The 137,789-nt window shown below is 34.3% G+C and overlaps 18 protein-coding genes, 1 long non-coding RNA gene and 1 pseudogene across 25 annotated transcripts; 10 read left to right on the top strand and 10 right to left on the bottom strand.

Annotated features, from left to right (window-relative positions):
- Window positions 1-27,732: 27,732 nt before the first annotated feature.
- Window positions 27,733-31,563, top strand: LOC106427916 (phosphatidylinositol 4-phosphate 5-kinase 6). 2 transcript variants are annotated; one of them, XM_013868633.3, is made up of 8 exons: window positions 27,739-29,541; window positions 29,605-29,772; window positions 29,861-30,026; window positions 30,108-30,224; window positions 30,323-30,516; window positions 30,666-30,799; window positions 30,878-30,932; window positions 31,041-31,563. In XM_013868633.3, exons 1-8 carry the CDS (start codon window positions 28,523-28,525, stop codon window positions 31,327-31,329), a joined length of 2,142 nt encoding a protein of 713 aa, XP_013724087.1. In that variant the 5' UTR covers window positions 27,739-28,522; the 3' UTR covers window positions 31,330-31,563. The 2 variants fall into 2 exon arrangements, with proteins under 2 accessions (XP_048600792.1, XP_013724087.1); XM_048744835.1 differs by having other exon boundaries at window positions 27,733-29,541; window positions 29,861-30,224.
- Window positions 31,564-34,780: 3,217 nt separating this feature from the next.
- On the top strand, window positions 34,781-36,194 carry LOC125580424 (UPF0725 protein At3g25080-like). Its single transcript, XM_048744834.1, has 3 exons — window positions 34,781-35,456; window positions 35,527-35,615; window positions 35,691-36,194. Exons 1-3 carry the CDS (start codon window positions 35,426-35,428, stop codon window positions 36,021-36,023), a joined length of 453 nt encoding a protein of 150 aa, XP_048600791.1. The 5' UTR covers window positions 34,781-35,425; the 3' UTR covers window positions 36,024-36,194.
- A 1,117-nt stretch (window positions 36,195-37,311) lies between these two features.
- LOC106427932 lies at window positions 37,312-40,388 on the bottom strand. Of its 2 annotated transcripts, none has more exons than XR_001285558.3 (5): window positions 40,251-40,388; window positions 40,060-40,129; window positions 39,900-39,984; window positions 38,051-39,802; window positions 37,312-37,791 (listed from the first exon to the last, which is right to left on the bottom strand). It is a non-coding gene; the product is annotated as an uncharacterized LOC106427932 (long non-coding RNA). The 2 variants fall into 2 exon arrangements; XR_007318145.1 differs by having other exon boundaries at window positions 40,261-40,384.
- Window positions 40,389-42,223: 1,835 nt separating this feature from the next.
- On the bottom strand, window positions 42,224-46,176 carry LOC125580423. Its single transcript, XM_048744833.1, has 11 exons — window positions 45,924-46,176; window positions 45,524-45,839; window positions 45,156-45,324; window positions 45,032-45,081; window positions 44,866-44,958; window positions 44,693-44,781; window positions 44,471-44,549; window positions 44,248-44,330; window positions 44,028-44,106; window positions 42,781-43,871; window positions 42,224-42,680 (listed from the first exon to the last, which is right to left on the bottom strand). The coding sequence occupies exons 1-11, from the start codon at window positions 45,953-45,955 to the stop codon at window positions 42,539-42,541; spliced, it is 2,223 nt and encodes a 740-aa protein (XP_048600790.1). The 5' UTR covers window positions 45,956-46,176; the 3' UTR covers window positions 42,224-42,538.
- A 3,933-nt stretch (window positions 46,177-50,109) lies between these two features.
- Window positions 50,110-51,962, top strand: LOC106427886. Its single transcript, XM_013868604.3, has 2 exons — window positions 50,110-50,333; window positions 50,856-51,962. The coding sequence occupies exons 1-2, from the start codon at window positions 50,255-50,257 to the stop codon at window positions 51,872-51,874; spliced, it is 1,098 nt and encodes a 365-aa protein (XP_013724058.2). The 5' UTR covers window positions 50,110-50,254; the 3' UTR covers window positions 51,875-51,962.
- A 592-nt stretch (window positions 51,963-52,554) lies between these two features.
- On the bottom strand, window positions 52,555-57,695 carry LOC125580421 (protein DETOXIFICATION 43-like). The gene is made up of 13 exons (XM_048744830.1): window positions 57,550-57,695; window positions 55,951-56,077; window positions 55,499-55,869; window positions 54,871-55,037; window positions 54,646-54,781; window positions 54,469-54,565; window positions 54,062-54,162; window positions 53,769-53,932; window positions 53,603-53,674; window positions 53,375-53,491; window positions 53,037-53,132; window positions 52,803-52,924; window positions 52,555-52,709 (listed from the first exon to the last, which is right to left on the bottom strand). Exons 2-13 carry the CDS (start codon window positions 56,031-56,033, stop codon window positions 52,649-52,651), a joined length of 1,587 nt encoding a protein of 528 aa, XP_048600787.1. The 5' UTR covers window positions 56,034-56,077; window positions 57,550-57,695; the 3' UTR covers window positions 52,555-52,648.
- Window positions 57,696-63,317: 5,622 nt separating this feature from the next.
- LOC125580422 (E3 ubiquitin-protein ligase makorin-like) lies at window positions 63,318-65,633 on the bottom strand. Of its 2 annotated transcripts, none has more exons than XM_048744831.1 (8): window positions 65,496-65,633; window positions 64,951-65,023; window positions 64,226-64,869; window positions 64,082-64,151; window positions 63,908-63,996; window positions 63,775-63,828; window positions 63,626-63,698; window positions 63,318-63,536 (listed from the first exon to the last, which is right to left on the bottom strand). In XM_048744831.1, the coding sequence occupies exons 1-6, from the start codon at window positions 65,504-65,506 to the stop codon at window positions 63,795-63,797; spliced, it is 921 nt and encodes a 306-aa protein (XP_048600788.1). In that variant the 5' UTR covers window positions 65,507-65,633; the 3' UTR covers window positions 63,318-63,536; window positions 63,626-63,698; window positions 63,775-63,794. The 2 variants fall into 2 exon arrangements, with proteins under 2 accessions (XP_048600788.1, XP_048600789.1); XM_048744832.1 differs by having other exon boundaries at window positions 63,626-63,691.
- A 317-nt stretch (window positions 65,634-65,950) lies between these two features.
- Window positions 65,951-69,171, bottom strand: LOC125580419 (phosphoinositide phospholipase C 2-like). The gene is made up of 9 exons (XM_048744828.1): window positions 68,718-69,171; window positions 67,949-68,145; window positions 67,740-67,875; window positions 67,430-67,666; window positions 67,124-67,347; window positions 66,926-67,043; window positions 66,687-66,839; window positions 66,536-66,622; window positions 65,951-66,468 (listed from the first exon to the last, which is right to left on the bottom strand). The coding sequence occupies exons 1-9, from the start codon at window positions 69,015-69,017 to the stop codon at window positions 66,175-66,177; spliced, it is 1,746 nt and encodes a 581-aa protein (XP_048600785.1). The 5' UTR covers window positions 69,018-69,171; the 3' UTR covers window positions 65,951-66,174.
- Window positions 69,172-71,095: 1,924 nt separating this feature from the next.
- LOC106427972 (glycosyltransferase-like KOBITO 1) lies at window positions 71,096-74,179 on the top strand. Its single transcript, XM_013868696.3, has 11 exons — window positions 71,096-71,635; window positions 71,927-72,076; window positions 72,204-72,256; window positions 72,385-72,493; window positions 72,573-72,707; window positions 72,790-72,834; window positions 72,911-73,098; window positions 73,193-73,334; window positions 73,425-73,471; window positions 73,562-73,649; window positions 73,722-74,179. Exons 1-11 carry the CDS (start codon window positions 71,246-71,248, stop codon window positions 73,977-73,979), a joined length of 1,605 nt encoding a protein of 534 aa, XP_013724150.2. The 5' UTR covers window positions 71,096-71,245; the 3' UTR covers window positions 73,980-74,179.
- Window positions 74,180-74,370: 191 nt separating this feature from the next.
- Window positions 74,371-75,492, bottom strand: LOC125580420 (NADH dehydrogenase [ubiquinone] 1 alpha subcomplex subunit 1-like). The gene is made up of 3 exons (XM_048744829.1): window positions 75,275-75,492; window positions 75,057-75,154; window positions 74,371-74,586 (listed from the first exon to the last, which is right to left on the bottom strand). The coding sequence occupies exons 1-2, from the start codon at window positions 75,380-75,382 to the stop codon at window positions 75,065-75,067; spliced, it is 198 nt and encodes a 65-aa protein (XP_048600786.1). The 5' UTR covers window positions 75,383-75,492; the 3' UTR covers window positions 74,371-74,586; window positions 75,057-75,064.
- A 596-nt stretch (window positions 75,493-76,088) lies between these two features.
- On the top strand, window positions 76,089-77,498 carry LOC106427966 (protein RETICULATA-RELATED 3, chloroplastic-like). The gene has a single exon (XM_013868690.3). The coding sequence runs from the start codon at window positions 76,227-76,229 to the stop codon at window positions 77,262-77,264; it is 1,038 nt and encodes a 345-aa protein (XP_013724144.2). The 5' UTR covers window positions 76,089-76,226; the 3' UTR covers window positions 77,265-77,498.
- Window positions 77,499-79,512: 2,014 nt separating this feature from the next.
- LOC125580418 lies at window positions 79,513-83,610 on the top strand. Of its 3 annotated transcripts, XR_007318144.1 has the most exons (10): window positions 80,475-80,518; window positions 80,614-81,142; window positions 81,247-81,317; window positions 81,407-81,541; window positions 81,626-81,688; window positions 81,766-81,870; window positions 81,938-82,050; window positions 82,149-82,401; window positions 82,473-82,609; window positions 82,699-83,610. XR_007318144.1 is itself a non-coding variant. In XM_048744827.1 (6 exons), the coding sequence occupies exons 1-6, from the start codon at window positions 79,972-79,974 to the stop codon at window positions 81,277-81,279; spliced, it is 747 nt and encodes a 248-aa protein (XP_048600784.1). In that variant the 5' UTR covers window positions 79,513-79,971; the 3' UTR covers window positions 81,280-81,502. The 3 variants fall into 3 exon arrangements, 1 of the variants encoding a protein (XP_048600784.1); XR_007318143.1 differs by lacking the exons at window positions 81,766-81,870; window positions 81,938-82,050; window positions 82,149-82,401; window positions 82,473-82,609; window positions 82,699-83,610 and adding an exon at window positions 79,513-79,993 and having other exon boundaries at window positions 80,081-80,518; window positions 80,614-80,711; window positions 80,787-80,855; window positions 81,056-81,142; window positions 81,626-81,644; XM_048744827.1 differs by lacking the exons at window positions 81,626-81,688; window positions 81,766-81,870; window positions 81,938-82,050; ... (1 more) ...; window positions 82,473-82,609; window positions 82,699-83,610 and adding an exon at window positions 79,513-79,993 and having other exon boundaries at window positions 80,081-80,518; window positions 80,614-80,711; window positions 80,787-80,855; window positions 81,056-81,142; window positions 81,247-81,502.
- A 2,733-nt stretch (window positions 83,611-86,343) lies between these two features.
- On the bottom strand, window positions 86,344-88,012 carry LOC125580417 (UPF0725 protein At3g25080-like). The gene is made up of 5 exons (XM_048744826.1): window positions 87,770-88,012; window positions 87,522-87,644; window positions 87,246-87,444; window positions 87,087-87,175; window positions 86,344-86,992 (listed from the first exon to the last, which is right to left on the bottom strand). The coding sequence occupies exons 1-5, from the start codon at window positions 87,845-87,847 to the stop codon at window positions 86,555-86,557; spliced, it is 927 nt and encodes a 308-aa protein (XP_048600783.1). The 5' UTR covers window positions 87,848-88,012; the 3' UTR covers window positions 86,344-86,554.
- Window positions 88,013-88,150: 138 nt separating this feature from the next.
- Window positions 88,151-91,937, top strand: LOC125580416 (uncharacterized protein At3g43530-like). 2 transcript variants are annotated; one of them, XM_048744825.1, is made up of 5 exons: window positions 88,151-88,343; window positions 88,704-88,928; window positions 89,095-89,793; window positions 89,879-90,040; window positions 90,122-91,937. In XM_048744825.1, the coding sequence occupies exons 2-5, from the start codon at window positions 88,725-88,727 to the stop codon at window positions 91,379-91,381; spliced, it is 2,325 nt and encodes a 774-aa protein (XP_048600782.1). In that variant the 5' UTR covers window positions 88,151-88,343; window positions 88,704-88,724; the 3' UTR covers window positions 91,382-91,937. The 2 variants fall into 2 exon arrangements, with proteins under 2 accessions (XP_048600782.1, XP_048600781.1); XM_048744824.1 differs by lacking the exon at window positions 88,151-88,343 and having other exon boundaries at window positions 88,359-88,928.
- A 541-nt stretch (window positions 91,938-92,478) lies between these two features.
- On the bottom strand, window positions 92,479-94,271 carry LOC125580104 (protein FAR1-RELATED SEQUENCE 5-like). The gene is made up of 2 exons (XM_048744079.1): window positions 93,024-94,271; window positions 92,479-92,733 (listed from the first exon to the last, which is right to left on the bottom strand). The coding sequence occupies exons 1-2, from the start codon at window positions 94,269-94,271 to the stop codon at window positions 92,479-92,481; spliced, it is 1,503 nt and encodes a 500-aa protein (XP_048600036.1).
- A 1,391-nt stretch (window positions 94,272-95,662) lies between these two features.
- LOC125580415 (uncharacterized protein At3g43530-like) lies at window positions 95,663-99,878 on the top strand. The gene is made up of 5 exons (XM_048744823.1): window positions 95,663-96,373; window positions 96,734-96,958; window positions 97,125-97,823; window positions 97,909-98,070; window positions 98,152-99,878. The coding sequence occupies exons 2-5, from the start codon at window positions 96,755-96,757 to the stop codon at window positions 99,607-99,609; spliced, it is 2,523 nt and encodes an 840-aa protein (XP_048600780.1). The 5' UTR covers window positions 95,663-96,373; window positions 96,734-96,754; the 3' UTR covers window positions 99,610-99,878.
- Window positions 99,879-100,546: 668 nt separating this feature from the next.
- Window positions 100,547-102,339, bottom strand: LOC125580103 (protein FAR1-RELATED SEQUENCE 5-like). Its single transcript, XM_048744078.1, has 2 exons — window positions 101,092-102,339; window positions 100,547-100,801 (listed from the first exon to the last, which is right to left on the bottom strand). The coding sequence occupies exons 1-2, from the start codon at window positions 102,337-102,339 to the stop codon at window positions 100,547-100,549; spliced, it is 1,503 nt and encodes a 500-aa protein (XP_048600035.1).
- A 2,872-nt stretch (window positions 102,340-105,211) lies between these two features.
- On the bottom strand, window positions 105,212-108,670 carry LOC125580414 (putative zinc transporter At3g08650). The gene is made up of 6 exons (XM_048744822.1): window positions 108,490-108,670; window positions 107,452-108,015; window positions 106,532-106,816; window positions 106,319-106,447; window positions 106,150-106,247; window positions 105,212-106,057 (listed from the first exon to the last, which is right to left on the bottom strand). Exons 2-6 carry the CDS (start codon window positions 107,914-107,916, stop codon window positions 105,250-105,252), a joined length of 1,785 nt encoding a protein of 594 aa, XP_048600779.1. The 5' UTR covers window positions 107,917-108,015; window positions 108,490-108,670; the 3' UTR covers window positions 105,212-105,249.
- Window positions 108,671-120,352: 11,682 nt separating this feature from the next.
- On the top strand, window positions 120,353-123,099 carry LOC106427898 (annotated as a pseudogene).
- A 244-nt stretch (window positions 123,100-123,343) lies between these two features.
- LOC106427931 (ubiquitin-conjugating enzyme E2 11) lies at window positions 123,344-125,106 on the top strand. The gene is made up of 5 exons (XM_048744821.1): window positions 123,344-123,540; window positions 123,636-123,714; window positions 124,322-124,449; window positions 124,554-124,658; window positions 124,759-125,106. The coding sequence occupies exons 2-5, from the start codon at window positions 123,645-123,647 to the stop codon at window positions 124,900-124,902; spliced, it is 447 nt and encodes a 148-aa protein (XP_048600778.1). The 5' UTR covers window positions 123,344-123,540; window positions 123,636-123,644; the 3' UTR covers window positions 124,903-125,106.
- The last annotated feature ends 12,683 nt before the right edge of the window (window positions 125,107-137,789 follow it).

Here is a 137,789-nt window from a genome sequence, read left to right as displayed (position 1 = left end):
TTTTTTAATTTTTCTCAAATATATGTGTTAACCCCTACGAAAATATTGAATTTTAGTAAATGCTCTATATACTGAAGCTATGATCTTTAGGTTGTTTTAAAATTTCTAAACACATTCTGCATTTGTATTAATGTATATTAAACTCTATTTCATGGTACATGGGCGTCGTTTAAATTTTGTCAATTAATTTAGTAAAACTTCATAATACTCCCTAAATTGGTTGACTAACCACTATAAATCGCTTTTTCTAGAAAAACGGAGACAACAAAGGTTCCAAACCTCTTTGACCTTCATCATATGTTAGTGAAGGATGCAACTATGCATTAAAATAGAATTTTCATTTTTTTTAATTTTTTCTCAAAATCTATGGGTTAACCCCTACGAAATATTGAATTTTCGGTAAATGCTCTATATACTGAAGCATATGATCTTTAGTGTTGTTTTAAAATTTCTAAACACATTCTGCATTTGTATTAATGTATATTAAACTCTATTTCATGGTACATGGGCGTCGTTTTAAATTTTTTGTCAATTAATTTAGTAAAACTTCATAATACTCCCTAAATGGTTGACTAACCACTATAAAATCGCTATTCTCTAGAAAAACGAGAGACAACAAAGGTTTCAAACCTCTTTGACCTTCATCATATGTTAGTGAAGGATGCAACTATGCATTAAAATAGAATTTTCATTTTTTTAATTTTTTCTCAAAATCTATGGGTTAACCCCTACGAAATATTGAATTTTCGGTAAATGCTCTATATACTGAAGCATATGATCTTTAGTGTTGTTTTAAAATTTCTAAAACATTCTGAATTTTATTAAGTATATTAAACTCTATTTCATGGTACATGGGGTCGTTTAAATTTTTTGTCAATTAATTTAGTAAAACTTCATAATACTCCCTAAATTGGTTGACTAACCACTATAAAATCGCTATTCTCTAGAAAAACGGAGACAACAAAGGTTCCAAACCTCTTTGACCTTCATCATATGTTAGTGAAGGATGCAACTATGCATTAAATAGAATTTTCATTTTTTTTAATTTTTTCTCAAAATCTATGGTTAACCCCTACGAAAATATTGAATTTTGGTAAATGCTCTATATACTGAAGCATATGATCTTTAGGTTGTTTTAAAATTACTAAACACATTCTGCATTTGTATTAATGTATATTAAACTCTATTTCATGGTACATGGGCGTCGTTTAAATTTTTTGTCAATTAATTTAGTAAAACTTCATAATACTCCTTAAATTGGTTGACTAACCACTATAAAATCGCTATTCTCTAGAAAAAGGAGACAACAAAGGTTCCAAACCTCTTTGACCTTCATCATATGTTAGTGAAGGATGCAACTATGCATTAAAATAGAATTTTCATTTTTTAATTTTTTCTCAAAATCTATGGGTTAACCCCTACGAAAATATTGAATTTTTCGGTAAATGCTCTATATACTGAAGCATATGATCTTTAGTGTTGTTTTAAAATTTCTAAACACATTCTGCATTTTATTAATGTATATTAAACTCTATTTCATGGTACATGGCGTCGTTTAAATTTTTTGTCAATTAATTTAGTAAAACTTCATAATACTCCCTAAATTGGTTGACTAACCACTATAAAAATCGCTATTCTCTAGAAAAAACGGAGACAACAAAGGTTCCAACCTCTTTGACCTTCATCATATGTTAGTGAAGATGATGCAACTATGCATTAAATAGAATTTTCATTTTTTTATTTTTTTTTTCAAAATCTATGGGTTAACCCCTACGAAACATATTGAATTTTTTGTCTTAAGTATATAAACATCTATTTCATGTACCCATGGTACATGGCGTCGTTTTAATTTTTTGTCAATTAATTTAGTAAAACTTCATAATACTCTAAATTGGTTGACTAACCACTATAAAATCGCTATTTCTAGAAAAACGGAGACAACAAAGGTTTCAAACCTCTTTGACCTTCATCATATGTTAGTGAAGGATGCAACTATGCATTAAAATAGAATTTTTTTTTTTAATTTTTTTCTCAAAATCTATGGGTTAACCCCTACGAAAATATTGAATTTTTCGGTAAATGCTCTATATACTGAAGCATATGATCTTTAGTGTTGTTTTAAAATTCTAAACACATTTGCATTTGTATTGTATATTAAACTCTATTTCATGGTACATGGGCGTCTTTTAATTTTTTTGTCAATTAATTTAGTAAATCTTCATAATACTCCCTAAATTGGTTGACTAACCACTATAAAATCGCTATTCTCTAGAAAAACGGAGACAACAAAGGTTCCAAACCTCTTTGACCTTCATCATATGTTAGTAAGGATGCAACTGCATAATAAAATAGAATTTCATTTTTTAATTTTTCTCAAAATCTATGGTTAACCCCTACGAATATTGAATTTTTCGGTAAATGCTTATATACTGAAGCATATGATCTTTAGTGTTGTTTTAAAATTTCTAAACACATTCTGCATTTTATTAATGTATATTAAACTCATTTCATGGTACATGGGCGTCGTTTAAATTTTTTGTCAATTAATTTAGTAAAACTTCATAATACTCCCTAAATTGGTTGACTAACCACTATAAAATCGCTATTCTCTAGAAAAACGGAGACAACAAAGGTTTCAAACCTCTTTGACCTTCATCATATGTTAGTGAGGATGCAACTATGCATTAAAATAGAATTTTCATTTTTTTAATTTTTCTCAAAATCTATGGGTTAACCCTACGAAAATATTGAATTTTCGGTAAATGCTCTATATACTGAAGCATATGATTAGTGTTGTTTTAAAATTTCTAAACACATTCTGCATTTGTATTAATGTATATATTAAACTCTATTTCATGGTACATGGGCGTCGTTTAAATTTTTTGTCAATTAATTTAGTAAAACTTCATAATACTCCCTAAATTGGTTGACTAACCACTATAAAATCGCTATTCTCTAGAAAAACGGAGACAACAAAGGTTCCAAACCTCTTTGACCTTCATCATATGTTAGTGAAGGATGCAACTATGCATTAAAATAGAATTTTCATTTTTTTGAATTTTTCTCAAAATCTATTGGTTAACCCCTACGAAAATATTGAATTTTTCGGTAAATGCTCTATATACTGAAGCATATGATCTTTAGTGTTGTTTTAAAATTTCTAAAAACATTCTGCAATTGTATTAATGTATATTAAACTCTATTCATGGTATATGTGCGTCGTTTAATTTTTTTGTCAATTAATTTAGTAAAACTTCATAATACTCCTAAATTGGTTGACTAACCACTATAAAATCGCTATTTTCTAGAAAAACGGAGACAACAAAGGTTCCAAACCTCTTTGACCTTCATCATATGTTAGTGAGGGATGCAACTATGCATTAAATAGAATTTTCATTTTTTTGAATTTTTTCAAAATCTATGGGTAACCCCTACGAAAATATTTAATTTTTCGGTAAATGCTCTATATACTGAAGCATATGATCTTTAGTGTTGTTTTAAAATTTCTAAACACATTCTGCATTTGTATTAATGTATATTAAACTCTATTTCATGTAGGTACAGGCGTCGTTTAATTTTTCGTCAATTAATTTAGTAAAACTTCATAATACTCCTAAATTGGTTGACTAACCACTATAAAATCGCTATTCTAGAAAAACAGAGACAACAAAGGTTCAAACCTCTTTGACCTTCATCATATGTTAGTGAAGGATGCAACTATGCATTAAAATAGAATTTTCATTTTTTTTAATTTTTTCTCAAAATCTATGGGTTAACCCATACGAAATATTGAATTTTTCGGTAAATGCTCTATACACTGAAGCATATGATCTTTAGTGTTGTTTTAAAATTTCTAAACACATTCTGCATTTTTATTAATGTATATTAAACTCTATTTCATGGTACATGGTTCGTTTAAATTTTGTCAATTAATTTAGTAAAACTTCATAATACTCCCTAAATTGGTTGACTAACCACTATAAAATCGCTATTCTCTAGAAAAACGGAGACAACAAAGGTTCCAAACCTCTTTGACCTTCATCATATGTTAGTGAAGGATGCAACTATGCATTAAAATAGAATTTTCATTTTTTTATTTTTTTTCTCAAAATCTATGGGTAACCCCTACGAAATATTGAATTTTCGGTAAATGCTCTATATACTGAAGCATATGATCTTTAGTGTTGTTTTAAAATTTCTAAACACATTCTGCATTTTATTAATGTATATTAAACTCTATTTCATGGTACATGGGCGTCGTTAAATTTTTTGTCAATTAATTTAGTAAAACTTCATAATACTCCCTAAATTGGTTGACTAACCACTATAAAATCGCTATTCTCTAGAAAAACGGAGACAACAAAAGGTTCCAAACCTCTTTGACCTTCATCATATGTTAGTAAGGATGCAACTATGCATTAAATAGAATTTTCATTTTTTTGAATTTTCTCAAAATCTATGGTTAACCCCTACGAAAATATTGAATTTTTCGGTAAATGCTCTATATACTGAAGCATATGATCTTTAGTGTTGTTTTAAAATTTCTAAACACATTAGCATTTGTATTAATGTATATTAAACTCTATTTCATGGTACATGTGCGTCGTAAATTTTTGTCAATTAATTTAGTAAAACTTCATAATACTCCCTAAATTGGTTGACTAACCACTATAAAATCGCTATTCTCTAGAAAAACGGAGACAACAAAGGTTCCAAACCTCTTTGACCTTCATCATATGTTAGTGAAGGATGCAACTATGCATTAAAATAGAATTTTCATTTTTTTTAATTTTTCTCAAAATCTATGGTTAACCCCTACGAAAATATTGAATTTTTCGGTAAATGCTCTATATACTGAAGCATATGATCTTTAGTGTTGTTTTAAAATTTCTAAACACATTCTGCATTTGTATTAATGTATATTAAACTCTATTTCATGGTACATGGCGTCGTTTAAATTTTTTGTCAATTAATTTAGTAAAACTTCATAATACTCCCTAAATTGGTTGACTAACCACTATAAAATCGCTATTCTCTAAAAACGGAGACAACAAAGGTTTCAAACCTCTTTGACCTTCATCATATGTTAGTGAAGGATGCAACTATGCATTAAAATAGAATTTTTTTTTTTAATTTTTTTTCAAAATCTATGGGTTAACCCTACGAAAATATTGAATTTTTCGGTAAATGCTCTATATACTGAAGCATATGATCTTTAGTGTGTTTTAAAATTCTAAACACATTCTGCATTTGTATTAATGTATATTAAACTCTATTTCATGGTACATGGCGTCGTTTAAATTTTTGTCAATTAATTTAGTAAAACTTCATAATACTCCCTAAATTGTTGACTAACCACTATAAAATCGCTATTCTCTAGAAAAACGGAGACAACAAAGGTTCCAAACCTCTTTGACCTTCATCATATGTTAGTGAAGGATGCAACTATGCATTAAAATAGAATTTCATTTTTTTTAATTTTTCTCAAAATCTATGGGTTAACAACCCCTACGAAATATTTAATTTTTCGGTAAATGCTCTATATTCTGAAGCATATGATCTTTAGTGTTGTTTTAAAATTACTAAACACATTCTGCATTTGTATTAATGTATATTAAACTCTATTTCATGGTACATGGGCTTCGTTTAAATTGTTTGTCAATTAATTGAGTAAAACTTCATAATACTCCCTAAATTGGTTGACTAACCACTATAAAATCGCTATTCTCTAGAAAAACGGAGACAACAAAGGTTCCAAACCTCTTTGACCTTCATCATATGTTAGTGAAGGATGCAACTATGCATTAAAATAGAATTTCATTTTTTTAATTTTTCTCAAAATCTATGGTTAACCCCTACGAAATATTGAATTTTTGGTAAATGCTCTATATACTGAAGCATATGATCTTAGTGTTGTTTTAAAATTTCTAAACACATTCTGAATTGTATTAATGTATATTAAACTCTATTTCATGGTACATGGGCGTCGTTTAAATTTTTGTCAATTAATTTAGTAAAACTTCATAATACTCCCTAAATTGGTTGACTAACCACTATAAAATCGCTATTCTCTAGAAAAACGGAGACAACAAAGGTTCCAAACCTCTTTGACCTTCATCATATGTTAGTGAAGGATGCAACTATGCATTAAAATAATTTTCATTTTTTTAATTTTTCTCAAAATCTATGGGTTAACCCTACGAAAATATTGAATTTTTCGGTAAATGCTCTATATACTGAAGCATATGATCTTTAGTGTTTTTAAAATTCTAAACACATTCTGCATTTGTATTAATGTATATTAAACTCTATTTTATGGTACATGGGCGTCTGTTTAATTTTTTTGTCAATTAATTTAGTAAAACTTCATAATACTCCCTAAATTGGTTGACTAACCACTATAAAATCGCTATTTTCTAGAAAAACGGAGACAACAAAGGTTCCAAACCTCTTTGACCTTCATCATATGTTAGTGAAGGATGCAACTATGCATTAAAATAGAATTTTCATTTTTTTTTAATTTTTTCTCAAAATCTATGGGTTAACCCCTACGAAAATATTGAATTTTTCGGTAAATGCTCTATATACTGAAGCATATGATCTTTAGTGTTGTTTTAAAATTACTAAACACATTTGCATTTGTATTAATGTATATTAAACTCTATTTCATGGTACATGGCGTCGTTTAATTTTTTTGTCAATTAATTTAGTAAAACTTCATAATACTCCCTAAATTGGTTGACTAACCACTATAAAATCGCTATTCTCTAGAAAAAACGGAGACAACAAAGGTTCCAAACCTCTTTGACCTTCATCATATGTTAGTGAAGGATGCAACTATGCATTAAAATAGAATTTTCATTTTTTTGAATTTTCTCAAAATCTATTGGTTAACCCTACGAAAATATTGAATTTTCTTTTTGGTAAATGCTCTATATACTGAAGCATATGATCTTTAGTGTTGTTTTAAAATTTCTAAACACATTCTGCATTTGTATTAATGTATATTAAACTCTATTTCATGGTACATGTGCGTCGTTTAATTTTTTGTCAATTAATTTAGTAAAACTTCATAATACTCCCTAAATTGGTTGACTAACCACTATAAAATCGCTATTCTCTAGAAAAACGGAGACAACAAAGGTTCCAAACCTCTTTGACCTTCATCATATGTTAGTGAAGGATGCAACTATGCATTAAATAGAATTTTCATTTTTTTGAATTTTTTCAAAATCTATTGGTTAACCCCTACGAAAATATTTAATTTTTCGGTAAATGCTCTATATACTGAAGCATATGATCTTTAGTGTTGTTTTAAAATTCTAAACACATTCTGCATTTGTATTAATGTATATTAAACTCTATTTCATGTCATGGTACATGGGCGTCGTTTAAATTTTTCGTCAATTAATTTAGTAAAACTTCATAATACTCCTTAAATTGGTTGACTAACCACTATAAAATCGCTATTCTCTAGAAAAACGGAGACAACAAAGGTTTCAAACCTCTTTGACCTTCATCATATGTTAGTGAAGGATGCAACTATGCATTAAAATAGAATTTTCTTTTTTAATTTTTCTCAAAATCTATGGGTAACCCCTACGAAATATTGAATTTTTCGGTAAATGCTCTATATACTGAAGCATATGATCTTTAGTGTTGTTTTAAAATTTCTAAACACATTCTGCATTTTTATTAATGTATATTAAACTCTATTTCATGGTACATGGGCGTCGTTTAAATTTTTGTCAATTAATTTAGTAAAACTTCATAATACTCCCTAAATTGGTTGACTAACCACTATAAAATCGCTATTCTCTAGAAAAACGGAGACAACAAAGGTTCAAACCTCTTTGACCTTCATCATATGTTAGTGAAGGATGCAACTATGCATTAAAATAGAATTTTCATTTTTTTAATTTTTCTCAAAATCTATGGGTTAAACCCCTACGAAAATATTGAATTTTTCGGTAAATGCTCTATATACTGAAGCATATGATCTTTAGTGTTGTTTTAAAATTTCTAAACACATTCTGCATTTGTATTAATGTATATTAAACTCTTTCATGGTACATGGGCGTCGTTTAAATTTTTGTCAATTAATTTAGTAAAACTTCATAATACTCCTAAATGGTTGACTAACCACTATAAAATCGCTATTCTCTAAAAAACGGAGACAACAAAGGTTCCAAACCTCTTTGACCTTCATCATATGTTAGTGAAAGATGCAACTATGCATTAAAATAGAATTTTCATTTTTTAATTTTTTCTCAAAATCTATGGGTTAACCCCTACGAAAATATTGAATTTTTCGGTAAATGCTCTCTATACTGAAGCATATGATCTTTAGTGTTGTTTTAAAATTTCTAAACACATTCTGCATTTTATTAATGTATATTAAACTCTATTTCATGGTACATGTGCGTCGTTTAAATTTTTTGTCAATTAATTTAGTAAAACTTCATAATACTCTCTAAATTGGTTGACTAACCACTATAAAATCGCTATTCTCTAGAAAAAACGGAGACAACAAAGGTTCCAAACCTCTTTGACCTTCATCATATGTTAGTGAAGGATGCAACTATGCATTAAAATAGAATTTTCATTTTTTTTATTTTTTTTCAAAATCTATGGGTTAAACCCTACGAAAATATTGAATTTTTCGGTAAATGCTATATACTGAAGCATATGATCTTTAGTGTTGTTTTAAAATTTCTAAACACATTCTGCATTTGTATTAATGTATATTAAACTCTATTTCATGGTACATGGGCGTCGTTTAAATTTTTGTCAATTAATTTAGTAAAACTTCATAATACTCCCTAAATTGGTTGACTAACCACTATAAAATCGCTATTCTCTAGAAAAACGGAGACAACAAAGGTTCCAAACCTCTTTGACCTTCATCATATGTTAGTAAGGATGCAACTATGCATTAAAATAGAATTTTCATTTTTTTTGAATTTTTTCAAAATCTATTGGTTAACCCTACGAAAATATTGATTTTTTCGGTAAATGCTCTATATACTGAAGCATATGATCTTTAGTGTTGTTTTAAAATTTCTTAAACATTCTTCATTTTATTAATGTATATTAAACTCTATTTCATGGTACATGTGCGTCGTTTAAATTTTTGTCAATTAATTTAGTAAAACTTCATAATACTCTCTAAATTGGTTGACTAACCACTATAAAATCGCTATTCTCTAGAAAAAACGGAGACAACAAAGGTTCCAAACCTCTTTGACCTTCATCATATGTTAGTGAAGGATGCAACTATGCATTAAAATAGAATTTTCATTTTTTTAATTTTTTTCTCAAAATCTATGGTTAACCCTACGAAAATATTGAATTTTCGGTAAATGCTCTATATACTGAAGCATATGATCTTTAGTGTTGTTTTAAAATTTCTAAACACATTCTGCATTTGTATTAATGTATATATTAAACTCTATTTCATGGTACATGGCGTCGTTTAAATTTTTGTCAATTAATTTAGTAAAACTTCATAATACTCCCTAAAATGGTTGACTAACCACAATAAAATCGCTATTCTCTAGTAAAACGGAGACAACAAAGGTTCCAAACCTCTTTGACCTTCATCATATGTTAGTGAAGGATGCAACTGTGCATAAAAATTGAATTTTCATTTTTTTGAATTTTTCTCAAAATCTATTAGTTAACCCCTACGAAAATATTGATTTTTTCGGTAAATGCTCTATATACTGAAGCATATGATCTTTAGTGTTGTTTTGAAATTTCTAAACACATTCTTCATTTGTATTAATGTATATTAAACTCTATTTCATGGTACATGTGCGTCGTTTAAATTTTTGTCAATTAATTTAGTAAAACTTCATAATACTCCCTAAATTGGTTGACTAACCACTATAAAATCGCTATTCTCTAGAAAAACGGAGACAACAAAGGTTCCAAACCTCTTTGACCTTCATCATATGTTAGTGAAGGATGCAACTATGCATTAAAATAGAATTTTCATTTTTTTTGAATTTTTCTCAAAATCTATTGGTAACCCCTACGAAAATATTGAATTTTTCGGTAAATGCTCTATATACTGAAGCATATGATCTTTAGTGTTGTTTTAAAATTTCTAAACACATTCTGCATTTGTATTAATGTATATTAAACTCTATTTCATGGTACATGTGCGTCGTTTAAATTTTTTGTCAATTAATTTAGTAAAACTTCATAATACTCCCTAAATTGGTTGACTAACCACTATAAAATCGCTATTCTCTAGAAAAACGGAGACAACAAAGGTTCCAAACCTCTTTGACCTTCATCATATGTTAGTGAAGGATGCAACTATGCATTAAAATAGAATTTTCATTTTTTTGAATTTTTCTCAAAATCTATTGGTCCTACGAAAATATTGAATTTTTCGGTAAATGCTCTATATACTGAAGCATATGATCTTTAGTGTTGTTTAAAAATTTCTAAACACATTCTGCATTTGTATTAATGTATATTAAACTCTATTTCATGGTACATGGGTGTCGTTTAATTTTTTGTCAATTAATTTAGTAAAACTTCATAATACTCTTAAATGGTTGACTAACCACTATAAAATCGCTATTCTCTAGAAAAACGGAGACAACAAAGGTTTCCAAACCTCTTTGACCTTCATCATATGTTAGTGAAGGATGCAACTATGCATTAAAATAGAATTTTCATTTTTTTAATTTTTCTCAAAATCTATGGGTTAATAACCCCTACGAAAATATTGAATTTTCGGTAAATGCTCTATATACTGAAGCATATGATCATTTAGTGTTGTTTTAAAATTTACTAAACACATTCTGCATTTGTATTAATGTATATTAAACTCTATTTCATGGTACATGGGCGTCGTTTAAATTTTTCGTCAATTAATTTAGTAAAACTTCATAATACTCCTTAAATTGGTTGACTAACCACTATAAAATCGCTATTCTCTAGAAAAACGGAGACAACAAAGGTTCCAAACCTCTTTGACCTTCATCATATGTTAGTGAAGGATGCAACTATGCATTAAAATAGAATTTTCATTTTTTAAATTTTTTTTATCAAAATCTATGGGTTAACCCCTACGAAAATATTGAATTTTTCGGTAAATGCTCTATATACTGAAGCATATGATCTTTAGTGTTGTTTTAAAATTTTAAACACATTCTGCATTTGTATTAATGTATATTAAACTCTATTTCATGGTACATGTGCGTCGTTTAATTTTTTGTCAATTAATTTAGTAAAACTTCATAATACTCTCTAAATTGGTTGACTAACCACTATAAAATCGCTATTTTCTAGAAAACGGAGACAACAAAGGTTCCAAACCTCTTTGACCTTCATCATATGTTAGTGAGGATGCAACTATGCATTTAAATAGAATTTTCATTTTTTTAAATTTTTCTCAAAATCTATTTTTAACCCCTACGAAATATTTAATTTTCGGTAAATGCTCTATATACTGAAGCCTATGATCTTTACTGTTGTTTTAAAATTTCTAAACACATTCTACATTTGTAGTAATGTATATTAAACTCTTTTCATGGTACATGGGAATCGTTTAAATTTTTGTCAATTAAATTAGTAAAACTTCATAATACTCCCTAAATTGGTTGACTAACCACTATAAAATCGCTATTCTCTAGAAAAACGGAGACAACAAAGGTTCCAAACCTCTTTGACCTTCATCATATGTTAGTGAAGGATGCAACTATGCATTAAAATAGAATTTAATTTTTTAAAATTTTTCTCAAAATCTATGGGTGCCTACGAAAATATTGAATTTTTCGGTAAATGCTCTATATACTGAAGCATATGATCTTTAGTGTTGTTTTAAAATTTTTAAACACATTCTGCATTTGTATTAATGTATATTAAACTCTATTTCATGGTACATGGGCGTCGTTTAATTTTTTTGTCAATTAATTTAGTAAAACTTCATAATACTCCCTAAATTTGTTGACCAACCACTATAAAATCGCTATTCTCTAGAAAAAACGGAGACAACAAAGGTTCCAAACCTCTTTGACCTTCATCATATGTTAGTGAAGGATGCAACTATGCATTAAAATAGAATTTTATTTTTTAAATTTTTTTCAAAATCTATGGATTAACCCTACGAAAATATTGAATTTTCGGTAAATGCTCTATATACTGAAGCATATGATCTTTAGTGTTGTTTTAAAATTACTAAACACATTATGCATTTGTATTAGTATATATTAACTCTATTTCATGGTACATGGGCGTCGTTTAAATTTTTTGTCAATTAATTTAGTAAAACTTCATAATACTCCATAAATTGGTTGACTAACCACTATAAAATCGCTATTCTCTAGAAAAAACGGAGACAACAAAGGTTCCAAACCTCTTTGACCTTCATCATATGTTAGTAAAGGATGCAACTATGCATTAAAATAGAATTTTCATTTTTTTAATTTTTTTTAAAATCTATGGATTAATCCCTACGAAAATATTGAATTTTTCCGTAAATGCTCTATATACTGAAGCATATGATCTTTAGTGTTGTTTTTAAATTTCTAAACACATTATGCATTTGTATTAATGTATATTAAACTCTATTTCATGGTACATGGGCGTCTTTTAATTTTTTGTCAATTAATTTAGTAAAACTTCATAATACTCCTTAAATTGGTTGACTAACCACTATAAAATCGCTATTCTCTAGAAAAAACGGAGACAACAAAGGTTTCAAACCTCTTTGACCTTCATCATATGTTAGTAAAGGATGCAACTATGCATTAAAATAGAATTTTCATTTTTTTAAAATTTTTTCAAAATCTATGGTTAACCCCTACGAAAATATTGAATTTTTCGGTAAATGCTCTATATACTGAAGCATATGATCTTTAGTGTTGTTTTTAAATTTCTAAACACATTATGCATTTGTATTAATGTTTATTAAACTCTATTTCATGGTACATGGGCGTATTTTAAATTTTTTGTCAATTAATTTAGTAAAACTTCATAATACTCCATAAATTGGTTGACTAACCACTATAAAATCGCTATTCTCTAGAAAAACGGAGACAACAAAGGTTCCAAACCTCTTTGACCTTCATCATATGTTCGTGAAGGATGCAACTATGCATTAAAATAGAATTTTCATTTTTTTGAATTTTTCTCAAAATCTATTGGTTAACCCCTACGAAAATATTGAATTTTTCGGTAAATGCTCTATATACTGAAGCATATGATCTTTAGTGTTGTTTTAAAATATCTAAACACATTCTGAATTTGTATTAATGTATATTAAACTCTATTTCATGGTACATGGGCGTCGTTTAAATTTTTGTCAATTAATTTAGTAAAACTTCATAATACTCCATAAATTGGTTGACTAACCACTATAAAATCGCTATTCTCTAGAAAAACGGAGACAACAAAGGTTCCAAACCTCTTTGACCTTCATCATATGTTAGTGAAGGATGCAACTATGCATTAAAATAGAATTTTCATTTTTTTGAATTTTTCTCAAAATCTATGGTTAACCCCTACGAAAATATTGAATTTTTCGGTAAATGCTCTATATACTGAAGCATATGATCTTTAGTGTTGTTTTTAAATTTCTAAACACATTCTGCATTTGTATTAATGTATATTAAACTCTATTTCATGGTACATGGGCGTCGTTTAAATTTTTTGTCAATTAATTTAGTAAAACTTCATAAACTCCCTAAATTGGTTGACTAACCACTATAAAATCGCTATTCTCTAGAAAAAAGGAGACAACAAAGGTTCCAAACCTCTTTGAACTTCATCATATGTTTGTGAAGGATGCAACTATGCATTAAAATAGAATTTTCATTTTTTGAATTTTTCTCAAAAATATTGGTTAACCCCTACGAAAATATTGAATTTTTCGGTAAATGCTCTATATACTGAAGCATATGATCTTTAGTGTTGTTTTAAAATTTCTAAACACTTCTGCATTTGTATTAATGTATATTAAACTCTATTTCATGGTACATGGACATCGTTTAAATTTTTTGTCAATTAATTTAGTTAAACTTCATAATACTCCCTAAATTGGTTGACTAACCACTATAAAATCGCTATTCTCTAGAAAAACGGAGACAACAAAGGTTTCAAACCTCTTTGACCTTCATCATATGTTAGTGAAGGATGCAACTATGCATTAAAATAGAATTTTCATTTTTTTAATTTTTTCTCAAAATCTATGGGTTAACCCCTACGAAAATATTGAATTTTTCGGTAAATGCTCTATATACTGAAGCATATGATCTTTAGTGTTGTTTTAAAATTTCTAAACACATTCTGCATTTGTATTAATGTATATTAAACTCTATTTCATGGTACATGAGAGTCTTTAAATTTTTCGTCAATTAATTTAGTAAAACTTCATAATACTCCCTAAATTGTTTGACTAACCACTATAAATCGCTATTCTCTAGAAAAACGGAGACAACAAAGGTTTCAAACCTCTTTGACCTTCATCATATGTTAGTGAAGGATGCAACTATGCATTAAAATAGAATTTTCATTTTTTTAAATTTTTTTCAAAATCTATTGGTTAACCCCTACGAAAATATTAATTTTCGGTAAATGCTCTATATACTGAAGCATATGATCTTTAGTGTTGTTTTAAAATTCTAAACACATTCTGCATTTGTATTAATGTATATTAAACTCTATTTATGGTACATGGGCGTCGTTTAAATTTTTTGTCAATTAATTTAGTAAAACTTCATAATACTCCCTAAATTGGTTGACTAACCACTATATTCTCTAGAAAAACGGAGACAACAAAGGTTCCAAACCTCTTTGACCTTCATCATATGTTAGTGAAGGATGCAACTATGCATTAGAATAGAATTTTCATTTTTAAAAATTTTTCAAAATCTATGGATTAACCCTACGAAAATATTGAATTTTTCCGTAAATGCTCTATATACTGAAGCATATGATCTTTAGTGTTGTTTTTAATTTCTAAACACATTCTGCATTTGTATTAATGTATATTAAACTCTATTTCATGGTACATGGGCGTCTTTTAAATTTTTTGTCAATTAATTTAGTAAAACTTCATAATACTCCCTAAATTGGTTGACTAACCACTATAAAATCGCTATTCTCTAGAAAAACGGAGACAACAAAGGTTCCAAACCTCTTTGACCTTCATCATATGTTAGTGAAGGATGCAACTATGCATCAAAATAGAATTTTCATTTTTTTAAAAATTTTCAAAATCTATGGATTAACCCTACGAAAATATTGAATTTTTCCGTAAATGCTCTATATACTGAAGCATATGATCTTTAGTGTTGTTTTTAAATTTCTAAACACATTATGCATTTGTATTAATGTATATTAAACTCTATTTCATGGTACATGGGCGTCTTTTAAATTTTTTGTCAATTAATTTAGTAAAACTTCATAATACTCCATAAATTGGTTGACTAACCACTATAAAATCGCTATTCTCTAGAAAAACGGAGACAACAAAGGTTCCAAACCTCTTTGACCTTCATCATATGTTTGTGAAGGATGCAACTATGCATTAAAATAGAATTTTCATTTTTTTAAAAATTTTTCAAAATCTATGGTTAATCCCTACGAAAATATTGAATTTTTCGGTAAATGCTCTATATACTGAAGCATATGATCTTTAGTGTTGTTTTAAAATTTCTAAACACATTATGCATTTGTATTAATGTATATTAAACTCTATTTCATGGTACATGGGCGTCGTTTTAAATTTTTGTCAATTAATTTAGTAAAACTTCATAATACTCCCTAAATTGGTTGACTAACCACTATAAAATCGCTATTCTCTAGAAAAACGGAGACAACAAAGGTTCCAAACCTCTTTGACCTTCATCATATGTTTGTGAAGGATGCAACTATGCATTAAAATAGAATTTTTATTTTTTTGAATTTTTCTCAAAATCTATTGGTTAACCCCTACGAAAATATTGAATTTTTCGGTAAATGCTCTATATACTGAAGCATATGATCTTTAGTGTTGTTTTAAAATTTCTAAACACATTCTGAATTGTATTAATGTATATTAAACTCTATTTCATGGTACATGGGCGTCGTTTAAATTTTTGTCAATTAATTTAGTAAAACTTCATAATACTCCCTAAATTGGTTGACTAACCACTATAAAATCGCTATTCTCTAGAAAAACGGAGACAACAAAGGTTTCAAACCTCTTTGACCTTCATCATATGTTAGTGAAGGATGCAACTATGCATTAAAATAGAATTTTCATTTTTTTAAATTTTTCTCAAAATCTATTGGTTAACCCCTACGAAAATATTGAATTTTTAGTAAATGCTCTATATACTGAAGCATATGATCTTTAGGGTTGTTTTAAAATTTCTAAACACATTCTGCATTTGTATTAATGTATATTAAACTCTATTTCATGGTACATGGGCGTCTTTTAAATTTTTCGTCAATTAATTTAGTAAAACTTCATAATACTCCCTAAATTGTTTGACTAACCACTATAAAATCGCTATTCTCTAGAAAAACGGAGACAACAAAGGTTTCAAACCTCTTTGACCTTCATCATATGTTAGTGAAGGATGCAACTATGCATTAAAATAGAATTTTCATTTTTTTAATTTTTTCTCAAAATCTATGGGTTAACCCCTACGAAAATATTGAATTTTTAGGTAAATGCTCTATATACTGAAGCATATGATCTTTAGGGTTGTTTTAAAATTACTAAACACATTATGCATTTGTATTAATGTATATTAAACTCTATTTTATGGTACATGGGCGTCGTTTAAATTTTTTGTCAATTAATTTAGTAAAACTTCATAATACTCTAAATTGGTTGACTAACCACTATAAAATCGCTATTCTCTAGAAAAACGGAGACAACAAAGGTTCCAAACCTCTTTGACCTTCATCATATGTTAGTGAAGGATGCAACTATGCATTAGAATAGAATTTTCATTTTTTTAAATTTTTTATCAAAATCTATGGGTTAACCCCTACGAAAATATTGAATTTTTCGGTAAATGCTCTATATACTGAAGCATATGATCTTTAGTGTTGTTTTAAAATTTCTAAACACTTCTGCATTTTTATTAATTTATATTAAACTCTATTTCATGGTACATGTGCGTCGTTTAAATTTTTTGTCAATTAATTTAGTAAAACTTCATAATACTCTCTAAATTGGTTGACTAACCACTATAAAATCCCTATTCTCTAGAAAAAACGGAGACAACAAAGGTTCCAAACCTCTTTGACCTTCATCATATGTTAGTAAAGGATGCAACTATGCATTAAAATAGAATTTTCATTTTTTTAATTTTTTTTCAAAATCTATGGGGTAACCCCTACGAAAATATTGAATTTTTCGGTAAATGCTCAATATACTGAAGCATATGATCTTTAGTGTTGTTTTAAAATTTATAAACACATTCTGCATTTGTATTAATGTATATTAAACTCTATTTCATGGTACATGGGTGTCGTTTAAATTTTTCGTCAATTAATTTAGTAAAACTTCATAATACTCCATAAATTGGTTGACTAACCACTATAAAATCGCTATTCTCTAGAAAAAAACGGAGACAACAAAAGTTCCAAACCTCTTTGACCTTCATCATATGTTAGTAAAGGATGAAACTATGCATTAAAATAGAATTTTCATTTTTTTTGAATTTTCTCAAAATCTATTGGTTAACCCCTACGAAAATATTGAATTTTTCGGTTAATGCTCTATATACTGAAGCATATGATCTTTAGTGTTGTTTTAAAATTACTAAACACATTATGCATTTGTATTAAGGTATATTAAACTCTATTTCATGGTACATGTGCGTCGTTTAAATTTTTTGTCAATTAATTTAGTAAAATTTCATAATACTCCATAAATTGGTTGACTAACCACTATAAAATCGCTATTCTCTAGAAAAAACGGAGACAACAAAGGTTCCAAACCTCTTTGACCTTCATCATATGTTAGTGAAGGATGCAACTATGCATTAAAATAGAATTTTAATTTTTTGAATTTTTATCAAAATCTATGGGTGCCTACGAAAATATTAAATTTTTCGGTAAATGCTCTATATACTGAAGCATATGATCTTTAGTGTTGTTTTAAAATTTCTAAACACATTATGCATTTGTATTAATATATATTAAATCTATTTTATGGTACATGGGCGTCGTTTAAATTTTTGTCAATTAATTTAGTAAAACTTCATAATACTCCATAAATTGGTTGACTAACCACTATAAAATCGCTATTCTCTAGAAAAAACGGAGACAACAAAGGTTCCAAACCTCTTTGACCTTCATCATATGTTAGTAAAGGATGCAACTATGCATAAAATAGAATTTTCATTTTTTTAAAAAAATTTCAAAATCTATGGATTAATCCCTACGAAAATATTGAATTTTTCGAAAATGCTCTATATACTGAAGCATATGATCTTTAGTGTTGTTTTAAAATTTCTAAACACATTATGCATTTGTATTAATGTATATTAAACTCTATTTCATGGTACATGGGCGTCTTTTAAATTTTTTGTCAATTAATTTAGTAAAACTTCATAATACTCCTAAATTGGTTGACTAACCACTATAAAATCGCTATTCTCTAGAAAAACGGAGACAACAAAGGTTCCAAACCTCTTGACCTTCATCATATGTTGTGAAGGATGCAACTATGCATCAAAATAGAATTTTTATTTTTTAAAAAAATTTTCAAAATCTATGGATTAATCCCTACGAAAATATTGAATTTTTCCGTAAATGCTCTATATACTGAAGCATATGATCTTTAGTGTTGTTTTTAAATTTCTAAACACATTATACATTTGTATTAATGTATATTAAACTCTATTTCATGGTACATGGGCGTCTTTTAAATTTTTTGTCAATTAATTTAGTAAAACTTCATAATACTCCATAAATTGGTTGACTAACCACTATAAAATCGCTATTCTCTAGAAAAACGGAGACAACAAAGATTCCAAACCTCTTTGAACTTCATCATATGTTTGTGAAGGATGCAACTATGCATTAAAATAGAATTTTTATTTTTTTGAATTTTTCTCAAAATCTATTGGTTAACCCCTACGAAAATATTGAATTTTTCGGTAAATGCTCTATATACTGAAGCATATGATCTTTATTGTTGTTTTAAAATTTCTAAACACATTCTGCATTTGTATTAATGTATATTAAACTCTATTTCATGGTACATGGGCATCGTTTAAATTTTTCGTCAATTAATTTAGTAAAACTTCATAATACTCCCTAAATTGGTTGACTAACCACTATAAAATCGCTATTCTCTAGAAAAACGGAGACAACAAAGGTTTCAAACCTCTTTGACCTTCATCATATGTTAGTGAAGGATGCAACTATGCATTAAAATAGAATTTTCATTTTTTTAATTTTTTCTCAAAATCTATGGGTTAACCCCTACGAAAATATTGAATTTTCGGTAAATGCTCTATATACTGAAGCATATGATCTTTAGTGTTGTTTTAAAATTTCTATACACATTCTGCATTTGAATTAATGTATATTAAACTCTATTTCATGGTACATGGGCGTCTTTTAAATTTTTCGTCAATTAATTTAGTAAAACTTCATAATACTCCCTAAATTGTTTGACTAACCACTATAAAATTGCTATTCTCTAGAAAAACGGAGACAACAAAGGTTTCAAACCTCTTTGACCTTCATCATATGTTAGTGAAGGATGCAACTATGCATTAAAATAGAATTTTCATTTTTTTAATTTTTTCTCAAAATCTATGGGTTAACCCCTACGAAAATATTGAATTTTTAGGTAAATACTCTATATACTGAAGCATATGATCTTTAGGGTTGTTTTAAAATTACTAAACACATTCTGCATTTGTATTAATGTATATTAAACTCTATTTTATGGTACAAGGGCGTCGTTTAAATTTTTTGTCAATTAATTTAGTAAAACTTCATAATACTCCCTAAATTGGTTGACTAACCACTATAAAATCGCTATTTTCTAGAAAAATGGAGACAACAAAGGTTCCAAACCTCTTTGACCTTCATCATATGTTAGTGAAGGATGCAACTATGCATTAGAATAGAATTTTCATTTTTTTAATTTTTTTATCAAAATCTATGGGTTAACCCCTACGAAAATATTGAATTTTTCGGTAAATGCTCTATATACTGAAGCATATGATCTTTAGTGTTGTTTTAAAATTTCTAAACACTTTCTGCATTTTTATTAATGTATATTAAACTCTATTTCATGGTACATGTGCGTCGTTTAAATTTTTTATCAATTAATTTAGTAAAACTTCATAATACTCTCTAAATTGGTTGACTAACCACTATAAAATCCCTATTCTCTAGAAAAAACGGAGACAACAAAGGTTCCAAACCTCTTTGACCTTCATCATATGTTAGTAAAGGATGCAACTATGCATTAATATAGAAGTTTCATTTTTTTAATTTTTTTTTCAAAATCTATGGATTAACCCCTACGAACATATTGAATTTTTCGGTAAATGCTCAATATACTGAAGCATATGATCTTTAGTGTTGTTTTAAAATTTATAAACAAATTCTGCAGTTTTATTAATGTATATTTAACTCTATTTCATGGTACATGGGTGTCGTTTAAATTTTTCGTCAATTAATTTAGTAAAACTTCATAAAACTCCATAAATTGGTTGACTAACCACTATAAAATCGCTATTCTCTTGAAAAAACGGAGACAACAAAGGTTTCAAACCTCTTTGACCTTCATCATATGTTAGTAAAGGATGCAACTATGCATTAATATAGAAGTTTCATTTTTTTAATTTTTTTTCAAAATCTATGGATTAACTCCTACGAACATATTGAATTTTTCGGTAAATGCTCAATATACTGAAGCATATGATCTTTAGTGTTGTTTTTAAATTTCTAAACACATTATGCATTTGTATTAATGTATATTAAACTCTATTTCATGGTACATGGGCGTCTTTTAATTTTTTTGTCAATTAGTTTAGTAAAACTTCATAATACTCCATAAATTGGTTGACTAACCACTATAAAATCGCAATTCTCTAGAAAAATGGAGACAACAAAGGTTCCAAACCTCATTGACCTTCATCATATGTTTGTGAAGGATGCAACTATGCATTAAAATAGAATTTTCATTTTTTTGAATTTTTCTCAAAATCTATTGGTTAACCCCTACGAAAATATTGAATTTTTCGGTAAATGATCTATATACTGAAGCATATGATCTTTAGTGTTGTTTTAAAATTTCTAAACACATTCTGAATTTGTATTAATGTATATTAAACTCTATTTCATGGTACATGGGCGTCGTTTAAATTTTTCGTCAATTAATTTAGTAAAACTTCATAAAACTCCATAAATTGGTTGACTAACCTCTATAAAATCGCTATTCTCTAGAAAAACGGAGACAACAAAGGTTCCAAACCTCTTTGAACTTCATCATATGTTTGTGAAGGATACAACTATGCATTAAAATATAATTTTTATTTTTTTGAATTTTTCTCAAAATCTATTGGTTAACCCCTACGAAAATATTGAATTTTTCGGTAAATGCTCTATATACTGAAGCATATGATCTTTAGTGTTGTTTTAAAATTTCTAAACACATTCTGCATTTGTATTAATGTAAATTAAACTCTATTTCATGGTACATGGGCATCGTTTAAATTTTTCGTCAATTAATTTAGTAAAACTTCATAATACTCCCTAAATTGGTTGACTAACCACTATAAAATCGCTATTCTCTAGAAAAACGGAGACAACAAAGGTTTCAAACCTCTTTAACCTTCCTCATATGTTAGTGAAGGATGCAACTATGCATTAAAATAGAATTTTCATTTTTTAATTTTTTCTCAAAATCTATGGGTTAACCCCTACGAAAATGTTGAATATTTCGGTAAATGCTCTATATACTGAAGCATATGATCTTTAGTGTTGTTTTAAAATTTCTATACACATTCTGCATTTGAATTAATGTATATTAAGCTCTATTTCATGGTACATGGGCGTCTTTTAAATTTTTCGTCAATTAATTTAGTAAAACTTCATAATACTCCCTAAATTGTTTGACTAACCACTATAAAATCGCTATTCTCTAGAAAAACGGAGATTACAAAGGTTTCAAACCTCTTTGACCTTAATCATATGTTAGTGAAGGATGCAACAATGCATTAAAATAGAATTTTCATTTTTTTAATTTTTTCTCAAAATCTATGGGTTAACCCCTACGAAAATATTGAATTTTTCGGTAAATGCTCTATATACTGAAGCATATGATCTTTAGTGTTGTTTTAAAATTTCTAAACACATTCCGCATTTGTATTAATGTATATTAAACTCTATTTCATGGTACATGAGCGTCTTTTAAATTTTTTGTCAATTAATATAGTAAAACTTTGTAATACTCCCTAAATTGGTTGACTAACCACTATAAAATCGCTATTCTCTAGAAAAAACGGAGACAACAAAGGTTACAAACTTCTTTGACCTTCATCATATGTTAGTAAAGGATGCAACTATGCATTAAAATAGAATTTTCATTTTTTGAATTTTTTTTCAAAATCTATGGATTAACCCCTACAAACATATTGAATTTTTCGATAACTGCTCATTATACTGAAGCATATGATCTTTAGTGTTGTTTTAAAATTTCTAAACACATTCTGCATTTGTATTACTGTATATTAAACTCTCTTTCATGGTACATGGGCGTCGTTTAAATATTTTGTCAATTAATTTAGTAAAACTTCATAATACTCCCTAAATTGGTTGACTAACCACTATATAATCACTATTCTCTAGAAAAACGGAGACAAAAAAGGTTCCAAACCTCTTTGACCTTCATCATATGTTAGTGAAGGATGCAACTATGCATTAAAATAGAATTTTCATTTTTTTAATTTTTTCTCAAAATCTATGGATTAACCCCTACGAACATATTGAATTTTTCGGTAAATGTTCAATATACTGAAGCATATGATCTTTAATGTTTTTTTTAAAATTTCTAAACACATTCTGCATTTGTATTAATGTTTATTAAACTCTATTTCATGGTACATGTGCGTCGTTTAAATTTTTTGTCAATTAATTTAGGAAAACTTCATAATACTCCCTAAATTGGTTGACTAACCACTATAAAATAATTATTCTCTAGAAAAACGGAGACAAAAAAGGCTCCAAACCTCTTTGAGCATCATCATATATTAGTGCAGGATGCAACTATGCATTAAAACAATATTGTAGTATTTTTTGAATTTTTTTCAAAACGTATTGTTAACCCCTTCGAAAATATTGAGTTTTTGGTAAATACTTTATATATTGAAGCCTATAATATTTAGTGTTGTTTTAAAATTCTAACCATATTATACATTTGTATTAATGTGTGCTAAACTCTTTTTCATGGTAAATTAACATCGTTCAACTGTTTTTATAAATTAATTTAGTAAAACTTCATAAACTACCAAAATTAGTGGACTAACCATTTTAAAATCGCTATTCTTTTGAAACATAGAGACAACAAAAGCTCCATACCTCTTTGAACATCATCATATGTTAGTGAAGGATGCAACTATGCATTAAAGTAATATTGTCATATTTTTTGAAATTTTCTCAAAATCCATGTGTTACCCATGAAAATATTGTGTTTTTGGTAAATGTTTTATATACTGAAGCCTATAATCCATAGTGTTGTTTTAAAATTTCTAACCACATTCTACTTTTGTATTAATGTATTTTAAGCTCTATTTCATGGTATATATGAATCGTTATAATTTTGTTTATCTATTAATTTAGTAAAACTTCATGAAACTCTTTAAATCGATGGAATAACCACTGTAAAATCAATGTTTTCTTCGAAAACGGACACAACAAAGGCTCCAAACCTCTTTGAGCATCATCATATATTAGTGCAGGATGCAACTATGCATTAAAACAATATTGTCTTATTTTTTGAATTTTTTTCAAAATCTATGTGTTAAACCTTTCGAAAATATTGAGTTTTTGGTAAATATTTTATATATTGAAGCGTATAATATTTAGTGTAGTTTTAAAATTTCTAACCTTATTATACATTTTTATTAATGTGTTCTAAACTCTTTTTAATGGTAAATGAACATCGTTCAACTGTTTTTATAAATTAATTTAGTAAAACTTCATAAACTCCCAAAATTAGTGGACTATCCATTTTAAAATCACTATTCTCTTGAAAAATAGAGACAACAAAGGCTTCATACTTCTTTGAACATCATCATATATTAGTGCAGGATGCAACTATGCATTAAAACAATATTGTCATTTTTTTGAATTTTTTTCAAAATCCATGTGTTAACCCTCTACGAAAATATTGAGTTTTTGGTAAATTTTTTATATACAGCCTATAATCATTAGTGTTGTTTTAAAATTTCTAACCACATTCTACACTTGTTGTAATGTAATTTAAGCTCCTTTTCATGGTATATGGTAATCGTTATAATTTGATTATCAATTAATTTAGTAAAACTTCATAATACTTCTTAAATCGATGGAATAACCACTATAAAATCAATATTTTCTTGAAAAACGGAGACAACAAAAGCTCCAAACCTCTTTGAGCATCATCATATATTAGTGCAGGATGCAACTATGCATTAAAACAATATTGTAGTATTTTTTGAATTTTTTTCAAAATCTATGTGTTAACCCCTTCGAAAATATTGAGTTTTTGGTAAATATTTTATATATTGAAGCCTATAATATTTAGTGTTCTTTTAAAATTTCTAACCATATTATACATTTGTATTAATGTGTGCTAAACTCTTTTTCATGGTGAATAAACATCGTTCAACTGTTTTTATAAATTAATTTAGTAAAACTTCATAAACTCCCAAAATTAGTGGACTAACCATTTTAAAATCGCTATTCTCTTGAAAAATAGAGACAATAAAGACTCAATACCTCTTTGAACATCATCATATGTTAGTATAGGATGCAACTATGCATTAAAACAATATTGTCATATTTTTTGAAATTTTCTCAAAGTCCACGTGTTAAATATTGAGTTTTTGGTAAATTTTTTATATACTGAAGCCTATAATCTTTAGTGTTATTTTAAAATTTCTAACCACATTCTATATTTGTAGTATGTATTTTAAGCTCTTTTTCATGTGTATGGTAATCGTTATAATTTGTTTATCAATTAATTTAGTAAAACTTCATAATACTTCTTAAATCGATGGAATAACCACTATAAAATCAATATTTTCTTGAAAAATGGAGACAACAAAGGCTCCAACCTTTTGAGCATCATCATATATTAGTGCAGGATGCAATTATGCATTAAAACAATATTGTCGTATTTTTTGAATTTTTTTCAAAATCTATGTGTTAACCCCTTCGAAAATATTGAGTTTTTGGTAAATATTTTATATATTGAAGCCTATAATATTTAGTGTTGTTTTAAAATTTCTAACCATATTATACATTTGTATTAATGTGTGCTAAACTCTTTTTCATGGTGAATGAACATCGTTCAACTGTTTTTATAAATTAATTTAGTAAAACTTCATAAACTCCCAAAATTAGTGGACTAACCATTTTAAAATCGCTATTCTCTTGAAAAATAGAGACAATAAAGACTCAATACCTCTTTGAACATCATCATATGTTAGTACAGGATGCAACTATGCATTAAAACAATATTGTCATATTTTTTGAAATTTTCTCAAAATCCATGTGTTAACCCCCTCTACGAAAATATTGAGTTTTTGGTAAATTTTTTATATACTGAAGCCTATAATCTTTAGTGTTGTTTTAAAATTTCTAACCACATTCTACATTTGTAGTAATGTATTTTAAGCTCTTTTTCATGGTATATGGTAATCGTTATAATTTGTTTATCAATTAATTTAGTAAAACTTCATAATACTTCTTAAATCGATGGAATAACCACTATAAAATCAATATTTTCTTAAAAAATGGAGACAACAAAGGCTCCAAACCTCTTTGAGCATCATCATATATTAGTGCAGGATGCAACTATGCATTAAAACAATATTGTCGTATCTTTTGAAATTTTCTCAAAATCTAGGTGTTAACCCCTGACATATAGAGGCATGTAGCTTCTGCAAAGTTTCCATTACCACAAGATGACTCTCCTCTTCCATGGTTATAGTCTTTTGGTCGAGTCTGGCCTTTGCTCTTGGTAGGACAAGACGCCTTAAAGTGGCCATTTTCACCACAGTTCCAGCATCCTTTCTTGGATCTACACTTAGATCTAGTCCTTGGAGACTTGTTGTTTCTCTCTCGACCTTCAGACCTTCCTCTTGAGTCGCCTTTACCCTTAGAAAACAGACCTTCAGCTTGGCCTTTAATATTTTTGTTGTTAGATCCGAACTCAAGTTCCTTTGAGTAGATAGCAGCAATCACTTCATCTAACGTCAGTATGGATCTTCCAGTGCCATACTTTAAAGTATCTTTTAGCTGGTCAAAGGGGTTTGGCAGGGACATGAGGATCAAGATAGATTGGTCCTCATCAGAGGTTACAACATTTGTGTTCTCCAGATTTGTTATAATCTTAAGAAACTCATCAATGTTACCTTCTATGGACAGATTCTCAGACATCTTGAATCCATAGAGCTTCTGTTTGAGATAGATTTGGTTAGGAAGAGCTTTTGACATGTACAGCTTCTCAAGAGCACCTATCATAGCAGCAGCAGTCTGCTCTTTCTTGATCTTCCTGAGAACTCTATCTGTTATATGCTTAAGACGATGGTGCTTCTCGCCTTTCTTTTCTTCTCGTCTAAAGCTTCCGCCTTTTCAGCACTTTCTTTAGCTTCTTCTTCTGTTTGTTTAGATCCAGGAGGTTGAACCTCCACAGCTTCGGTTTCCTTTAGAGCAACACTCAGACCCAAAATGTCCAGATGAGCCATGAGTTTCTCTTTCCACATCGTGTAGTCACCACGACCATCAAACTTCTCAACTTATATTCGAGCTGAAGACATAGTTCACCGTTGTAAGATCTTTACAGACCCGTGAACACTGAACCTATGCTCTGATACCACTCTGTTAAGTTTCTTTACCCTCAAGGCGTCGACTTTCCTTTAGGAGAATACTCAACAAACACAAGAACAGAGGACTGAGAACAGGGGAAACAGAGGAAACAGAGGATAATGGAGTTGTGAGAGAAGTAGAGGAGATAAAGAGAGTAAAAGAGGGAGCACACACAAGACTTTAACCAGTTCACTCCCGTTAACGAGGGTCGCTACGTCTGGCCGAGTCTTTAACTTGGAATCCACTAGATTCCGATAGTGTTTACAATAGAAGCTACAAGTGACCCGCCTTAATGCCCTTCACCAGCACTTAAGACTCACTCTGTCAACTCCTAAGTCTAGAGAAAACTCAACACAAAGCTTAGACCTTACAAGTTTTCTCTCTTTTCACTATCTATGTATTATGTTTCTCTCTCACGTCCTCTCAATACAACAAGACCTTCTATTTATATGAAAAGTCTTGAACCTTGAGGCTTGACCTAACGCAAACGCTTCTTTCAAACTTGAACGCTTGCTTGCATCATCAAGTCACTGCCACAACATTCCAAATGTGCTTTTGAACTCTTGGAGACACGAAGGACAACGGTACAATCATGAAGAGGCGGGGTAGCCGTTTCCCAAGAAGTGGTCCCAAAAGCATGTCTAACTAGAGTTTGATTTACACCACCCATAGTTAGAGCTGAAGTTAACGTTGAGCACTTTTGATCTTTGTTGTAGTAACTTGGTCATCACGGTTTTCATCTTCACAAACCAAACAACAAAACTGTGAAACCAAGTAAGCATTGTTTATTTTAGGTCAGACCGGTGAAGCATCATAGCAACTTAGTAAGGTCGATAAACCTCTCTCAAACCTCTTACTTTATGTCTGATTTCATTTTAGTTTTCAACGATTCTCTTATCTTTTGTTATCAACAACCTAAGCGTATATTAAAAGAGGGTGGGTACGGATTCATGAGGTCAAACATTTTGAACTAAAAGAAAACTACATATAACCGGGTGGGAACTTCTCATTACAACAAGTATTATTTATAGACAAAAAAAAAAGAAATAGGAAATGACGTAAGCATTAACAAGGGAACCACGTCGCTCATTGTGAGGCCCCTCCAGATGTCTGGTTAGGTAGTCGCTTTAGGAATCAAACGCGGAGCTCCAATAACAATATGGCCATTACCAAACTCTTCAACCTCTCTATCGAATCACCATCACCAATTCAACACACAACAACATTCTCGTCTTCAATCTTTCTGTTGATCATCATCATTTCTCCACGCCAATCAAAACGTCTCATCTCTCTCTCTATGTCCTCATCGCTGTTCTAAAGAAGACCAAGATCCTCCCATTGTCTTAACACAATCCTCCAAATGAGACTTAGCGATCTAGCAATGAACGAACGAAGACGAAGAAGACATATCTGAAAACAAAACACAAAAAAAAAAAGACAAAACAAAACAAAATAAGAAATGTCGGTAGCACACGCAGACGACGCCGACGACTACAGCCGACCAACGGGAGAGACATACCACGCGGAGAAAGCCTTACCGAGCGGAGACTTCTACACAGGCCAATGGAGAGACAACCTCCCCCACGGGCACGGCAAATACCTCTGGACCGACGGGTGTATGTACGTCGGAGAATGGCACCGCGGCAAAACCATGGGGAAAGGCCGTTTCAGCTGGCCCAGCGGCGCCACCTACGAAGGCGACTTCAAGAACGGCTACATGGACGGCAAAGGCACTTACATAGACTCCTCCGGAGATTTATACCGAGGCTCGTGGGTGATGAACCTGCGGCACGGCCAAGGCACGAAGAGCTATGTCAACGGAGACTGCTACGACGGCGAGTGGAGGAGAGGGTTGCAAGACGGGCACGGGAGGTACCAGTGGAAGAACGAGAATCATTACATAGGGCAGTGGAAGAACGGGATGATGAACGGTAACGGGACGATGATATGGAGCAACGGGAACCGTTACGACGGGTCTTGGGAAGACTCTGCTCCTAAAGGGAATGGTACTTTCCGTTGGTCGGATGGGAGTTTTTACGTCGGTGTTTGGAGTAAAGATCCTAAAGAACAGAACGGGACTTATTACCCGTCGACGTCTACGGGGAACTTTGACTGGCAACCGCAACAAGTGTTCTACGTTGATTTGAGTGAGTGTGTGGTTTGTACTTGTCAGAGGATACCGGTTTTGCCGTCTCAGAAGATGCCGGTTTGGTACGGTTCTTCTTCTGAGCAGAGTAGTAGTGGGAACAGGACTAAGAGCAGTGAGAGGCCGAGGAGGAGGTCTGTCGATGGAAGAGTTAGTAATGCTGAAATGGAGTTGAGGAATAATGGTTCTGGTTATCTTCAGGTAGATGATACGGAGAGTAACAGATCACCGTTGGGGCCGTTGAGAATACAACCTGCTAAGAAACAAGGACAGACTATCTCCAAAGGACATAAGAATTATGATCTCATGCTTAACTTGCAGCTTGGGATTAGGTAAACTAAATACTTTTGTTTTTTTTTTTATGTTTGATAATTGTTGTTTCTTTTCTTGTTAAGACATTCTGTTGGAAGACCAGCACCGGCAACATCGCTTGATTTGAAGGCTTCTGCGTTTGATCCAAAGGAAAAACTTTGGACGAAGTTTCCATCTGAGGGATCTAAATACACTCCTCCGCACCAGTCTTGTGAGTTCAAATGGAAGGACTATTGTCCTGTGGTTTTCAGGTGAGAGACTCTCTTTTCTTTGGTTGATTTTTTTATCTCTTTTATGTGTGTTTTGGTTTTAAGAAAAACTTATGGAAATGTTGTGTAGGACTCTGCGGAAACTGTTTAATGTGGATGCAGCAGATTATATGTTATCGATTTGTGGCAATGATGCTCTTAGGGAGCTATCATCTCCAGGGAAAAGTGGAAGTTTCTTCTATTTGACCAATGATGACCGCTACATGATCAAGACCATGAAGAAGGCAGAAACAAAAGTAAGTACTAGTATACAATTTTTTTTTTTAAATCTGTTTATCAAAATATTCACTCATTTGTATTTTTTTCATTTGAAACAGGTTCTTATAAGGATGCTTCCGGCTTACTACAACCATGTAAGGGCATGTGAAAACACTCTAGTTACGAAGTTCTTCGGTCTTCACTGCGTGAAACTGACTGGCACTGCACAGAAAAAGGTCAACAACCATTTTTTTGTATGCATGTCTATGCATTAAATTGTTATTAGCATTTTCAGTTATGGAAGCACTGACAGAAGAGTACTTGTGTCTTGCAGGTTCGGTTTGTAATCATGGGGAATCTATTCTGTACTGGCCACTCCATCCATAGACGGTTTGACCTGAAAGGATCATCTCATGGCCGTCTTACCACTAAACCAGAGTCTGAAATAGATCCAAATACAACACTTAAAGATCTTGATCTAAATTTCTTATTCCGGTTGCAAAAGAACTGGTTCCAAGAATTTTGCAGGTGACTGATTCACTACTTATAATACAACTCTTGTTATATATATATATATATATATATATTATATCCTTTCCACATTAGTCCAAATCGGATAAACTGAGAATCATCTGATTTGAAAGTAAGCAGAGTTCGAAACATTTTTTTCTTAACAGGCAAGTGGACAAAGACTGTGAATTTCTTGAACAAGAGAGGATCATGGACTATAGTCTCTTGGTTGGTCTTCACTTTCGAGAATCTTCGTGCAATAACTCTGCCACTCCTACTTCCGGAGCTAGAACCCCGACCGGTAAAAATCTTGTCTTAACTTTCAAAGTATTCATCTTAAAGCTTGCTTGATCGAGGCCACTTCATCTTGTTTGAGCAGGAGACAATCGTCCCTCTCGAGGAGAAATGGACCGGTTTCTACTCGATGCCAGCAAGTAAAGAACCAAAAACTCAATGGTTATATACTCACAATAAATGTGGAAACTGCAAATGGAGTTTTGTAATACAAGTGAGCGTGTTCTTGAATGTTTTTTTTCTTTCAGGTTAGCATCAATGCAACTAGGTATAAACATGCCTGCAAGAGTTGAAAGAACGGTGAGAAGAAGTGACGCTGAGAATCAGCTTGTTGGGGAACCAACTGGTGAATTTTACGACGTGATTCTCTACTTTGGTGTTATAGACATTCTACAAGACTACGATATAAGCAAGAAGCTTGAACATGCATATAAATCAATGCAGTATGATCCAACTTCGATCTCAGCTGTTGATCCAAAGCAATACTCTCGACGTTTCAGGGATTTCATCTTCAGGATCTTCGTTGAAGACACTTGAGAGAGTTTGAGACCAATCCATTCTAATTAACTTGCACACACCCAAGGACCAATGAACTTGAGGTTTTCTTTTTGTTAGAAATTCTATTTTTCTATATAGAAATATCTGTAAATTTTAATATTCGTTATTTAACCAAGTATTGTGAAAATTAACTTTCTTCTTTGTATTGCGTTTCTTTAAACGTGAAAGAAAGGATGTGTATAGATGTTGACTTGTATTTCTTATTAACTTTTCCCGTCCAAGTTTATTGTCATTTTAAAAAGAATTAATTAACCAATAAAGAACAGAACATGTTTCTAATTATTATATTTAAGGGCATCATTAGTGGTAAATTTGTTTCAAGAGTATCTACTTAATATAATAGTATTATTATCTAACATGATTATTTGTTAATTAATAAATAATGAGAAAAAGACCAAAATAGCACTAAATCAAGTTTTTGTTCCCAAACTAGCAATCAATGCCAAAAGTCACAAAAATAGCACTCAAGGGGTGGGGTTTAGGGTTTAGAATTTAGGGTTTAGGGTTTAGAGTTTAGGTTTTAGGGTTTAGAGTTGAGAAGTGAGGTTTTGGGGATAAGATTTCAAATTTTGAAAAATAAAAAAATTTAAATTTTTCCAAAGATAAAATGCTATTTTGGTCATTTTAGTTTTTGAGTGCTATTTTTGTGATATAAACTTAGAAATGTGCTATTTTGGAGATTTGCCCATAAATAATCCTTGGAAAATAATTAAACTACTAAGCATTGGACACTTGTAGAATGAGTACCTTATGTTGCATTGGACATTTATTCTAGTGATTTAATATTTTTAATATATGTGAAAATACTAGAAAATCTATTTTTGTGAATCAGAATTAATCTAATCTATTAAAACAGAAGTACAATAAAAAATAAACCCTTAATTTTCCTCAAAAATTACTAACTTATGCCATTGGGGTTAAACTTAACGTTTTGCTTATTTTCTAAACAGAAAAACACGTTTGGTTAATTATTATACCGTCAATGTTCACTTAATTATTATACCGTGTAATTACAAAACCATTACTAACCCACATCTTACCACTTTCCATACATATCGTTCTATACAATAACTAAAACATTGACGTTTTCACTTATTACTAAACCATACAATTATTCTCATTACTAAAAATTACAAAACAGTTAAAAAAGTTGTTGCTTAGTGCTTACCTACATACCTTTGTATATCATTTATAAAACATCGACCTGTATTATGATACTAAGTTCGTTCATCAGATCAGATATCCAGTTTTACGTCTGCAAAATCAAAATGAGTAATTAGCTATATACAAATATATGTCATTGATTAAGATCATAATTTATATCAATATTATTAGAATCATGTTATTCAACATCAATAATAACTTAAACAAGACCAATTTCTCACAATATATTTTTTAATTAAAACTAAAAAAAATCATTTATTATTTTCCTAAAGGAAATTACCTTACACAAGCTATTCTTATCTTTAAGCAATCATCATAACAAATACATTTTTTTTTCGTTTATAATCTTGCAAATCATGTAAAACATTTATTATTTACCTAAAATATATTTCCTTCCACTATCTATTCTAGAGGTGGGCAAAAAATCTGAATCCGAAGAACCGAACCGAACTCAATCCAAAAAAGTAGTATTGAATCCGACCCAAACCAAAGTATTTCGGATACCCGAATGTCTATTAAAAACATCCAAAATATATAAGATATTTTTAAATTATTCAAAATACTTGAAAATATATACAAATAGTCAAAAGTAAATGTCGAAAATAGCTAAAATATACCCAAAACACCAAACATACTTGAAATATCTATTGATTATCTATTCAAATATTCAAACCAAATCAAATTATATGTTAAGTTTAGGTATTTTGATTTATGTTATTCAAATTTATATGTAATATATTATTTTGTTTATAGATTTTTAAAAATTTAAAGTATATAATGAATTTTAAAATTTTAAAAATAATTTTAATGGTTTATCCGAATCCGAACCAAACCGGCAAAGATCCGAACAGAATCCGAACCAAAACTTAGAAATACCCGAATGGAACTGAAATCTTTGACCCCGAAAATCTGAAATCCAAATAGACTCAAACCAAACCCGAATGCCCACCCTTAATCTATTCATATATTAAAGCATTCATCTTAACAAATATCATATCAATTAACTACCACAAAATATTTATGTGTGCTTAATCTTGCAGATCACGTAAAATATCTTAATTTTCTCAACTTCTATTTGTTTATTATGTTAAGCAACTAACAAACGAATCAAACTTGGAATAAAGCCGTATTGGATATTCGCTATTTAATACTAAAAATTCACAACTAACAAAATATTAGATATTGATATTGATTTACTCTAACCTTTCCTAACTAGCTATATATACCTCTTTCTCAATAACCTAAACACCATATCATTCAGCGCAAATCCTCCGAAAATGTCTACTATGACTACTTTTCATCCTCTCACAAAACTCAGGCCTTATAAATAACAAGTTTAAGTTACGTGCTTACATTCTTGGAGGATGAACACCGTTTCTAGAGATACCTTTGAGATGGTTTTAACAGACTAACGTGTAAACCAATATTTCTAAACATTTGTTGTTTTATAACAGGTTACTGCTTTAACAAGCTAAACTAATATTGCCTCTTTTTTTGTTTTGTAGGGAAACAAAATCCAAGCCTGTTGCAAAAGAACACACATGTACCATGTTCAGCATGCTATACCAGTTGGAAAATAGGGAGTAATTGAAAATGTTCAAATCAATGCAGCCGGTGACGGGACAGACGTGTTTCTGTTTATTTTCCGAAAAAATATTATATAGACTTTGATTTGTGATTCAGGTTCACTATTTTTTTCTGTTACAAACGATACATATTTTAAAACCATAACAAAATGGCCCAAATCAATTCATCTAATTAGGCTTTGTAAATATTTAATAGAGATATATATTTTTATATGTTTTTGGGGTTACTTTTCCAATTGGTTGTATATTTGCTAGCGAATTTTTTTTTGTAAAGCTATATAAACAAAAATTTAAAATAAATTATAAATCACAAATTTTAGATTTTCTTATTTAATAAAACTATTAAATGTCAAATAAATGTTCTAATATTATACCTTTTATGTTTAGTTTACCAAGTGAAAGAAAAAAATACAATATAATTATAAGAACAATACAACCTCAAAGCTTAAAAATATACACTAAACAACATAAACAAGATACACCAATATCAGAAATAATAACATATGAAACAATAACATGAATGTTTTAACAATAAACAAAACATATAATTACATTGAACATATAGCCGCGCGGGCGCGCGGGTCAAAAGCTAGTATATATTAATTGTATAGAGGATATTATTCTTTTTTTTTAAATAGGACTTGCTCTTCTTTTTTTGAATGAGCTTAACCAATGGATATATAATGGTTATATACAAAGGCGTGAGTAACCTAAATAGCCCATCGCCTAAGATCGACAAACTGTAAACCGAAATAGCTTGAGGAGGGAGACGGTAATAAAGATGTTCATAAGCTATTACAATCTTGAAGCATTTGATCGCGAGTCGAGGGCCACTCAGAAACTAGTGGAGAAATACGGTGTAATTCTCTTTCATCCTCTTTATTTTTTTTAATAAGAGATTGAATATGGATTTTGTTCACTGTTTTTTTGCATCTGCTCATGGGATATTAGATATTCAATCTGAAAGGCTCTAGGATTGAACTCTGTGTAAATAGATGTACTAAAGATCATCTTTGTCCTCGCTTAGTCTGCTTGTATGCTAAGATGGGCCTTCATCGTTACAATTTGCTGCAGGTCAAAAACTCTTGTTTGTTTATATTTTTCTTGCTCTCTCTATTGTGTTAATGGTAATGCTAGATTTCAATTTATTTTTTCCCCTCTTTTAGGGCAGAGAGTTTAAGCTCAAAGGCGTACGGAAATACATTAAGACACTAGGTTCTGCTGCTGCCACTTATTACATCACTTTGTATGCAATTGACCAAGCTGGTGGCTCTTCGCGTCAGACTTTTCAGATTCAAGTATCGGAAGAGACTTGTGGCAAATTTATGCTGACATGCGATATTGCAAGAATTCGAGGTAAAAGATATGTAAGTACAACCTTGTAGAAATAAAAAGAAATGCTGATTTAATCTTTTTTTATATATAGGGGAATCTAAAAGTGACAAAGAAACGATTCTTTTGGACATTCGCTTGCCTGAGTGGCCGCCAGAGAATCCTTTTGAAAGATATTGCCTTGTAACCACACAATTTGGAAGCATCGTATGATATCAATAGAGTAGTAAAGTAAGTAAATGTTTTGCTTTTGGTTAGGCAAAAGAAGAGCTGAAATCCAATGACTGGATTCGTCTATATTTGGAGCTTACTCTTGCCACAACTGAAGATAGGTATGGTGACTCCAAATTCAAATTGGACATTGTGAACGTGGCTACAGATTTGGTGCCTCCGGGACTCAATGCCAAAAATGCAACCTTCTACATAAGGTACAATGACTTATCCAAGATTGCGCTTGGTGAAGTTTCTGATCACATTGCTATAGTTAGTAGAAGGTTCGATGAGGATACTGGATGCTTCGTCTCATGGGTCAGAGTCATCAGAGTTCAGAAGTTTTTACCAGAAAACCTTCCGATAATTATCAGGTTGTGAATAGGACTGGACAAATAAACCGAACCCGATTCAATAAACAAAGATCTAGAACCTAGAAAATAATTAATCAACAGAAATCTATACTATTATTTAAAAAGTGATTTTGCTTATTTGTCATGTTTTCGTGATTTTAGGTAATTTTACTTATTTTCATGTTTGATTAGTTTTTATCTGAGTCATTTATTAATTTATTAATTAAATATGTGATTTTGTTGATTTATTAATTTAAATAAGTGATTTTGTTGATTTATTGATTTAAATAAGTGATTTTGTTGATAAATTTAAATAAGTGATTTTGCTGATTTTTCATGTTTTACATAATCCTAGATAATTTTACTTATCTGTCATGTTTATTAGTTTTTAGCTAAGTCATTAATTAATTAATTAAATTTAATAAATATTTTAAATTTCGTTTTAGTTTAATTTTAGTTATTTTCATGTTTGATTAGTTTTCATCTAAGTCATTAATTTATTAATTTAAATAAGTGTTTTTGTTCATTTATTAATTTTAATAAGTGATTTTGCTGATTAATTTAAATAAGTAATTTCGCTAATTTGTCATCTTTTACATAATCTTAGATAATTTTACTTATTTGTCATATTTTATTAGTTTTTAGTTGACTCATTAATTTATTAAGTTAAATTAAAAAAAATAGTTTAAATTTAATTAGAATTATAATTAATCTGAATTTGACGAGTTAGGACCAATTATTATTTGTCATATGTGATCTAAGAGATTTTAATTAGTGAAAATTATATCATATGTAAATAATAAATACTAAGTGCACATCATTTAATTATTACCCTTTAGTTTTTGTCAAAGAAAAAACATATGGATAATGAATTGAATGTCACATAGTATTGATTTGAACTATAAGGTTTTATAGTTTTCAGACAAATAATATCAATAAACTAAGTTCCAATCGTAGGTATCATGTTAGGTTAATTTCATATGTTATAACATGTATTGTATTTGTTAATATATAAATCAATAATTAAATAAGAGTACGAGTTAGAACATGATTTTAAAGTCATTAATGAATGAATATCTTTCCATGTATGCATAGCATAATCAGGTGGCTTCTTCTTAATCAACATCAACAATATCACATTCTTCTTCCTCAATAATTTGGGTTGAATTGAACAATTGATTCAATGCTTTTTAATTAAGCCTAAAACCAATGCATTGTGCACAAACAATGTCAATCATTTTATTGCAATTACTCCTTCCGTTCCTAAAAGATAGATTTTTTAGTATTTTCACACATATTAAGAAAACACATTGAACTACCATAATAAATGTATCATTTTCTGTAATTTTCAATTTTCAATAACTTTTTTTTTTGAAAGAATGTTAAACTAATTCAAACAAAAAATACTGTTTACAACCAAAGTTGCTTGTTTTAAGCTCAAAAGAAATTGAAACTTTGCTTTACATTAGAAAATAGGATCATATGAAGGAGAACCAAGTTCCCATCGCTCCCTGATAAGCTGAGTTGTATCTGATGCTTGAGATACGATTTCGAACTTGTTTGTCGATGATTTTTGTAAGCCCCGACGCAGCTTTGGGATCCTCTCCAAATCTCCTCCCATTCCGTTCTGCCCAAACTGCACATAGAGTGGCCTGGAAAACATATCGAAACAAGAACAGCTCCAGCTTGCTTCGCCTTCTAGTGAGAAGGGATATAATGTCATCCCACACATTGGTATAATCCATCCTCAAAAGCTTTCTGGTGGGACTCGACCACACCTCTCCCGAGTATTTGCACTGAAAAAACAGATGGTTTCTTGTCTCAGGACAGTCCTTGCAAAGCGGACACATAACCGCAATGCCACCATTCCATAGCGATATACGATAATAATTTAACCAATAGTAATTTAATAAAGTAAATCAATTTTCTTGAAATTTATAAATTTTTCATAGAAAACACAAAAAATACATCTTTACAAAACAAACGTTTTTTCTAGAAAGTCTATTATTAAGGAACGGAGAGAGTACAATATAACTCATAGTGAAAATAGCTTACTAGTTTATGCATGTGGAGTCGACGTTTTTCACGTTGCCGCATGAAAAAAACTTTACCCCTCGGATCACTCTAAAATCAACAATCATCACGGCATGTTCATCGTGATATGCAGCGCCTGGTTTCAGACCATAGTATATATGCATTTTTTCATCACTTTTCACCTTATAATACTCACTCATCCATCAAACAACAGTAACGTTGCACCAACCAGATACCCCATCTTCAAACGCTTCAAAGCTGACTCTAGAGTATCATAGTAAAAGACGTCTGTTGAATCTCTTGTCTTCAACTTTTTCTTTCAGCTAACCATGTAACTTGGCATACATCAGACTCCAAAGCAAGCCACTAGGAAAGCAACAATGCTTGTTGTTTCCAGCTTCACAATATTCTTTATATTCTTCTGTACTAACGTTCCGACATAGAAACATTAGAGAAAGATGCATGTACTCCTTATCTAACTCATTCAACACTCTAGAGCAACTATCAGGTCACAATCAACGCAAGCCCAACAAAGTAAATGCATTCTTTGGTGCCTAATCTGGCCTCCTAGTGCTAGTGCAGGTTCCAGTCTTAGTCTATGTTCTCCATCAATTAATAATGCGTCTGGTGGACGTAGAGTAAACCATCTCAGAAATTTGAACCCTTTGGAATCAACCAGACAATATGATCGACATTTGCCAAATCACCTTGTTATATAATCAGTTAATTTCGGTTTACCAATTTGGGTTAGATTATTCCGGTTTAGTCCTTTCATTTATGCATTTTTATGTTTAGCAAACAATTATTATGTAATCAGCTGGGTTATCTTAATCCCGTTTAATACTTTCATTTATGCATTTTTGGTTAGCAAACAATCCCCTATCTCTATTATTAAAAGAGAAGTACCATTTAAAATTACCCCTTAGTTTTCAAACTTAATTACATTTGAATGCCATTGAAATAATAAATTTACCTACCTATTTTTAAGCTTGTCTTTTTCAGTTATATTAATGTGTTTTTCATATTCAAATATAAACTTAACATCAATAAATTAACTTCTAAAGATGATTACGTAAAAGTAAAGTAATAATTTGAAACTTAACAACATTTAACCGAAAACGTAGGAGGACATCACACTAAATACAAACCTAAAATCGAATATCTCCTCTTCAATATCATATCTTTTTGATTACAACCAATTCATTTTCTTGCAGAGGAAGAAACAATCAATTCTAGATTTATAAAAAAATCTAAAGATATAGCGATCTCACTGGTTTCCCATTATTTACGAACGATTTGGAGTAATTTTGGGAACAAATTATATTCTTCCATAAAATCATAAGATTTTGTCTTCCGCCCCACTTAAAGTATATTCCATTGATTAGGGCTTCACATTTACATTATATATACCTAACCTTGCATAAGTGTTCAATAACCTAAACCACTCCTAAACTAATATTTTGATCGTTGCTTATAGTTTATCATGTCAGAGAACAAGAATCTTACTTTTATAAACGGATTGAGGCCTTTTAAAAGTAAATGGCGTCTACAAGTGAAAGTTATTCGCTCATGGAAACAAACCCCTCCCTATGCCGATGAAACACTAGAATTCGTGTTAGCTGATCAGACTGTAAGTTCTACTTAAACCTATATTTATTAGATGATCCGTTTAAGTGTCCTTTGCAGAATCACAAGTATTATTGAGATCAGTCCTTTGCAGAATCACAAGTATTATTGACGTTTATGGCACTCCAATCTGAAAGGAGATCAATTCTGAAAAGCAAAAAATAAATGTTTGTTCTGCATATTTGGTTTAAAAAAAAACAGATTTAATGTCAATAGAACACAACAAAAACGTGAGATGACTAACCTTTTAATTGTCTAATTACCTTCATATCAGTTTGTAAAAGAGGTCCGAAAACCTCAAGTCAACATCCATGTAACTAATTTGAACCCTGTTTCAGCAACTGGATATAAGAAGAGACAACGCAAAGTTTCAGTTGTAAAAAAGGCCCATGTTTTAACCGTACCTGATCACCTTGATCCTATCTTTTATATATGATTATTGAATGTATAGATCGGCCAAATCAAAAGTTCGATCTGCACTTACAGTTTATATATAGAAGAATAAGACTTGATGAAAGTACCCAATCAGAGCTAAAACAGCAAAAGTAAAAAACCATGGAAATAGAAAAGTTGAATTAGGGCTACAGATATTCACCTTCCCGTACCTATTTTGACGGCAGAAAAATGTCTTCAGATTGAACATCGAAGACAAGCCTCAGATTGAACATCGAGGAAAATAAGAGATTTTTTTTAATTTTTGACGACAAAACTAAAACAAAATAAACATAAAGACAATTTTTTTGGTTATCTTTCCCGGAAAAAAACGGTTACCAAATGGGCTTCCTTTTTTTTTGACAGCACATGGGCTTTTTTAATAAGGCCCCTTTTAACATAATTGGTTATGGACATTTAATTTTTATCTTTATCTCAAAACAAAAAATATAAATAATTTATTATTAATAAAACATTTAAAATTATTTACATAAATCAACTGTTTTATATGTTATTATTCATATAAGTTTAAAAAATCTAGATCGCATTTTCTTTAAATATGTATAAATAATTTACAATCTTTTATGCTATACGGAGACATTATATAATATTTCTTCATATTTTACATTCATAATCATTATTTTTATATATTGTACATAATTCTCTAATTACGTGTATATGTTCAATTTTTTTATATGATATCGACTATACTATTCGTCATAAATCAATGGTTTAACACCCCAAAAAAGTAATTTACTTAGTGAATATAATAAATTAAATATTACAAATACATCATTTAGTTAAATTAAATAATCAAAAACCGTAAATTCATACCCGCGCGCCATACATCATTTAGTTAAATTAAATAATCAAAAACCGTAAATTCATACCCGCGCTGGCGCGCGGTTCAGGATCTAGTATACATTATTTAGAAAGTGATTTGACACATGTCATTTCTACAATCATTTTCCCTTAAAAATGTGACATCACATATTAAAATTGGTGACATAGCTTATGACTAAATGTGACATGGACAATAACATTTAATGTTGATTTATATTAGAATAACTCATTCATCATTATTAAAAAAAAATTATTCAAATATGATACTAAAAATATAATAATAGAATTATAACACTATTTTATAAATTTTGAAATATTATTTAATTATATTTTTATAATTATAAATTTTATTACTAAAAAATATTTTCAAAATTTTCTATTAGTTTCTAGGAGTTATAAATTTTAATCATAATACCATTTGTTTCCTTTTTATATCTACAAATTTAGAAATAACGTTTAGTTTTAATTTTTGGTGATTATAAAATTTTTATATACATTTTTTTCTTAATTATAAAACTGATTTAATATATTTTCAATAAAACTAATAGATAAAATCTATCTAAGATTATAACTTTAAGTATATACATATTTATTCTTAAATATAATTTAAAATAAATAAAATTATTTATTTTTATTAATTTTATATTTAATTAAATAAAATTATATTAGAATATTGGTAAGAAAATAAAAAAAATCTACAATATTAACAAAATTTTACTTTTGAATACAATTTAAATTAAATTTTACTGATGCACATTCTGCAGGAAAACACCTTATTATGCAATCGGTTAACTAATTTATATGTAAGGTTTTGTTTATTCTCACCATCATCATAACCTTCATTAATCATCACCTCCGGATAAGACGAGCACAAACAATCTGCTTTTTCCTGCAGTTCTTTTGTGATGCGATACAAGAGAGAATAACAAATGACACCAAGAACTCAGACATGATTAAAGGAGATGAAACAAGTAGTGATCCGTTCTTGGTTAAAGGAGTGTTTACTCGCGAAGCATACCCACATGAAACTCTAGAAAGCAGGTTTTAAGATTTATGCTGCTTATGGTTTTGATCTATAGCATCACTGAATGGCATGAAAATCTAGGGTTGTGAGAAATAAGAAGCATATGTTGTTGCTTCCTAAACAAGCTAATCCTCTGGACGGTGGAGGACTAATAGCTACGCGTGCTCTGACCACAGCTTCAAGAATTGTGAAGAAGAGGAAGAGACGTGTGGAGGTGAGACTGTTAGTTACTACTGATGGGAATCTGCAACCGCCCTGATTATTTTCACTTTGATAATTGGTGATACTATATTTAGCAACAGAGTACAAAAGTGGATTCTTACATGCTTGAACTAAGAAAGAAAAAATGGTTACACGAGTTTGCAAAAAAGCAGTATTATGAACCTAGTGCAAATGAGTTACACGGAACGACAACTCGAGCCTTAACAAGATCTACCTTCAGTATCACAAGTTATATCTACAAAGTTTGGCGTTACTCTCATAATTACCACCAAAACTAGTTTAAAACTCGTGAAATGCCTGAACACAAATATTCTCATGTCGCACACAGAAAGTTAGTGACTAAAACGCTGCTTGATGTTTAATCAACTCCTCGACCTCTTTTGCTTCTGCGGTATGAAGCGGACATTGTGCTTCCCAAGTTCAAATGTCTTCATGCTTCCATCATCTAGAGAAACCGACAATGTGGACGTGTCTCCAGTAACGTCTGTTACTATTCCTTTTTTCCTTTTAACAGAAAATTATTATTAGTTTTACACGTTTGATTTGGATTAAAAAAAAATAACCCAACACAAGCGCTTAATCAGTCAAAGTAGATCAAACTTACCATGAGTTCTGAGATCCTTGGACTTCGACTCTCTTTCCTATTGAATCTTTACCCAACTTCTTCAAAATCCAGTTAGCATCCATCATCTCATCGCTCCTGGGACTATCTTGACGAGAATCACCGTCTTCCTCCAAAGAAGCCTTGTCCACTAAACTTGAAGGTCTCTTTCTCTTCGATCTCTGACCCTTTCCAGAACTCAGCTTTTCATCCTCAGATTGCGTTATAGCCAAAGATGTCTGATCTCCCGAATCAGGTTTCCTGAGTTTAAATTTCAGCAGAGGTCTAGCTTCTTTCTGTAAAGATGGTGAGATGGATGTTTTGTCATCCACATGACTGCCTGCACTTGTTGATGCAGGGAACTGTGTGATCGACCCAAAAGTACCTTTACTTCCTTCAGATTTAGTTTTCCCAAACCTTCCAGATATCTTCAAGGTTCGTACCTCACCAGAAGACTGATCTCTGTCCCTCGAATGAGAAACAACATTGGACTTGGAAGAATCACTGACATTTATTTTCCTCGCGCCAAGATTAATGACCAACTTCTTTGCCTTCAATGATGTCTCTTCGCTATCAGAATCCTGAGGCTTGTTGTTACACTTTATTCTCACTATCCTTGATGGCTTTTCTTCATCGGTCACCATAACGTCATCAACCCTCTTGTGTTTCACAATCCTAGGTTCATGCGTTGAGCAAATTCCAGCCACAGAAGAACGAACATCAGATCGTTCATTCATCTGAATCCCAAAACTATCAGTTTTAGCACCACTTAGCCTGCTTCTCTGAGATTCCATCCCGTGATGCACATCAGAATCCTGTTGGAGCTCTGACTTAGTATGGTGACCTTTTTTACTAACATGTTTTCTGTACTCCTTGCTTTTCTTTGGGGATTTATCCACCAGTCCTTTGATAGAAAGCTTCACTGAACGCCCAGACACAGGACCGTTTTCTTCATCATCTGAAAACGGAGAGATCGAAAATATTTCTTCATCTGTTGGCAAACCAGCAGCAGCCCTTAAACTAGCAACTAACTCTGCGTCCACCATATCTTTCTTCTTCCAAAGTTCTTGAACAGCATCCTGAAGATCCTTCACCTGAGAACAAAGGCAGAATAAGAAAACAAAGAGACCTTATCTGATTAATTAACAAACTAGCAAATTGCACTATTTCCTTCCCTTCCCATTCCAAACAAGAAGAGTGGCCTGAGTGACTAAGTAGCGAGGAGGATTCTAAAACAGGAACATGCATACCTGATAACCCTCCCCACGGCATGTGGCACATTTATATTGTAGGTTCCCATCAGCTTGAAACTGGAGATATTTCTCATCACTGCATGACAGTTTTCAAAAGAAAACAATTCAAGATTTAATATAACTGAAATACATTTTGCTATGCATATTTAAAGTTCTCAAAACAAGTACACAGATGCAACCGCAATAACTTTATCTACAGAATATAATAATGAAGAACCTTATTCCGTCGCAATGGCAATGCACCCAACGCTGACAAAGATCGCAGCATACCATTGGCGTTGATTCTGAATCCCTATACACCTATACAAGATAAGCAACCTGGTTAACGCAACACTAAAGAGGTACAAATGTAGCAGAAGCTGCATGCTTTGGCCAAGGGCATGACGCACTAAATAATAAAGGTCATAGTAGTGCTACGACGCATTTTGCTTTAAAAATACCTTCAAGCATAGAGGGCAATAATTTCCTTTCACAAACAATCTGCCACAAGCATCACAGCAAGTATATGATAAAAACCACCTGTTACATAAAAAAAATAAAAAAGAGAGAGAATAAATGGTCAATGAAAATTTTAAAGCTAAATCCTTCTGAACTTCCTTAACTCGCCTTGTTCTGGTCACTTCTATAACTAACCTATCCTACAAGGGACTAATAATGTATACCTGACACTAAGGCCGTTTCCAGGGACGGTAGAATCACAGCTGTGGCATCTTGTATGCTTCGGGCACAAATACGGCCCAGAACTTACATTCTGTACGGTCCAGAAAACATACATCAGCCAATTTACTTTTAAGCTCATAGATAATATGTCATGAACAAGCTATATGTAAGCTACCTTGTGTGGAGGATGTTGGCAATAACAATGGTAAGCAGCATCACACCTTTTGCAGAACACAAACTTGTTCGGATCTCCTGTTCTACGACAAACCTAAAGAACGTGAAAACTCTGTGAAGTTAGTCAAACATTCCGAGATATTGGCAGAGCATAGAAAAAAAATTACCTCACAAACCCGGCACGAGGGACAACTCCATGAACTCCAATGAAACAAATCTGCAAACTTACAGCCAATTAGACTTCAAAAGCCTTACCAAGCCGCGAGAGAAAGTAGGATAACAACAACGCACCTCTATGTTGAGCCCAAGACTTCACACAATTCTTGTGGTACTTCTTCCCACAGGTTTTACAAGAAAGCATCCTCCTCGCTCTCTCGCTTCCATGACTTTCCCCCAAAAAGCACATTCTACACATCACATTCACGCCACACTGAGCTAACTCCTCCTCGTTTGAGGAAACCTGTACAAGAAACAACCAAACAAACAAAATCGATTCTCCGTATCATCATCACCTTCACAACAAGCACTAGTCAATGCAATTGGTAACGATCATCCTCACAACAAACGATGATCGTTATCATCATCATCATCATCATCATCCTCACAACACACACTAGTCAATGCAATTGGTAACGATCATCATCACAACGAAAGCTCACCTCATTGACACCAGATTCGAACCTCCGAGCGTAATCCTCGGCAGCCTCAACCGTAACAGCAGCTTGTCTCTGTAGAGAAACGCGCTTCCTCTGCGCCGAAGCCTCCTCCTCCGCCGCGGCTTCGTCAACGGCGCCATCTCCAATCGAATCCTTACGAACCTTCGGAGCCCTAACCTGAACCGTAACAACCTTAGAAGAGCCCCAAGGATCGATCAGAGAATCCTCCACTCGGCGAACGCCTCTCAGAAAGTCCTCTTTCGAATCGGCGCCGCGGAGATCGCGAGGGAACCCTAGGGAGCAGGAGCAGATCCGACGGCTGCGATGAAGGACGAGATTAATATCGATCGAGAGCAAAGGAGATAGAGAGAGAGATAGTGAGAGCGTTAGAGAGATAACATACCAAGTGATTGGGCAAGCTACGTGAAAGGCCATTTATCCCCCACACACACGCACCCGAACAATTATTCCTCCCCCAAGATTTTGATTTTTAGAGATCGCTTCTCTCTTTTTTTTTTTAATTATTTATTTCTTATAAAAAAAGAAATTAATACTATTAACTTAGGATCGATAATAAATATAATTATTAATCAGTTAATTAGTAGTTTTGTGTAGTGAGGAGAGGGTAGAGAAGGGAAGATCGTCTCTTTTGTGAGTTCTGAGATTGTTTTGGACTCTTTGGAGGCAGAGAGGATGATTAGATGTGATGCCTTACAGCTTAATCAAACGGTGTTTTAATGATACAGGCCATAAGATTTTTTCTCCAATCATAAGCCTCCACGTCAGCTCGTAAATCTGTTTCTCCTCCACGACAATTTTGGAAACTTTTAATTAAAAACAAAAAAAAATTACCCTAGATAGAGCCCAATAATCTTGGGGGAAGATGTGAATGTTATGGAGATGATGAATGTTGAAGAACACATCTATGGGCTTGTCATCTCTTTCGAACCAGGCTTTTAGCCTCCTTTCTGTTGGGCTTGTTTATTGAGAGAGAGAGTAGTTTCGTGGTTCTCTGCTTCATCTCTGTTCTAACTTCTAAAAGAACATATCTCTTAACTGAAATTATTATCTACAGTTTTTAGTTTTTATAAGATTTTAACTAAAAAAAATTAAGAATCATCTCTTAAATAAGAGATACAAGAATCATCGTAAAAAAAAAAAAAAATTTGCTAAAAAATGTAAAAAAAAATCAAATCATGAATTAAAAACCTCGATTAAGACAAGTAATCATGTTCTAAGTACATGTGTGTTTTTGCTTTCAAAGTTGAATGGCTAGAGTTTAGCTAAGTTTGATTGTCGGTTCGTTATTTAGCTCAGTAAAATGTATTGATCTAGTTTCTTGGATGCACATGCGTACTACGTTAAGGAGCCGTCTCAAAATGCTACTTCCACGAATCAATGCGACAGATCATTATCTGCTTAATATACAAGTTATTTTGTATGGAACTATTGGTGTTTCGAGTTGTATTCTGAAAAATCATGCCTCAACCTGTCAACCAACACTTCTCTTGCATAACACATTAACACTTAGGACAGAAGTGTTTTTTGGATCTACTAATTTGAGCCTTCTAATACTAAAGTTTGGGACTTTTTAAGAAACAAAGCATCTTCGAACTACTACTTTATTTTCTTTGATTGGAAATAGGCGAATCAAATATCTATTTTTAAGTTTTTGTCACAAAAATAGTTTTCAATAAGGAAAATGACTAAAATAGTACTTTTTATTTGAAAATTTTAATTTTAATTTTTTTTAATCTGAAATTATATCCTCAAAATTACATCAATTAAATTTAAACCATAAATCTAGATTAGTTAACCTTTATGGTATGAATGTATTTTTACTCTTTAATAAAATTTATTTTAGTCATTTTTTATTGATAATTATTTTTATGACAAAAACTTAAAAAGAACTATCCTATAAAATTTCTCTTCAAAATTTACTAAAATAATATTTTATATAACCTACTATCATCTGTTTTTTTTAATTGTTTTAGGTTTATATTCCCAAGCAAAGCACATGCATGCATAATAATAATATCTAGTTGTTGTTTTTCACTAAATTATAGAACTGTATCTATTGAGTGATTGCCTTTAGTATTCGTAAAACTGTATGGTTATTAAAGAAAGAAAAGATTAAACCATTTCGAATCCAATAACTGCATCATGAAGCAAACAAAGGCCGCACATGGATATGAGGAAATGCATAGATAGATAGAGTGGATATCAGATCATATCATCAGCAACAGATGAAGAATGGGGGAGGGACCCCACTCAAACTTAATTTGGTGACGTATATCACATGCGTTCGCTGACTATTAACATAACCTATTGCACATGCACTCTGATTTTCTTGCCCCTTATGTATGGAATTGGGATATCTATTCTATTAAAACACCTGTTTGACCCATTGATAAAAGTTGGATCCAACAACTATTTTTAACGATACATACCTTTTTAATGTGATAACTACTCTGCCTTTTTAATTTTCAAAACTAACTACCACATCATTTTCTTTTTTGAAAATAACCACCACTCCTTAATAGTAGGGAACCTCTATTTATATGCAACTTCTGCTTTTACAAGTTGTTTTCTATTTGATCGGGACCATTTAAAATATATTTAATATTCTAACCCATATCATTATGCCATTAATGAAAAAAAACAAAGAAAAAGATAGAAAAGATGAAAAGACGATGTGAGTAGATCGAACCCAGGCTATGTAAACATGTGCGTGCTGTGTTCCACTAGGCCACCGAATTTGTTTGCAAATTATTGATTATTATTTATTAAGTCTGTCAATTAATCATGCTATTAATAATTAATTAAGTATGTTTAAAGAGGAAGGTATAGCCTATATTACTCTATTCAAATTATAGACTACATGTAGGGGCAAGAGTTCGGGTTCGATTCCAACTATTCAGATACTGGTCTTTAGATGAGGGATTAAAACCTATTTGGATATTTATAAATTTTAGTTCGGATTCGGTTTGGATCATTACGGGTTTTCAAATGCGGGTATTCATTTCAACTATGTAAAAATATTAAAATCCAAATATACCATATTTATTCTATTAAAACGGTAGTATGACCCATTAATAAAAGTAGTTTTCTATAGCCCACGCCATTTTTTAATACAACTAATGCCATATCATTTTATTAAACAAAAAGTACCCAGCAAAAAATATTTCAAACGATGAAGATACCCAATACGATGTCATCTAAAGAAGAATAAAATATATTTATTTTTATTTTAGCATTTTATTAGAAAGAAAATTAAATGTCATAAATTATACTAATAAACAATATCCTTAGAATTTTATTAAGTTTACATCAAACATGCAAAAATTTGTGATAACAAATTTTTGCAGGTTATTTTAAAAAGCACTAGATTCTAGCGGGTATATTTTTTGTTTTAGTTTTTTTATGGCAGTTAATTTTTAAATTTGTGTTTTTTTTTGTAATCATATTATGTTTAACATTAATTTAACTACCAAAAAATATATTAAATTAAATTAATATTAAATATAATATGATTTAAAAAAAATACAATTATAAAATTTAAATTTTTCAAAAAAGATAGACCAAAAATATTTTTACATAATTTAAAGGGCGGGTATATTTGTATTTCAATATTTTTACATTATTTTAATGAGTATCCGTATTTAAACTGAACCTGTAATTATCCAAACTGAATCCGAACTAAAATTTATAAATATCCAAATAAGTTTTAATCTCTCATCTAAAGACCAATATCTGAATAGTCGGAATCGAACCCGAATTCTTACTCTATAATATGATCAGAGATAAAACATAAATATGATTACAAAAAAATACATATATGATACAAGAAAAGACACAAGTACATATGAAACTTGATTTATTTAATATATTTACAAAAATAATCTATTATGTTAAATTCATATCATACAAAAATATAATTATACAAACACACAAACATATAAATTATATTAGACAAATATTTTTAAAACAAAACATATACCCGCCCTCTCGAGGGCGGGTCAATATCTAGTATTCATTTAAAACGCCAATTATTCTTGGAACCAGCCAGAACCAGAAAATTGCCAACACCTTCTCTCTCCCGCTCCATAATTACCGTTGCATCTGCCGCAAATCCCGTTACGAATATTCAAAAACCCATGTACAATTCTTATACGATCTTTCCAAACAATAATACTTTGATCTCATTCACATTTTGTAAACATAAGTAAGACAAGTTTTAGTATTAGGTAAAGTTCATACTAAAGTGCATGCGTTCGTTACTGTTATAGCTCTGTCATCGACTTGGAGTTATTTGATTTGACCCGCCTTAAAACATACTAGCAATGATCTTTAATATTGTTAAGAAAGGAAACCTATGGTAAACTCTTTTTTTTTTCTAAGCCTACGTATCTAGTAGTAACACTTAACATGTGGGGCGTGTGAAAAGTTGTGAAGCAGGGCACAAGTGCCAATACGAAATAAGAGAGCATGAATTAAGGAGAAAGTCGGTTTCAGCTCAGCAAGACAGGCAGACAAAATACATCAATGGGGCCCAGTTCTGTTACCTCTTTCTACGTGCTTTCCTCTGCCTCTCTCTTCCACGACTCGATTTTTTCTTGTATAAAGTCGCAGCATCTCGAGATCGTCTTCTTCTCACAATCTCAACTTCGAACCCTCTCTCTCCTCCTCTTCTCCTGAAGCTCCTCACTCACTTTTATCCGAGTAAAAGAGAAAATGGCTGTGCCTAAAGCCATTGTTCTACCTCTCTTACTAGTCTTATGTGGTGCTGCTCTTGGAGCTTCTGCTTATGAAGGTAAGTTACGCACTCTCTCTGTCTCTGGATTTGGAACATAGGTCTACTCTGTTCAGTACCGGTGTTGAGCATAGGCGGGTGATGTATTTGCTTATATAATAGCTCCCAAATTATTTAACTGAAAAAAAATTATTTATATATATATATATATTCCAAAATTTGTAAAAAAAAATTATATAAACTTTTTTTCCTTTTTACACCAAACTCTTTTTCTTTCTGTTTCTGAAAATAGAATTTTTTGAATTTGTTTTTTGTTGCAAAATGATAGATTTTCTAGAAAGTGTTGATAAATTGTATATTTCTAAAAAACATCAGTTGAAAATATTTGAATTAGTCAAATACTATTAGTTGTTGATAGTTATTGAACAATTAGAATTTGTTTAGTTGGAATGGAGTGAGTATTAAATTGTCTATAGCCTCAACACTCACTCTCTTCTTACTCTAAATCAAGATTTGATGTTTTTGAAGTATAAAATTATATATATGTGTCATCTGAGATTTCTTTTCTGTTTGTGTCTTCAGGATACCTTCGTAATGGCAACTTCGAGGAGTCACCAAAGAAAACCGACATGAAAAAGACAGTCCTAATCGGCAAAACCGCTTTACCCGAATGGGAAACCACCGGTTTCGTCGAGTACATCTCCGGTGGACCTCAACCGGGAGGCATGTTCTTCCCCGTTGCTCACGGTGTCCACGCCGTGAGGCTCGGAAACGAAGCAACGATCTCCCAGAAGCTAAAAGTAAAGCCAGGCTCTCTCTACTCACTCACCTTCGGCGCATCAAGAACTTGCGCGCAAGAAGAAGTGCTTAGAGTCTCTGTCCCTCCTCAGACCGGTGACTTACCTCTTCAGACACTCTACAACAGCTTCGGAGGTGATGTCTACGCGTGGGCTTTCGTCCCCAAGACTTCTGAAGTTACTGTGACTTTCCATAACCCTGGAGTTCAAGAAGATCCTGCTTGTGGTCCTTTGTTGGACGCTGTGGCCATTAAAGAGCTTGTTCAGCCAACGTACACCGAAGGTAACTTGGTGAAGAACGGAGGGTTCGAAGAAGGTCCTCACCGTCTAGTGAACTCAACGCAAGGAGTGCTTCTCCCACCTAAACAAGAAGATGTCACATCTCCTTTACCTGGATGGATCATAGAGTCTCTCAAGGCAGTGAAGTTCATAGACTCCAAGAACTTCAATGTTCCTTTTGGACAAGCTGCGATCGAGCTTGTGGCAGGGAAAGAAAGTGCTATTGCGCAAGTTATTAGGACTTCACCAGGTCAAACCTATAGCCTCTCCTTTGTTGTTGGAGATGCTAAAAACGACTGTCATGGTTCCATGATGGTTGAAGCTTTTGCGGCTAGAGATACACTGAAAGTGACGCACACTTCAGTTGGTGGAGGTCATGTTAAGACAGCGAGTCTCAAGTTCAAGGCGCTTGAGGCAAGAACTAGAATTACTTTCTTCAGTGGCTTTTACCATACCAAGAAGAACGATATTGGATCTCTTTGTGGACCTGTCATTGATCAGATTGTGGTTTCTCATGTCGCTTAGATTGTAAGCTTTATGACCACTGCATCTTGTATTCTTACTGTTGGACTTGGTTCTTTACTTTGTATCTCTTGCTCCTTATGGCTTTAAGTTATAGCCTTCAAGTTTAATACTGATATAAATTGTGATATGAGAAGTTTTTAGTTAAACAGAGGGTAAAAAGACAATAATCAAGAACTTAAAAGCTAAAGCTTAAGCTTACTAGTTATTTTGAAATAATTATAAGTGCTGAATAAAATGAAGATTTAAACTAAAATGAAAATTTGAAATCCCCCCCCCCCCCCCCCCCCCAAAAAATAATTTAAAACTGAAGTAGTAGTTGAAAACTTTGGAAAACACTTACTAAAGTAAAAATATTAAGATAATGAAAAAGTGCAGTCAAACTTCCTTTTATGTTAAAGAAGATTTAAAACTTATAATTGGTTAGACTGAGTTTTCAAATTTGATATTGCTCATAACTTTTTCAGATTTTATATAGTTTTATACTAGTGTTAGTAAATTTAAAGAAATAACAAATTCAACAACTTTGAAGCACCTAGACTGACAAAAAATTTCTATAAAGAAAATGTCTAGCCAGCCAGGGCTCCTTGTGCAGTTATGCGAATATGCAGAAAGAGATAACGTTTCATCCAATTATTTATCTGCAGCTGTGAAGAACTGAAGATAACAATACAGATAACTGGTTTTCAAACAAAATGTAAGAACTCAAGAAACAAAAACCAAAAATTAAGAAAGACAGACAAGGATGCAACCGCTCTTATAATTATTAACTAAGTCCTAGGAAGATGAAGGGGATCGTCCACGCAAGAATTTCCACGGTCCGGTTCCTGTTGCTATCCTGCATAATTTAATTCAACACGAGTCATGTGTCGTCTACTATAATGGGGCTGCATAAAATATACTAATGGGCCATTAAGGCGCAATAAAATACCTGGCAATTCCAGTAACGGTTCGGAGACCCATATAGATCGTAAGGGCTATCCATATTCCTAGAAAACCATAGAACTTTGCCATGTATATTATTGCTGCAATGGTTATGGCCGCAACTCCTACCTGATTTATCAATTAATCATCGAAAAAGAGAGTCAAATTTTAAGAAAACATGCGAACAAGAAGTAATCATTCTGAAAACATATTAAGTAATGAATGAAAATAGTGTATGTACCATGGAGTATGCAGTGTAAGCAAAATCTGATGCTCCAAAATTGACTCCGTCCAGCACAAAAGCGATTGAGTTTATTGGCTGTGTTGCTGCTACAAACTGATGTCCCCCACACATATAATATATAACGTCTTATTAGTCATTTTTTTTTCTGAATTAAACCGGTAGGCCATTTGATTTCTATTTTTGCTTCTTCTAGAAGAAATTTAAATTAGAAGAGAACTTTTTTCCAACGTGTTCTTCTAGTCTCTGTTTTCCCTCTAATCAATACATTTTCTCAACTAAAATATGATATATTTTCTATAGTATTTATTCGTATTGCTTAATGGTATTATTAGTACCGGTATTCCAATGGCTATGAGGTGAATAACGGCAGCATCCTTGGAGAATACTCCAGCACCAAAGTATAAACCCAATCCAACAAAAACGGACAGTCCAAGTCCTAACACAAAACCCATCTGCATGTCCACAATTCATATGTTATAGTTACCAAAAATAATAATATTTGCGAAAAACATGTATCCCTAGGGATTAGCATTGTTTCAGGAAAGAGGATATCGAGACATAACCTGTAGAACACGCGATGTAGCAGCAGTCACTTTGTTGTAGTCTTTCTCCGCAAAGGAACAAGCCAGAATGGCCTGCAAGAAAGTAAAATGGAGTGATAAGCAACTTGATCAAACCAAATTATATATTAAATGCAAACATGACAAATTAAATGATAATAGATTATACTTGACCGGCAACGGCAAGACCATCGGCGAGGAGAGAAGTAGTTAACCAGACTTGTAAGCATATTTGAAAAGCAGCCATGGGTGTTGTTCCCAGACGAGCCATCACTGCTGCTGCTAATGTCTGACAAAACGTTACAGCTACGGTCCTCGCCAGCAATAATCCCCCTTTCATTTGTGTGTGCACAATATTACATCTTGTTAGAATGATGTTCTCACAATAATTTATAATTTTTTTTACAAAAATAAACTTTGATTATTGTGAGAATTTACTAAATAATGAATATGTGTTCCTACCACTTTTAAGGAATTTTCCGAACTGTAATTCTCCGAAGTTTGGTGGCATCAAATTAACTTTACTCGCGAGGCGGATGAACAATATTAGAGTCATGAAGTACCTTCACACGAAAGAAACTTTTAGTTTTTATATCTTTTTGTTCTTTTATTTTGTCTAAAGTCTAGAGTAACTCCCAAAAATATAAATGCGACTAGTGGGAGTCGATTCAATCAAGTTTTGGGGTTTACTAGTTTTAATTTCACTCTTTTTTTAATATTTAATATTATAAATCAAATCCGATAACCGGGATCAAGTTTCGGTTACAAGTCTGACTCGAACAAAAGCACCCAAATCAAAAAATTTCTAATCTAGCTTCGGTTAATTTCACATTTTACGTGTGTGAAAAAAGTTTTGAACGATATCTTACTGAGAAATGACATGAGCAATGGCCGCACCGCTGACGCCAAGGTGCAGCACAAAGATGAAAATTGGGTCGAGAATGATATTGATAACATCTGCCACAACTGTTTCATGCATCACGATGATAAGTATTAGACTCATGCTGTCTAATATGTTATAATAATATGATAAAAATGTAACTTACCAGTAGCATATAGAGGAGTTTTGGTGTCCTTGAAACCACGAAAAATGCCTTGCATTGAAAGTGATAGAAGCAATGCAGGAGAACCTAATGATCGTATGGTCAAGTACTTGTGCGCTGGTGATAACACTGCTGAATTCTGATCTCATCGATAGTCAACTCAAATTAGTCAAACATTTTGTCTATCCAATTTTATGTGCATGTCTATTTATTTTTATAATCTTATACCGGTTTCACTCCCATGACGCCTAGAAGCACCTTCGAGCTGAAAATCAAGGCAATGGCTTGCACAAGGCCTAGGATTAACCCTATGATCATGGCCGTTGATGCCGATTTGATATTCTTCTTTCCTTTCTTTTTTGCTTTGTTTCCGCTGCTTGGCTTTGTATCCGAAGCTAGTCACACAATAACGGAAAAAATTAGACCGTGACAAAAAAAAAACGGAAAAAATTAGAAACTTCATATTTTCCTGAGAACTGTCATATATTACTATATATCCACACAAAATTAAAGTCTCCTAAAATAAATTATATAGCACTATTTTCTATGAAGATAAATAGGATTCAAATTTTGAATTTATTGAGGAACCTTGCATTTAACTTTCATTTGATGAATATGTACATATTGTGCTATATGATAATGCTAATGGGAAAATAGATTGTTCACTTTTTTTTAAACATTTTTTATTTTTTCAAAAGTGTTTTAAAGAAGTGTAAATAAACCAAAAGAAAAAAAAAAGTGTGAACCAAAAGGTGTAAACATAAAGGTCAAGCACAAACCGAAATATACGCTAACAAAAAATCTACACCCTTATAATTTTAGAAATGGTATAATTTGGCCATATTGGAGAATTTACCTGGCGTTTGCTGCGGCTGGCTCGTGTTGTTACTTGCCGGTGACGCAACACCTTTTTCCAAGGAATCTTGAACAGCTGAAGTATTTGCATGAGTAATGGCTTTGTTTGCTTCGTCTTCTTTCATCTTCTCCATCGTGTCTTCCTCAGCGACAAAGGAAGTTGTGACGCTCACAACTGGGAATATCGTGATTCTAGAAGCTTGATTGAATATCGCAATGGATACTCCAAGCGCTGCTAGCTCAACCGCTCCTAAACGTCCAATATAAGCGGTGTCGATCAGAGACGCTATTGGATCAGCAGCAAAAGCAAGAGCCGCCGGAAACGCCATGCTTAGTATCTCTCGCCCAATGGCATCCATACTGAATACATGTCTGCCATTATAGATATAAATAAACGTTATAGCTCATTCCCTTTTAATATTAATCTTCACCAGTTCATATCAACAAACTTACTTTAAATCTTTGAAGATAACAAGAAATGGGAACGGCTTGATCACACTGTTTGGAACCGAAGTAAGATCACCAGCTTCCGTCATCGATCCTCTCCAAAGAAACGGTCACTGTGTTTAATTTGTCGTGTCTGAAAATATCATAAGTGTTTCGAAGAATCGAATAAGCAATGCGAACGTTTATACTAGTGACTTTGTACAAATGTATCTATTTATAGACACGTAATGAGCATGCATGTATTTAGTATTTAATTTGAAAAAGTGTTTTGATTTCTTTCTGTAGCAAAAGCTTCGTTGGAAAAGTCTCCTTCCCTAACTATATAGAGACACCAAATATTATTTTTATTCAAGGGAAAAATGTACAAAATCAACATCGTATTTAATAATTCTTATAGAAATTTTCGGACTGCCCTTCTTGATAAATCTTTCTATATTTATTATATGAAAATATGGTCCTCAATCTTTTGTCAAAAAAAAAAAATGAAAATATGGTCCTCATGAAATATAACAAAAAGCATGGCACTGATCATGCTTTTTGTGAAAGGATATAATCACTTTTCATTGAAAGATTTCTTGCTTGTATTTATCATAGTAGGATAGAGTCTTGACTTCTCCCTTATCATCATTTAGTTTTGATGTATTTCACTAAAAGTGAACTAAATTTCACTAGTTGCCAAAATTATTGCTTTATCATTAAATAGCAATTAATAATCTGAGATTTTCCTTTTTTTCTCGACGGTTAGAAAAAATTGTAAGTGTTTTTGTGTTTGTTAAAACAGTTTTTAATACTATTAGTTTTTTTTTTTGACGTCTTTTAATACTATTAGTTAAAGGAAATGCGATAGTCAAAGAAAATATAAAAGATGGCAACACAGACCAACACAGGTGATTTGTATATAGTGCGTGTCGTGTATGTAATTGTTCCGTAAGATATGACCATCTTTCCCTAAGCATCCACGTCTATTCCGTTACCAACAATACCACTTCACTCGTTCATTGTTTTCTTCCAAATTGAAACATATGGTAATATAATTATTAATTATGATTAATTAAATTATGATTTTAATTAATTCATGAAGTAATTGGCTATTCGATTGTGAAATATGCGTCAATAATCAACTGTATGCATACATATTAATAGAAAAACAATAAATGAATAAGTTTTGTTTACTTATATACGCTTCTGCATTAAGTGTTAACACCATGCATTAACAAGTACTAAAGAAGAAGAAGAGTATATTAACGTCTAACATTGGGCATCGTGGTCATATGATTTACTAAATGATTTGAAGATGTCAACTAGGTTATACTAAAAAATCTTTATACAAAATAAAAAGGAGCTAGAAAGTAGATATTGACAACCAACCGATTTTCTACCAGATGTACGAATTTATAAAATTAGCACATATTGTATATATAGTATATATTCTTTCTCAGAATCATAATCAACCATAACAAGACACATGAAAATGAGCTTATTATGTTGAAAAGTATACAATATTGGGATAGATAACATATATGCTATACTAAGAATCAATTAAAGAACTTAACTAGATATATGGAGGAAAAATATATTTACCCCAGTTACAAAAAAAATCTTTACCTGTATGAGTCAACGCTTGTTTAAGTAATCACGTGGATGAGTAGTGACACAGGTAAGTGTTTGGGAGAGTTAAAGGGAACAATTACTAGGCGTGTGCCAGAAGTAGTACTTGGCTACAATTTAATAAGTGTATGCCAACACTTGGCTCCAATTTATACACAAATTCCATTCATATTCCCTTTCTCATTTTCGTCCATTTGTTCTCCACACTATGGTTTATTTATAAAGTAATGCAATCCTACTTTTTTTTTACTTTATGTATATTATTTTTTGTTAAAAGTTGGGTGATATATTACTACTTAATTTGCAGCTTTTCAAGGCGTGTGTATAGCACATACCACATCAATATCCACAATTTCTTACAAGATACAAATTCATATAATAATAAGTTCGTAAATATATGCATGTAAATTTTCGGAATTGCTAATATTTGCACCGTTCTGACTACACGGGATATGATACAGTACAAGCCTAACCAATATTTTTGCTTAAGTTTCGTCTCTTGTCCCCAATACCATTAAGATAAAGTTAAACCGATGCCATGATATTCAAATCATGTTCCCATACTGATTTAGTTCTAAGCGTCTTTGCTTTTAACCGTACCTTCAAATAATTAGCTGACAATTCATCGATTAATAGGTATGAATACGAAATATTCGATTTGAGTATGAAACCAAAACCATTTAGTGAACAGAAAACGTATGAGAGACGTGACGTAGTCGCTGAAGTCACAATCAACGAAACATTTTATGCAACAAGAGTGGGCTACGTAGGATTCCCAATTAAAATGCAACAAATGATCACTTAGTTTAACATTCATTTCTCTTTTCTTTCGCATTTGTTACTTAATACAGTTGTATATATATTTGGATTGTTATGCGCCCTCACCTTACCTAATATTTTTTCCAACACGATAACCATTGAAGTATATAAAGTTGATACCTCACGTTCCTTATCATCTACTATAAGCTGCCCTATGTTTAACAATTATTATACTATATGAATGGGTGTTGATAATGTGATTCATATCTCAAACTATTGGCAGATGAAATGTAAAAATGATTCGTTGATGGAATTGTTAGATTTTTTCTGATTTTATTTATGAAAATTTAGATATGTAGTGCGCACTCTAAATTCAAAAGATAAAATTATTTGACAACACACAATACTTTCTATAAAGAGTACAAGAAAAAGTACGAATGTACCGTGGCCTAAATATTTCATAGGAACACACTTAACGTCTCTCGGAAATTATTCAACCACAAAGACATCAACACTCCAGAATGACAGCATTATGTCTAGTCGCACAACGGCACGGGTAACTATTTTTTATATTGTATGATTGCTTTATTAGATGTATTGTTGGATTTGGAGACCAGAGCCAATGAGGTGGGAAGACATTTGTGCACCTATGTCCCCAAGTGAGTCTATCGTTTGTATATAATTTGATTAATTGGGAACTATGGAACTAGTGATATTTGTAAAGTTTTTTTCGGTGTAGACATTGACATATATGAAATATCAATTCAAATTAATGATGTAAATGAGAAGCAAATTTTCTCATTTATTTTTCGTGGCATAAAATCAAAAGAGAAATTACTATTATTCTGAAGGAAAGCTTTTTTACTTTCCATCTCACACATGTACCTCGGACTCAGAATACAAGGACGTATAGTGCACGAAGCCAGTCGTCTAATATGGACACAGGGTCACTTGTTTGGTTAACATAGTCTTAATCGAGTCTATTTATGTTGATGACAAAAAAATTACTATTTTTCACATATATATAAAATGATGGACGTAAACTGGGAATATCAAATTAAAAGAAAAATCAGGATATAAATCTGTAGAAAATATAGAGATGTAAAGCCCTTTCTCAAAAAAAAGAAATATATATATAGAGATGTATATATAAAATTATCTAATAACTAGTAGTTTTCATTTGGTTTACAATTTTTTTAGTTTTGTTTTGGTTATGTGTGCATCATCCGGATTTTACTAGATGAAGATATGTAATTCATCACAAAACAGTTACACACATGAAAAAAATCATTGTAAGATAATCATGGCGTCTCATTTGCATGATTCAAATACTTTCATATGCTTCCAGGGAGAAGAATCTCTGATTAGTTAAGATACCCCTACATTTTTCTTTTACTACTGTAGCTTGTTTGTGTTTCTTGTTGTAAGAACGAAACAATAAACACTCGACATTCTGATGGTACCTAGGGTTTATAATACTCCAGACAACTCGAAAGTCGGAGATTAGGTTCATTCGTAGTATTAGAGGAAATCCAGCTCTAGATTGAAGCATATCCTCCATCTGTCTTCCTGCCCCGTACATCGCCTGGTTCTTTATCCCTATTTTTAGCCGAAATGTTGTTGACTCATGGCTTGATGCATATAGTTCCCCAGTTGAAGAAATCATGTGTATGAGTTTATATAACTAAAGTTGATATTGATTTTATACATTTTTAGGTTTTATATATAGAAAGTTTTACTTGTGCCTTTGCAAAGTTGAGGGGGCCAAAGAATAATTTGATAGATGGAGGATGAATGTGAAGGCGAAAAACATAGGACTTGTTATCCACTATGACCTTGGTAGAATAATTGCAAGTGAGGAACACAGTCGACACTCCATGTGAATCCACACCTTCTTCTAACAAAAACTGATTAAATTTTCCAATCTGTGAAAATTACGTACATTTTAGGTAGAGTATACATATAAAGCTCTATTTTCGTAAGAATCTATGATAAACTATAGGTCATTATTTATCTTTTTAGTTTTGTTTTTAATAGATTTTGGAGAGATCTAGAACCGAAACTCACACTAATCATCGGATCCTAATTACGGAGACTCATGGATTCTTGCCATATGAAACATTCACAATGACCAACAAGGAACAATGATATCGCAGTACAAAAACCAGTCCTCAAATTATATAATTGATCATTTCAACCATTGGACCACCATTAGTTGCTTATTTTGTAGTTATTTTTTCTCAAAGAGTAGAAATGGTGTAACTATATGAATTTGGTAACCGGATTAATCCAAACTAATACTTAAGGTCACTATCATAATAACCCAATCTAACTTTTTTTTGTGGTACTAGGTAATTAGTAGAGTATGCATATTACTCGAATAGATATGTCTGGACGAGTAGGCTGAGTAGCAATGTAAAAGACGAGCAATGCCACTCCAGAGCTAAACAAAAACCTCCACATTATTTGTAGAACGATCCACCAACCCGAATTGAGGCTCCGCAATGGCATCAACCTCTTCTCATTATCATCCTCATACACACAATTGTTTTCAAGTATTTCAAGAAATCTGAGTACCTCGGGGATTCATTGATGCGGACTAAGACCAATTGCACTGAGTCAGATTGATATGGGGACTGGAATTCGGATTCTGCGTCGTGGAAAAGGGACGAAGAGCTTTGGACAAAGTAGTTTGAGTAATGTTCCTCTCTTCTCTCTATTAATGACATGTTTTCCTGATGTTTTTTTGTTGGTTTTGTGAGTGTGTGATGACAGAAAATTACATGATCGATTGGTTCATATATAGTTCCAAGAGAGATACATATGAACCATATGATTGATGTTTCTCTTTGAATTAATGTTTCATTGATGTGGAGTCGATTTAGCATCAATTATGGCGTTGTGGTTGAGAAAACTATAATTACACAAGTAATGATTTGGGTTTGTTGTTTTTGTAATCCAAGATCCTTCATGCTTAACTTTAAACAGGTGATAACTACTAAACCAATCATTTTAACTGGGAAACTATGTAGTATTTTTTTTTTTTTTGGAATACTTCAACATTATATGTACGTAATTACACAAAACAAAATATTGTATTTTTTATATACGTTACCGAATTTCCTTTTATAGTTAGTTTTGTGTTAGTTTTCATTTTGATGGCCAACATATAACTGACTAATTTTATAAACAATTTTCCTGAACTCATAAAAGCCTTTATCTCCAAACCAAACCCGAATGATATCAAACCGGACTTGGATTCATTTCAATAGAAAGCTCACCTCAAGTCCAAACCATAACCCATACATTTGTGATAGACATTTTTCTTTTCTTCAGAATGATGAGACATTATAGATTTTCGTCATCCATGCGAACCAGAATTGAGCCAGCTCTGAAGTAGAGCATCCATATGAGCTTTAAATTGTACATGTTTCACTCCAAGACACAATATTTCGAATGCCCAAACCTCCCTCAGATTTTGGAAAACAGATATCCACCCACCCTACCCGTGCGCCAGTATGAATCCAAATTGTTCCGTGCCACAAAAAAGGAAACTATCATGCAAAAATTACATGAAAGAGCTTCTAAAAGAAGAGAAAAAGTTCACCTTCCATCATGTAATAAACTAGGTTTATTTTCATTCTTTCATATAGCAACAATTCAACTACATAGAACAAGGTTCTGACAGAACCAGCAAATGTTTTGATGAGAAACTGTTGGAATCAATATTTCTAAAAATCTGTTAATTATTGGATTAGACTTGAGTGTCTACTCAAGTTTTACTTTGTGAACAAGAATGTCTGGTTAATAATCCATACGTTCTCACGTCTCCATGCTTTACGACTATTATGCTCTGCTCCTATACGTTTTCATTTTGGGCATGCTTTCAGGAGGACTGGAAAAGGATATTAGCTTAAGTGTGGAACATCTTAGGGATGGACTGACCTGCATTGTCTAGGTCAAGGTTTACTGATCCAGAGTTTGAAAGGTCAAACAAATGTATTAGTCATACCACATGCCTCTCACGTGCTTTTAATAATCATCCTTTAGTAAAACCTTCTAGTTGAATCCAAGTGTCTCCAACGCCTTCTTTCTACATGTATTTAGTCATACCACATGCATGATTTGGCTTGTTCTTGTCTGTGATTCTAGTAATGCCCGGAGTGCTCATCATCATTTGGACTTGTGGAGCCTTTTCGAAGAAGTCTACACAGAGAGAGATTTAGAATATGTAGAGACTGTAGGAAGAAAGTAAAGATGGAGAGGATGATATGATTTGTGGGGGTTGAAAAGTGTTTGTTGGGATTGAGAAGAGAGAGTCTCTCTAATAGAGAGAAGACATGAGGGATGTGAAGAAGAAGCAAAGAGGTGGGACTCTTTTCTTTGTTATAAATAATAAAAATAAGCATGTCCTTGTTAAAAACATGATGATAGACTTGTGAGTGAAGAAAAATACATTGAAAAAGGCTGGTTGGAGTCAAAGACAAGAACAAGACCAACCTCTCTCTCTCTCACGCCCACACCACACACGTGTGTTTGAAGTATCAAACATACAAAATAAATATATGAGTTGTAAGTTTACGAGAATATGTTTTGATTATTTTCATAGTATATAACTTTTTGTTCTAAGCGATAAGTAATAACCATTTTTCGCAATCTAGAAGGTAACATTGTATTTTCCGACCAGCATTTTCTAGAAGAGAACAAAAACTTTCAGAACAGCATTTTTGAAAATAATGTGCATCCAGTAAACGTTTGTAAACAAAAAAAAACATTGCTTACTCAGCTGATAAAGGTAGATACTAGATAGTATGAAGTGTTGATGCGAGTGCAGATCATTCTCCATCTTAATGCTAAAACTCTACCCCAAAAGATATATGTTTCTTTTATTTCCTAAATGTTTATGTTCTTATTTTTCTGTCTCAAACCTCAATAGAGGAAAACACTATCTTTTCTTACTTTTTTTTGTCTATATACCATAACAATTAAGGCTGTCCTGCTGAAAATAAACTCAGAATCTGAACATCTCTTTAAAACAAATCTTTTTTTTGCATGTGTTGGTTTTGAAAGGCTTTATTTACATTATTTGTTGGGTAATGCCTTGTTCAAACAATCTTATTCTATTTACAACATTTTCACTATCTAAATATTATTTACAAATGAGTTTTCTTCTGTTGTCCTAATATCTTTTGAACTAGTATCCCCCTCTGAGCATGTCTTCATATCTAGAATCAAAATACATAGCTTGAATCAGCCACTCACAGAAGATAATAAACTAGTAAAAGATAAACAGAGAAAGAAATTGCTTATTCACCTAATTTCAAAGGATTGTCAACGGGAATCAAATGAGTTTAAAAGATAAAGATGTTGTCATCAGCACCTGTGTTCTGTGTGTTTAGAAAGAATGTTCATCAAAATAAGAGACCAACAAGCTGATGATTACAAATGATGTTAGAAACTTACATTATATTATTAAGGATATTTCAAATATGCACACGACCAAGGAACTCAGATAGCCTGAAAAACACAGACCAAACATGGTATGAAGTTAAAATCATATTTGGTGAGATACGATGAAGCAAAAAAGAAACGTTACCTGATACTGTCTGCTATTAAAGTTTCTCCTTCTTGTGAACCAAGATTCCGAACAACAACTTCATCCAAGTGACCATCAGAATATGCATGCTATATACCAAAACCCAAAAAAAAAAACATTTTGACTATAAATCATTTCTCTAATGCTAATAAAGAATGTTACAATCATTTATACCTTATAGAAACAACTTCCTCCAAAAGGGCAGTTCCCATTTCCAAAGTTAAAGTGTTTGCAGTTGATTGACCTTCAAGATTAGAACATAACACAATGTATTATCTACTAATGGGACTAATGTGAAGACATCAAAGTTATCTATACCTGAGTTTTGCCTTGTATATGTCAATGATCTCCTTCTTCTCATCAGGAGTAGAGTACCAGACAACACTCGGGACAACAAAATAAGACAGCTTGCGACATATAGGACACGCTCTCAACGTGCTGTTCACATCCATCCCCGAAACAGGAGCACTGCTACGCCAATTACGAATGCACTGTATACAAAACGGGTGATGGCACTCTGTCAACAGCCCAAACTTCCTTTCCCCTGGAGTGGCTTTGGACAAGACACGGTCCAAACACACGCTGCACTCGATCTCTTGGCTCTTCTTCAAAGCCTCGATGTGCTTCTGCTTCTTCTGACATTCTTTGGTGTGCTCTTCTCGCTCTTCTGGTCTGAAAGGGTGGAGACACTTTTTGCCGCAGGTGCTGCAGATGTCACCGTGCATGTGGGGGCATTGGCTGCCACGTGGGCAGTCGCCGGCTGCTGCGAAGGAGCAGATTGGGTATTCTCTTGGGTGGATGTAACAAACGTCGTTGTTGTTGTTGTTGTTGTTGTCATCTCCTTTTTGTGGTGGTGGAACATTGGAAGGAGATAAAGATTGTGGTTGAGAGGTGGTTCTGACGTGTTCGTTTCTACATCTACTTCCGTATAAGCATATTCCTTTTTGGTAGAATGTGCAAACCTGATACCAACATTAAAGAATCATGAACCATACAAGAATCAGCGAGAAAGAGAGATTCTTTGAGTTGAGATTACACATTACATTAGAGTCATGGGAGTATTCACAATGTTCTCCTTTTAAGCATGAGCCATGGATAAAGAACTTGCAGAGTATCCTGTTAACAAACAAAGAAAAGATCATTGAATCATCATCAAGAAACCAAGAAGCTCCAATGATCAATCAAAAGAGTCAAACTTTGTTCTCCAGAAACCAAGAAGCTCAAGTAATCAATCAGAAAGAGTCAAACTTTGTCCTCCAGAAACCAAGAAGCTCAAGTAATCAATCAAAAGATTCAAACTTTGTTCTCCAGAAACCAAGAAGCTCCACTAATCAATCAAAAGAGTCAAACTTTGTCCTCCAGGGGCTCAAGTAATCAATCAAAAAGAGTCAAACTTTGTTCTCCAGAAACCAAGAAGCTCAAGTAATCAATCAGAAAGACTCAAACTTTGTCCTCGAGAAACCAAAGCAGCTCAAGTAAATCAATCAATCAATCAAAAAGAGTCAATCTTTTTTCTCAAGAAGGGGATTGAAAGACTAAACATAGGTTGATGAACAGAGCCTTGAGAGATGAAGAAGTTTAGATTTACCTGTCGGACATGTGGGGATTGTGCGAGGAAGAAGGGATTCAAAGAAAGAAAGGTGAGGGAAAGAGAAAGAATCACAATGAAAGGTGAAAGCTTTTTATATTTTGGAGATTTTTCAGAGGATTTTTTCTACGGTTTTTCAATTTTTGAGGAAAGTTTATTTTTGATCTCTTTCATTTTCGTCTTCTCTTTTTATTTTAGTTACTAAATTATCCATTTTTTCCCATTGGTGAAAAATCACGAAAAAATCTAAAATTGCTTTAAAATAACTCCTCTGTTTCAAAAGGGTTTTATTAAGTTTTAGATTTTTCAAATATGTTTTAAATTTTAATATTAAATGAATTTTTTAATAAGTATCTATTTTCATAATTCTAAACCAATAAAAATACAGTAAATAATATTTACTAAATATAACTAATTTAAAAAAAAATATAATTAGTTGTAAAAAAGGTATTATAAATAGAAAAATGTTCATCTTTATAAACGGATGGAGTGATATAGATTCAAATACTGGTATACAATACAACACAGGAGACGAGACCAGCTCTCTCTCTTGCCTTTTACTCTACACTTATATTACAACACGCAACAAATAAAGCATTCACTCTCACAGTGTTACACACACACACACACCAAATCCTTGTAACCAAATTCTCACACACACCAAAACATTCTCAGTTTGTCACACAAACTCACACCTCACCAGAAGCTTGACAGATTTGTACTTCTCCCCTTTGCGGCTATGCAAAGGAAACGATCTTATCCCTTCCTGCAGCTCCCAAACAGGTAAACATGTCTGTCCTCCAAAATCATCCTTCTCCGACATGTCATACTCATGCACTTCTAGTCTCAGTAGAGCCAGCTCTGGAACCGTTAGTGGGAACTCAAACACCTCGTCCCAAGATGGCACCCAGTTATCCTCCAGCGTCTTTGTCTTCTTCATCACTGTATCCGCTGGAACTCCAGCTATCCCCACCTGAAAGTAAAAAAATCTAAGAGACCACCAAGAAGAGTTTTCTACTGCTAAGGGAATTGAATTTTACCCTTGTGTAGAAGTCAGGAGGTGAGTATTGATCGAAGTGTGTGTGGCGGAAATCGAAGTACCAGCCTTCTCCCATGTATATGGTTACCTAATGATGAGACAAATGAATGAGTTCACTGAAAAGACCAAACAGAAACTTAGATATCTCTCACCCTTAGTGTTGTTTTTACAGGTAGAGTGACTTTTGGGTCAAAGATGTCACTATCTGAGCCACCTTTTAACAGAATATCTGGTTTCTTGATGTATCCACATCCTCCATTAGCTCTAAACATTCCTTGCATTAGCCACAGTGATCTTCCATATCCCTACACATGGGAAAATGATTCATAAAATAGACTTAGCTGAAGAATAAGGTTGATTTCAATAATGAAACATAGCAAAAAGAGGGAACCTGCATATTGAAAGCCACCATTTGAGCACCGTGGCTCCACCCAACCAACGGGTTATAATTTGATGAAGTCACTCTAGTTCCTTTCGGGTAAATCCTCAGCAAATTCTGCTGAGTAAACCTGCATCACACACACCATGATTCATACATTGGAAAAAGATAAACCAAAGTTATATATAGGACCATGATCAATCGTGTTACCTCACAATCTGTTTAGCATATTTTTCTGCTGCCTTTTCTAGTTGTTCCTCGCTCAAGCTAAGGCGTCTGACCTTATCAGGATCTACCTTTAAGCACGCAGTAATCCCACCTTTTGGTTTCCCAGCATGGATTGCAATCAAATGTTTGTATTGTGGTGGTGCATTCTTCTTGAACTTCTCTACATCATCATCTTCATCATTATCCTCCTCATCATCTAAGTCATCCTGCAACAAGATAGAAAATCAACACCTTTTGTGTATGGACACCAACATGACTAAATGAAGATTGACTTGTCTCTACACAAACCTTGTCACCACTTTTGTTCCTCTCAATAAAACTTGGAACTTCTCTCCCCCAAACTTCTTCATCACCCAAGGCTTTACCTTTCTGCACCACATCCTCATCCTTTCCTTCCTTGTATTCTTTTGGTGGCTTTGTTGAGATGATGATCCGTCTTTTTAATGAGTTTGGTGATGGGAACTCCTTCAAAGATTCTCCCACAGGAGGAGTAAACAAGATCTCTCCAAATATCTCGGTAACCATCTAGAAATACAACAAGAACAACACATCAGAAGAGAAAAAAATCTCAAAAGAACTGCAATAAACGAGGCTCTACCTCAGCAACTTTGGACTGAAGTTCTGGAGTGAGATGATCCTCAAGAGTGACAACAACAGGGTAGTCAGATACTTCGAATGCATGTGTTTTGATAGCTCTTAGACACTTGATTAACTCCACAGGTGAAGTGAGAGTCCTGTTAAGAGTAGTTCAGCATTCAAGTAAAAAACCACAAGCACTTGTTCAATCAAAAGTTAGTAATTTTATACCTTCCGTGAAGAACATCAATATCGTTTTTGTTTGAGTTAGGCCATATATCCAACTCAATCACCCTGACACCTTTCTTCAATGCATCTATTATAGGCACCTCACTGCAGTCACTGCTCAGCTGATTACCGGTTAAATATGAATTGTGACCTGTGAATATGAAATAATGTGATATAGGAGCATCCATGTCTTGATGCACCTGAAAAACCATGCAATTAATTCATTAGAATCAATTGAAATAATTTAGCCACAATAACATGTATGGACCTGGACTTGTCAATTAATTAAATACATGTCCACTTGCTTAAAAATTACATAGCTCCTGCTACTTTCTGTAATTTTATTTTTCCTTTGACAATAGCTATAGCTCTAGTCATATAAAGAAAATGAGTTAACTTGCTTCAAACTCTTGAATCATACTATGCGAAATAGCTCTTAATATTCAATTAAGCACAATAATTAAATACATGTGCACTTGCTTAAAAATTACATAGTTCCTTCTACTTTCTGTAATTATTTCTCTTCTTTTCACAATAGCTAGCTCTAGCATATAAAAAGAGTTAACTTGCTTCAAACACAAGAATCCAGACTATGTAAAATAACATTAATATTCATTAAGCCACAATAGCATATACGAAAGTAAATAATTAAATCCTAGTGTCATGGATGTTGAATCAGTCTTTACAAAACAGTAAGCAACACTTGCCTAATAAAAGCACACATAGCTTCACCAAAAAGAAAAAAGACAGAACACAAGAGAGAGAATCATACCTCATGTAAAGCAAGCGGAGGGTTACTGTCACCAAAAAGATACTTGAAGAAAGCATCGAGGTGGAGACCGTTCCTATGAAGAAGCGAAGACGCGGCGTTGATGATCGACTGCGCATCCTCTTTAGTGGCTTTATCTTGCTTCTGAACATCGATCAGAAACCTCTGGAGATGATCCACGGTCATGACGCCATTCTCAGAGTATTTCTCGAAAAGGGTCTTGACATCACGCGGCGCCTCCGATGCGGTGTACCGGAACCTCCGGTTAAAGCAGAAACACACTCTGTACGTTTGCTTAGACATGAGGGGAGAAGAGGAAAGATTGATCCTTTGGAGACGAAGACGATGAAAGCAAGTCGGAATAGTTTTTTTTTTCTATTTTTAGGGTTTGTTGTGATATTTAATGAAATAGTTAATGAAATGTACTCCGTAATCAATCATCATCATCAACTTTCTCGAACAGATCTTCAATCTCTCGTGTCGGAATGACTTATGTCGGCATGGCTACAAAAGGCTTTGGGCTTTATTGGGCCTATGAATCATTACAGCCCATAAAATTGAGTTTTTTTATGGGTTTTGTTACATGTAATCTTTATTGGGCCTATGAATAAATTGGGCCCATTAAACGAGTTTCTAGGGTTTTTGTTGCATTTAAAGGAGTAAAGCCGAGCTCGATTAACAAAATATCCGCCGCTACTTCTCATTTTCTGAAATCTAAAACACTATCAGAGGAAGGAAAGGGTACAACTTTTGTCGAAACCAACATGAGAGCTAAGGTTTGTAATGTTTTATTTATGTTAATTGTGAGAAATAGAAGTAGTGGCTAGTATGTTTAACGTTTATCTCTGTTTGGGTTTGAATCAGTGGAAGAAGAAGCGTATGAGGAGGTTGAAGAGGAAGAGACGAAAGATGAGACAGCGATCTAAGTAGTTTCGAGGAACCTGCTTTGTCTTTCTCCCTTTTGAAACCAAACATTTGTGAGAGTTTTTGTTGGTTTTCTATCTGAATTTGAATGTTTTTGTTGGAAAAAATGGATGCTATGTTTTCTATCAGGATTATGTTATTACATGAAAGGATCCACGTGGGTTCTCGATTTAATACTTTTATTTTTTACATTTTGCTTATAACTGTGGTTCAGTGTTATCGTATAGCGTAGGATTGAATACTGTTATTTGAATTTAAATTATAGGAACGGAAGGAATGTTTGTTATGTGTATTGAATGAAATAAATTGTGTAGGTTGATTAAAAATTCACTTTCATGAGGAATTGTAATTTCATGATGTTCAGAAGGTTATTTCCTCGTTAGATAGTGTTTAACCATTCTATATGTTTGTCGGAGATTACCATTTCCTCTTAGATAATGTTTAGCCTTTCTATATGCTCTTGTGAGATGTTGTTATACACGCTTTCTATATCTCTTATCATTCTGCTTGTGTTTATTGCAAATGTCAAACGAAGTTTCATATAGCGGAACTATGTTAGTGATTATGATGTGGATTTGTGAAATTTGTAGAAGAAATGATCATTTGCATTTGTAAACTGCCGGTGTGGATTATCGAACCATTTTAAGTTAGGAATCGATGAATGTTGTAAAGAACATAATTTGCATTTGCAAACGTACATTATTACAAATGTAAACAAATGTAAGAACCTAGCGATTCGTCCAAATAATGATTCCTTATCAAACAGTTATATTTATTAGTCGAAAATGGATATAAAATCAAAAATCAAGTTGGCAAGAAAAGCTGAGAAGTAACTACAAACCATGAATAACAATGAGAATTTTTTCTCTTTGCAACAAAAAATGGCTTCCAACAAAAAATGGCTTATCTAATCCAAAAGCTATTACAACGCAGGTACAGTTATTATCTACACCTCTATTAAACTCGATGTCTTATGGGTTTCTAATAACGTGACGGATAACTTTACAATTAGTAGCCACCCATTGGTGGCATTCCATATGGTGGTGGCGTACCATACCCACCTCCTCCCATTCCTGGCATCGGTGGTGCGGATAAAACAAGTGGTTGTGAGCATGAGCGACTGAGTGATAGTGTCTACTAGCTTTCTAATCACATAAACAAGCCTTCCTCACCTCACAGATTAACATCTAAATCATAGAAATTATTAAACTAACGTTTTACGTCTAATTTATTTCATTAATTTCAAATCAAGTCGGAATAATTAACCGAATCGCCAGATGTTATCTATTTCTACAGCTGAAAGGGCTTCGTTGTGGGTTTAGTTTAGGCCCAATGTAACTGGGTTTTATATACTCGTGTATCATTATTATACCTATTGGGCTTTTAATACAATGGTCATGAAACCGATGCTTTTATTACAAAAGCGTAGAAGCAACGAAATGTTTTTTTTAGTTTGGTGTTCTTAGCTTACGTGGACAACATAGGAAAGTAATAAGAAACTTAATAGAAGAAAATCTCTCAAGAACAGAGATGATGATTTGAGATTTAAGAAACCTTCAATATTTTTTTTTACAGATTAGATCTCAGAATCAGATTTCAAATTCGCCATGAAATCGATGCACAGAGCTCCACTAATCTCTTCTTCTTCTTCATCATCATCTTCCTCCTCCTCGAGCAACTCTTTCGTCTCTAGGCTTCTCCTTCTATTGACTCTGCTCCCAGTCTCCCTCGCCTGCCTCGCCTTCATCCTCCAATGGCGAGGCGGTGGTCTCGCCGATCCCGCCTCCGCTTCCGTCATCTCCTCGACCTCAGTCCCTGGCGGTAACTCCGATCTCAACCACGAGGTGTTTCCGGGTATGGAGACTGTCTCGTCCGTCTCCCCGAAAGCTCACCAGTCCTCTTCATCCGACTGCTCGAATCTAGCTCGAAGCTCTTCACCTTCCTTTCCTTATTACGGTGATTGGAAGTTCGGTGTTGATTCTAACTTAAAGCCTAAGGTAATAAATCGTTTAAAGTCCTCTGCTTTCGAGTGTTTCGAGAATGGGTTCTTGTCTTGTTGTAATCGAAGAGATTGTTGATTTGAATCGGATCTGTGTTTGGGTTTTGTAAAGTTCTTACCTTTATGATTCGGGCATTGTTTAAAGCCTAAGGTAATTGTTAAAGTCCTCTGCTTTTGAGTGTTTCGAGAATGGGTTCTTGTCTTGTTGTAATCGAAGAGATTGTTGATTTGAATCGGATCTTGTCTTTGGGTTTGTAAAGTTCTTACCTTTATGATTTGGGCATTACAGATATGTATCACGACTAGCACATCAGCAGGATTGGATCAGATTCTGCCGTGGATGTTCTACCATAAGGTTCTTGGCGTCTCCACGTTTTTTCTCTTCGTTGAAGGGAAAGCTGCTACTCCCAGTATATCTAAAGTTCTCGAGTCTATTCCTGTGAGTTTAACTCATCTCCTAGCTTTATCTGTATCATGTATGAATCTAGCTGCTTAGTCCTGTAGAGGTATCAATTGTGTGTTGAGGAAAATTATTCTCCATAAACGTAGTCTGATGTCTCTTCCAGGGGGTTAAGGTGATATACAGGACGAAAGAGCTGGAGGAGAAGCAGGCAAAGAGGTCAGTCAAGTATCTGCTACATATTATTTAGCTGCATTACGTACATGTTTTCTCTTTCTCTGTTCTAGGGATTGTAGCATTGTTGTTGTATCTTCTACTACTGACCAAATTTGTTTTTGTTGTATCAGCCGGATTTGGAATGAGACGTGGCTTTCTTCGTTCTTTTACAAGCCCTGCAATTACGAGTTATTTGTCAAACAATCTCTCAACATGGAAATGGCTATTGTCATGGCAAGGGTAAGCATTTTCTTTGTGGTTGAGCCTCATGTTATATTTAGACACTCTTTTTGTTGTTCTAAACTTGCTAAAATATCAGGATGCGGGTATGGATTGGATCCTTCACCTAGACACAGATGAGCTGATATACCCAGCAGGTGCTCGTGAGTACTCATTGAGACGGTTGCTCCTCGATGTTCCTCCAAATGTGGATATGGTTATATTTCCAAATTATGTGAGTCAAAACATTTCTTGCTTACTTTGGTGAGTGTTAAGAGTTTCTTATTTGAATGACTGTTTTGGGTTTTGCTGTTTAGGAAAGCAGCGTAGAAAGAGATGATATCAAGGATCCTTTCACAGAGGTATAACTCAGCTTGTTTCTCTTTTTTTTTCACCTAAGGAAGTTAACTAAATTGAAGAGCTGTTTGGTGCAAGCAGGTGTCAATGTTTAAAAAGAACTATGACCATCTTCCAAAGGATACATATTTTGGAATGTACAAAGAAGCAACACGGAATAATCCAAACTACTTCTTGACTTATGGTAATGGCAAATCAGTTGCTCGGGTTCAAGATCACCTCCGACCAAATGGAGCACACAGATGGCATAATTACATGAAAACTCCCAAGTATGTTGATCATAATACTCAAGCATAAGTAGATACTATTAGCTGAGGAACATGGTAAGACTTTTGTAAATATGAATCTGTTTATTCTTGGCAGTGAGATCAAACTGGAGGAGGCAGCTGTCTTACACTACACATATGCCAAATTCTCCGACTTAACATCCAGGCGTGACCGATGTGGTTGCAAGCCGACAAAAGAAGACGTGAAAAGATGCTTTATGTTGGATTTTGATAGATCTGTAAGCATCTTTTCTCTTGAATTCCTCAAAGTCATTTCTTTAAATATCTGTGGTTCAGTTCCACTTACTATTTCATGATGAACATTCTAGGCATTTATAATTGCGTCAACAGCAACTGAAGATGAAATGATAAGCTGGTAAGAGTCTTAGCCGCTTAATTGCATTCTTTCTTGTGCACTTGTGTGATTGAGAAGTTTCTTGATACAAGAGTAACATATCCTGTTTAGGTACCGTGAACATGTTGTGTGGGGAGACAAAGAAGTGAAGATGAAACTCCTTAGGAAGGGTATACTGACTCGCATTTATTCACCAATGGTAAGAAACTACTCATCAACTCATTACAGAAATTTCAAAAAAAGGTTATATAATTTCGGTCTCAAAATGCAGGTGGTTATACAAGCATTGAAGGAGTCTGGTGTTTTCAGCTCGGTTGTGTCATCAGCTTCATCGAATCTTTCAAAGAAACAGTTCTTAGCATCAATGCACAAAGGCAACTCTTCGAAAACTACAGAATCTGAGTCCCTTCCTTTAAAGGACAAGGAGTCTCAGGGCATCTCTGCAAGACACCTTCTAGGAACTGAATCAGCGGTTCCTCCTTTATCACCTCCTGGGATGGAACACGCTAGATTTGTCACAGAGGATTAACTGATTTTTGCTTTGCTTCCTCCTCCTTACTGAGTGATATTAATACTCGATGCAATGCTAGTGCTTGTGTAGCTTTAGGAGGATGAGTAAAGAAAAAACGGCTTTGTATGATTTTTTGGATATACTTTCCCCAAATTTGGAGCTGCTTATAATGTGGATAATATATATTTGTTTTATATTCAACTTTGAGTTTTAGCATTCTTCAAAAGGTAATAGTGTGTCCTTGAGATTCAAGTGTTTCTGTTGTAGCAAAGACAGGCTTTCATAAAACCATGTGATTCATCATCACAAGCTTCATTGGACTCTCAAGTATCTTCACAATCTCCCCGCTATTCTTATCTAACCACCAGCAGGTGAGCCATTTTTCGAGATTATTCATAATACGTTAGTGTAGTTGTAAACCAAATGTAATGCAGCTTAACAACATGCATTACAAGCAAATCGAAACAAGTTATCAACCAAATGTCATCAAGGTCTCAATCTTGAAAACATAATCAAAACGGGAATAACAAAATTAGATTCTCCGGCTTCTTCTTCTTCTTCTTCTTCTTCTTCTTCTTCTTCTTCTCTTCTGGAGTATCCTTTATTTGTGACCGCCTTAAGCCCCCTACATCACATTAACACGTCACTCAGATTTACACCGATAACAAAAGCAAATATCTGCCCTTACAGCTTTATATGAGAAGCTAAGAACAGCAAAGTCATCAATCAACCAATCTCAGACACACAAAACTCAAGAGGCAAAGAGATAAGCAGAAGCGCCTAGGATATAATCTATCAAGCACACAAAACTAAGCATAACATTCATTTCCCCTTAAAAGGACTTGACTTTTCCACACAGACAAGCAACAAAACCAGTTCCTTGAAGCTTTAAACTGACAAAGAGCTAAGCAATAGCCGATAATGACTTAAACAGTAGCTATCTCCACGAAAGTCTATATCTTTACGCGCTTTAAAGCATCTTCATTTTCGACAGCCTATAAAACCAGACACACTAATCGCTTGTGAAACAACAAAACCAGTGTTCTGAATTTTTCATGTGAAATTCGATTCACGGAAGGAAAAAAAATCACAGACCTGAGGGATCATGAGGAAGGAGAAGCAGCTTTCTCGACGACTTTCTTGTCGCGTCTCTCCATAGCAACATCCCATTCATCGTGCCCGATGTGCTTCGGCTGCTCAATCCCAAATTCGAAATCATCAATCAAGATATTGACTGAATTAATCAAATTTGTATACTTTTGGATCAAATCGTGAAAGCCTATGAGAGATCTAATGAAGGGGAAAAGGCATACACGGCCATGGTAAGCTTTGTGGATGTAGTACTGAGAATTGCCCATGATGCAGAGCATCCCTCCGATGATTCCCAGAGGCAGAGCCGCTTCTAGCCACACCAATGACATCTTCGTCTTCTTCCTCTTCTCTTTACTCCTCTCTATATCAAAGATCCAAACTTCACCAACTAAATGGTTTGAGAGTTTGAGAACAGACTCAATTGACAAAACAAATGGGCTTCTGGGCTTTTTAAAACCCAATACACCAATTATGATTTTTTTTTTTTTTTTTGAAACAATATGTCATCTTCTAAATTGCCGAACCAAACCGAAAATTAGGTTTGTTCGGTTTGAAAGTTTGGTTCAGTTCGGTAACAAAAAAAATAGTATTTCAGTTGTGGGTATGGTTCAGTAATTGTTTTTTTCAGTTTAAAAAAAAAAAACTCCAAACATTACCAATCTTAACCAAAATTAAATGATTTTTTGAAATGTTATTTAATTTAAACCGAAAATTTAACGGGACTAAACACAAAATCGAAGACTTTGGTCAAGTTTTTGAAACCGAACTAACTAAAAACCGAACCGAACTGAATCAAACCAAACTTTTTTCGGTTCACTTTGGTCGATCGACCGGAACTAACCGAATTTTGAACTAACCGAAGAGACCGAACCCGCGTGCCTAACACAAAATGTAATTCTTTTGTCCAAAACAAGTGTATTCCATAAAAGAAAAATCAGCTCAACATGGTTTTGTATGTAGGTGAAGTAGTTGAGTCTTATGACACGTGGGGAGCTGCTTTTAGTACTCGCACGTGGGAAATGAGCCGATTGAGTTTTATTACATACAACAACAAGTAGGGTTTTGTTAAAATGTAGGTGAGGTTCCCGAAACACAGTACCCGCCGTGCGAAATTCAATCATAGAACAAACCCATTTTCGATTAGATTATCTCAAGATCCTCCCTTGAGAGAAGATGGCTGCTATCGCGCGTCTTCATCTGTCAGCGAAATCGAATCCGAATCTACCTCCGCCGCGAGCGATCAACCTCTCCCGCGATCCAAGAATCGCCGTCTCGTTTCCACGAAGCGGATCAGTCTGCTCACTCCAAACCAACTTCTCCTCTCCAAACCTCCCGATCCCATGCGCCGGAGGCGGCGGTGGCGGTGGTGGTGGTGGTGGTAACTTCGGTAATCCACCCTCAGGTGGTGGAGGCGGCGGCGGCGGCGGAGGAGCAGAAGAAGAAGGATCGTCTTCCTCCTCATGGGGACCAATAGGGATGTTCATCGAAGGATGGAGATCACGAGTCGCAGCAGACCCTCAATTCCCTTTCAAAGTCCTCATGGAAGAGCTCGTCGGAGTCACCGCATGCGTCCTCGGCGACATGGCGTCGCGCCCCAACTTCGGACTAAACGAGCTCGACTTCGTCTTCTCAACCCTCGTCGTGGGTTCGATTCTCAACTTCATGCTCATGTACCTCTTAGCTCCCACATCAGCCACCGCCGGGGTCTCCCAGAGCTTACCCGGAATCTTCAGAAACTGCCCCTCGGGACATATGTTCGAACAGGGCGGGTTCACGGTCATGAACCGCTTTGGTACCCTTGTGTATAAAGGAATGGTCTTTGCGACTGTTGGATTAGCTGCGGGTCTTGTCGGAACGGCTATTTCCAATGGGTTGATTATGCTGAGGAAGAAGATGGATCCGGGGTTCGAGACGCCGAATAAGCCGCCGCCGACGGTGCTGAACTCGCTGACTTGGGCGACTCATATGGGGGTGAGTGCTAACGTGAGGTACCAGACGTTGAATGGAGTTGAGTTCTTGCTCGCGAAGGCGATGCCGCCTGTGGTGTTTAAGACGAGTGTGTTTGTGTTGAGGTGTGTGAACAATGTTGTGGGAGGGATGTCTTTTGTTTTGTTGGCGAGGATGACTGGATCGCAGTCTGTGGAGGGGAAGAGTGAGGTTGGGGTTGAGGAGGAGAAGACGGAGGTTCATGTGAAGGTGAAGGATGTTTGAATGTTTGAATGTTTGTGAGCGCTTCCTCTTTGTTTTCACTTGTTCATAGGGACAAAAGAGAGGCTTCCTTCTTCTTCTTCAGAGAGACTTTTAGAGTTCTGTTATGTTTATGAATGAATAAATAAGACTAGTCCCTCTTTAGGTTTCATCCTAATATTTGGACTTTCATTGTTTGTTGTTTTCCTTTATCAGCATTACCAAGAAAATAAATTCAATAAAAGGTTTTTTTGATGATCCAATGGTTTACTTGGAAAATTTGAATTCGTTTATTCACAAAGACATCTTACAACATAAAAAGAGAGTTCACAACTCACAAGAGGTGTCTCTTGCTCTCATGAATCAATCATTTAACAGCCTCTGGAGCAGAATTGCTGTAAGGAGTTTGTCCTGCTTCTGACATTTGGAGTGTTGGATGCACTGTTATTGAACTCTTGACATGTGTACCTCCTTACTATGATCTGCAAACCCATGCCAGCCCATTGCGGAACCATCAGGGGAGAACTTGTGTGTGTTTACTTTAACTTTTGGAAGAATATTTCAAAGTTTATTATCTATCTCATCGTAAGGCTTAGCACATGTGTTTGTAACGATCTCGTTGTGTACTTCATTCTTTACAGATATAAGAATGTAGCCGATCCAAGTTCAGAGAAGGACGGTGAATGTAGTCGAGAGGTAGCTGAGAGCATTTCAGCAGAAAAGGTTGGGATGCCGAAAAAACTGTACGATTCCTGAGATGATATTATGTCAGATCAAGTTCCTACATAAAATCCATCATGAGGTTACCTTCTTGACTTGAATTAAGATAGCTTTCATCTGTGTTACAGCTTGTTGTCCAGTATGTTGCTTGGATTCTTGTGTAGTCTTTTTTATATCATCCGTTGCTGCCTTTAGTCAGTTAAACCCAAACTGACGTTTCTAAAATTGTAATTTTATGCAGGTACTTAGTGCACTATTCAACAGATGCAAGATAGACAAGAGGAGGCACGAACAAGCGGCTGAAAATGGAATCATACCGCACCTGATGGTTTTCGTCATGTCGGATTCTCCTCTGAAGCAATATGCATTGCCACCACTTTGTGGTGGATGTTTACCTGAGTTTGCTCCACGATGAAAATTGGTCTGTGAATTGCCTTAGATTCAATTGCTGTTTGCTTGGACAATGACAACCGCAAGGTGGAGCAGGCGTTGCTCAAGAATGATGCAATTCATAAATTGGTGAACTTCTTCCAGAGCTGTCCAGGGAGACTTTTTGTGCACATTCTGATAGAAGAACTACGTGAGGGACAGAGTTGAGGAGGCCAAGTTCTGGTAGCAAATGGCAACATCTTTCCTCAAAGCACTTCACATCAACAGTCTTTAAAAGACTAAAAAACAACCTCTGCCTTGAGACTGTACATTTATTTCCATTTTTGCAAGGAAGAATATACTTAAAAGTGTGTACCTTTTTTCTTCTTTTCCATTTACAAAAGTTTTATAATTGTTGGCTCTCTTGAGTTTTTAAGACTCCCTGAGAAATGCCAACACCACACCTTATTCATTATATATATTTGGTTCTATTCATTTCAGTTGCATTAAAACCAGATTTGGTTCACGGTGAAACAAGTTTGTAACCATTTGAAATAAAATACAACTAGATGGTTTTTTCCCCATAAGTTTAAACTAAAATTAATATGATTTTGTTTTAGAATTCGTAAATCCAATTTGATAATTTAATTTTTTTCTGGTCTTCAATATTTTTCTTCAAAAAGTTGAATCTTAGTTAGCATTAAGTATAAAACGTGTGTGTGCAAATCACCGATATCCGAAGCCGCAACCGAATCCGATCCGAAAAACCCGAATCGAAATCCGAACCAATATATCAAAATATTCGAATAGGTATTGAATTATGAGAGATTGAATATCCAAACCCGAATGGATATCCGAAGATAACCGAACATATGTATAATTAACCTTATATTTCTAGTTTACATCTCTCATTTTATATAAAATATTTATATTGATACTACACATACTTTAAGTTTATATGATATACATACAATTACGGAGAAAATGATTTGCTACTCATTTAAAATACATGTCAAGCTTTTTATTTCAAGAATTAACAAAAAATTACATCCAAAATTTAAAAACAATAACCAAATTAAAATATTTTTAGTTTCAAAATGTTATGCTTAAATCTATTAATCATTCAATCTGTTAAAAATAAAAAATAGTTAAGTGAAAGTTATATTTTTAAATACAAAAAAATTGAGAAATGAGAAATGAGAAACTTAGTTTTAAAAAAAAAAAAAAATCTAACCGAACCCTATCTGAACTAAAAATACCTTAAGATGACCCGAAGTACAGAAATATCCGAACTGATTTTATACCTCTATGCCGAAATACCCGAAAATCTGAAATACCCGATCCAAACCCGAAACCCGAACGCCACCCCTACAGTCAAATACTATTAAATTGGAAATACAAATTTTAGACTCCATTTGTTTTTAGGTGGATTTTTTTATACCTAACATATTACTCAACAAAATAATCCCTCATTGTTTTTAAAAAAGTCCAAATCCCTCCTTTTTTTATTTTGGTAAAATAAAAATCCCTCATACATAAAACAGAATCTTCTAACTGAATCTTGACGATAAGAATCTTTGAAGAGGAAGCTCGGGTTAACACGGCGACGGAGAAGAAACCTCAGGCGAATCAAGAGCCTGAGATGGCGGCTGAGATACTCACAGGTACTTGATCGATCGAGTTTATTGATGATTTCTTAATCCAATGCACCTCCAAAACTGATCTTAAAAGCATGAAACTTGTGTACGTAGGTCATCAATTGCCATCAGCTTTCCCCAAAGATTACTCAATCTCTCCAATTTGTCAAAGCTCCGCTGAGGAGGAAGCCGCTGAGCAGGAAGATGACTCATCCTCGGAGCCTGAAGAATACTGCGACGGCTCCTCCTCCGATATTGAATCCGACCTTGGAGATGACGATGCCTCCTCCGTCGAAGACGTCTCCTCATCTTCCTCCGAAGATGAAGGAGGCAACGAAGACTCTTCCGAAGACGACGAAGCGGGACCCCCTGCAACCAAAATACATTTCCCGAGGAGGTCTAGAGCACTCAAAGTCCTTTCAGAGGATTTTCGCAAGGATTTGGCGAAGGAATCAATGAAGACTATATCACAGGAAGACGCAGAGAAATGTTTGGCTAGAGACGGCAACTTTATACCCGCTGATACAGATTTAAATCAAAAGGAGGTTATTGGTAAGAGATGTTTCCTACAGGGACTCTTTCATGTTGGTAATCACTGGTTTAAGATGATAACTAATTTGACTTGATTGCTATATTTCATCGGCCAGATGCTTGTGGTGTTGTTCAAAGTGTTTCTTCTACCATGAGCATTACAATGAAGAATGACCATGAGATGATCCCAAAGAAGGATATGACTAAATTTCAGGTATCTATTCCTTGTTCAAGCAAATAGTTTTACGTTTATAATTAAACCCGAAACTGCAACAACACCATTGTCCAGCTGTGCTCAAATATGCCCGCCTCTGATTACCTGCTACGTCTGCAAACCATACTCCTTACGGATCCTCAGGTTAGTGTGGTGGACTTTTGATACTCGCAACATGTTAAACTCTTGATGGACTGGTTTACTAATTGTTGTTGCGTAAACACAAGAAAAACTCATGAATCAGTTAACTTCTTGTTGAGTAGTTTTGATCTAACGTTATTTAAAATGTCAAAAATATTTCCCCTTGTATTAAGATCAACGGTCTTTGTATCTGCAATTTGCAGGGTGCAGTAAATTTTGCATTAATGATGTCTCAAACGGAAGGAGGTTGTCCAGTTAACTTCAACACCATCACTGACCTTTTTCTTCAGGTGGGTGAAAACACATAATTTCGTAGCTCATTACTTGTTCTGCTCCTATATACATAGTTTTATGAGAGTTATCAAGTGCTAATTTATTTATTTTGCACATTCAGAAAAATCTACTGCTTTCCTTTTGGATGTGCTGAAGCCAAATTTACCTGAGCATGCTTTTCTGCAAACTAAGGTTGAAAGTAGTTGCGCCAACTTCTATATTTCCCTGCTTCTCTGTTCACCTTCTTTCCTCAAGACTTCTTAGATCAACTGTCAATACAGGTTCTGGAGATCAATTTAGTGACCTTTCCTAAAGTAGCTGATGCGATTTTAGCAAATGAGATGTTCAGCCACTATGACTGGCCTCGTGTTGCTCAACTTTGTGAAAAGGCTGGACTTTTTATCCAAGCCTTAAAGGTTGGCGCTCTTTTTCTTGCTTTTTTCCTGGCCAAATAGAATCATGTTTTCATCTCCAACTTATCTTTCTTTTGAATTTTGCAGCATCACTCAGAGTTGCTTGATATAAAACGTGTGATTGTGAAAACGCATGCTATTGAGCCACAGGTAATGCCTCTAAATTGAGTTTTAGTTGCTAAACTTTTGGATGTTAAGTTGTTGAATATCAGTCTGTCAAAATGCAGGCCCTTGTTGAGTTCTTTGGCACTCTTTCTAGTGATTGGGCTATTGAGTGCATGAAGGATCTTTTGCTGGTCAACCTTAGAGGCAACCTGCAGATAATCGTTAAGGTAAGTGGTGTATGATACGATGAATCTTATTGTTCAGTGTAACACTAACGTGTCCATATAATTGCAGGCTTGCAAGGAGTACTGCGAGCAACTTGGTGTTGATGCATGTATGAAGCTCTTTGAGCAGTTTAAATCATACGAAGGGCTATACTTTTTCCTAGGCTCATATTTGAGTATGAGGTGATTCTTATAATCTACTGTCATTCCTGTAAACAAGCTTACAAGATACTTGTGTTTTGTATGCTGATGATGACAATTTTTTTCCATCTGTGCGACAGTGAGGATCCTGAGATTCACTTCAAGTACATTGAAGCAGCTGCCAAGACTGGTCAAATAAAGTAGGTTGAGCGTGTGACTAGAGAGTCTAACTTCTTTGATGCTGAAAAGGCGAAGACCTGTTTGATGGAAGCTAAGCTTCCTGATGCCCGACCTTTGATAAATGTCTGCGACCGTTTCGGCTTTGTACCTGATCTTACTCATTACCCCTACACAAACAACATGCTTCGTTACATTGAACGTTACGTTCAGAAGGTATATAGTTTGTGACTAAGTTTAGAGTTCAGTGTTTCATTTGATACTAATACATGTGGTTCCTTGCAAAGGTGAACCCTGGGAATGCTCCTTTAGTTGTCGGACAGTTGCTTGATGATGAATGCCCTGAAGATTTTATAAAAAGCCTCATTCTCTCTGTTCGTTCATTGCTGCCTGTTGAACCCCTTGTCGAAGAATGCGAGAAGAGGTGAATCCTTTTTGGTCATTTTGGTTTACTTTCATGATCATCTCTGTTTGTACTTCTGGAAGCTCTAATATTTTTCTGCTTTTTTCCAGAAATCGACTCTGTCTCCTCGCTCAGTTCTTGGAGCATCTAGTTAGCGAGGGAAGTCAAGATGTGCATGTCCATAATGCCTTGAGGAAAATTATCATCGACAGTAACAAGAACCCCGAGCATTTCCTTACCACCAACCCATACTAAGTACTGCAGTTATGACTTACAGAAGATTTGCCAGATAAATGACTGAAGGCTATGGACTCTAGTTTTAGGACTGCCTACGTGTAGTGTAACACACACATAAATAATGGCATTTTTGATTACAACGACAATTTTTTTGGTAAATGAACAACTTTTGGAAAAAAAAAAATTCTTTTGTATCCATAAACTCTGTCGTCATCACTAACTAAATATAGTTGAGATTCAAAAGCTGCAAAACTTCTCTCTGAATATAGTTGAGATTCAACAATCATGAATCATAAGTGTAGCATTAAGAAACAAAGAAAAAAACCTGTTATGTTTTTAACCCTTGACCACATTCAGAGAATCAATGTCACGCAATGTTAAAGTCTCACGTGGACTGTGCTTGCAACCGTGTTGGGCTTATTGTCTTTCAGCCCTAAAGGAGATGATGTCTGCAGCCCAACCTTCTCTACGGTAGCGTTTTGTTCACTTGCGTTAAAAGACACCATGGAGGAATTAAAGAGGAAAGTTTCTTAGCGAAACGAAAAAATAAAATAACCCGAATTACCTGTTGCAGGTAGGACGGGACAGATAGGGTATGCAGACAATTTTAAGGAATTCAGATCTTAAATCTTATCTGTTGGATCCATAATTTTACTATCCTTATCCGGATCTGGGGTTCTCGGATATCCGGACGTCGAATATCCTTCTAAAAATTGTAATATCCGGCGAATATCCGGATTCAGATCTAGATCCTTAAAATAAATAAAAATAATAATATTAATACATATAAAAAATACATAGAAATATCAAAACAATATTAATTAATAAAAATATAAAGTTAGAATATAATTTTTTTTGATATAAATAACATAATTAATATTAAACTTCAAGAAAAACATCATATTATTCCATAAAATTATTTTGTAATGCATATATGATCAACTATTGCATTACAAAGTAAAAAATATTTTTTTTTATTTTTAATTTGTAGATTACGAGTTAAATATTATTGAAATCAGGTGATATTAATATTTGTAAATACATTATATCTGAACAAGAAAGTAAAAGAAAAAAAATAATACTAAAAAAAATTAAGTTCTAACGATGATATTAATACTCGTGAATACATTCAATCTGAACAAGAATGAATCAAACGAAAAGACATAAGAAAACAATAACAACCATCTTCGGTTACACAAAAAAATTTAGACAGTATTTAGGAAATTTTGGAGGTTCATGTTCAAATTTACCTAGTGTTATTGTAATATATAAAATTTTTGTAGTAGTTATATCTTCATGTAATCTTTTAAAAGTTTTATTTGTTTAGTTTTTTTTTTTGTATATTGTTGTTGTTTAAATCTATTTTTAAAATATTTTGAAATATTACTTTAAAGTTTTATGTGTAAAACTTAAATTTATAAATAAAATTTGAAATATTTATGAGATATAATTTTTTTAAGGATTAAAACTATAAAATTTTTAAGAATTATAAACGAACGTGTAATTATAGAGACCAAAATGCAATAAAAATATGAAACTTTAAATTTGAAGTTTTGAATAGTGAAACTTCAAATATAGAATTTCATATCTCAAAATTTCAAATTTGAAATTTTAAATAAAATTTCTTTTTAGAGAGTAAAAAACTTTATTTTTTTAGCAACATCAAAAAATTTCATATTTGAAGTTATAAAATGTTTTTTTTTTTTTTAGATGTTCTACGAACAGGTGCTCTAGCAACCGATGACTTCCTGTGAGAGGGACTTTTAATACCTTCTCTAGTAAAAGAGTGTCTTGTCACTTTCAAACATGCATGGAATGGGGCAGAAATTGAGAGAGCATGCACAATTTAAAAGTCATGAGACAGACAAAGAAAACACACAAAACAAGTTTGGAGACACTCAAAATTACAAAGGAATAAAAAAAAAATTACAAAGGAATATTTATGGCAAGTAACTTACAAAATAACAGTCTTCGGAACATTGGACAGAGGCTGACAAACAAGATTTGCCACCAGATCTGTTTAGATCGACAACAAAAACACGAGGAGAAAATAATTCACATTCACAACAAATTATAAATAAGATTGATGATATATTATAAACGTAACTAATGTAAAAATGAAAATCCAAATCAAACCCAAACCAAACCGAAATTATTGAGTATATTTCTAAGTAATTCAAAGTCTAAATTATACTGTTTTGATATGAAATGAGCGTATATGATTTTCGTAACACTTCTTTTTTTCCGTCAATAAATCAGCAAGATTTTAGTAGTTATTCGAACGTATATTGGTTAACATTTGGATTATCTCTCAATAATTTTAAAATTGTCTTTCGGTAAGTTTAGTATATGTCATTACTTGTATATGCGATTAAACCCCGATTGCAAAAACAAAAAGCTTGACTCCATTGCATCTTTATTATACATGTTACTCTCGACACATAGATACAAACAGATAGCAACAATGCAAAGTATAAATGTGATTGTATATAGTTTTGCCGTATCTTATTGTATGGATTTAATGTAACTATAAAGAGAAAGTGACAAATTATCAACCTTCTCTCACGAGGAGGACATGTAGAAGGAATCACCAAGTCAAACACAAAAGTCAATTCAGTTCAGGGGTTTCGAAAGTCCCCTTACGTGGCTGTAATGTGGGCCAGAAGACTTTCCTCAGTCTCCTCGCTGCTTATCTGACTGTAACAACCTCATAACTCGCCGGAGATCCGTATCAGAAACAATTTGATGTGGCTAAACCGGGTGGTTCCCGTACGATATTTGAGATCCTACCGAAGAATTCAAAACCCCCTCCTTAAGCAAAAACCTGCAGGAGACTAGGTTTACTTTGTACGCACGTGGCGGTGGGATGCTTTGATTCAGAAAGCAATGTTGGATATATATGGCTAGAGAATATGGACACGAAATGGTTAAAAGAGAGCTATATCCAAGGACAAGGCCTGAGTTGGTAGAAACGTCACTACAAGAAACGCTAATTTGTAGATAATAGAAAAGTCCTTGGAAGAAACTGTTTGGTTTATCTGTTCAAAACGGACAACCAAGTTACTGAAGCGATACACGGAGCGCCTTGATCTGCGCTCATCGAGAGGATTTGAGGAACCTGGTTTGCACATCGATTCCGTTGGAAGTTGGAACGAGGGATGGAGCAAGTCAGTGAGTGAAGAAACCGTGCTCTAAGCAGTGTCTGCAGAGCAGATGAATAATGCCAAAGGAGAGGGTGAGCATATCTGAACAGCGTAATGGGTAAGGACAGAACCTATCGAGCAGGAAAACTTCATGTTCTTTGGAGAAAGAACAATCCACGACTTCGAAGAAGAAATCTTCATTTCCCACGAACATGGAATTTGAACTGTGTCCGGACCCGCATGTTCATTGTTGTCTGTGAACATTTCTATTAGTGGCCTTTCTAATATATATATATATATATATACATAAAATATATTAGTCTATGAAGACTTCCCTTGGGTCCATGACTACAGAGGCAACTTTGTACTCTAATATATCCTTCACAAATTTATTTATTAGTATCACAGGTCAGTTACCAAGTGTGACATGAAAAGGAAACAACTAAGGGCAAGAAGAAGAATGACTCCCCTATTCAGGCAAACACCAAACGAAAACAAGTCTACTTAACAATCCAATCAACTTAATCCCAGCATTAATTCCAAACTGATATTGTGTTGCGGGAGACGACTAGCCAGGCCACCGGTGTTACTCAATTGAAACAACTGAAGAAGAGTCAGAGCTCACAGCTTCATGATCCTCGCGGGTAGCTAGTTCTGACGAGATATGATCTGGAAGTCCGGTCTTGGTCCTTTTGTCGACGCTATCCCCACCAACAAACTTACGCTTCTTTGATAAAATATCTGAAGTTGGATGAGTCTGACCAACTAGGATGAAACATCCAGTTTCCTCATCAATCCTTCTCCTAACACAAGCAATGCAATCAGATTCCTCACCCTTGGACTTGTCCAAGTACCTTATGTAAAAAGTAGCATTTCTGGCGTTGAGTCCCCCATCGAGCAAATCTGTAGCCACGTTCACAATCTTCAATTTGAACTTCAATTCACCATCCCTATCTTCAGTTGCGGCAAGAGCAAGTTCCACATAAAGACGAATCCAGTCATTGGAATTCACCTCTTCCTTCCCCTAACCAAAAGCAAAACATATACTTATATCGCTGCTACTCTCTACTGATATCATCAAAACGATGCTGCCAAATTGTGTGGTCTTTTAATCTTACCAGGCAATGTCTTTCAAAAGGATTCTCTGGCGGCCACTCAGGCATGCTTCTGTCCACACCCATCGTCTCTTCGTCACTTTTTGATTCCCCTGTTATGAAAAAAAGGGATTAAATCAGCAACAAGGTTGAGATGATTTCTGTGGTATACACATGTTTTACCTCGAATTCTTGCAATATCGCACAACAGAATGAATAGGCCACAAGCCTCTTCCGATACTTTAGTCTGAAAAGTTTGAAGCGAAGAAGAGCTACCAGCAGCAGCTGTGTCAATTGCATCCAAAGTCATGTAATAGGAGCGAGCAGCAGTACCCATTGTCTCGATGTATTTCCTCACGCATTTGAGCTTAAACTTTGTACCCTGAAAAAGAGAGCAGAGCAAGTGGTATTAGCACAGAGTGAAATAAAGAAAGATCAAGAAACATAAGAGTTTTTGACCTGCAGCAAGTTGTAACGATGGAGGCCCATCTTAGCATACAGGCGGACTAAGCGAGGACAAGGATGATCTTTCGTACATCTGTATCTAAGTAGGTCGTTCCTAGAGCTTTTGAGATCGAATATCTAAAAACCAGATGCAAATAAATCAGCGAACAAAATCCATATTCAATTCGGACTGAGGCATGATCATCATCCTTCGTTTAGAAAACAAAAAAAAAAAAAAAGATAAAAGAAGATGGAAGACTTACACCGTATTTCTTCAAAAGTTCATCCGTTTCCGCCGATTCGCGATCCAATTCTTCTTCATTGCGACAGCTTAAGAACATCTTTACGATCGTGATTTAGGTTAAGGTTCGTGGATTTTAGGAGAAAGGTCGATTTAGGATTCTCAATCTCACGCCACTATATATAACAGGCGTTCTATTATTTTTAGGACTTTATTCTTATTTGCCCTATTAACTCTATCCTTCATGCTTATTTACCCCCACCTAATAAATCATTTAATTTTTTATTTATTTTAATTACAAAAATGTCAGTAAATACTAAATTACCCTTAATAAACTTACAAAACTACAATTAAACCTAAGCTAACCCTCTAACCTAATCAGAGTTTTTTCTTCTCTCCATCCCCACCAGCCCGACACCACTTTACCCCTTTTCCTTTTGGCGCAAACCATAATCGACGAAATCACCTATTCTTCTTCTCTTTGTTCGAAATCAATTTGTGCGACGAATCACCTCTCTCTTACAGAAGCTTTCAATTCCGTGTGTCTCCTTCAACAGAAGCCTTCGGCTCCATCTTCCTCATTTTCGAAAATCTGGGTAAGTTTTTTCTTTCTTCCTCTTTCTTTTGAGTTATATGTTCATTTGTAATGTGGGTTCAAAAATAATTGGTAGAAATTTGTGTGTGAATGGTTAAATGATTATTGGAATGAGAAAATAGAAGCGAATTGAAAGGGAAGCAATGTGGATCTTTCTAGAAATAGGGTTTGAAAGGAAACAGATTTATCTATGCTGATTGAAAGCAATTTGGTTATAGTTCTTATTAGTATTAGTGTTTATGTAATTGTTTGTGTGAAACTTTGGAATGTAATAATACTGAATTGAATGTTGGATAAGTGAACATATGCAGATTGAAAGTCGGTTTCAGTTTCAATTATGATTGAATGTTTTTTGTTACAGGATATCCAGAAGATCGAGATAATGACAAAACCAAAGCGTGGAGGAAAGAAAAATACTAAGCAGAAGAAAGGAAAGTCTACAAAAAAAAACATTGCTCATGTAGAAGAACAACATGTAGAAGAGCTTTCAACTGGAAATGATAGGGATGATCTGTCAGCACATGAAAACGAGACTGATCATCCTGCACAGGAGAATGAGACTGATCATCTGTCAGCGACATCTCAGGTACTCATTCCCAAAATTATTTCTCTCGTTTTAGTTAAAAAATTTTGTTATTGTTGGTGTATTACTGGTGCGACTAGTATTACTAGGAAAAAAAAATTATATGATCCTTATTCCTTCTGGACAGATTAATAAATAAAATGTTAATATAATTTTATATGGTTTTCAGGAATGCCAACCATTGCCACCTGATGTGCTATACTTCAAGAACACCGAGTTCACCAAGACATGCAAGATACAAAGCAAGTGCTATGTGAGTAACACGGTGGCTACCATCAAGACGCTTAAGCCTGAGTTGAAGTGGTTCGAGAACCACCCTCAGTTTTGTCATATTTTCCACATGCCCGATGAACCATACTTGAAGCTGCTGGGTGTGTGGATGCTTCTATTGCGAACCATTCCCTTAGAAGAGGGAGAGGACACATCTTGGTTTGCGGTTAATGGCGTGCCCATCCGGTATTCCATCAGAGAGCATGCACTCATCTCAGGTTTGGACTGCAGTGGATACCCGGATAAGTATGAGGAGTTGGGGAGCTATGAGTTTGTAGATAGGCATTTTGTGTCACACAAAGCGATAACCATGAAATCTGTTGAAGAGAAGCTGTTGAGCATGAGAGCGTGTGGGGATCGACTCAGGATGGCGGTGCTCTACTTCTTGGGCACTGTTATCAGAGGGAGGGGAAGGTATAATGCCCCCTTTGACTCTTTCATTCTAAGAATCGTCAACGATGTGGAGGATTGCAAAACCTTTCCTTGGGGTCACTTGACGTTTGATGATAATATCCGGTCCATTAATCGCTTGATGAAGCGTCTCAATGGGAAAGCTAAGAAGAATATCAACTTTCCTGGCTTCATACTTCCTTTAGAGGTAAACTTCACTTCTTTATATAAGTTTTGTTTTGGCATATTCTTGTTTGTATGATTGCTTTATTTTAAAAAAATTATATTTGTAGATGCTGGCATTTGAGTGTATTCCAGCTCTGAATGCTCAATTCAGAGAACATGTAGCCGGTTGTCTTGCTAACTGTCCGAGGATGTGCAAGTGGCGGTTCCAAAGTAACAGCATGAAGGGTTATCCACTTGAGGATTTGTACAATGCACTTGGAAAAACGAAGGTATGTGTTTGATATTGTTTCGGATTTTTGGTTTTATTAAGTGAGTGGGATATAATAAGCGTTTTTTGGTTCTATTTTCAGGTGATTAAAAGTGTTTTGGCTCCTACTATTGATAAAGAAACTCTCATGGCGCGTATAATGGAGGACGAGCCAGACTATGAAAATGAAGATGGGCCAAGTAATTTGTGGAGCTCATGGCTTACTGTTAAGGAGAAGCCTATCTGGTGGAAAGATCTCTATGAGTTAGATGTGGCTGCAAGGAAATTTCCTACGAAGAAAGACAAAATGAAGGTGAATGAAGAAGCATCCTCCTCTAATGCAAGTTTGGAGGACGTTTTGAAAGGGATTGAAGAGAGGTTGATGACATGTTTGAGTGAAGTGAGTGTGAAGGTGGAGACAATGAACAAGAGGCTCTGTGTCATGGAAAAGAGCCAAGTCGTTTTAAAAAGGAGGAGTAAGAGGATGAAGGCAATGGAGAAGAGGCTTGAGGACATTGAAAATTGCCAATATCATTTGAAAAAGAATGGCAGGAAGCAGAAGGCGATGGTTGAGAGGATTGATGTGCTTGAGAAAGAGATGAAGAGGAAGGAGAACGAGAACGTTGAGGGTTTTGACTACCAAAACATGGATTTTGACTGGGATGGAGGACGTTCTGTAGATGCAGAAATGGTAGAAGAACCAGAAGGTCAGAAAGCTGAAGAGACCGATAAAGAGGAGGAAAAAGAGGAGGCTGAGATCGAGAAAAAAGGGAAAGATGGCGAAGAAGAGGCTCAGAAGGAAAATACAAGTTCCGAGGAAGAGAAAGAACTGGAAGTTCAGGTTGAAGAAGATAAAGAAGCTGAGGAAGAAAAAGAACAAGAAGTTGAGACTGAAAATAAAGAAGGTGAAGCTGCTCAGACTCAAGCTGAAGATGATGAAGAAAAAGGTGAAGAAGAGGTTGAAAAAGAGGGTGAAAACACTGCTGAAACTGAACCTCCTGTTGAAGTTGAAGAAGAGGTTCAAAAAAAGATTGAAGAAGAGGGTGAAGAAAATGTTGAAAATGAACATCTAGCTGAAGTTGAAGAAGAGGTTCAAAACGAGAATGAAGAAGAGCTTAATGAAGGAAAAGAGGTTGAAGAAGAACCTGAGCAGAAAGAGGCAGAGCTAGATGAAGGGAAAGAGGTTGAAGAAGAACCTGAGCAGACTGAGAAAGTTGAGAAAGAAGATAGGATATACACGGAGGAAGAGAAGAAAAGGTGGATTCTTACCGTGTGCAAGACTGATGATGTTCCTCCTGTGGAGAAGACTGGTGGAACCGAGGAAACATCTAGAACTCCTGCTCGTGGGGGGGGTGAAGCATAGACCTAAGTTAATGGCGGTGAGGAAACATGCTACTAAGAAGAGGGGTAGACCAAGAAAAGCTGAGAAACCACATAAATTCACAACGCCACTACCGACAAAAAGGATTCGTGCACCATCACAGTACGTAACCACTCCTTTCACTGAAGCTAATACCGACGAGATTGAAGGGCGCAAGAAAAAGCCTAAAACAAAGGCTTAGAAGACTACCATCATAATATATTTTGGGTGTGTAATATTTATGTCGGCTTTTGTTGTAAACTTATGTAGGATGCTATGTTTTGTTGGTTGTTGGTCTGTAAAACTTGAATGATATATGTTATGTAAGATGTTTTGTGTTGTATGATTGTCTTGCAGCAGGTTTGGCCAATAGAGTACAAGGCAGGCTAAGTCCTAAGAAAACATATTTGTACTACTAGGTGTATTAGGTATTACTAAGCCAAAAATATTGTCGACACTTTGTAAAAAAAAAAAAAACATGTTTGACTATTAAAGTAATATTAATAGAGTACAAGGTATGCTAAGAAAACCTATGGCACATGTCTAAAACGTGTTATTAAACAAACATGTTTGAATATTAAAGTGGTATTAATCTTACTCTTAGTAGTACATAAGCTAGTAGTAATATTTCATTTTTCATAGTAATACTTTTGCAAAATACAATATTATTTAGTAATACAAGCTCAAGAAATTAAATTTATTAGTAATACCAATGTATTTAGACAGTTTTAGATTGTATATAACACATTGATAGAAATAAATTTCAGAAATTATGTACTTTCTGAAATTCACCCCATTATGGACTTCCCATCAAGATATTAGTAAGGAAGTGAAAGATGTTTTCTATGGAAATGAGAAGTTTTCTACCAATTTGAGAATTTAAGAGTATTTTATATCGAATTTGGCAAATAAACACATATATGAACATATTATCACGTAATATATGAGAAACGTCTTCTAAAAATAAATAATAAGACGAAAACAAAGATTCTTAGAAACATGCATAATACATAGTAATTCAAGGTATTTTAAGGTAGTTCTTAGGTAGTACAAAGTAGTACCTAGTAGTACATATTACACATAGTAGTCCACAAAAGTACCTAGTAGTTCACATTACACATAGTAGTCAACAAAGTAGTACCCATGTTACTCGGTGGTTGCAGAAGTACTTCCACATTCAAAATATTCATACAAACGTCCGCCTCTCCTTCCCCTGCCTCTGCCTCTTTCCCTTCCTCGTCCTCGTCATCTTCTTCGTCCACGAGATTCTCCGGCAGATGGAAACCTTTGCTTTTGAGTGGGTCCTTTCTTTTTTTCATATACTGGGGGAAGAACTTTAAGTGCTCGAATCTCATCTGGTATGACCCATTCAGACATATGAGGAACAGGATAAATTGTCCTACAGTATGCCAATGCCCACAACTCCACCAAATAGTATTTCGAACAAAACTCTTGTAGATGAAGATCTCTTCCTACGCTCAAGAACTTGACAGCAGCTGCAGCATGAACACATGGGATTTTGTCTATATCAAAACACCTGCAGGTGCACATTTTTCTTGCCAAATCAACCGTATAAATCTTTCCGTCACTACCATTGACATTGTACTCAAGGTGGAAGCTGTTTATCTCAACAACATCTAAACACCTCGCTTCCAAACATCTTTTTGACAACTCCTTTTTCCACTGTTGGCACAAGCTTCTTTGTGACTGGTATTTCAGCTGCCTTCTTCCTATGTTTGTTAAACCATTCAGCCATTTTCTTGATGATAACATCAATCATCGGTAGCAAGAAGAATTTCCTCGCTTCCCGAAGAACACCATTAATGGATTCTGCTGCATTGGTTGTGTTAACATTGTATATGTCTCCTTCAAAGTAACATCTTTCCCATTTTCTCACTTCAACACTTTTCTCCAGATACGCCGCAGCAGAAGGATACCTTCTGGAAAAGCTCTCATAGAGATCATCGAACTCAGCCACTGTATAAGCATGTGCACACTCTGTAAACTTGCTTGCGCAAGCGTCTCTGTTGTTGAAAACATGTCCTTTGACATTTTGAGACAAATGCCAGATACAATATCCATGTGCGGCCGTTGGGAACACCTCACGTATTGACTTGATCAAGCTTCCATTTCTATCTGAAAGAAACACCAATTCGCCTTCATCTGATATCACTGACCTCAGCTTATTCATAAACCATGTCCAGCTTTCGTCTTTCTCACCATCAACTACACCAAATGCGATAGGGTAGTGGTGACGATCAGGATCTTGAGCCGTCGCAACAAGCAGAACTCCACCATAAACATGCTTAAGATGTGTTCCATCCACAATGATAACTTTCCTCATCGCTGTGAACCCTTCTATGGAAGCTCCGAATGCGAAAAATAGATACTTAAATCTTTTCGCCGCATCCACTTCAACATAACTTACTGAGTCAGGATTCTTCAACTTAAGCATGTACATATACGAGTGTATCATAGAAAAACTCTCTTCCGGAGTACCTCGGACTTCATTAGCAGCCATCCTTTTTCCTCTCCATGCTGTGGCATATGACACATCAACACCAACCTTGTGGGTAACCATACTGATCAGATCATTTGGTGTTGGTGTGTCATATCTACCGGGATATTCTTCACTCAAAACAGATGCGACAACCTGTGGTGTGCCTCTCCTTCTATTTCTAAGGGTACTTGTAGTTACTACTGAGCATGTATGAGACTTATTGTAAGTTCTAACTGTCCAAAGATCTGAATTCTTAAGCTTTGCTACACGCAAATACCACTTGCAACCTTCTTTGGCTCCTCGACATTTTGCCACAAATCTCACAGTATCGGACTTAGTTGTTTCATACTCAAAACCATTCTTATGTGCACCCCTCTGAACTAGAACTTGCATGGCTACCTAAGTTCTGAATTCTTGACCCTTAACCAAATCGAGACCATCATCCCATTCTTCTTCTACTGCTGTCGTGGCTTGAACTACTCCTCTTGCAGCTTCAACTCCTGCTCTTGCAGCTTCAACTTCCGCTCTTGCAGCTTCAACTTCCACTCTTACTTCTGTTCCTTCATACCCATGCTCTAAATTTTCATGCATCTCAATGTCTTCATGTTGTTCGGCTCTGTAAAGCGCAACCATGCCATCCATCTCATGATCCTGATCAGTTCCATCTTGTTCAGTTCCATCTTCCTCGGTCCCATCAGAAAGACCAACATAGCTATCATCAGTTTCATCATCATCTCCATCAGAAAGAGCAACATAGCTATCATCAGTTTCATCATCATCTCCTGAAAGTGAAGGATCACCATATGTATCATCCATGTCGTTGCTGATCTCCACATGTAAAACACTTCTACATTTATCATGATTTACTTGCATGAGATAGCCCAAAACGTCTTCATCACACCAAATATATGATGGCTTGTTCGAATACAATACCATTGGAAAGTAGCTAATCTTCACCCTCCCATATCCATTTGCCTTAATCTTTCTGCATATACTCTCAACCAATTCAGAATACGTAATCTCTTCCACAGCTGTCTTCATCACTAGAGTGTGAATTTCATCTTCTCCCGAGATCCATCTTCTCTCACCCCCATCTTTGATGTAACTTCCTCCGTGATCAAAACATATGATTGTAATAGGAGAGACCATAGATTACCTGAAACAAAAATTATGATTAGTTAACCGTTTAAAGAATCTAAGTTGTCCAAGATCTTTGGTACATATTAGATTTAATAATACAAGTAATACAAGTAATACATGTTTTACCTTAGTAGTACTAGTAATTCCAATAGTTTCTATAAATTTTCACTTTTGTTGATTTAACCCTTTTGACTGACCAAAAAGGTATTATACAACCCACAATATCATCTACCAATATTGTAATGTATTATTTTGCTTTAAAACAGTGAAAAATTAGCATAAATATACAAAATAGTCCTGTAACTTCATTTTTATACCAATATACCTAAAACTTTATTTTTTCATCGGTTTAAGTTTGTTTAATCAACAAATAACGTGTTACAAAACCCACAATATCGTCTAACACCTTTTTTATGTTTTTTTTCTATCAAAATCGTGTTAAAAAGGAGATTCTTCCTCAAATTTTACTTTCATATTTCTTTGAAAACTTTCACGATTTTTACAGCTAAGTTTTTATTTTTTTCGTTACTCATAACACATAGAACATAAGTAGTATATTATTATGAAAATTTCATGAAAAAAACGTACCAATTTTCGTCAAAAGAACCTTTAAAAAACGTCAATGGAGCTTGAAGGGGAATAATGATTCGTAGGTGCTTGGGAAAAAGGGAGCAAGATGTGAGAAAAGAGAACAAGATGGACAGCTGTGAGAAGGAGAGAGGTAGATGGGGTGTGGGGTCGCCTGTTAGGTGTCCAATAAATTATGGGCTTTATGAGGGTTGAAGGGTCCGCTTTTTAATTTTAAAATTAGAAATAACACATGGGGCTGCTAGATAAAGATAATAATATAATTAATAGTTGAGGGTAATAGAGAGAGGGAAAATATGATAGGGTAGTTAAAAAAGAAATGGGGTAATGAGAATACAAAATTTTCAAGTGGGTCAATATAGATTACTTTCCTTTCCGGACTTTATTCTTATTTGCCCTATTAACTCTATCCTTCATGCTTATTTACCCCCACCTAATAAATCATTTAATTTTTTATTTATTTTAATTACAAAAATGTCAGTAAATACAAAATTACCCTTAATAAACTTACAAAACTACAATTAAACCTAAGCTAACCCTCTAACCTAATCAGAGTTTTTTCTTCTCTCCATCCCCACCAGCCCGACACCACTTTACCCCTTTTCCTTTTGGCGCAAACCATAATCGACGAAATCACCTATTCTTCTTCTCTTTGTTCGAAATCAATTTGTGCGACGAATCACCTCTCTCTTACAGAAGCTTTCAATTCCGTGTGTCTCCTTCAACAGAAGCCTTCGGCTCCATCTTCCTCATTTTCGAAAATCTGGGTAAGTTTTTTCTTTCTTCCTCTTTCTTTTGAGTTATATGTTCATTTGTAATGTGGGTTCAAAAATAATTGGTAGAAATTTGTGTGTGAATGGTTAAATGATTATTGGAATGAGAAAATAGAAGCGAATTGAAAGGGAAGCAATGTGGATCTTTCTAGAAATAGGGTTTGAAAGGAAACAGATTTATCTATGCTGATTGAAAGCAATTTGGTTATAGTTCTTATTAGTATTAGTGTTTATGTAATTGTTTGTGTGAAACTTTGGAATGTAATAATACTGAATTGAATGTTGGATAAGTGAACATATGCAGATTGAAAGTCGGTTTCAGTTTCAATTATGATTGAATGTTTTTTGTTACAGGATATCCAGAAGATCGAGATAATGACAAAACCAAAGCGTGGAGGAAAGAAAAATACTAAGCAGAAGAAAGGAAAGTCTACAAAAAAAAACATTGCTCATGTAGAAGAACAACATGTAGAAGAGCTTTCAACTGGAAATGATAGGGATGATCTGTCAGCACATGAAAACGAGACTGATCATCCTGCACAGGAGAATGAGACTGATCATCTGTCAGCGACATCTCAGGTACTCATTCCCAAAATTATTTCTCTCGTTTTAGTTAAAAAATTTTGTTATTGTTGGTGTATTACTGGTGCGACTAGTATTACTAGGAAAAAAAAATTATATGATCCTTATTCCTTCTGGACAGATTAATAAATAAAATGTTAATATAATTTTATATGGTTTTCAGGAATGCCAACCATTGCCACCTGATGTGCTATACTTCAAGAACACCGAGTTCACCAAGACATGCAAGATACAAAGCAAGTGCTATGTGAGTAACACGGTGGCTACCATCAAGACGCTTAAGCCTGAGTTGAAGTGGTTCGAGAACCACCCTCAGTTTTGTCATATTTTCCACATGCCCGATGAACCATACTTGAAGCTGCTGGGTGTGTGGATGCTTCTATTGCGAACCATTCCCTTAGAAGAGGGAGAGGACACATCTTGGTTTGCGGTTAATGGCGTGCCCATCCGGTATTCCATCAGAGAGCATGCACTCATCTCAGGTTTGGACTGCAGTGGATACCCGGATAAGTATGAGGAGTTGGGGAGCTATGAGTTTGTAGATAGGCATTTTGTGTCACACAAAGCGATAACCATGAAATCTGTTGAAGAGAAGCTGTTGAGCATGAGAGCGTGTGGGGATCGACTTAGGATGGCGGTGCTCTACTTCTTGGGCACTGTTATCAGAGGGAGGGGAAGGTATAATGCCCCCTTTGACTCTTTCATTCTAAGAATCGTCAACGATGTGGAGGATTGCAAAACCTTTCCTTGGGGTCACTTGACGTTTGATGATAATATCCGGTCCATTAATCGCTTGATGAAGCGTCTCAATGGGAAAGCTAAGAAGAATATCAACTTTCCTGGCTTCATACTTCCTTTAGAGGTAAACTTCACTTCTTTATATAAGTTTTGTTTTGGCATATTCTTGTTTGTATGATTGCTTTATTTTAAAAAAATTATATTTGTAGATGCTGGCATTTGAGTGTATTCCAGCTCTGAATGCTCAATTCAGAGAACATGTAGCCGGTTGTCTTGCTAACTGTCCGAGGATGTGCAAGTGGCGGTTCCAAAGTAACAGCATGAAGGGTTATCCACTTGAGGATTTGTACAATGCACTTGGAAAAACGAAGGTATGTGTTTGATATTGTTTCGGATTTTTGGTTTTATTAAGTGAGTGGGATATAATAAGCGTTTTTTGGTTCTATTTTCAGGTGATTAAAAGTGTTTTGGCTCCTACTATTGATAAAGAAACTCTCATGGCGCGTATAATGGAGGACGAGCCAGACTATGAAAATGAAGATGGGCCAAGTAATTTGTGGAGCTCATGGCTTACTGTTAAGGAGAAGCCTATCTGGTGGAAAGATCTCTATGAGTTAGATGTGGCTGCAAGGAAATTTCCTACGAAGAAAGACAAAATGAAGGTGAATGAAGAAGCATCCTCCTCTAATGCAAGTTTGGAGGACGTTTTGAAAGGGATTGAAGAGAGGTTGATGACATGTTTGAGTGAAGTGAGTGTGAAGGTGGAGACAATGAACAAGAGGCTCTGTGTCATGGAAAAGAGCCAAGTCGTTTTAAAAAGGAGGAGTAAGAGGATGAAGGCAATGGAGAAGAGGCTTGAGGACATTGAAAATTGCCAATATCATTTGAAAAAGAATGGCAGGAAGCAGAAGGCGATGGTTGAGAGGATTGATGCGCTTGAGAAAGAGATGAAGAGGAAGGAGAACGAGAACGTTGAGGGTTTTGACTACCAAAACATGGATTTTGACTGGGATGGAGGACGTTCTGTAGATGCAGAAATGGTAGAAGAACCAGAAGGTCAGAAAGCTGAAGAGACCGATAAAGAGGAGGAAAAAGAGGAGGCTGAGATCGAGAAAAAAGGGAAAGATGGCGAAGAAGAGGCTCAGAAGGAAAATACAAGTTCCGAGGAAGAGAAAGAACTGGAAGTTCAGGTTGAAGAAGATAAAGAAGCTGAGGAAGAAAAAGAACAAGAAGTTGAGACTGAAAATAAAGAAGGTGAAGCTGCTCAGACTCAAGCTGAAGATGATGAAGAAAAAGGTGAAGAAGAGGTTGAAAAAGAGGGTGAAAACACTGCTGAAACTGAACCTCCTGTTGAAGTTGAAGAAGAGGTTCAAAAAAAGATTGAAGAAGAGGGTGAAGAAAATGTTGAAAATGAACATCTAGCTGAAGTTGAAGAAGAGGTTCAAAACGAGAATGAAGAAGAGCTTAATGAAGGAAAAGAGGTTGAAGAAGAACCTGAGCAGAAAGAGGCAGAGCTAGATGAAGGGAAAGAGGTTGAAGAAGAACCTGAGCAGACTGAGAAAGTTGAGAAAGAAGATAGGATATACACGGAGGAAGAGAAGAAAAGGTGGATTCTTACCGTGTGCAAGACTGATGATGTTCCTCCTGTGGAGAAGACTGGTGGAACCGAGGAAACATCTAGAACTCCTGCTCGTGGGGGGGTGAAGCATAGACCTAAGTTAATGGCGGTGAGGAAACATGCTACTAAGAAGAGGGGTAGACCAAGAAAAGCTGAGAAACCACATAAATTCACAACGCCACTACCGACAAAAAGGATTCGTGCACCATCACAGTACGTAACCACTCCTTTCACTGAAGCTAATACCGACGAGATTGAAGGGCGCAAGAAGAAGCCTAAAACAAAGGCTTAGAAGACTACCATCATAATATATTTTGGGTGTGTAATATTTATGTCGGCTTTTGTTGTAAACTTATGTAGGATGCTATGTTTTGTTGGTTGTTGGTCTGTAAAACTTGAATGATATATGTTATGTAAGATGTTTTGTGTTGTATGATTGTCTTGCAGCAGGTTTGGCCAATAGAGTACAAGGCAGGCTAAGTCCTAAGAAAACATATTTGTACTACTAGGTGTATTAGGTATTACTAAGCCAAAAATATTGTCGACACTTTGTAAAAAAAAAAAAAACATGTTTGACTATTAAAATAATATTAATAGAGTACAAGGTATGCTAAGAAAACCTATGGCACATGTCTAAAACGTGTTATTAAACAAACATGTTTGAATATTAAAGTGGTATTAATCTTACTCTTAGTAGTACATAAGCTAGTAGTAATATTTCATTTTTCATAGTAATACTTTTGCAAAATACAATATTATTTAGTAATACAAGCTCAAGAAATTAAATTTATTAGTAATACCAATGTATTTAGACAGTTTTAGATTGTATATAACACATTGATAGAAATAAATTTCAGAAATTATGTACTTTCTGAAATTCACCCCATTATGGACTTCCCATCAAGATATTAGTAAGGAAGTGAAAGATGTTTTCTATGGAAATGAGAAGTTTTCTACCAATTTGAGAATTTAAGAGTATTTTATATCGAATTTGGCAAATAAACACATATATGAACATATTATCACGTAATATATGAGATACGTCTTCTAAAAATAAATAATAAGACGAAAACAAAGATTCTTAGAAACATGCATAATACATAGTAATTCAAGGTATTTTAAGGTAGTTCTTAGGTAGTACAAAGTAGTACCTAGTAGTACATATTACACATAGTAGTCCACAAAAGTACCTAGTAATTCATATTACACATAGTAGTCAACAGAAATACCTAGTAGTTCACATTACACATAGTAGTCAACAAAGTAGTACCCATGTTACTCGGTGGTTGCAGAAGTACTTCCACATTCAAAATATTCATACAAACGTCCGCCTCTCCTTCCCCTGCCCCTGCCTCTTTCCCTTCCTCGTCCTCGTCATCTTCTTCGTCCACGAGATTCTCCGGCAGATGGAAACCTTTGCTTTTGAGTGGGTCCTTTCTTTTTTTCATATACTGGGGGAAGAACTTTAAGTGCTCGAATCTCATCTGGTATGACCCATTCAGACATATGAGGAACAGGATAAATTGTCCTACAGTATGCCAATGCCCACAACTCCACCAAATAGTATTTCGAACAAAACTCTTGTAGATGAAGATCTCTTCCTACGCTCAAGAACTTGACAGCAGCTGCAGCATGAACACATGGGATTTTGTCTATATCAAAACACCTGCAGGTGCACATTTTTCTTGCCAAATCAACCGTATAAATCTTTCCGTCACTACCATTGACATTGTACTCAAGGTGGAAGCTGTTTATCTCAACAACATCTAAACACCTCGCTTCCAAACATCTTTTTGACAACTCCTTTTTCCACTGTTGGCACAAGCTTCTTTGTGACTGGTATTTCAGCTGCCTTCTTCCTATGTTTGTTAAACCATTCAGCCATTTTCTTGATGATAACATCAATCATCGGTAGCAAGAAGAATTTCCTCGCTTCCCGAAGAACACCATTAATGGATTCTGCTGCATTGGTTGTGTTAACATTGTATATGTCTCCTTCAAAGTAACATCTTTCCCATTTTCTCACTTCAACACTTTTCTCCAGATACGCCGCAGCAGAAGGATACCTTCTGGAAAAGCTCTCATAGAGATCATCGAACTCAGCCACTGTATAAGCATGTGCACACTCTGTAAACTTGCTTGCGCAAGCGTCTCTGTTGTTGAAAACATGTCCTTTGACATTTTGAGACAAATGCCAGATACAATATCCATGTGCGGCCGTTGGGAACACCTCACGTATTGACTTGATCAAGCTTCCATTTCTATCTGAAAGAAACACCAATTCGCCTTCATCTGATATCACTGACCTCAGCTTATTCATAAACCATGTCCAGCTTTCGTCTTTCTCACCATCAACTACACCAAATGCGATAGGGTAGTGGTGACGATCAGGATCTTGAGCCGTCGCAACAAGCAGAACTCCACCATAAACATGCTTAAGATGTGTTCCATCCACAATGATAACTTTCCTCATCGCTGTGAACCCTTCTATGGAAGCTTCGAATGCGAAAAATAGATACTTAAATCTTTTCGCCGCATCCACTTCAACATAACTTACTGAGTCAGGATTCTTCAACTTAAGCATGTACATATACGAGTGTATCATAGAAAAACTCTCTTCCGGAGTACCTCGGACTTCATTAGCAGCCATCCTTTTTCCTCTCCATGCTGTGGCATATGACACATCAACACCAACCTTGTGGGTAACCATACTGATCAGATCATTTGGTGTTGGTGTGTCATATCTACCGGGATATTCTTCACTCAAAACAGATGCGACAACCTGTGGTGTGCCTCTCCTTCTATTTCTAAGGGTACTTGTAGTTACTACTGAGCATGTATGAGACTTATTGTAAGTTCTAACCGTCCAAAGATCTGAATTCTTAAGCTTTGCTACACGCAAATACCACTTGCAACCTTCTTTGGCTCCTCGACATTTTGCCACAAATCTCACAGTATCGGACTTAGTTGTTTCATACTCAAAACCATTCTTATGTGCACCCCTCTGAACTAGAACTTGCATGGCTACCTAAGTTCTGAATTCTTGACCCTTAACCAAATCGAGACCATCATCCCATTCTTCTTCTACTGCTGTCGTGGCTTGAACTACTCCTCTTGCAGCTTCAACTCCTGCTCTTGCAGCTTCAACTTCCGCTCTTGCAGCTTCAACTTCCACTCTTACTTCTGTTCCTTCATACCCATGCTCTAAATTTTCATGCATCTCAATGTCTTCATGTTGTTCGGCTCTGTAAAGCGCAACCATGCCATCCATCTCATGATCCTGATCAGTTCCATCTTGTTCAGTTCCATCTTCCTCGGTCCCATCAGAAAGACCAACATAGCTATCATCAGTTTCATCATCATCTCCATCAGAAAGAGCAACATAGCTATCATCAGTTTCATCATCATCTCCTGAAAGTGAAGGATCACCATATGTATCATCCATGTCGTTGCTGATCTCCACATGTAAAACACTTCTACATTTATCATGATTTACTTGCATGAGATAGCCCAAAACGTCTTCATCACACCAAATATATGATGGCTTGTTCGAATACAATACCATTGGAAAGTAGCTAATCTTCACCCTCCCATATCCATTTGCCTTAATCTTTCTGCATATACTCTCAACCAATTCAGAATACGTAATCTCTTCCACAGCTGTCTTCATCACTAGAGTGTGAATTTCATCTTCTCCCGAGATCCATCTTCTCTCACCCCCATCTTTGATGTAACTTCCTCCGTGATCAAAACATATGATTGTAATAGGAGAGACCATAGATTACCTGAAACAAAAATTATGATTAGTTAACCGTTTAAAGAATCTAAGTTGTCCAAGATCTTTGGTACATATTAGATTTAATAATACAAGTAATACAAGTAATACATGTTTTACCTTAGTAGTACTAGTAATTCCAATAGTTTCTATAAATTTTCACTTTTGTTGATTTAACCCTTTTGACTGACCAAAAAGGTATTATACAACCCACAATATCATCTACCAATATTGTAATGTATTATTTTGCTTTAAAACAGTGAAAAATTAGCATAAATATACAAAATAGTCCTGTAACTTCATTTTTATACCAATATACCTAAAACTTTATTTTTTCATCGGTTTAAGTTTGTTTAATCAACAAATAACGTGTTACAAAACCCACAATATCGTCTAACACCTTTTTTATGTTTTTTTTCTATCAAAATCGTGTTAAAAAGGAGATTCTTCCTCAAATTTTACTTTCATATTTCTTTGAAAACTTTCACGATTTTTACAGCTAAGTTTTTATTTTTTTCGTTACTCATAACACATAGAACATAAGTAATATATTATTATGAAAATTTCATGAAAAAAACGTACCAATTTTCGTCAAAAGAACCTTTAAAAAACGTCAATGGAGCTTGAAGGGGAATAATGATTCGTAGGTGCTTGGGAAAAAGGGAGCAAGATGTGAGAAAAGAGAACAAGATGGACAGCTGTGAGAAGGAGAGAGGTAGATGGGGTGTGGGGTCGCCTGTTAGGTGTCCAATAAATTATGGGCTTTATGAGGGTTGAAGGGTCCGCTTTTTAATTTTAAAATTAGAAATAACACATGGGGCTGCTAGATAAAGATAATAATATAATTAATAGTTGAGGGTAATAGAGAGAGGGAAAATATGATAGGGTAGTTAAAAAAGAAATGGGGTAATGAGAATACAAAATTTTTAAGTGGGTCAATATAGATTACTTTCCTTTCCCGTTTATGTAAATCTTTAACCGGGGTCCGTAAATGAATTGCTTCCGCTAAATGAAGTTTTGTTTTTACATGGATACTAACTCTTTGGTATCCATCACCTTCTAACATAGTTTTGATTTTGACTTTATCTTTCTATTTTGGTCCCATTTATATGCCTTGTGTGGGGTGATGTTGTTCACCAACTCTCCAAGTAAGAAATATAACATTCATTATCCAAGTACATAAATTGATCATCATTTTTTAAATTCCTTAATAACGTTGACGACAGTGTACTCCTTATTGTTATTATTCTCCACCGTCTGCGTCTTCCTACCCGAGAACCTCCATTTGAAGCCATAAATAAATATAATATGGTTTGGACTGATTTTCATCATCATATACGAAACAAGAATAGATTTAAACTTCAATGAATTGCGGTATAAGAGAAAGAGTTCCAACGTCATTTCCAGCATGTAAGTGTGTTTGTGTTGAGGTGTGGGAGGAATGTCTTTTGTTTTGTTGGCGAGGATGACTGGATCACAGTCTGTGGAGGAGAAAAGACGGAGATTGCAGTGAAGGAGAAGGATCTCTGAGTCTCATCGTAATCTTTTGAAGCTTCCTCTTTGTTTTCACTTTTTCATAGGTTCAGAAGAGAGCTTCCTTCTTCAGTGATCTTCCTTTTACTGTTCTGTTATGCTTATGAATAAAATAAGACTAATCCCTCTTTAGGTTCATCCTAATAATACTTGGATTTCATTGTTTGTTGTTTTCTTTATCTACATTACCAAGAAAGTAAGTTCAATTAAAGGTTTTGATGATCCAATGGTTTACTTACACAAGTAAATGTTAGTGGTTCACTAAAACATTGTACCAAGGAAAATTCTAATTTTGACACAAATTTGATATTATTTTTCAAATTTATATTTTAAAATAACAATTTTCATAAATATCTTTAAGTTCATGATGAAAAAAGATTAAACCACATTTTCTAAATTATTTATAGAAGTTTATAAATCCAACCACACTTTTAAAATAGTAAATCCAATTGTTAAAAGTATTTTTGGTTGAAACTATTTTTTAAAATGGTATCAAATGGTATTTTAAGTAAATTATCTAAAACTAATGAGTTTCTTAAGTTCGTTTATTCACAAACAAAACATATATGCTACAACATTAAAGAAGAGAGTTCAGAAGAGGTGGCTCTTGCATTCATGAATCAATCATCTAACAGCCTCAGGTGCAGAATTACAGTAAGGCGTGTGCAAGCACACCAGTCTAGTGAAAGTCAGACACACAACCGCACACACTATACCCAGCACCATCCCCACACTGCCTTTCTTCCTCTCTAACTTCACCGCTCTCTTCACCACCTGCCAGAAGCTAGGCAGCAATCCACCGCACGCCACCATCATCACATGATCCAGTCCACTGTAATCTATCCCGGCTAGTATCGATCCTATGGCTGACACAGGTCCCACAAACCCAATCAAAGCAGCCGCCGCAAGAGCTGCGTGCCAGCTGTCTGTAGCCCCGAAGACGCAGCTCGCAACCGCTGTCCCTCTTGGGAGCCCGTGTAAGGAAACCGGGAGTACCATGTGTCTGCCTAGCCCATACGCCTTTGGAGCAGCGACTCCAAGAGCAAGCCCCTCGGCTAGCGCGTGGAAACCAACCGCTCCGCACGCTAATAGTGATTGGAGTGTTATCATACTCGTTGGAAAATTGGTTACTGGAGAGATTAAACTCCCAGCCCGGGACTTCTTAACGTTCAAGATGGTTGAGCTAGTGAAATGGCTCAGCCCGGCTCCAACCGCGAGCAGACTAACCAGAGGGATGAATCCCATTTTTGCAGAGAGCAGTAGTTGAAGCGGACGCCAGAGACCGAGGACAAAGGCAATGCCTGAGGCTACTCCCATGAGGAGAGCGTGCTGGAGACGCAAGGTGAGTGCCGACGCAACAAGAAACACTCCTCCAAGCAATGGGCCGAGACCAAACAGGAGTGAAACGAAGAAGCCAGAAGCATCCTCTGAGCTGCATAATAAAGAAAATATAGCCTTAGATAGATTTAATAACCAATCAAATGCAATGGCTACTACATTTAACTTAAAACTCCATTGTTTTACTTGTAATCATGTGTGAAACTCTCGAAAAGAGTGCTAAAAGCTTCCATGGATGCTACTGATATCGTGGCTGCAGATGCTACTTGAGATGGAGACGCTTCCTGTTGCGGTTACAAAGAAGAGATATTAAGCATTTGCATCAACGTTTCACACAAGAGCACATGTAATTCACCTTGAATGCATCAGGAAGCACTTCAGCAATAACCATCCAAACCATACAACCAGCGGCAAATCCAGTACAAAAGGGCAAAAACTTGCTAAATGCATCAGCACATAAGAAAGCTGGCACAGCAACGAGAGGCTGGTAACAAAGTAAAAACAAGAATCAATAATCTGTTATGTAGACAACGAATTCAGATTCAAACAACATTGTTTGTATTATAACCTGAGGCAGAGATGTGATTATACTCCAGAGCATGGCGTTTTGTGGAGAGACACCCCTTGATGTCAGCACCATGCTAACAGCCAACCCTTCTGGAATGTTATGGACGGCTATTGCCAAAGTGATCAGAAGCCCTTGGCTGAAACCCTTTGAGCCAGCGAACGATACACCAACCCCTGATCCTTCCCCGAAAGAATGAAGAGTCATGATCCCTATGACGAGAACAACTTTCGCTGCGTCTGCGCCTTTGATATCCAGCATGCTAACCTCGCCGTATTGTTCAAGAAACTGCCAAAGGTAAAGTGAGTTCTCAGTTCTGAGATTTTATGCAGCTTGGCAGGCAAGTAATGTAAAAGGAAACTAGAAAAAGATAAGAATTTGTCTCAACGTTATAATTAGGCCTGCGGTTACTAACCGAACCGAACCAAAAAGTTCGATCTTCAGTTCAGTTTGGTTAGAAAGTTTGGTTCAATTCGGCAATTAAAATCAATTTGGTTCTCGGTTCGATAATCGGTTAGTTCGTTTTCTTTAAAAAAATTACCAAATATCTTAAACCAAAATTCCAAACCGAACTAACCAAAATCCGAACCAAACTAACCGAACTTAACCAAAGATTTTTGAATTTTATTCAATTTAAACAGAAAATTTAACTGAAAACCAAAAATTTGTTAGAAAATTTGAAACCTAACCAAAAAACGAACAAAAATTCTTATGGGTGAGATTTCGACTGATCCGAACTAACCAAATTCCAAACTAACCGAAGAAACCGAACCAGCAGCCTAGTTATAATAATCTACAACTCTAAGTTCAATATAAGAGGAAACTACATGACTACAGGCTTCTGTCAACACATGAGATATTATTGTATCACACAAATCAGTACCCAGGTTTTGGACATCCAAAGAATCAATTTTTCAAGTTACCTGCTTGCAGAGCCAAATGAATAACCCACCGGCTAGGATCCCAGTAACAACCCAGTTTCCAGAACCATGCTCTTGCCCCTCCTTTACAAGATCAAAGCTAGCAGCCAACATCACACCAGCAGCCATGCCATTGCATATTCCAGCCCATTGAGGATCAAGCTCAACAAAGAAGAAGGGCACTGCGCCTAACCCAGTGGCGGCAGCCATTGCCAAGGTGAACAGTACAACTGTAGAGACTGAGACTTTGCTGTGACTGCTGCCTCTCTTCTGATCACCCATTCCAATGTCATGTAAGGCTTTCTCTACACCGCTTCCGTCTATAACGTTTCTTCCAGTGTTTCCATCAGGAGAAGATCTTGCTTTATGCGAGATCTCCTCCTGAGTGTCTCCGTCACTGTTCCCAATGAATATAGCGATGAATAAGAACAGAAGCAGCAGAAGCTTTTTGCAGCGTGGATGCATCATTTGATTTGACGCAAGTTTTTTTTTAAAATTTAAATGAAATCGAATAAACTCCAAATGCCTTGTGGAATCAGAACTGCATCCAGAGGAGATGACTGTTTCCTGTTTAACACATCACGAGAAAAAGTTTTAATTCACTGAAACAAAAAATTCAATGAGCATGATGCCTTGTCTGATAGAGATTACAAAAAAAAAAAACAGAACTCAAACTAATCAATAGGAACAGACAATAACCGTACATGGTTATGTCTGTTAAATTAAACACCAGACTGTTCAAAATATCGTATTTTGGTGAAAATCATAGAACCAATACAAACGAATTAAAACAATTTTTTTTAGAGCAAAATGAATAAATATCATCATCATTCAGAAACGCAGAACAACAAAGCAACGATCTTTATCACACATGGTTCGTAACAGAATCGTTCTCATTATCCATTAAATGGAAAAATGCGATTTTTAATTGCAAAATTGGCATACCCAATTGCAGAATTAGGCGATTCGATCCACCATCATCCCAATCAATACATTCTACAACGAACCCAGATCAATGACAAACGGGATCGTGGAGCTTACCAGCACAGGAGGAAATCGAAGCTCGGAGAATGTTGGATTCGTTGGGGATGAGCACAGCCAATGAAGAAGGATTTGGCGATGTAGTCAAGGGGATGATTGAGAAAACGTTTGACAAAAGGAAGAAGAAGGAACCGAACCCTAACGCTTAGGAGTCAATCAAGTCAAATTATAACAGACACAAGTCCTCTGATTTATACACTTTTCAATAAAATCATATTTTATTATTAATTAATTGTAAATAAGGTCCCTCAAGTTTGTTAATCTTCGGAAATGGTCAGTTAATTATGTAAAATGGCTGAAATTAACCTGCAGTTTGTTAGGTTCGAAGCTTCTTATTAGGAAAGTCGTTAAATATATTTATCAACGAACTTACAACAAACCGTTTCCCAATATTACAAGATGGTTTTTGAAAATCGATTTCCAGTTTTCCAAAGATTTTTTTTTTTGTTTGTAAAAATCGTAACTACTACTTTTTTTGTGTGCAAAAAATCGTAACTACTACAAAATATAGCAAATTTATCTTGTATATATACAGATAATTCGTTAAAATGACGAAATGTGACAATGTCGACGCTAAAGCTGAATGTGACGTAAATATGTAACGATGTCGCATTACTGTCGATATTATTATAGTGCATGTGTATTATCTTTGGATCATATTATAATAATCAACAATGGATATTGTTATAAGCTGATCCGTTTTAAACAGAAGAAGAAAGCAAGAGTCTATGCAATAAACTTTCACACGAAGCATGCTGCATGCAACCAACGTTGCACAAAACGATCGACTTATTGTAAAAATGATGGTTCGAGTGATCTATCATATTCAGAGGAATGAATTTGGATTTATCATTCCAAAACTCATTGAAATATTTGGTAATCGAAAAATAATTAATGGGTGCACCAAAAGGAGTTTTTTTCACAATTATCTAACTATTATGTAACTTTGTCTTAGAAAAATATGAAAATACAAAAGTTTCAAAAAAAAAAAATGAAAATACAAGAAAACAGTGGGTAAATGTGCACCCAGACCTCCCTTACTAGCTTCGCCACTGATTACAAACTCGTTGAAATATTCGGTAAACGAGACATCAAATATAGAGCATGATGAGCTGGAGATGTAGATGAAGGTGATAGATTCCCTATGAAATTGATGAGGATGGTGTAAGTAATCAACTTGCGACAGAACAACACTACGAGAATGACTAGGCTGGCACCTTCCTTTGTGGTTATGTGTATGTTCCAAGTCTAGTCCCTCTTCCATGATAAGAGAAAGAGAGATTGTTTCATGTTCTAAGCTTTAGTTTTGGACTGTTAGTCAACGTTTTTGTTGATCTTCTGCAATGTAAAGATGTTACTGAATTGACATTGGTTTCCAATCTTGAGAGGGACTTTAGGTTATGGTTCACAGTTATATACTTTCAGCAAAACTTATGATAGATATATTCTTTTGGCAAGTTATGGAATCATTTGGAAAATGGTGATAATGGAACAAGGGAGATCAGTCCATAGTGGAAAAGATGTTTACATGTACGCATGTAGAACGTGACCATATCAGCCTAGAAAACCCTACGAGGTAGGCTAGGAACACAAACACCTAAAATATTCATGAAATGCAATAGTTTGTTTATTGTCGTAGGTCCATTACTGGTCCAACATGCCCTACGCAGATTTTTTTAACAACACACTTTATATTATATTTTTTTCCTAAAATCATATATATAAAAAAAACTCCGTCCGTTTCTTTTTATTTGATGTTTTAAAAGATATTTTTGTTTTAATTTATATGATATTTTGAAACTTTTTATGCAAAATTGCTATTAAAATAGTGATTAAGATATTAAAAATTAATGTGTAGTTTTTTGTCTTATTTGTTCAGAATAGCAATGACTAGTGGTTTTATGTCACTTTTTTTGTTGCAATCGTGTGTTTTTAAATAAAAACATTTTTTTTTTAATTTATATGTTTATGCTAAAACATCATACAAAAAGAAACAGAAGGAGTACATTTTTTTTTTTTTTGAAACACATACTTTCATTCATTCAATGCTCTAAACATTGTTTGGTGAGGCCATTAAGGCTAGCTCAGCAGACAAAACCTGCTTAGCCAAAGAGTCTGCATCTCTGTTTCTCTCGCGAGAGATCCAGGTAAAGGAAACAAAATCAAAAGATAAAGCAACGGCTTCAATATCAGCTACAATGCCGTAGAGTTCGGCCATCGGGTGGTCGAAGGTTAAAGCCTTGATGAGTTGTGCGCAATCAGACTCGCAACGAATCTTTGTGAGACCAAGGTCTCTACATTTCTCCACGGCTTCTCGTAACGCCAGTCCTTCAGCTATAAGCGGAGAGCCTACAAAACGCATCGGCGAGGAGAAAGAGGATACTCTATTTTGTGTCTTAATAGTCCAGCCAAGCCCTGCAATTTTGTTAGTTTCATTCCAAGCCGCATCCGATCGTACCAGTACACAATTATCCTGCGGAATTACTCTAACAGGTTGACTACGTCGCGGTACAAGGTCTAGCCCTTGACTGGAGTTCCACTCCCTGGCTGCTGCTATAGCCATTGACATGACCTCAGTCACCATGAAACCTTTATCCTTGAAGACCAAGCTATTTCTTGCTTTCTAAATTTGCCAGAGAATCCAGGGTGCTAGTGCTCCCATTGAGAGGCCCGTAGGAGGAAGGTTTTGTCGAGAGCATAGGTTGTTCCATTCACTCCGCAATTCTATTGTTCCGCTGTAGTCAATGCTCGGCCACACTGGTGCTGATTTCCAGACCTGTTTAGCAAAGTTGCAGTGCAAGAACAGATGATCAATAGATTCGGGGAGACCACATAATTTACAGTTTCCGTCGACTTTAATCTGTCTTGCTACCAATTGCTCACCAACCGGCAGGGCTCCATGAAGGGTTTTCCACACGAAGAGTTTTACTTTCGGTGCAGAGTGAAGTTTCCAGACGTTTTTCTTCCAATTAAAGCCTGGATTTCCTTGGGGCAGAAGTGCTTGATCCAAGTGTAGTGGTAGAGCAGCAGAGTAACCTGTCTTTGTCGTAAATTCTCCTGTTGCAGACTTCAACCACATAAGTTTATCCGGAGCTCCACTCAAGCTTGGTTTCAGAAGTCTGATTTTGTTTTCCTCAAAGGGGAGAAATTGGCGGATCTTCGCAAGGTCCCACTCATTTTTCTCTGCTAGAAAGAGATCAGATACCTTAAGCTCAACGAGAGCCTCGGGAGCAGGACCCATAGGCTAGGACTTTCTTTTTGGGAGAGGCTCAGCCAAGCAGAGTCCCAAACGTTGAGGCTTTCTCCGTCCCCAATTGCCCATCCAGAGTTCTCAACTATAATATCTCTTCCACTCATAATACCACGCCATCCATGAGAGCACGAGCTACCAATAGAGACCGAAAGAAAATCTCCCGAGGGATAATATTTCCCAAACAGGATCCTTCCAAGCAAGCAGTCGGGATTTTGAAAGAGTCTCCAGCTGAGTTTAGCTAAGTAAGCATCATTGATGCTCTGGATGTCTCTGAAATCTAAACCACCTTCCTCTTTGGGGAGAATCAATCTCGACCAGGCTATCCAAGCTATTTTATTACTGCCGCTACTGTTATCCCACCAAAATCGATTCAATGCAGATTGGATGCTCTTGCAAAGAGAAACTGGGAGTTGAAAGCAAGTCATGGCAAATGACGGGATTGGGGAAAGCACACTTTTGAGCATCGTCATCTTTCCCGCAGTGGAGAGGAATCTGTTGGACCATCCGGCTGCTTTCTGTTTTATCCTATCGACAATGGAAGAGAACAAGTCTCGTTTTCTCCTGCCAAAGAGTTCGGGGAGTCCCAAGTACTTGCCCGTACCTCCTTCTTTTTGGATCGAGAGAGTGTCCCTGACTGTAGTTTTCAGCGATAGCGGAGTTCTTTTCGAGAAGGTAATGGTGGACTTTTCGGTGTTGATTGACTGACCAGAGGCTTCCTCATATTGAGTTAAGATTTTCTGAAGAGCTTCACTGCTTTTCTTACTTGCTCGTGTGAATAACATAGTATCATTGGCAAAGAGAAGGTGGTTTAGTCGAGGACTCCCCCGAGCTACACAAATTCCCTTGAGAGAACCCTCCGCTTGCGCTCTGTTACATAGACCCGAGAGAACCTCACTACACATTATAAAAATGTATGGTGAGAGTGGGTCTCCTTGACGGATTCCCCTACTCGGTGTGACTTTTCCTCTAGGCGAGCCGTTGATGAGGAAAGAGTACGTAACAGTGGATATACATTGCATCAATAGCGCAATCCATTTCGGGTGAAACCCCAACCGGTGCAGCACACACTGGATAAACTCCCATTCTAACCTATCATAGGCTTTGCTCATGTCGGTTTTTACCGCCATAGAACATCTCTTTTCCGCGTCCGAAGTCTTGAGATAATGGAGGACTTCATGTGTGATCAAGACATTGTCTGAGATGGCTCGTCCTGGGACGAAAGCAGATTGGTTCTCGGAAATGATCCCGGATAGAAGGGGCTGGAGACGCTTCGTCATGATCTTCGAGATTATCTTGTAATACACATTACAAAGTGCGATGGGCCTGTACTCTGCTACCGTTTGTGGGCTCTGAACTTTCGGTATGAGACGGATATGAGTGTCGTTAATTTTCGCCGGCAGTCTATCAGTGATGAAGAACTCCTGGATTTCCTTGACAATTTCCCCGCCTATGTTGTCCCAGTTCGAGTGAAAAAACCCAGCCGAGAATCCATCCGGGCCTGGTGCCTTATCTGCGTGTATAGAGAGAGCTGCTTCCTTAATCTCTGAAGCTGATGGGACCTGTATCAGCTTTTCGTTCTGTTCAGCCGTCACCATAGGCGACAAGGCGTAATTGACTGTCTCTTCTCTTCTACCGGCAATAGAAGAGAATAACTTCTGGAAGTATTTGACAATAACCTTAGCAATCTGGTCCTCTTGATAGACTGATGTGCCTTCTTCATCTTCAATCACCGAGAAAGCATTAGCTCTCTTCCGGTTCTTTGCGGTTGCGTGAAAAAATCCCGTGTTTCGGTCTCCAAGGCTAAGCCAAAGAAGACGGCTCCGTTGTCTCCAGTAAGCTTCCTCTGCGAGAAAAGCTGAGTTTAGTTCGTGGGACACTTTATCTATCAGCTCAGTGTCGTTTGCAGGGCTTGTCAATGCCTCTTCCAATTCCTCTTTCTTTTTCTCAATGAGGAGCCTACTGTTGTGGTATTGTTGCTTGCTCCAATCAACAATGGCGGATCGAACAGAGCATATTCTGTCATTGACAGACATACGTCTTGTTGAGCTCCATTCCTTGCTTATGAGTGCTTTCACTTCAGGGTTATCCCTTAGTCTCCTGTCGAAGCGAAACAGACCCTGGCGCTTTCGCTTGTCAGGTTCAAAAAAGGAGACTATTGGCTTATGGTCTGAGCCCTCATAAGTCAAGTACTGTGATCGTGCTTTCGGGAAGAGTTCCGCCCAGTCACCATTTGCAACTGCTTTGTCTAGTCTACACCAGACCAGATAATCTCCTCTTTTTCCACGCTATGAAAGGCAATCACCAGAATGTTGCAGATCATATAAATCGCCTTCAGCGAGAAAGGTGCGCATGTCGGTAAATGAGCTTTCAGGTCTTTCGGGTCCACCTACTTTCTCAGCATTGCAGGTCAGATCGTTGAAATCGCCTGTGATGAACCATGGCGCTGAGCGAGCTGAGTTTAGGGATAGGAGCTGATCCCAGAAGATGCGTCTCGTCGGTTTATCGGTATCAACATATATAAACGAAGCATAAAAGATTTTCCCTTCATATTCAACGCAAGTGTCAATAAGATTAGCACATGAGCTTATTACACTTAATTTGATTTCCTGCTTCCAAAAGAGAGCCAGTCGTCCTGCACCATGTCCCGTCGGAGAGACTAGGTGATAGTTTTCATACGCGAGTTTCTTTGTTTTGTTAAGTACGAAGCTGTCGGGATTTTTGGTTTCAGAGAGAAATAAGATGTCTGGAAATATAATCTTCTTCATCTCTTGTAACCTAAGAACTGTCCGGGGATTCCCTAACCCCTGACAGTTCCAGCTCCCTATTTTTAAGGACCGGGAAAAGATGGATTTTGAAAATCCATCTTTCTTCTAGTAGAAGCTGGGATCATGTTGCACAATGGTTGATCCTCTGAGTTTGACGCAGAAGGAGGTTTTCTACTCGCTGTTCGGGAGGTTCCAGCTCTAAACTTTGCATTTCGAACAGTCGGAATATCTGGTTACTTTCCGAGCTTGTGGAGGATTAGGCGCTGGGATTTTTCGTTTTCGAGAGCTAGCTCCTCTGAGTAATTTAGGGCTATTTGGAGTTGTTCTTTTTCCTGGGGGGCGCCCTGGTTTACGATTTGAAACCACAGCCAGCGTATTTTGATCAGGGGTACTCGTTTGTGGGGCCATAGGCCCAAGTCTAAGAGCAATAGGTATCCTTTCTGCTGAAGGAGTTTCTTCTGTTTCCCGAGGATCATGGTGAACGTCAGCCTTATCACCCAAAGAAGCCTGAACCATACGTGCTGCTGTTTCTTCAAGCTGGCCTTCTTCTTCTGCCTTTCGAAGTCTTTCTCTACGAGCGGCACTCTCCGAGGGGTCAACACATTGCGTGTACTGGACCATAACTTCTCTCACTTCCTCTAAAGCTTCATTGAATGCTTCTTGAGGTGCTGGTGATTTGGCATCCGGAAGAGGATTCCCTCTTATTGATAAAGATTTACCTCCTCTTGAGGACCTTGATTCTTCTCTTCGCATCATATCTCTTCCTCTAGCTCCCGAGAGAGCAGAATCGTACTCCATGCTGTTGTGGTTGTGGTTATCATTTCGCAGAGGATAACGAGCTTCGCCCACTCTGCGGTGATAGGGGCTTTCTCTTCTGTTTTGGGAGGAGCCACTATAATGGTTTCTTTGCCACTCTCGTGATGGTTCCCTGGAGCGGTGCTGTCGGTTCGCTTCAATCAGGGATCGATATCTTCTTTGAGAATCTATAGTATGCCTTGCATCATAGTGAGGGTCATAAGACATGTATCGCTGGCTTTTGTTTCGCTCATAGACTCTGTCCTCTGTAGCAGAGAACCTAAAGATTCCAGCATCTGGTGATGTCTTTTCTCTCCCTCCATTTCTCTGTGAAATTAGCTTCATGATATTATCTGTATCTTCATGCACTTTCAGAGCTCTTTCGTGGTGTTTTGCCACTAGACAATCTTTAATATCATGATCCAAGCGAAAACATTTGGAGCAGTGCCTTTCTAACTTTTCATAGACAAATATAGCTGTGACCTCGTCCCCTTTGGAATACTCGATAACTGAAGTCTTTATTAGAGGTAGACGTCCATTGATCTGGACCCTCATCTTCATAGCAAGAGGTGTTACTTCCGCCTTCTCATATATTCCTATATCTTCACCTAAGCTGCGGGCGGTCTCCTCAGACCAAAGGTGGATAGGAACGCCCTGTATTTTGATCCAAAACGGGATGAGAGATGGGAAAGCTTCCGAGACAGTAGGTTCCCATCGTTGGACTATCACCATCCACTTAGCATAGTGAAAAGGTCTTTTTTCCAGCACCGCTAGTAGGTCCGCTTCATAGGCGAACTGAAATTGGAACATTCCATTTCCAAGATCTGAGCCAACAGGACTGTGTTCTGTTTTCCACAGCTCGGTGAAGAAGGGAATAACTGACCAAACCTTTTGCACCGATTGGTTCGTGACACGCCCTATCAGGGTTAGCGAGTGTTGATGGAGCTTCCTTGAGTTATCAGGGACTTGGACTTTGACTCGCGCTGTTCTAGGGGCTTGGAAAGGATCCAGCACGAGACTCTTCCCCTTGTCTTCTTTGGAAAGTCTTCCTTTTGTCATTTGCCTCCAACCCAAGATGGGGATCAGATGAGCTAGTTCTTCTCTTAATTCTTCAAACGTAGGTAACGGATTCCCGTTTTCTAAATAAACTTGTAACTCCTCTCAGAGTGTGTACTTGCTGAATCTCTGATATTATCAGATGGGGTAGTCAATCAATGAGATTTGAATGATTCTATCTGCACAAGGAGAGGGTCTCTGAGACTCCATTTTTGAGGGATGTCGGATGCGTTGCGGAGGAGCTGGTGGAAGAGGAACCCTCCGACCCGAGTCGGGGGCTTGAACCCGGCCGATAAGAGCTCAAGCGGTAAGGATTCCGACGAGTTCAGTGGAGTGACCAACAGTTAAAGATCAAATAGGGGAATTTTTGAAAAATTTGCAGGATTACAGGAGGTTTAGACCCAAAAAGAGTAAGAAACCAGCGTGTAAAAGGAGTGAAGGTTTAAAAGTTACTGGCTAAAGACTTTCCTGGGAGCTCGTGCCTGGGAGAGAAAGCTTTTCTACAGAAAGAGTATAAAATATAAATTTCATACAATTCTTTATAAACTAATTCAACTCTATTAATAATTATTAAAGTTACTTTTATAAAGTTAATTGCAGCAATATTTGTTAGTATTATCACCAACAATTTGACTATAACAGTCACACTTTACTCAAATCAATTGTTAATACAAAATTTCACATTTAAAAAGTCACATTTTATTTATATTTTATATAATTTCACTTATATTTTACATAATTTTTACTTATATTTTATATAATTTTATTAAAATTTATATGTAAACATAAGTTGTATTTAATTGATGATAATAATAATAATAATAATAATAAATTTTATAGAACTTTTATTAATAAATATATTATACCTTCTAGTACTATATGCTTTAAGCAATGGTTTGAGTGGCTTGTCCTCTGGTACGGCCATGTGTAGGTCAAAAGAAAACTCTAACCAATCATAAAATACCATCACCAACCTATCAAAAAATGTCCAACAACCACGGAGTTGACCATATAGTATGAACCACACAGAGATTGTTATATAATCGCTTCCTTCTTGCTCATTGAGAAGAAAAGATTTATCCAAGAAACTCCAAATCTTTCAGAGCGTCCGTCCATGGTTTCTTCTTCAACGCTGTCGATGCTTTGATAAGAGAAATACTTTACAGGACTCCGGCAGAATCTCTGGTCAGACGACATGCAAGCAGTAGTACGATATCATCAACAACAAGATTTTCATCTACGAACACTTGTGTCGCTAGCCATGGGTCACTGCAATGGACTCATGTTGTGTATGTTGTGGACTGGCATCGAATCCCCTCACAAGGAATATCAACTTGGTCGAGCCTAGGCTCCCTAAATGGTTCATTACTTCTGATTACTTCAGGATCGGCTACTACATTAATAAGTCTCGGTAAGATTACAAGATCTTGATGTTTTCAGCTAGACACTATGGTGAAACAGTAGTCGAGATATACAAGTGCATGTCGAACTCGTGGAAAAGTCTTGATGATGCCAAGGTTGATTAGGATGTATATCCCTTGTACAATTGTGTGGCTGTCATGGGAAACATGCACTGGCTTACTAAGGAGAAGACTAGAAACTACATTTTAGGTTTCGATTTCTCCATTGAGACATTCAAGGACATATGTTTTTATGGGTTCTCCCTTATGATAATAACTAGCTAGGCTGCTTCAATGGGGATAGTTCGTCTTTTTGCTAGAACAAGATCAAGAAAAAACAAGCCCGATAGAGGTGTGGGTTGTAAGAAAAGATGATTAATATGAGAGTAAAAGACAATGAGGAACAGAGTAAACAGAGAGATAAGTGATGAAGAGTAAATTAAGTTGAGAATAAGAGAGTATGAGTATTAAGAGATTATAGAGATTGACAGTAACCAAAAGAGAAGAGAATGGTGAAGAAGAAAGGGGAACTCCCCTCTTTCCCCTTAGATTATAATTGATTACAATGAAGGCTCTTTATAGCCAACACACACACTAGACAAATGAGAGGAAAAAGACAAAAAGAGATAGATCTGGATTCAAAATGAATGGTTAGGATGAGAGGATCTGAATTAATTTGAATTGGATGGCTGAGATGCAGGAGAGCTTCCAATGTGATAGTGACAGCTCCTAACAATCATTTCTCTTCTCTCCAACATGTTATTTTAATCTCTACTTGTCCAGTCTCTCTCTCCAAAGGTCAGAATCTAATTTGAATTCAAATTTGCCTCTCAAGTTGAAGTTGCACGAATTTCACTCTTAGGCACTCAAGTCTGACACTCAAGTCTCAAGTCTGACACTCAAGTCTCAAGTCTGGCAGCTTACTTCTCAAGTCTAGCATCTTAATTCTCAAGTCTAGCAGCTTAATTCTGCTTCATGTCAACATGGGTTTCAAGCAAGTTGGCTGATGGAGATGTCTCGTTTACCAAATATTTTAGTGTGGCTAGCCCTGATCTCCCGGCTTACGCTTCTGTACATATACGCCTCATCTGGTATACTGCATTGGCAAGCACAACGTATCATCACATCGTGTGAGGGAGACGTAGATGAAGGTGATAGGGTTTCTACTTGCATCACTCTTTATGAAATTGATGAGGGTGGGGTAAGAACACAACTTGAGACAGAACGACACGAGGGGATGACTATGTTGGAACCTTTCTTTGTCGTTACGTTTACGTTCCAAGTCTTGTCCCTCTTCCAGTATAAGAGGGTTGTTTCAAGTTCTGTGCTTTGTGTTTGTTTATTGATCTGTTACAGGAAATAATTTTGGGGGTTAAGCCTTTGGGTCTAGTTGGTTTGCTTATAATTTCATTATCTCAACTTATGTTAACCGGTTAGTTGCTGGTTTATCGGTTTAGTAAACACTATTTGCAAGTGTACCCATTTGGGAATGAATCAATCAAATACAACTGCATATCTTCTTCCCCAAGTTCTCTTCTCTATCATCATCTTCATCATCTCAAATATTTGTTTTCGAGTTCATCCTTATATCTCGGTGATCGATTTCTAAACTCCAATTTGCCTCTTCTTAGGATTCTCGGTGAATTCCTAGATAAGGATCTATTTATCTTGTTTTACCGTTTCATGATCTTCTGCACTGTAAAGATGTTACTGAAACTGAAATTGGTTTTGGGTTTTGTATGAAAATTTTGAGAGCGTTTAGGTTAGGTTACTGTGAACCCGAAGTTCGATTCCTGTTAGCTTGCAAATGTCGGCATCCCTAGAACCCACGGTCGGTTGACTTCGGTCGCCGGACACTGTTGTTAATTAAAAAAATGCAAATAATCGGAACTGAGGTTTTAGCTCAGTTTGGAAACAAACAAACAGAAGAAATCAGTCTCATCCTACAACAGAATTCATCACCTCTAGTTCCCGTTCCTCATCTTCAGCTAGACCTTCCACTCCCACCAGTACTTCTTCAGTATCAGGTGCCTCAACTCCATCAAGAACCCGTCCAGGATCATCTACTACAACCATGGACAAGCCCCGACAGTCCATAAGGTCAAGACCATCGACTCCAACACATCGTATGTGGTTGTTGCCATGGACACCAGAGGCTGGATTGGTAATGAGATAGATCCGATAATATCACTGTAAAGAAGCCGATCCTGACGACGCCATGGAGCATAGGAAGGGTTTGTTGTTGTCTGTCCATCAATGATTATCGTTGGTGTAGGGGTCTCAGTTGATTCATCTATGAATCCTTGAAGTTCATGTCCTTCAAGTAGAGCTTTGATTTGTCTGCTCCACATGATGTAATTGAGATTGGAGAGTTTGGTAATGTTGGACATGTTGATTGAAAGCAAGGTAGAAGCCTGATCTCTGGCGTTGAAGACAGATACTGATTCAGTAGAAGTAGAAGTAGACATGATGAGAAACAGAGTAGAAAGACAGAGAAGAAGCGTAGAAGACGAAGGATCGAAGAAGAGAAAAAAAAAATCTCTTTTACGGCTCTGATACCATATTAGGTTTGGGAATTGTATATATCTATTGATATGAGCATAGCTCAGAATATTTACAGAATATTGAGATTACAAGTAAGGAAGTTAGAATATATACGACATTAAGAGAGAATAAGACCGTTAGTGATTGATATAGTTTCTATGATACTCTCAAGTCCTTCCCAGCATCATCCTTTCAAGGTAATAGCCTTTTATGTGGAAGTCCTTTAACTCCATGCCCTGACAACACCACTGCACCAGCCAAAAAGGTTCTCTCTACTGCAGCTATTGTCGGCATAGCAGTTGGAGGTTCGGTTCTGTTATTCATCATTCTCTCCGTCATAACTCTCTGCTGCGCCAAGAAAAGAGATGATAACGGGCATAGACACAGCAACAGCGCCAAAAGCTAAAACCATAAGGAGTGACAACAAAGCTGAAGAGTTTGGGAGCGGAGTGCAAGAGCCTGAGAAGAACAAGCTGGTCTTCTTCGAAGGAAGTTCATACAACTTCGATCTCGAGGACTTGCTCAGAGCCTCTGCTGAGGTTCTAGGAAAAGGAAGCTACGGGACAACGTATAAGGCCATCTTAGACGAAGGAACCACTGTGGTGGTGAAGAGGCTGAAAGAAGTAGCAGCTGGGAAAAGGGAGTTTGAGCAGCAGATGGAAGCTGTGGGAAGGATTAGTCCGCACGTGAACGTGGCTCCTCTCCGTGCTTATTACTTCCCGAAAGACGAGAAGCTGCTCGTGTTTGATTATTACCAAGGAGGCAACTTCTCCATGCTTCTTCATGGTAATGATGATGTTTCACATGTGGTATTTGCAGTTAAAAATTGGATTTAACTAGCCCTTCTATTTCGGTTTTCCCAAATTTTGAAAAGTAATTCCGAAATTAACCGAATTACATTTCTGTTCGGTTTGATTATCGGTAAATTTTGGGTTGCTTTTATTTCCTAAAATAACCAATTTTATTTTGGTTTTGGGTTAGAATTTGGTATAATTTTCTTGAAACTCAGATATTTTGGATAAATTCGGTTATTTCAGTTAGTTTGGTTAATTCGATTCGGTTGCTTTGGTTAGTTCGGTTAATTTGATTCGGTTGCTTCCGTTATTTACGATTTTTATAGTTTTAGAAAATCAAAAACCAAACCGAACCGAAGACTGAACCATTTTTTCAAAATCCCACCAAACTAAACTGAACTCAAGACCATAACCGAACCGAAACAACGAGGGAGGAAGAGCGGCGTTGGACTGGGAAACAAGGGTAAAGATCTGTTTAGGAGCTGCAAAAGGAATAGCTCACATACATTCTGCATCTGGTGCTAAACTCCTCCACGGAAACATCAAATCACCAAACGTACTCTTAACACAAGACCTCAATGCATGTGTCTCGGATTACGGTATAGCTCCTTTAATGAGCCACCACGCATTTCTCTCGTCAAGAAGCTTAGGGTACATAGCACCTGAGGCCATAGAAACCAGGCAACACACTCACAAATCCGACATGTACAGCTTTGGTGTACTGTTGCTCGAAATGCTGACGGGGAAAGCGGCCGGGAAGACGGCTGGGCATGAGGAAGTGGTGGATTTGCCCAAGTGGGTGCAGTCGGTGGTGAGAGAGGAGTGGACTGGAGAAGTGTTTGACGTAGAGCTGATCAAGCAGCAGCATAACGCTGAGGAAGAGATGGTGCAGACGTTGCAGATAGCAATGGCTTGTGTGTCAAAGCATCCGGATTCTAGGCCTTCCATGGAGGAAGTTGTTAACATGATGGAGGAGATTAGGGCTTTTACAGGCTCTGGTCCTGGTTCTGCTAATAGAGCGTCTTCGCCTGAGATGATCAGAGGGTCTGATAGCCCGGTTTAGATTGGTTATTTCCTTTATTTCTCAAAAAATATTATTTATTTTATTGTTCTTTGTAATAAACCTTTTAGAGTTAGTAGTTCTACGTCTAACTAATGTAATTGAAACTGTCTTTGAGTTTGTTGTAGTTATTTTTTTTTTCTTTCTCAAATTAAAATTTGAAATACAAACATTCATACATAACCTGGCGGCAAAACGAAATAGCCCCAAAACCAAAAGTCCACAGGAGACGGTTACTAAAACCCACACCGGAGCGACTTACTGAAACATGACTGAAAACCCACAAGAGGCGGCCACTAAAACCCATATCAGGGCTACTTACTGAAACAACGCTTAAAAATAAAATAAAAATAAAACCGAAACCCATATAATTGACTACACAGGAGCTTTAAACAACCACATCTCAACAGACTTTTGAACAATGTAAAAACCAATGATCGGAGAAATACCGTTGCAGCCCATAGATTGCCATACGATAACTTCCACTTCTTAACCCACATCACGACTTATCGTTGCTGCCTACGCCTGCCAATCGATAACGTCCAAAGAACCAAAAGCCTGAAACTTCATAACCCGAGAGGAACCATCACTCGGTCCACTACCTTCGGATACTGATGCGACGCACTCTTAACGTCCACTTACCATCGATATAAGCTCTATCCAAACTTCATAACCCGAGTTGTTGTAGTTCTTATATTGAGTATTGTTTTTGTGTGGTTTAATAAAATTTTCAGTTATCTTTTTTTGGCATCACCAAGTCTTAATGGGCTACAAATTTTGGGCATATTTTGTGGATATGATCAATCTGAGAAAAGATGGGCTTCTTTAATTAGCTTCTCCTCTCTAGAACACTAAACTTCAGGTGCTATATATTGTGAAAGGTGTTTGTAAACTATCCCCATCCAATGAAAACTAATGCTTCTTCTTTTTATTACACATCACAAAAAAATTGTTAAAACAAATTATTTGGTAATGGATTTATCAGTGAGGCAATACTTTCACTTAATTAGGCCTTTAAGCTATGCTTGGCCAACTATATTCTTCCGCATGGGGCATGGAGCCAGCAAGTAAACGTTGCCCTGGGCCTGAATTAAATAATTCTTTTGTCGTTTACAAAGGGAGAGAAAAACCAATAAACGCATTGGCACGTGACTATAAATAAGGTCGTCACGCACGCGGAGCTGCTGGCGGAATCAGAAGGTTCGAGTGCCGTCTCGAACATTCTCTCTTGACTATAAAGAAAAAGGAAGTAGGGAGAGCTGCGAGGATCTTATTCGTTCTCTCTCTTTTGCACGCCATTACATAAAGAAAGAAAAGCTCATCGGTTTCTCAGATCCACTTCTTCTTTGGTTAATCTCTAGGGATTTTCTGATCGCTTTGTTTGGTTCGGAACCTTCGCCTTCCTCTGTGATCTCTTGCGTTATATAAAGTTGGTTGCTTTAAGTTTTTTTTTTTTTTTTGTCTTGCTCCCTTGTGCAGGTCCGAGCCATGGCTTCGAAGAGGATTTTGAAAGAGCTTAAGGATTTGCAGAAGGATCCTCCTTCTAACTGCAGCGCAGGTACTCTTCTCTCCCTCTCTATCTCTTAGTCTGATTTTCACCGGATCAAAGACTGAAGCTTTCTCCTTACTTTGAAAGTTAGGTTGTGATAAAAAAAAAAAATCATTACTTTGTGTGATCTATCTAAATTATGCGTTTGAATTGACTGATTCGTACCAAAGACTGAAGCTTTTTCCTTACCTTCACTAGTTTGAAGTAATTAGCATGTTAGGGTGTGATAAAGTTCAATACTTTGATTCATATAAGGAAAGTATTCTTTTTGAATTTTTCTGGCAAAGCTTTGATTTTTTTTTTTTTGTCTCTGGTTTGTTTGGTCTTATAATGAACTCAAGATGAACCTTTTCTTTTGTCACTTGATTATCTTAAAGAGTATCCAGAGCTCAGCATGATTTGAATTTTACGTCTAGTGTCTCCTTTTGTAGCTCTTACTGATAACATGTATCCATTGATGTGGTTGTGAGGTCTGAGTTTGATGAAGAGATTTGAGTCTTATTTGTATCGTTTTTCTTGTTGTATGTCACTGCTGATGTGTCTCTATTTGATGTGGTTGTGAGGTTTGAGTTTGATGAAGAGTCTTTATTAGTAACGTTTTTGTTATTGATGTAAGGTCCGGTGGCTGAGGACATGTTCCATTGGCAAGCAACTATCATGGGACCTCCTGACAGTCCTTATGCTGGAGGAGTCTTTTTGGTTTCCATTCACTTTCCTCCGGATTACCCTTTCAAGCCACCAAAGGTTTGTCTTTTTTTGTTCTCGGTAACTCAAATCATCTTTTAAGTTCATGATCATCACCTTTGTTAGCGATCTTATGAATGTGTGTTACTCTGATGCTCTTGCAGGTGTCTTTTAAGACAAGGGTGTACCACCCGAACATCAACAGCAACGGAAGCATTTGCCTTGATATCCTGAAAGAACAGTGGAGTCCTGCTCTTACCATATCCAAGGTTTGCGCTTTTGTATCTCTCTTGCTATTTTTTTTTTTTTTAACTCTAAGAAGACTGTTTATGTTTGTTAAGTGATGATGATTGATTGCTGTGGATTTAGGTTTTGCTGTCGATTTGCTCATTGCTGACTGACCCGAACCCAGATGATCCTCTTGTGCCAGAGATTGCTCACATGTACAAGACGGATAAGACCAAGTACGAGTCAACTGCTCGAAGCTGGACACAGAAGTACGCCATGGGATGATGAAGACTCAAGTTGTGGTCGAAGACAAGCAAAACCATAACGTTATTTCTCATCTAAGTATATTGAACTCCATTTGTTGGCTTTTTAGTAAACGCTATTATGTGATGATAATCGAGCAACTTATATGCTCTTACTCCTCTGTTCTGCTGATATCACTATTATTTTACCCTATTTACGGTTTTAATCCATCGAATTGCCTCATCATTTGCTTGTGTATGAAGTTGTTATTGCAACAACCTCGTGAATAGCTAAAATTTGGAAAAATATTCTGTTTCAGTTTAAAAAATTGCAACAATTATGGGAAAAATCTTCTGTAATGATTTCAAGAATAGTTGATGCAAGGCACATACACATACACATTCGTCCTCCTAATGCTAAGAAAGTTGATGAATCTAATAATGTGGAAAAGACTACTAAAAGTTTGGTCTGAGGTTGATTTTCAAAACTATAAAGAAAGAAAGAAACGTAGAATATTGTTTGAGCCAAAACTATATATTTCCTGGTCGCTGAAAATGTCAAAAAAAAAAAATAGTCATTTTTTTTAAGGCTTTGTAACTTCATCTTCTCTATTGAAAGAGAAGTACCATTTTTATCTACCACAAAAAAATCATACTAGCCTTATTAGGTCTATTTTATTAATTTCATTTATTTAATTATTTATATTAATCTATTCAATATATAAAGATATTAATAATAAACCAATTTTAACTGTAAATTTAAATTTTATTTTTAGTTATAACAAAATGTTGAGAAAAAATCTAACAAAATCTTTCTAAAAATTTAAAATATTTTATTTAAATTAATACCATTGATTAATTTCGTAATTAATAATATATACTATTATACATTAATTTAAATAAAATTTTATTATGAAACAAAATAAAATAAAAGTGTATGCTATTTTTCAAATTTTATAATTATATTCTATATCTTCTTTATTAAAAGAAATATCATAAAAAATCATACTAGGTCCATTTCATCAATTACATCTATTTGACTATTTAAGTTAATCTATTTGATATATAACATTTCTAAAAAATCTTATAAATTATATAGATATTAATAAATAAATTTTAACTGTAAATTTAAATTTTATTTCTACTTATAAAAAAAATATGTTAAAAAACCTAACAAAATCTTAATAAAAATTTAAAATATTTTTAAATTAATGCAGCGATTGATTTCATAATTAATAATATAGTATTATTATAATGTATTTACTTATAAAATTCCACAATATACTAAAATAAATAACATAGAAATATAAATTATGCTAAGAAAATATCAGTTTTATAGTATAACTAGATAAAATTTTAAAATGTATTGTATTCAGTCTGTAAAAATTAGAAAAAATGAAGGAGATTCTCAATTTTTTATTTCATACTATGAATTTATTTTACCAAACTCGAAAATATATTAATATATAATAACAATTAATAATAAAGTAAAATATCTAAAACAAATCATTATACATTAATAATATCGAATAAGAAACATAACCAATAACATTATAGATTTACACAATATATAACACTAAAATGTAAATATCTTTTAAAGTTTTACGATGGTATCCGTTATATATTTATAAAATGAAAATTTATCCGCACATCCGTGCGGGTGAAAAATCTAGTTAGAGAGATATAGGAACAACTCCATCTCGTACTGATTCATCTGAGCGTTTTTTCGCTGTGTACTCTTAAATTTGTACCGTAATCTAACGTAAAAATAAAATAAAATGCGTTGACTACTGACAACGATAACGGTTTGGATTTAATTTTTTTTTTTTGTAACACTATTTAATTTGTTTTTCAATCTATAAATATTCTCTTAATTGGCAGCTAACAACAAACCAGTCACGTTTTGGAGTGCTTTACTACAAATCTCTTTAATTTGTTTTTCTGATCTATCAGTTTTCACTTCAACATGCGTTCTTACTTTTACATTTTTTGTGGTGCTTAACAACCTATCAGTGATGCAAATTTCTTCTATGGGCTTTTAAGTTTCATCTTAAGCCAACAACATAACCTATTTTGTTGCATAAAGGGAGCGGATTAGCAAATTAAAATTGAGGGATATAGTAAGAAACTTAATCTTTCAGTCGAAAAAGTTGTTCGAAAAATGAGTGTTAAAAAGATTTGTTGCAAGGGAGGCTATGTCGTATTTAAGACCTTTTTCAGTGATGCTACTTTCGTCCAAAATGTTATGGTTTCATGTGAGGTCAACGATATAGGCCTCCCCTGCGACAAATCTTCTTGACAATTCAAAATTTCTTCAGTCAGAAATTAAGTTTCTTACGCATATCCCTTAATTTTAATTTGTTCTACAACTGACAAGAAGATCTATCGTTAAAAAGGTTTATACTGTTGTGAAGTCTATCTGACAATGTAAAGGTGAGTAATGAGTACATATGAGACTGATAGATTGGGAAAACAAATCAATGAGATTTGTAGCAAACCATTCGAGTAATATTGAAATAATTATAGACTATTTGCGTTGATTACTCTCTTTGTTCAAACATCAACAGCAATGGAAGCATTTGCTTTGATATCCTGAAAGAACAGTGGAGTCCTGCTCTTACCATTTCCAAGGTTTGACCTTTTGTATCACTATTTTTACTCTTTTCAAACACAAAGAAGACTGTTATTGTTTGTTAATGCTTAGTGATGATGATGATGCTGTGGATTTAGGTTTTGCTGTCGATTTGCTCATTGCTGACAGAGAGAGCTGGGCTTGTAGACATTTTCTTGAAACATTTTGAGAAAATTTCAAAATATATGACAATATTATTTAATACATAGTTTCATCCTACACTAACATATGATGATGTTGAAAGAGGTTTGGAGCATTTGTTGTCTCTGTTTTTCAAGAAAATAGTCATTTTATAGTGGTTATTCTATGAGTATTATGAAGTTTTACTAAGTTAATTAATAAAAAATTATAACGATTCTCATATACCATGAAAGAGAGTTTAAAATACATTAATACAAATTTAGAATATGGTTAGAAATTTTAAAACAACACTAAAAAGTTTAAGCTTCAGTATGTTGAGCGTTTAACGTAAAACTCAATATTTTCGTAGGGGTTAAACACATAGATTTTGTGAAAAATTCAAAAAATATAAAAATATTGCTTTAATGCATAGTTGCTTCATGTACTAATATATTGTGATGGTCAAAGAGGTTTGGAACCTTTGTTGTCTTCATTTCTCTAGAGAATAGCGATTTTATATGGTTAGTCCACTAATTTAGGGAGTATATGAAATTTTACTAAATTAAGTTATAAAAAAAAATTGAACGATGCTCATGTACCATGAAAGAGAGTTTAGCATACATTAGTACAAATATAGAATGTGGTTAGAAATTTTAAAACAACACTAAAGATTATAGGATTCAGTATATAAGACATTTACCAAAATTCAATATTTTTGTAGAGGTTAACACATAGATTTTGAGAACATTTCAAAAAATATGAAAATATTGTTTTCATGCATAGTTGCATTCTACACTAATATATGATGATGTTGAAAGAGGTTTAGAGCCTTTGTTGTGTCCGTTTTTCAAGAAAATAGCAATTTTGTAATGATTAAGATAATATTATGAAGTTTTACTAATTAATTGATACGAAAATTAGAACGATTCCCATATACCATAAAATAGAGTTTAACATACATTAATACAAATTTAGAATGTGATTATAAATTTAAAACAACACTAAAAAAATTGGCTTCGTTATATAGAGCGTTTAACGTGAAATTCAATATTTTCGTAGGGATTAACAAATTAATTTTGAGAAAAACTCAAAAAATATAACAATATTGCTTTAATGCATAGTTGCCTCCTGTACTAATATATGATGATGGTCAAAGAGGTTTGGAACTTTTGTTCTCTCCATTTCTCTAGAGAATAGCAATTTTATAATGGTTAGTCCACTAATTCAGGGAGTATATGAAGTATAACTAAATTAACTTATTAAAAATATTGAACGATTTTCATGCACCATGAAAGAGAGTTTAGCATACATTAATACAAATGTAGAATGTGGTTAGAAATTTTAAAACAACACTATAGATTATAGGGTTCAGTATATAAAGCATTTACCAAAATTAAATATTTTTGTAGAAGCTAACACATAGATTTTGAGAAAAATTTCAAAAAAATATGTCAATATTGTTTTAATGCATAGTTGCATCCTACACTAATATATTATGATGTTCAAAATGGTTTAGAGCTTTTGTTGTGTTCGTTTTTCAAGAAAATAGTGATTTTGTAGTGTGACTATTCCACTTATTAAGATAGTATTATGTAGTTTTACTAATTATTTGACAAAAAATTAGTACGATTCTCATATAGCATAAAAGAGAGTTTAACATACATTAATACAAATGTAGAATGTGGTTAGAAATTTTAAAACAACACTAAAAAGTTTAGGCTTTATCATACAGAGCGTTTAACGTAAAACTCAATATTTTCGTAGGGGTTAACACGAAGATTTTGAGAAAAATTGAAAAAAATATAACAATATTTTTTTGATGTATAGTTGCCTCATGTACTAATATATGGTGATGGTCAAAGAGGTTTGAAACCTTTGTTGTCTCCATTTCTCTAAAGAATAGCGATTTTATAATGGTTAGTTCACTAATTTAGGGAGTATATGAAGTTTAACTAAATTAACTTATAAAAAATATTGAAATATTCTCATGCAGCATAAAAGAGAGTTTAGCATACACTAATACAAATATAGAATGTGGTTAGAAATTTTAAAACAATACTAAAGATTATAGTGTTGAGTATATAAATCATTTACCAAAATTCAATATTTTGTAGAGGTTAACACATAGATTTTGAGAAAATTTCAAAAAATATGACAATATTGTTTTAATGCATAGTTGCATCCTACACTAATATATGATGATGTTGAAAGAGGTTTAGAGCCTTTGTTGTCACCGTTTTCAAGAAAATAGCGATTTTGTAGTGTTTATTCCACCGATTTAGGGAGTATTATGAAGTTTTACTAAATTAATTAAAAAAAATTATAACGATTCTCATATACCATGAAAGAGAGTTTAAAATACAATAATACAAATGTAAAATGTTCTTAGAAATTTTAAAACAACACTAAAATGTTTAGGCTTCAGTATATAGAGCGTTTAACGTAGAATTCAATATTTTCGTATGGGTTAACACATAGATTTTGAAAAAAATTCAAAAAATATAACAAAGTTACTTTAATGCATAGTTGCCTCCTGTACAAATATTTGGTGATGGTAAAAGAGGTTTGAAACCTTTGTTGTCTTCATTTCTCTAGATAATAGCGATTTTATAATGGTTAGTCCACTAATTTAAGGAGTATATGAAAATTTACTAAATTAAGTTAAAAAAAAAATTGAACGATGCTCAAGTAGCATGAAAAAGAGTTTACCATACATTAATACAAATATAGAATGTGGTTAGAAATTTTAAAACAGTACTAAAGATTATATGGTTCAGTATATAAAGCATTTACCAAAATTCAATATTTTTGTAGGGGGTTTAACACATAGATTTTGAGAAAATTTCAAAAAATATGACAATATTTTTTTAATGCATAGTTGCATCATGCACTAACATATAATGATGTTGAAAGAGTTTTGGAGCATTTGTTGTCTCCGTTTTTCAAGAAAATAATGATTTTATAGTGGTTACTCCACCGATTTATGGAGTATTATGAAGTTTCACTAAATTAATTGATAAAAATTATAATGATTCATATTTACCATGAAAGAGAGTTTAACATACTTTAATAAAAATGTAGAATCTGGTTAGAAATTTTAAAACAACACTAAAAAGTTTAAGTTTCAGTATATAAAGTGTTTAATGTAAAACTCAATATTTTCGTAGGGTTAACACATAGATTTTGAGATAAATTCAAATATAAAAAATATTTCTTTAATGCATAGTTGCCGCATGTACTAATATATGGTGATGGTCAAACAGGTTTGAAACCTTTGTTTTCATCATTTCTCTAGAGAATAACGATTTTATAATGCTTAGTACACTAATTTAGAGAGTATATGAAAGTTTACTAAATTAATTTAAAAAAAATTAAATGATACTCATGTAACATGAAAAAGAGTCTAGCATACATTAATGCAAATGTAGAATGTGGTTAGAAATTTTAAAACAATCCTAAATATTATTGGGTTCAGTATATAAAGCATTTACCAAAATTCATTATTTTGTTAGGGGTTAACACATAGATTTTGAAAAAAATTCAAAATATATGACAATATTTTTTAATGCATAGTTTCATCCTACACTAACATATGATAATGTTGAAAGAGGTTTGTAGCCTTTGTTGTCTCCGTTTTTCAAGAAAATAGTAATTTTATAGTGGTTATTCTAGGAGTATTATGAAAATTTACTAAGTTAATTAATAAAAAATTATAACAATTCTCGTATACCGTGAAAGAGAGTTTAAAATACATTAATATAAATTTAGAATATGGTTTGAAATTTTAAAACAACCCTAAAAAGTTTAGACTTCAGTATGTAGAGCGTTTAACATAAAACTTAATATTTTCGTAGGGGTTAACACATATATTTTGAGAAAAATTCAAAAAATATAATAATATTGTTTTAATGCATAGTTGCCTCCTGTACTAATATATGGTGACGGTCAAAGAGGTTTGGAACCTTTGTTGTCTTCATTTCTCAAGGGAATAACGATTTTATATGGTTAGACCACTAATTTTAGGAGTATATGAAATTTTACTATATTAGTTTATAAAACTATTGAATGATGATCATGTACCATGAAAGAAAGTTTAGCATACATTAATACAAATGTAGAATGTGGTCAGAAATTTTAAAACAACACTAAAGATTATAGAGTTAAGTATGTAAAGCATTTACCAAAATTAAATATTTTTGTAGAGGTTAACACATAGATTTTGAGAAAATTTCAAAAAATATGACAATATTATTTTAATACATAGTTTCATTCTACACTAATATATGATGATGTTGAAAGAGGTTTAGAGCCTTTGTTGTGTCCGTTTTTCAAGAAAATTGCGATTTTGTAGTGATTATTCCACCGAAAGATTGTATTATGAAGTTTTATTAATTAATTGATAAAAAATTAGAACGAGACCCATATACCATAAAAAATTAGAACAATTATCAGATACCATAAAAGAGAGTTTACCGTATATTAATACAAATATAGAATGCGGTTAGAAATTTAAAGCAACACAAAAAAATTAGGCTTAGTATATAGTATATAGAGCGTTTAACGTAAAACTCAATATTTTCGAATCACATAGATTTTGAGAAAAAATAAAAAAATATAAAAATATTGATTAAATGCATAGTTGCCTCCTGTACTAATATAAGGTGATGGTCAAAGAGGTTTGGAACATTTGTTGTCTTCATTTCTCTAGAGAATAACGATTTTATAATGGTTAGTCCACTAATTTACGGAGCATATGAAATTTTACTAAATTAATTTATAAAACAATTGAACGATGGTCATGTACCATGAAAGAGAGTTTATCATACGTTAATACAATTGTAGAATGTGGTTAGAAATTTTAAAACAAAACAAAAGATTATATGGTTCAGTATATAAATCATTTACCAAAATTCAATATCTTCGTAGGGGTTAACACATAGATTTTGAAATAAATATAACAATATTGATTTAATGCATAGTTGCCTCATGTACTAATATATGGTGATGGTCAAAGAGGTTTGGAAACTTTTTTCTTTAGTTCTCTTGAGAATAGCGATTTTATAATGGCTAGTCCACTAATTTAGATAGTATATGAAAATTTACTAAATTAACTTATAAAAAAAATTGAGCGATGCTCATGCACCATGAAAGAGAGTTTAGCTTACATTAATACAAATGTATAATGTGATTAGAAATTTTAAAACAACACTAAATATTATAGGCTTCAGTATATAAAGCTTTTACCAAAATTCAATATTTCTTTAGGGGTTAACAAATAGATTTTGAAAAAATGTCAAAAAATATGACAATATTGTTTTAATGAATAGTTGCATCACGAAGTCTTACTAAGTTAATTAATAAAAAATTATAACGATTCCCATATAACATGAAAGAGAGTTTAAAATACATTAATACAAATTTATAATATGGTTAGAAATTTTAAAACAACCTTAAAAAGTTTAGGCTTCAGTATATAGAGCGTTTCACATAAAACTCAATATTTTCGTAGGGTTAACATATAGATTTTGAGAAAAATTCAAAAAATATAAAAATATTGTTTTAATGTATAGTTGCCTCCAGTACTAATATATGGAGATGGTGAAAGAGGTTTGGAACCTTTGTTGTCTTCATTTCTCTAGAGAATAACGATTTTATAATGGTTAGTCCACTAATTTAGGGAGAATATGAAATTTTACTAAATTAAGTTATAAAAAAATAGAACGATGCTCATGTACCATGAAAGAGAGTTTAGCCTATATTAATACAAATGTATAATGTGGTTAGAAATTTTAAAACAACACTAAAGATTATAGTGTTCAGTATATAAGACATTTACCAAAATTCAATATTTTTTGTAGAGGTTAACACATAGATTTTGAGAGAATTTCAAAAAATATGACAATATTTTTTTAATGCGTAGTTGCATTCTACACTAATATATGATGATGTTGAAAGAGGTTTAGAACCTTTGTTGTGTCCATTTTTCAAGAAAATAGCGATTGTCTAGTGATTATTCCACTGATTAAGATAGTATTACGAAGTTTTACTAATTAATTGATACAAAAATTAGAAAGATTCTCATATACCATAAAAGAGAGTTTCACATACATTAATACAAATTTAGAATGTGGTTAGAAATTTAAAACAACACTAAAAAGTTTAGGCTTCAGTATGTAGAGCGTTTAACGTAAAATTTAATATTTTCGTAGTGGTTAACACAAAATTTTTGAGAAAACTCAAAAAATATAACAATATTTCTTTAATGCATAGTTGCCTCCTGTACTAATATATGATGATGGTCAAAGAGGTTTGGAACGTTTTTTGTCTCCGTTTCTCTAGAGAATAGCGTTTTTATAACGGTTAGTCCACTAATTTAGGGAGTATATGAAGTTTTATTAATTTAATTTATAAAAAATATTGAACGATTCTCATGCACCATAAAAGAGAGTTTAGCATACATTATGAAAAATGTAGAATGTGGTTAGAAATTTTAAAACAACACTAATGATTATAGGGTTCAGTATATAAAACATTTACCAAAATTCAATATTTTTGTAGAGGTTAACGCATAGATTTTGAGAAAATTTCAAAAAATATGACAATATTGTTTTAATGCATAGTTGCATTCTAAACTAATATATGATGATGTTGAAAGAGGTTTAGAGCCTTTGTTGTGACCGGATTTCAAGAAAATAGCGATTTTGTAGTGTGATTTTTTCACTTATTAAGATAGTATTATGTAGTTTTACTAATTAAATTGATAAAAAAATTAGTACGATTCTCATATACCATAAAAGAGAGTTTAACATATATTAATACAAATGTATAATGTGGTTAGAAATTTTAAAACAACACTAAAAAGTTTTGACTTTATTATATAGAGCGTTTAACATAAAACTCAATATTTTCGTAGGGATTAACACATAGATTTTGAGAAAATTTGAAAAAAAAATAACAATATTACTTTAATATGTATTTGCCTCATGTACTAATATATGATAATGGTTAAAGAGGTTTGAAACCTTTGTTGTCTATATTTCTCTAGATAATATCGATTTTATAACGGTTAGTCCACTAATTTAGGGAGTATATGAAATTTTACTAAATTACCTTATAAAAAAAATTGAATGATGCTCATGCACCATGAAAGAGAGTTTAGAATACATTAATACAAATGTAGAATGTGATTAGAAATTTTAAAACAACACTAAAGATTATAGACTTCAGTATATAAATCATTTACCAAAATTTAATATCTTTGTAGGGGTTAACAAATAGATTTTGAAAAAATTTCAAAAAATATGAAAATATTGTTTTAATGAATATTTGCATCATACACTGACATATGATGATGTTGAAATAGGTTTGGAACCTTTGTTGTTTATGTTTTTCAAGAAAATAACGACTTTATAGTGGTTATTCCACCGATTTATGGAGTATTATGAAGTTTTACTAAATTATTTGATAAACAAATCATAACGATTCCTATATACTATGAAAGAGAGTTTAACATACATTAATACAAATGTAGAATGTGGTTAGAAATTTTAAAACAACGCTAAAATGTTTAGGCTTCAGTATATAGGGCGTTTAACGCAAAACTTAATATTTTCGAAGGGTTTAATACATAGATTTTTTAAAAAATTCAAAAAATATAAAAATATTGCTTTAATGCATAGTTGCCTCATGTAATAATATATGGTGATGGTCAAAGAGGTTTGGAACCTTTGTTGTCTTTAGTTCTCTAGAGAATAGCGATTTTATATGATTAGTCCATTAATTTAGGGAGTATATGAAATATTACTAAATAAATTTATAAAAAAATTGAAAGATGCTCATGTACCATGATTGAGAGTTTAAAATACATTAATACAAATATATAATATGGTTAGAAATTTTAAAACAATACTAAAGATTATATGGTTCAGTATATAAAGCATTTACCAAAATTCTATATTTTGTATGGGTTAACACATATATTTTGAGAAAATTTTAAAAAATGTGAAAATATTATTTTAATGCATAGTTGCATCACGCACTAACATATTATGATGTTGAAAGAGGTTTGTAGCTTTGGTTGTCTCCGTTTTTCAAGAAAATAACGACTTTATAGTGGTTATTCCACCGATTTTGGGAGTATTATGAAGTTTTACTAAGTTAATTAATAAAAAATTATAAAGATTCCCATATACCATGAAAGAGAGTTTAACATACATTAATAAAAATTTAGAATGTGGTTAGAAATTTTAAAACAACACTAAAATGTTTAGGCTTCAGTATATAGAGCGTTTAACGTAAAACTCAATATTTTCGTAGTAACACATAGATTCTGAGAAAAATTTAAAAAAATATAAAAATATTGTTTTAATGCATAGTTGTCTCATGTACTAGTATATAGTGATGGTGAAAGAGGTTTGGAACTTTTGTTGTCTTCATTTCTCTAGAGAATAGCAATTTTATAATGGTTAGTCCACTAATTTAGAGAATATATAAAATTTTACTAAATTAATTTATAAAAAAATTGAACGATCCTCATGTACCATGAAAAAGAGTTTAACATACATTAATACAAATTGTAGAATGTGGTTAGAAATTTTAAAACAATACTAAAGATTATATGGTTCAATATATAAAGCATTTACCAAAATTCAATATTTTTGTATGGGTTGTTAACACATAGATTTTGAGAAAATTTCAAAAAATGTGACAATATTGTTTTAATGCATAGTTTCACACTAACTTATGATGATGTTGAAAGAGGTTTGGAGCTTTTGTTGTCTCCGTTTTTCAAGAAAATAACGATTTTATAGTGGTTAATCGACCGATTTAGTGAGTATTATGAAGTTTCACTAATTTAATTGGTAAAAAATTATAATGATTCCCATATACAATGAAAGAGAGTTTTTTTTTAACGCTGGATAATTATGTCATTACAACTATGAGAAATATTATAAACGATGCTACAGCCGACAATTGTACCTCCTGTATGAGGATTCATGCCTGACAGCATCACCTGAGCCACCCTCGCGGATCCACGCTTGACGGTACTCCTTGTGCCATGTTGTAGATCTCTTGTAAGCATTTTCTCCTTTAATTCGCATAATTCTGCTTTTTTCCGGGAATTGAAATCTTGACCTCCTGGTGTAGAAGAATTAGTGAACCCTTGGTCAAACCACTAGACCAAGGGGGCTTCCACCAAGAAAGAGAGTTTAACATATATTAAACAAATGTAGAATGTGGTTAGAAAATTTAAAACAACACTAAAAAGTTTAGGCTTCAGTATATAGAGCGTCTAACGTAAAACTCAATATTTTCGTAGGGGTCAACACATAAAATTTGAGAAAAATTTAAAAAAATATAACAATATTGTTTTAATGCATAGTTGCCTCCTGTACTAATATATGATGATGGTCAAAGAGTTTTGGAACATTTATTGTCTTCATTTCTCTAGAGAATAGCGATTTCATAATGCTTAGTCCACTAATTTATGGAGTATATGAAATTTTACTAAATTAATTTATAAAAAAAATAAACGATGCGCATGGGAGTTTAGCATACATTAATACAAATGTAGAATATAGTTAGAAATTTTAAAATAACATTAAAAATTATAGGGTTCAGTATATAAAGCATTTACCAAAATTCATTTTGTGGGGGGGGGGGGGGAGGTTGTTAACACATAGATTTTGAGAAAATTTCAAAAAATATGACAATATTTTTTTAATGGAAAGTTTCATCATACACTAATATATGATGATGTTGAAATAGGTTTAAAGCCTTTTTTTGTCTCTGTTATTGAAGAAAATTGTGATTTTTTGTGGTTATTCCGCAGATTTAGATAGCATTATGTAGTTTTACTAATTAATTTATAAAACAAATTGAACGACTCCCATATACCATAAAAGAGAATTTAACATACTTTCATACAAATTTATAATGTCGTTTGAAAATTTATAGAAACAATAAAAAGTATAAGTTTCACTATATAAAGCTTTTAACGTAAAACCTAATACCTTCGTAGGGGTTTAACAGATAGATTTTGAAAAAATATAACAATATTGATTTAATGCATAGTTGCCTCCTGTACTAATATACGGTGATGGTCAAAGATGTTTGGAACATTTCTTGTCTTTAGTTCTCTAGATAATAGCGATTTTATAATGGCTAGTCCACTAATT

Source organism: Brassica napus, chromosome C1, assembly GCF_020379485.1.
Source record: "Brassica napus cultivar Da-Ae chromosome C1, Da-Ae, whole genome shotgun sequence".
NCBI lineage: Eukaryota > Viridiplantae > Streptophyta > Magnoliopsida > Brassicales > Brassicaceae > Brassica > Brassica napus.
Note: the sequence above shows the minus strand (reverse complement) of the source record. Positions and strands in the feature narration are given on the sequence as shown.

Bases quoted from the DNA above. Each gene is read 5' to 3' on its own strand.
- LOC106427916 (XM_048744835.1), top strand. From the start codon at position 28,523: ATGTCGGTAGCACACGCAGACGACGCCGACGACTACAGCCGACCAACG. The intron at 30,517-30,665 runs GTGACTGATTCA...TTTTCTTAACAG, and splicing joins TGGTTCCAAGAATTTTGCAG to GCAAGTGGACAAAGACTGTG. The intron at 30,800-30,877 runs GTAAAAATCTTG...TTGTTTGAGCAG, and splicing joins CGGAGCTAGAACCCCGACCG to GAGACAATCGTCCCTCTCGA.
- LOC125580424 (XM_048744834.1), top strand. From the start codon at position 35,426: ATGCTGACATGCGATATTGCAAGAATTCGAG. The intron at 35,457-35,526 runs GTAAAAGATATG...TTTTATATATAG, and splicing joins CGATATTGCAAGAATTCGAG to GGGAATCTAAAAGTGACAAA. The intron at 35,616-35,690 runs GTAACCACACAA...GCTTTTGGTTAG, and splicing joins CTTTTGAAAGATATTGCCTT to GCAAAAGAAGAGCTGAAATC.
- LOC125580423 (XM_048744833.1), bottom strand. From the start codon at position 45,955: ATGGCCTTTCACGTAGCTTGCCCAATCACTTG. The intron at 45,325-45,523 runs GTGAGCTTTCGT...TTTCTTGTACAG, and splicing joins TCGAATCTGGTGTCAATGAG to GTTTCCTCAAACGAGGAGGA. The intron at 42,681-42,780 runs GTAAGTTTGATC...TTCTGTTAAAAG, and splicing joins CAAGGATCTCAGAACTCATG to GAAAAAAGGAATAGTAACAG.
- LOC106427886 (XM_013868604.3), top strand. From the start codon at position 50,255: ATGGCTGTGCCTAAAGCCATTGTTCTACCTCTCTTACTAGTCTTATGT. The intron at 50,334-50,855 runs GTAAGTTACGCA...TTGTGTCTTCAG, and splicing joins TGGAGCTTCTGCTTATGAAG to GATACCTTCGTAATGGCAAC.
- LOC125580421 (XM_048744830.1), bottom strand. From the start codon at position 56,033: ATGACGGAAGCTGGTGATCTTACTTCGGTTCCAAACAGTGTGATCAAG. The intron at 55,870-55,950 runs GTAAGTTTGTTG...CTATAATGGCAG, and splicing joins GTTATCTTCAAAGATTTAAA to ACATGTATTCAGTATGGATG. The intron at 53,933-54,061 runs GTAGGAACACAT...CACAAATGAAAG, and splicing joins CGGAAAATTCCTTAAAAGTG to GGGGATTATTGCTGGCGAGG.
- LOC125580422 (XM_048744831.1), bottom strand. The intron at 64,870-64,950 runs GTAATGTGTAAT...TGTTGGTATCAG, and splicing joins AATACTCCCATGACTCTAAT to GTTTGCACATTCTACCAAAA. The intron at 63,829-63,907 runs GTAACGTTTCTT...TGTGTTTTTCAG, and splicing joins TTAATAGCAGACAGTATCAG to GCTATCTGAGTTCCTTGGTC.
- LOC125580419 (XM_048744828.1), bottom strand. From the start codon at position 69,017: ATGTCTAAGCAAACGTACAGAGTGTGTTTCTGCTTTAACCGGAGGTTC. The intron at 68,146-68,717 runs GTATGATTCTCT...ATGGTTTTTCAG, and splicing joins CTCCGCTTGCTTTACATGAG to GTGCATCAAGACATGGATGC. The intron at 67,876-67,948 runs GTATAAAATTAC...TACTCTTAACAG, and splicing joins ATTGATGTTCTTCACGGAAG to GACTCTCACTTCACCTGTGG.
- LOC106427972 (XM_013868696.3), top strand. From the start codon at position 71,246: ATGAAATCGATGCACAGAGCTCCACTAATCTCTTCTTCTTCTTCATCA. The intron at 72,257-72,384 runs GTCAGTCAAGTA...TTGTTGTATCAG, and splicing joins GAGGAGAAGCAGGCAAAGAG to CCGGATTTGGAATGAGACGT. The intron at 73,335-73,424 runs GTAAGCATCTTT...TGAACATTCTAG, and splicing joins TGTTGGATTTTGATAGATCT to GCATTTATAATTGCGTCAAC.
- LOC125580420 (XM_048744829.1), bottom strand. From the start codon at position 75,382: ATGTCATTGGTGTGGCTAGAAGCGGCTCTGCCTCTGGGAATCATCGGA. The intron at 75,155-75,274 runs GTATGCCTTTTC...GGGATTGAGCAG, and splicing joins ACAAAGCTTACCATGGCCGT to CCGAAGCACATCGGGCACGA.
- LOC106427966 (XM_013868690.3), top strand. From the start codon at position 76,227: ATGGCTGCTATCGCGCGTCTTCATCTGTCAGCGAAATCGAATCCGAAT.
- LOC125580418 (XM_048744827.1), top strand. From the start codon at position 79,972: ATGGCGGCTGAGATACTCACAG. The intron at 79,994-80,080 runs GTACTTGATCGA...TTGTGTACGTAG, and splicing joins GGCGGCTGAGATACTCACAG to GTCATCAATTGCCATCAGCT. The intron at 80,856-81,055 runs GTTAGTGTGGTG...TGCAATTTGCAG, and splicing joins TACTCCTTACGGATCCTCAG to GGTGCAGTAAATTTTGCATT.
- LOC125580417 (XM_048744826.1), bottom strand. From the start codon at position 87,847: ATGTTCTTAAGCTGTCGCAATGAAGAAGAATTGGATCGCGAATCGGCG. The intron at 87,176-87,245 runs GTAAAACATGTG...TTTTCATAACAG, and splicing joins CGATATTGCAAGAATTCGAG to GGGAATCAAAAAGTGACGAA. The intron at 86,993-87,086 runs GTAAGATTAAAA...GCTTTTGGTTAG, and splicing joins CTTTTGAAAGACATTGCCTG to GGGAAGGAAGAGGTGAATTC.
- LOC125580416 (XM_048744824.1), top strand. From the start codon at position 88,680: ATGATTGAATGTTTTTTGTTACAGGATATCCAGAAGATCGAGATAATG. The intron at 88,929-89,094 runs GTACTCATTCCC...TATGGTTTTCAG, and splicing joins ATCTGTCAGCGACATCTCAG to GAATGCCAACCATTGCCACC. The intron at 89,794-89,878 runs GTAAACTTCACT...TTATATTTGTAG, and splicing joins GCTTCATACTTCCTTTAGAG to ATGCTGGCATTTGAGTGTAT.
- LOC125580104 (XM_048744079.1), bottom strand. From the start codon at position 94,271: ATGCAAGTTCTAGTTCAGAGGGGTGCACATAAGAATGGTTTTGAGTAT. The intron at 92,734-93,023 runs GTGTTTAGATGT...GGGTCATACCAG, and splicing joins AAAAGATGTTTGGAAGCGAG to ATGAGATTCGAGCACTTAAA.
- LOC125580415 (XM_048744823.1), top strand. From the start codon at position 96,755: ATGACAAAACCAAAGCGTGGAGGAAAGAAAAATACTAAGCAGAAGAAA. The intron at 97,824-97,908 runs GTAAACTTCACT...TTATATTTGTAG, and splicing joins GCTTCATACTTCCTTTAGAG to ATGCTGGCATTTGAGTGTAT. The intron at 98,071-98,151 runs GTATGTGTTTGA...TTCTATTTTCAG, and splicing joins ATGCACTTGGAAAAACGAAG to GTGATTAAAAGTGTTTTGGC.
- LOC125580103 (XM_048744078.1), bottom strand. From the start codon at position 102,339: ATGCAAGTTCTAGTTCAGAGGGGTGCACATAAGAATGGTTTTGAGTAT. The intron at 100,802-101,091 runs GTGTTTAGATGT...GGGTCATACCAG, and splicing joins AAAAGATGTTTGGAAGCGAG to ATGAGATTCGAGCACTTAAA.
- LOC125580414 (XM_048744822.1), bottom strand. From the start codon at position 107,916: ATGATGCATCCACGCTGCAAAAAGCTTCTGCTGCTTCTGTTCTTATTC. The intron at 106,817-107,451 runs GTAACTTGAAAA...TACCTTTGGCAG, and splicing joins TCATTTGGCTCTGCAAGCAG to TTTCTTGAACAATACGGCGA. The intron at 106,448-106,531 runs GTTATAATACAA...CTTTGTTACCAG, and splicing joins TAATCACATCTCTGCCTCAG to CCTCTCGTTGCTGTGCCAGC.
- LOC106427931 (XM_048744821.1), top strand. From the start codon at position 123,645: ATGGCTTCGAAGAGGATTTTGAAAGAGCTTAAGGATTTGCAGAAGGAT. The intron at 123,715-124,321 runs GTACTCTTCTCT...TATTGATGTAAG, and splicing joins TCCTTCTAACTGCAGCGCAG to GTCCGGTGGCTGAGGACATG. The intron at 124,450-124,553 runs GTTTGTCTTTTT...ATGCTCTTGCAG, and splicing joins ACCCTTTCAAGCCACCAAAG to GTGTCTTTTAAGACAAGGGT.